A 129,282-nucleotide genomic window follows, 5' to 3' on the forward strand; every position below is an offset into this window, starting at 1 on the left:
AGAACCTCCCTTGTCCTGCTGCCTACACTGCTCCTGAGCCAGCCCAGGATGCCATTGGCTCTCTTGGCCACCTGGGTTGTGGAGTCTCCAAAGGAGGCTCCACAACCTCTCTGGGCAGCCTGTGCCAGTGCTCTGTCACTCTCGCTGTAAAGGAGCTTCTCCTTCTCTGTTCCAGTTTGTATCCATTGCCCTTTGCCCACTGAAAAGAGCTTGGCCCCAGCCACTTGACACCTACCCCTCAGATCTTTACAGACATTGATCAGATCTCCTCTCAGTCTTGTCTTCTCCAGACCAAACAGCCCCAGGTCTGAGAAAGCAAGAAAAACAAACTACTTTTAAACTCCAACCATAACATTGGGGTTGTTCAGTCTAGAGAAGAGAAGGCTCCGGGGAGACCTCAAGACAGCTTTCTGGTACCCTATGAGAGCTACAAGAAAGCTGGGGGGAGGATCTTTCTCCAAGGGCTTGTAGTGACAGGACAAGGAATTGGCTGCCCAGGGAGGTGGTGGAGTCACCATCCCTGGAGGTGTTCAAGAAAAGCCTGGATGAGGCACTTAGTGCCATGGTCTGGTTGCTTGGCCAGGTATGGGTGCTAGGTTGGACTGGATGAGTTTGGAGGTCTCTTCCAACCTGGTTGATTCTATGATTCTATGATAAGCCTGGAGCATCTCTCCTATGAGGACAAGCTGAGAGAGTTGGGGCTGTTCAGCCTGGAGAAGAAAAGGCTGCAGGGAGACCTAGAGCAGCCTTCCAGTACTTGAAGGGGGCTGCAGGAGAGCTGAAGAGAGGCTTTTTGTGGGGACTTGTAGTGACAGGACAAGAGCCAATGGCTTTGAGCATGCCTGGCGCATCTCCCCTATGAGGACAGGCTGAGAGTTGGGGCCGTTCAGCCTGGAGAAGAAAAGGCTGCAGGGAGACCTAGAGCAGCCTTCCAGTACTTGAAGGGGGCTGCAGGAGAGCTGAAGAGAGGCTTTTTGTGGGGACTTGTAGTGGCAGGACAAGGGCCAATGGCTTTGAGCTGGAAGAGGGGAGACTGAGACTGGAGATTAGGAAGAAATTCTTGCTCGAATGTGAGGGACAAGAGAGCTGCCCTCCTCAGACCACCAAGCCAAATAAGGGATAGAAAGCAGCTCTGTTTCTCCTTCTGGTCTTCCCTTCTGGTGCCTCCTTGTGCTCCAGAATTGCCTGCCTATCTTAGGTGCCTGAGCTTTGCAGGAAAACTGGGAGGGAACACAAACCTCTAGGAGCTCCTCTTCCTCCTCCTCCCAAAGTGCCATTCATTCAGCACCAACTCTCTAAAATCTTCTGGAATAGAATTGTTTGGGGTTGAGAGGAGCAGCTCCAGCTTTACAAGGTGCAGTCTGTAGCTATGTCTGTACTGTTAAAGAAGAGCAAGCAAAAGTCCACTACTTGCCCACAAGGCCAAGGGCTTCCTTCTGCCTTGCATCCAAACTGGGAATATTCCCTCCTCAGGAGTTTTGAGTGGGGAAAGGGAATGGCTGCCACAGGTCAAACTGAGTCCTCAGACAAACCAGCAGGCACATAAAGCTCTGCCTTGCCTCTGGTCTTCTTCCTTAGTACAGCTGCACTTCAGTTATCTGTGACACTTGCAGCAGCATCACATTGCTGAGCTCCAGGGAGAGGCAAACAGGAGGCTTTGTTGGCACAGGGCAGAGACCAGGAGCAAAAGAGCAGAGCAATGTTCTCTCTTGCCTCACATCACCTCCTTGCTCTGCATGCACACCCTCATGTACCTGTCTTTCTCTCGACACTGACCCTTGTAACACTTCTTGAGTCAGTGATTGCAAAGTCCTTGTCCTAACATGTAGTGCTTCAAGGAGCTTTTTCTCAGGTGGAGACATGTTTGTCCCAGCTGGAGGAGGAAATGAGCCTGCTCTGGGCTGTGCACCACAGCAAGGTGTCTTGACAGCTTCTTGACCTCTTTTGACTCTCCACAAGACCACAGCAAGGTGTGGGCCACTCAGTTGCAGAGAGATGTTGAGGTGCTGGAAGGTGTCCAGAGAAGGGCAGCAAGGCTGGGGAGGGGCCTGGAGCAGAGCCCTGTGAGGAGAGGCTGAGGGAGCTGGGGGTGTGCAGCCTGCAGCAGAGGAGGCTCAGGGCAGAGCTCATTGCTGTCTGCAGCTGCCTGCAGGGAGGCTGTAGCCAGGTGGGGTTGGGCTCTGCTGCCAGGCACCCAGCCACAGAACAAGGGGATACAGCCTCAAGCTGTGCCAGGGCAGGTCTAGGCTGGATGTTAGGAGGAAGGTTCTCATAGCAAGAGTGATTGGCATTGGAATGGGCTGCCCAGGGAGGTGGTGGAGTCCCCATCCCTCGAGGTGTTTAAAAGGAGGCTGGATGAGGCACTCAGTGCCAGGGTTTAGTTAATTAGAAGGTGTTGGGTGCTAGGTTGGACTGGATGATCCCAGAGGATCCCACCTGGTTAATTCTGTGATTCTGTCTTCTCTCAGCTCTGGGCAATATTTCCACAAACTAGAGGTGGAGGGAAGTGACTGCTGACATCAGGGCTCCCCTACCTGGAGATCTAAGTCCCTCAGTGGTTTGCCTTGGAAAGAAGAACAAACACAAGAGAGAAGTTTGCTAGCACATCTCTGGATTATAGTTCAAGAATTCCAAGCATTTGGGGTATGTGAGCAAGAGAGCACATCAGGCAGTGGATGTTTCAGTGCTGATGGTGAGACACACAGCAGTGTTTAATCAGCTAAATCCTGGGCTGTGGAACACTTCCATGTATAGCAATGCTGTTAGAACACTGCCTGTGGTGGACAGCAGTGGCACTCACTCACCATTGTCTTTTAGCTGCCTTCCTTTTAAAGGGCCTGATCCAAGGACCTCTGAAAGTCCATTGGCTTTGCAGTGCTTTGGGTCTAGTTGTGAAGGAAGGACTGTCAGCCCTCCTTTGGAACAAAGTGGAAGCAAAGGAGCACTTTTTGGCTGCTGCTTCTCCTGATCTTGCTGGATGTTTGCCTGTTCCTCCCCACCCAGGCAGCTCTGTTTGCTTTCTCCACCCAAGTCTCTGCATCTCCATCCTTGTTGCCTCTTCCCAACTCACTCTCCCTACCAGCTCTGACACCTGATGTAGCCTTTGGTCTGCTCAGGCAGCCACATCCCAGCTCTCTTCCCTCCCAAAAAGGGGAAGAAGAAAACACTGGCTGCTGTAACTGCCCTTTATAAAGGTGCAAAGCAGCAGTCCCAGTGGGATGGGAACATCCAATGCTATTTGCAGAGACCACAAAGATCCCAGCCTCACAGGATGCTAGGGGTTGGAAGGGACCCAAGGAGATCATCCAGTCCAACCCCCCTGCCAGAGCAGGACAATCCTATCTAACACAGAGCACAGAGGAACACATCCAGACAGGCCTTGGAAGGCTCCAGAGAAGGAGACTCCACAACCTCCCTGGGCAGCCTGTGCCAGGGCTCTGGCACCTTTCCAGTCAAGAATTTCCCTCTTGTGTGGAGGCAGAACCTCTTCTGATGCAACTCACACCCATTGCTCCTTGTCCTGTCCCAGGCAGCAGTGAGCAGAGCCTGTCTCCCCCCTCCTGGCAGCCTTCAGATACTTATAAATATTTATCAAATCCCCTCTCAGTCTTCTCTTCTCCAGACTAAGCAGCCCCAGGTCCCTCAGCCTCTCCTCATCACGCAGTAGCCTCCAGTCCCCTCATCATCCTCCTAGCCCTGCGCTGGACCCTCTCCAGCAGATCCCTGCCCCTCTTAAATTGGGAAGCCCGAAACTGAACACAGTATTCAAGATGAGGTCTCATCAGGGCAGAGTAGAGGGGGAGGAGAACCTCCCTTGTTCTGCTGTGGGAATCTCTATCATGGGAGATTGTAAAGGAGGTCAGGCAAATATCCATCAGAGACAGCCTCAATACGGTAGCTTCAGAGCCTGCTAGGCACAGGAGCACAGAAGGGCAGAATGGCTTGGGCTGGAAGGGACATCAAAGATCATCCAGTTCCAACTCCCCTGCCATGGGCAGGGACACCTCCCACTAGATCAGGCTGCTCAAGTTCCCATCCAACCTTGAACACCTCCAGAGAGGGGACAACCACAGCCTCCCTGGGCAACCTGTGCCAGTGTCTCCCCACCCTCACTGGAAAGAATTTCTTCCTCAATTCAGTCTCAATCTCCTCTCATCCAGCTCAAAGCTGTTACCCTATGTCCTGTCACACCCAGCCCCTGCCCAAAGTCCCTCCCCAGCCCTCCTGCAGCCCCTTCAGGTACTGGAAGGCTGCTTTAAGATCTCCCTGGAGCCTTCTCTTTCCCAGAAAGAACAGCCCCAACTGCCTCAGCTTGTCCCCACAGCAGAGATGCTCCATCCCTCTGCTCATAAGGGACCAGGTAACACCTTGAGAAGCACTCCTAAAGCTGCCATCTCATTTCAACACTTTTTTCTTCTTGCCTTCTGCAAGGCTTCCAGAGAAAGCCAACGTGCTGCACATTTACAGAGCTCAAATCCAAGATCCTCTCTCTCTCTGTTGACATCAGCATAAAGCCTCCTGCTGCCTCTCTCCAGCTCAGGCTCCTCTTTGGGCTGGAGTCAGGGAACTGAGAATCAACTTTCCTCTCGTTCTGTCCAGTTCAGTTGTTTGCATTGCTGGGATCTCTGCTCGTGTTTGTCTTTGCATCCATCAGCTCTGAGTTATTGTTACAGGAGAGAGCAGAGGGCTGGATTTTCACATGGAAAATGTCAGTAAGCTTCTCAGACTAAAATCCACCAGAGATAGAAGCTAAAGCACCTCGCTGCCAGCGAAGTGTTTTAAGAAGAGATGAAGATGTGGCCTCTAAGGGGCAGCCCTGAAAATAAATGAGCTAATTTTGAGGCCTGCTGCAAACAAATATAAATGAGCCAATTTTAAGGCTTGATGCAAAGAAATATAAATGAGGCAATTTTAAAGCCTGATGCAAAGAAATATTTGTTTTTTTCCCCAGTCTTTTGTCTTTTTCTTTTGGTGAAGCAATTTTGCAGCAGTCAGAACGTAAAGAGGAGGAGGGGGGAAAGAAACTCTCTGCATTCATCATTTCAAGATGATCATTTAAAGATGCAGTGGCCATGTAAAAGTCAGCAAAAGCAGGTCCTAAATATTTTCATTTTAGATTCTTGACATCCAGATTAGTACCAAAATGGCTCAGTGGTCTTAAGGTCATCTCTAAGCAGCCAATTCCATGACTTTATTATTCTGTGATTCAGTGATTCAATGACAACCCCAAGTAGTGCTACAGGCTGGGGACAGAGTGGCTGAGAGCAGCCAGGCAGAGAGGGAGCTGGGGGTGCTGGCAGAGAGGAGCTGCAGAGGAGGCAGCAGTGCCCAGGTGGGTAGCAGAGCCAATGGCATCCTGGGCTGGCTCAGGAGCAGTGTGGGCAGCAGGACAAGGGAGGTTCTTGTGCCCCTGTGCTCAGCACTGCTCAGGACACACCTGGAGTGCTGTGTCCAGTTCTGGGCTCCTCCATTGCAGAGAGATGTTGAGGTGCTGGAAGGTGTTGAGAGAAGGGCAGCAAGGCTGAGGAGGGGCCTGGAGCACAGCCCTGTGAGGAGAGGCTGAGGGAGCTGGGGGTGTGCAGCCTGCAGCAGAGGAGACTCAGGGCAGAGCTCATTGCTGTCTGCAGCTGCCTGCAGGGAGGCTGTAGCCAGGTGGGGTTGGGCTCTGCTGCCAGGCAAGCAGCAAGAGAAGAAGGGGACACAGCCTCAAGCTGTGCCAGGGCAGGTCTAGGCTGGATGTTGTTAGGAAGTTGTTGTCAGAGAGAGTGATTGGCATTGGAATGGGCTGCCCAGGGAGGTGGTGGAGTCTCTGTGGCTGGAGGTGTTGAAGCCAAGCCTGGCTGGGGCACTTAGTGCCATGGTCTGGTTGGTTGGCCAGGGCTGGGTGCTAGGTTGGGCTGGGTGAGCTTGGAGCTCTCTTCCAACCTGGTTAATTCTATGATTCTAAGATTCCATGATTCTACAATCCTATGATTCTGTGATTCTATGATTCTATGATTCCATGGTTCTATGATTCTATGATTCCATGATCCTGTGATTCTATGATCCTATAATTCCATGGTTCCATGATCCTGTGATTCTGTGATCCTATACTTCTCCGAAGGCACGAAGCAGCTGCCTATGTGTGAAGCAAGCAGGTGCTATCAAAGCCAGAATGTAATGATTAGCTGCCAGGATTTTTCCCCTGGTTTTTATGATCCCCTAATGGAACTCCTCCATTCGATTCTAATCCTCTCCCACAGCTACAGCAAACAGTAGCCCCAGCGCAAAGATTTACAGCTACAGCTCTGCCTCTCTGCTTTGTTCTTAGGCAGTGTATTTACTGCTGCCCGTTTGCTTTCTGCAAGCCTCCCTCTCATTTGTCATCTGCAGAGCTCCATTGAAAAGGCAAACAAGCTTCAGACAGGAGGCACAGCTACATTCCTGCAACATGAGCTGAGCAACCTTCCATTCAGGCAACCTTTCATCGCCAGGAACGTTTAATGGATGGGGCAGTTCCCTTGTGGACAGTGCTTCTCCTTGTCATTGGCCTGCAGAAAGGTCTAAAACTCTTCAGCATTTAAAGGAAAGCTGCTCCAGGCTCTGTGTTCCCTCCTTCCTTCCTCCCTTCCTCCCCCGCTCCTCATCACCCCTTGTTCCAAGTGCATAATCTAAACCCCGTTCCTCTGCAAGCTGCACTTATTGTTGGCTTCAAGCTCTGAAGGACCCTTCTGAGCACTTATTTTATACAAAGCCTAAACAAGGTCAGAGCTGGAAAGATCTCAGCTGGTGGACTTGGAACCCAGGAGCTGGGGACCATCTATAATGAATATTAATGACTGGCAGAGGACAGATGTTTATTGCTTAAGCAGAACTGTGCATTGCTAAACCAGAAGGAATTAGTTCAAGTTCAGCTGAGCTGACTTGATTTCTTGTGCAGACGTGGGTGGTGGGAGGGAATGCCAGGAGATGGCCCAGCCCCTGCTACCTTTAAGCATGAGCAAGGAAATCCTTTGCAAAGAAGAAGCCCTGAGCATGAGGTTTGGTCCTTCAAAGCATCTGAGCAGTGCTATAGGGAATGGAGTGGCTGAGAGCAGCCAGGCAGAGAGGGAGCTGGGGGTGCTGGGAGAGAGGAGATGAAGATGAGGCAGCAGTGCCCAGATGGGCAGCAGAGCCAATGGCATCCTGAGCTGGCTCAGGAGCAGTGTGGGCAGCAGGACAAGGGAGGTTCTTCTGCCCCTGTGCTCAGCACTGCTCAGGACACACCTTGAGTGCTGTGTCCAGTTCTGGGCTCCTCAATTGCAGAGAGATGTTCAGGTGCTGGAAGATGTCCAGAGAAGGGCAATGAAGCTGGTGAGGGGCCTGGAACACAAACCCTATGAGGAGAGGCTGAGGGAGCTGGGGGTGTGCAGCCTGAAGAAGAGGAGGCTCAGGGCAGAGCCCTACAGCTAGAGTTGGGCTCAGGTGTTACAAATGATTGCCTCTTATAAAAGGGTCTCTAAGGAGTCACTAGCAAAAGCAGCTGGCACTCAGATCTGTAGAATTTCTCCTTCTGACTACTGAAAATGTTCTTGGGGTGGGTAAGTTAGTTGCTAAAGAGAAGCATGGATGTGTTTGTTGACTAGTGTCCAGCAGGCTGCTTCATCTGGAGGCAGAAGGCAGCTGGGAAGAGGGACTGGTGGTCCCCACAGCCTCAGTTCTCAGAGGGTAGAGAAGGTCCTGACTTCAACATGTTGGAAATGCAGAACAGAAAATGCAGAACCATAGAATCAGTCAGGGTTGGAAGGGACCACAAGGAGCAGCCAGTTCCAGCCCCCCTGCCATGCCCAGGGACACCCTACCCTAGAGCAGGCTGCACACAGCCTCAGCCAGCCTGGCCTCAAACACCTCCAGCCATGGGGCCTCAACCACCTCCCTGGGCAACCCATTCCAGGATTGATTATAGAATCACAGAAGTGTTTTGGTTGGAGAAGCCCTTTAAGATAATTTCCCAACTCTTTGAGACCATCCAGTCCAACCATTCTCCAGCTCTGCCAAGGCTGCTGCTAAACCACGGCCCTCAGCACCACATCTCTGCCTCTTGCAAACACCTCCAGCAATGAGGATCCAACCACCTGCCTGGGCAGCCTGTGCCAGTCTTTGAGAACCCTTTCAGGGAAGAAGTTTCTTCTAATATCCAACCTAAACATCTCCTGCTGCAACCTGAGGCCATTTCCTCTCATCCTGTCACCTGTTCCTAGGGAGCAGAGCCCAACCCTCACCTCACAGCAGCATCCTCTCAGGGAGCTGTAGAGAGCAATGAGGTCTCTCTTTAAAAGACCCTTTTCAGGGAAGAAGTTTCTTCTAACATCAAACCTAACCTGGAGCAGCTTGAGGCTGGTGCAGCTTGAGGTCATTTCACAGAATCACAGAATTAACCAGGTTGGAAAAGACCTTTGAGACCATCGAGTGCAACCTAGCACCTAACACCTAATTAACTAAGCCATGGCACTAAGTGCCTCATGCAGCCTCCTTTTAAACACCTCCAGGGATGCTGGCTCCACCACTTCCCCAGGCAGCCCATTCCAATGCCAATCTCTCTTGCTGTGTGAGGAACTGCTTCCTAACCTCCAGCCTGAACCTGCCCTGGCACAGCTTGTGGCTGTGTCCTCTTGTTCTGTCCCTGGGTGGCTGGCAGCAGAGCCCAACCCCTCTCCTCTCATCCTATCACTTGCTGAATGTTTGCTTTGAGTTCCCTAGAACCCTTTTTGCAGCCCCACAGTCCAGCCCAGCTGTATGGGGCTGCACACCCTCTGCAGACACTCCTGGAAGTGTAAAGCTCAAAACTGTCATCAGTTTATCAGCACTGCTGGAGCACTCTCCAGACCCCAGCTGATCAAGCAGCAGCATAAATCATGTCTCCAGCAACTTCTGCTGAGCTGCCACTGTGTGCTGCTGGCAGGAACTGTGCTAGACAGGATGCAGAGCAGAACCCCCAGCAGGCTGCCCGAGGGATTCCTCTCCTTGGCTGTTGGTGCCCCCTGTGATAAGAGGCAGTATCTGCCTCTCTGCCACTATCTGATAGCCTAAAAAGTCCCTTCCCAGCTATTTTGTAGGTCCCTTTCAGATGCTGGCAGAGAGGAGGAAGTTCTTCCTCTCCAACCTCTTCTATGATCCTTCTTCATACCAGGATGCCCTCAACTTGCAAGTGCAACCCCCAGAGTCTGTAGTCTCCCTCTCCCACTGCAGCCCCAACACGATGCTGATAACCCAGAGACAAGCAGTGCTGGTTTGAGGCTAATTGGAATACTCTAACCAGAGAAATTAGATCACTGGTCATTAAAAGAAAATAATGATGAAGTTTGTATCATTCATTGGGTTGCTGAAAGGGATAAAGAGTCCAAATGTAAGCAATGTGTCCCTCTCTGTTCTGGGATGCTTCTTCTCTTTGCTGCTTCTCTGCTCTCCTCTAATATAAGGCCACAAGGATGCTCAGAGGGCTGGAGCAGCCCTGCTGTGAGGACAGACTGAAAGAGCTGGGGCTGTAACCTGCTTGCAGTGGTGTCTAGGAGCAAGGAGGCTCTCAGCCCATATGGCCAAGATGTCCCTGGGAATCAGAGTCACAGAATGCTAAGGGTTGGAAAGGACCTTAAAAGCTCATCCAGTCCAACCCCCTGGCCAAAGCAGGATCACCCAAGGCAGGGCACACAGCAACACATCCAGGAGAGTTTTGACAGTCTCCAGAGAAGGAGACTCCACAGCTCTCTGGGCAGCCTGCTCCAGGGCTCCAGCACCCTCACAGGGAGAGTTTCCCCTCTAGATTGATATGGATTCTCCTCTGCTCCAGCTTGCAAACTAAGTCACTGGGGCTGTGCAGGCTGGAGAAGAGGAGGCTCCCAGGTGACCTTCTTGTGGCCTTATGGTATCTGAATTGGGCTACAAAAAAGCTGGGGAGGGACTTTTGAGGCTGTCAGGGAGTGGCAGGACTGGGGGGAATGGAGCAAAGGTGGAGGTGGGGAGAGTGAGGCTGGAGGTGAGGAGGAAGTTGTTGAGCAGGAGAGTGGTGAGAGGCTGGAATGGGTTGCCCAGGGAGGTGGTTGAGGCCCCATGGCTGGAGGTGTTTCAGGCCAGGCTGGCTGAGGCTGTGGGCAGCCTGCTCTAGGGTAGGGTGTCCCTGGGCATGGCACGGGGGGGTTGGAACTGGCTGCTCCTTGTGGTCCCTTCCAATCCTGCCTGATTCCATCATGTGCCTTTTAAATACCTCCAGGGATGGTGACTCCACCACCTATGATTCTAAGTTGCTTTCTCACCTCTCCTCTGACCTTTAGACCACACAACCTCATTCATATCTGACCTAAACGGTGTGGTGGTCAGTTTCTGAAGGACACTGAGTGCAGTGGGCTCCAGTGATGCACTGTCACAAGCCAAACTCATTCTTCCCATTCCACTCGAAGCTACTCACCAAGCTGGCTGCTCGCTGCAGTGTGCACAGCCTGGGTTACTACAAACAGCTCCAAAGGCACAGCTCATGCCCAGAGGGATTAAAATAGAATAAACTTATCACATTCTTGGGGAAAAGAAGAAAGAAGGGCAAGACAGCCTGGCTAGAATTTACATGGACAGTTTCTGTCTGTGATTCACTTTCAAATTGAGACTTTCAGGCAATGGTAAAATATTTGCATTTGAGCTCCTTTTCCTTTGGGTTTTCTTTTCCTTCTTCCATGACCTCTACTTAGAAATCTTTTCTCTCTTTTTGTTTTTAATATATCATAGAGCTGAATTTTCCAATGGAATGGAAAATCCCAGATTATCAAAGTCATCACAGTTCCCAGAAACTTGCCAATGGCAGTAAAGCCTCAGCAGAAAGTAGGCAGATCTTGAAACAGCTGAAGTCTTTCTCTGGTTTTTGTGTAGTATCCTCCCAGCCTGCCCACTGAGCTGGCCCTTGGCAACCCACCTAGCAGGGGGGATCCAAGATCATGGAATCATTGTGGCTGGACAAGACTGAAAGAGTTGGGGCTGTGCAGGCTGGAGCAGAGGAGGCTCCCAGGTGACCTTCTTGTGGCATTCCAGGATCTGAAGGGGGCTACAGAAAAGTTGGGGAGGGACTTTTGAGGCTGTCAGGGAGTGTCAGGACTGGGGGGGATGGAGCAAAGCTGGAGGTGAGGAGAGTGAGGCTGGAGGTGAGGAGGAAGTTGTTGAGCAGGAGAGTGGTGAGAGGCTGGAATGGGTTGCCCAGAGAGGTGGTTGAGGTCCCATGGCTGGAGGTGTTTGAGGCCAGGCTGGCTGAGGCTGTGTGCAGCCTGCTCTAGGGTAGGGTGTCCCTGGGCATGGCAGGGGCTTGGAACTGGCTGCTCCTTGTGCTCCCTTCCAAACCTGACTGATTCTATGATTCTAAGACCTTTAGGACCAAGTCCAACCACTATAATTTCACATCCCACAGGAGCAAAACCTGAGAAGCCTTTGATAGCATTTTGGTTACCTGAGCTCCCCGAGCTTCTTAGGGCTAAGCTCTGAAGCACATTGGCATAGAAATTTCCTGAGCCTATTTCAGAAGCAACCCAAGAGCCTTTGGTGATCCCAATCTCCTCCTCCCCAAGCTGGTCTCTGCCTGCTGAGCTGCCAGGTATCATCTCAGCAGGTGGTAAAAGCCCTTCAGAAACATATGGAGATGGCCAAAGTAGAGATGTGATCTCACAGGCTCACAGGCTCACAGGATGTTAGGGGTTAGAAGGGACCCAAAGAGATCATCCAACCCAACCCCCCTGCCACAGCAGGACCACACAATCTAGCTCAGGTCACACAGGAACACATCCAGACAGGCCTGGAAAGGCTCCAGAGAAGGAGACTCCACAACCTCTCTGGGCAGCCTGTGCCAGGGCTCTGGGACCCTTCCAGTCAAGAAGTTCCCCCTTGTGTTGAGGCAGAACCTCCTGTGCTGCAGTTTACACCCATTGCTCCTTGTCCTATCCCAGGGAGCAGTGAGCAGAGCCTGTCCCCCCTCCTGACCCCCAGCCCTCAGGTGTTTATAAACATTTATTCAACCCCCTCTCAGTCTTCTCTTCTCCAGACTAAGCAGCCCCAGGGCCCTCAGCCTCTCCTCATCAGGCAGTGCCCTCCAGTCCCCTCGTCATCCTCATAGCCCTGCACTGGACCCTGAAGGCAGTGTTCAAGATGAGGTCTCAGCAGGGCGGAGTAGTGTGGGAGGAGAACCTCCCTTGATCTGCTGGACACACTCTTCTTAATGTCCCCCAGGATCTCATTGGCCTTCTTGGCCCCCAGGGCACATTGCTGTGCCATGGATGTTCTCCACCAGCACCCCCAGGTCCCCTTCCACAGGGCTGCTCTCCAGCAGTCACCTCCCAGCCTGCACTGCTGCAGTTTGCTATCCCTCCCCAGGCACAGGACTCTGCACTTGTCCTTGTTGAACCTCATCTGGCTCCTCTGTGCCCAGCTCTGTCTGCCCAGGGCTCTCTGGATGGCAGCACAGCCTGCAGCTGTCTCAGCCAAGCCTCCCAGCTTGGTGCCATCAGCAAACCTGCTGAGCAGACTGTGTCTGTCTGTGCCCTCAGCAATGGCATTGATGAAGATGTTGAACAGGACTGGCCCCAGCAGTAGCCCTGGGGGACACCACTGGTCACAGCTCTCCAGCTGGACCTGGCACCATTGATCACCACCCTCTGAACTCTCTCTTGCAACCAGTTCCTAACCCACCTCACTGCCTGCTCTTCCATCCCACACTTCCTGAGCTGGCTCACTAAAATGTCATGGGAGATGGCATCAAAGACCTTGCTAAGGTCATTGTAGACTACATCCACTGCTCTCCTTGAATCCACCCATTCAGTTATGGCACCATAGAATGCTCTCAGGTTAGTCAAGCATGATTGCCCCTTGGTAAATCCATGCTGATGAGTCCTGATAACCTTCTTCTCTTCCAAGTGCCATGAGATGCCCTCCAGAAGGAGCAGCTCCCTCATTTTTTCCAGGGATGGAGGTGAGGCTGCCTGGCTGATAGTTCCCTGGAACCTCTTCCTTGCCCTCTTTGAAGACTGTCAACCAATTTGAAAGGGGACCTTTGGAGTCCCTGCTCTGTGTGGAATTTAGAAACCTGAGCTGCCATTTAAATCATTAGGAAAGTGCCTTCAGAAACATTGGCACTACCTGGAGAGGGGAGGATCAATGCTTTGGCCAGCTGCAGTGGCACACACACACTGGAGACACCAGGCAGAAAGAAACAGGCCTTGTTTTCAACACTCTGCTGTGAAAAAATGACCTTCAAAGCAAATCCTGCCTTCATTTACGCCAGGCACCAACCTTGGTGACCTGTGTGTGTTGGAGGAAGCAGCCCAGAGGGCAAAATGGGCCTGGGGTGGGTTTAAGAGTGAGCAGCATCTGGCTGATGGCTTTGCTGAGTGGAGCTGCCATCGCCCAGTGTGTCAGCTGCTGCCAGCCTGCTGATCCATCCATCCATCCATCCATCCATCCATCCATCCATCCATCCATCCATCAGGCTGGCCCAGCTGACCTGTGGGACACTGAAGGGCTCCTGTCTAGCTGTCAGCACAGGTGTCACCCCAGGCAGGAGTGCAAACAAGCCACCCAGGGAGTGGAGGTGACAAGTGACCCATGCAGAGCGGGGCCAAGGAGGGTCCTGGTCACTCCTCACCTTCCTTTACCTTCCTGGCACATCAGGGAGCTTAAGGCTGGGGCTCCATGTGGAGCACATAGCTGCACCTGTACCAGCAAAAGAAGCCATGGCAGATGCCTGTGTTGCCTGGGCACAGTGTCTAGTACCAGGGGAGGAGCTGCTGGGCTGACCCAAATGCTGGAGCCAGCTCCCTGAGATGTGTCACACACACAAGTGGCAGCACTCACAGTGCCCAGCACTCGCAGGGCATGGCTCCAGAGAAGGGCCACAAAGATAGTCAGAGGGCTGGAGCACCCCTCCTGTGGGGACAAAGATGATCAGAGGGCTGGAGCACCCCTCCTATGGGGGCAAAGATGGTCAGAGGGCTGGAGCACCCCTCCTGTGGGGACAAAGATGGTCAGAGGGCTGGAGCACCCCTCCTGTGGGGACAAAGATGGTCAGAGGGCTGGAGCACCCCTCCTGTGGGGACAAAGATGGTCAGAGGGCTGGAGCACCCCTCCTGTGGGGACAAAGATGATCAGAGGGCTGGAGCACCCCTCCTATGGGGGCAAAGATGGTCAGAGGGCTGGAGCACCCCTCCTGTGGGGACAAAGATGGTCAGAGGGCTGGAGCACCCCTCCTGTGGGGACAGAGATGGTCAGAGGGCTGGAGCACCCCTCCTATGGGGACAGGCTGAGAAGGTTGAGGCTGTTCAGCCTGGGGAAGACCTTAGAGCAGCCTTCCAGTATCTGAAGTGGGGTACAGGATAGCTGGGGAGGGACTATTGGCAAAGATTTGTGATAGGATGAGGGGCAATGGTTTTAAACTCTCTCAGCTGCTTGAAAGAGTTCAGCACAGAGCCACAAAGCTGCTGAAGGGAATGGAATGTCTCTGTTAGGAGGAGAGCCTGAGGGAGCTGGGGCTGTGCTGCTGGGAGAGGAGGAGACTGAGAGGTGACCTCATTTGTGGTTATAAAGCTGTGCAGGTGAGTACCAGAGGCTGGAGCCAGCTCTGCTGGGTGATGCCAGGGACAGCACAAGGGGCAGTGGTGGAAGCTGAGGCAGAGGAAGTTCCATGGAAACATGAGGAGGAATTTTTCCCTGTGAGGGTGACAGAGCCCTGGCACAGGCTGCCCAGGGGGGCTGTGGAGTCTCCCTCTCTGGAGATATTCAAGAACTGCCTGGATGTGTTCCTGGGTGACCTGCTCTGGGTGACCCTGCTCTGGCAGGAGGTTGGACTGGATGAGCTTTGGAGGTCCCTTCCAGCCCCTGACATTCTGTGATTCTGTAAGCCAGAGCAGGGTAGACTCAGATTGGACATTAGAAAGAAGTTCTTTGCTATGAGGTTGATGAGATGCTGGAACAGCTTACCCAGAGAAGTTGTGGACAATCTCTGGAAGTGCTTAAGACCAGACTGGATGAGGTCTTGAGCATCCTGGGCTAGTGGGAGGTGTCCCTGGCCATGGCAGGGTGCTGCAACTGGATGATCTTTAAGGTCCCTTCCAACTGAAGCTGTTCTGTTTCTATGTTTCTATGCAATGATTTCATGAGTCTCTTCTATGGTCCCATGAAATGCCCTCCAGGCTCCAGAGGTAGCAGTACAGCCCCAACACAAGCTCTGCTTACCTGAGGAAAAGGCACTTCTATGGATGCACACAACCACTGAGGCTGTGCAAATATCCTCTCTTTCTAGTGGGAGGTGTCCCTGCCTATGGTAGGGGGTTGGAACTGGCTGAGCTTTGAGGTCCCTTCCAACCTAAACCATTCTATGATTCTTCACTGGCAGCTTAAATTAATGTAAATGGTTTAATTAAGGACAAGGAAAACATCTTCCTTGCTTGTCCTTCCCTTCAGAGGACAAATTGGAGTGCTACAGGAGCAAGTTTCTTTGGATGCTTTCTCTTTCCCCCCCCCCTATTGTACTAGAAAGAGTTCCCATGGCTGCTGAGGCAGCAGCATCTGGCTCCTATCACGTGGAGCTTTTCTTGATTAGTTCTAGAGGGGCAGACTAAACATGCAGCTCTGACATAAGGCAGCATCACATTTCCAGCTCTGCTTTGCTCAAAAGCCTGCACCAGCTGAACTAAGTCTCTCAAAAAGACTATATTTATGACCTCAGGCTGGGGGCTGAGGGCTCAGAGTGTTAGGGGAAGGAAAAACAGCGATTAGAGACTGCTGCCAACATCCTGATGCTCTTAACAATAAAGAGGGTTGGTACCCATCACTGATGTTGCATCTGATTCCTTTAGTCTTTAAAGATGCTCAGAAGGCGGATTTGGACACTCATCTCCCTTTTACCCACCTTTAGGAGAGCTAAAGAAAGCAAATCCCATTCAAGAGTTGCCTTTAAAAAGGTCACAGTGAGAAATGGTTTTCCCAGAGAGAAAGCAGCACTGAGCTGAACACCAGCATGGTGTGGGGGGCACTGCACAAGCTAAGCAGTGCAGAGTGGGTTTCTGCTTGGCAACAGAGTGAGGGGACACAGTCTCTCCTGACACTCTTAACAACAGGGTAAGGGTTGGACTCGATGATCTCCTTGGGTTCCTTCCAACCCTAACATCCTGTGATGCTGTGAAGGAGGAGGAGGGGTTGGTACCCATCACTGATGTTGCATCTGATTCCTTATGTCTTTAAAGATGCTCAGAAGGTGGATTTGGACACTCATCTCCCTTTTACCCACCTTTAGGAGAGCTAAAGAAAGCAAATCCCATTCAAGAGTTGCCTTTAGAAAGGTCACAGTGAGAAATGGTTTTCCCAGAGAGAAAGCAGCACTGAGCTGAACACCAGCATGGTGTGGGGGGCACTGCCCAAGCTAAGCAGTGTAGAGTGGGTTTCTGCTTGGCAACAGAGTGAGGGGACACAGTCTCAAGCTGTGCCAGGACAAGTCTAGGCTGGAAGGAGGAAGTTGTTGCCAGAGAGAGTGATTGGCATTGGAATGGGCTGCCCAGGGAGGTGGTGGAGTTGCCATCCCTGGAGGTGTTGAAGCCAAGCCTGGCTGGGGCACTTAGTGCCATGGTCTGGTTGGTTGGGTAGGGCTGGGTGCTAGGTTGGACAGGACTGGGGGGAATGGAGCAAAGCTGAAGGTAGGGAGATTCAACCTGAAAGTCAGGAGGAAGTTGTTGAGCAGGAGAGTGGTGAGAGGCTGGAATGGGTTGCCCAGAGAGGTGGTTGAGGCCCCATGGCTGGAGGTGTTTGATGCCAGGCTGGCTGAGGCTGTGTGCAGCCTGCTCTAGGGTAGAGTGTCCCTGCTTATGGCAGAGGGGTTGGAACTGGCTGATCCTGGGTCACCCTGAGGCAGCTCATTTCAACTCCACTATCACCTAGAAAGGTCAGACCAGATGATCTCTGGGGTCTCTTCCAGCCTTGTTATTCTGAGGTTCATTACAAGATAGTTAAGCCAGGGACTTTCCATCAGTCTTGCTTATGAGCTCATGCAGGCAGCAAATGTCATATCCAAAGCAGCCCACAACAAAAATGATCCCTTCTTATTTCCCATCCACATAATGGGACACAGTTTGCTCTTCATCTGCTGCAGCAGCAAAGCCTAACATCACCTGCCTTGCCATAACTCATCTGCTCAGCCTCCTGGGTTTTCCCTCTGCCTACTCTATGCAAAAGTGTGTTCCACAGCCCTGGTCTATTCCTGTGTCTGGACACATCATTTCCCTTTGCTTTAATGGGCCTGCCTCAGCATTGCCCTTTTCTTGCAGGGACAGGCAAAGACACACAGCATTTTACAAGTGAAAGCAATGTGGGAGTCAAGATCCTGTTTTCAGAGGCAAACAAAGCTCAAGGATCCTAAGCCTCACAGCAAGATTTCTGCAGGTCTCAGGTTCCAACATCACCTGGAGCCTACAGCTAGAGAAACCACAGTATCACAGTATCACAGGATCACCAAGGTTGGAAGAGACCTCATAGATCATTAAGTCCAATCCTTTACCACAGAGCTCAAGGCTAGACCATGGCACCAAGTGCTTCCCTCTTTAAGAGTAGACAAAACATCTAAGTGTGAGTTAGTCCCTAAGTCACAGAATCACAAAGCCACACAGCTGCTGAGGTTGGAAGAGACCTTTGAGATGGAATCACAGAATGGTTTAGGTTGGAAGGGACCTCAAAGCTCATCCAGTTCCAATCCCCTGCCATAGGCAGGGACACCTCCCACCAGAACAGGTTGCTCAAGGAATCATCCAGCCTGGTGCTGAACACCTCCAGGGAGGTTGTGGAGCACAGAAGCAGCCAATGTGATCTTTGGGTGCTTCTGTGCTCCACAACCTCCCTGGGCAACCAGTGCCAGTGTCTCACCACCCTCAACCTGTGCCAGTGTCTCACCACCCTCACTACAAACAACTTCTTCCTAACACTCAGTTTCCATCTCCCCTCTGCCACTTCAAACCCATTCCTCCTCATCCTGTCATTACCAGACCTTGTCAACAGTCCATCCCCAGTCCACTTCAGATCCTGCAAGGCCACTCCAAGGTCTCCTCCAAGCCTTCTCTTCTCCAGGCTGCACAGCCCCAACTCTCTCAGCCTGTGCTCAGAGCAGAGCTTCTGCAGCCCTCTGAGCATCTTCATGGCCTCCTCTGTACATGGTTGGATCATCAAACCCAACCTAGAGCTCACAATCCCACTACTACTTGTAGATGGAGCTGTAGTAAGTGGGTTTACTTTGCTGAGTCCTTGCTCAGCACATGTCACAGAACCACAGAATGGTAGGGGACAGAAGGGACCTCTGTAGGTCCAACCCCCTCTGCAGAGCTGTGCTGTTGATGTCCAGGTCACACCATGAGGAAAGGGTGAGAGAATTTTCATCTAAGAGGACTGAAAAAAGATCTCTGAAGGGATGTGGACAGGTGGGAAGGAAAGTGACAAAAAGTGGTGCCACTTAGTGCTCGAGTTTTGTCCCCCTGCCTCATGGGCTGTGGAGGTATTGGGGCGCTGGCAGCGGAGCACCGATGCTGACATTGCTCCAGGAGCCAGGCAAGTGCTGAGAGGTCAGCTGAGGCTGTGAGGGGTGTGAAAGAATATTGTGGCACATCACAGCTGTGGCTTGTGGCCTTTTATTATAGTTCTGCAGCTTATTACAGTGCAGTGAGGAGGATTCTGTGGTCTGTGGTGATGTGCCCAGTCGATGCGCCAGGATCCTTCCGGACAGGAGTCTGTCAATGCCTGCAACCCCAGCAAGCACAGTTCACTGACTTCTCTTGCCTCTTCTGCTCTCCCAGGGTAAATTTCTTCACCAGAGTGATCTCTCCAAGAGAAACACAATTATCCCAAAGGCCTGACTCCAGATTCTCCTGGCTTTCCCTGACACCTACCCTGTGCCACCCACTCAGCTCGCTGAAGCAGTTTGTGCACTCAGGTTTCATGCCTTGCTCTGGTGGTTTGGGATTTTGGTGCCCAGGGAAGGGAGAAGTGAGCAGCTGTGCTGCTCTGAGTTGCCTCCAGGAATTACAGCTGGGTGTAATAGGCTGGGACTAAGTGACAATGCCTGGAGCAGATGGAATCTGTAGCCTGCAGGAGGAGCTAATCCACCTGACTGTTTTTCAGGAGCAAACCTCTCTGGTGTGGTACTTTTAGTACTGAGTTCTCCGAAGCCATGACCAACTTCACCCCATAAAATACGGCTCTAGCTCTACTGGAAACACCACACATGATGCAATAATCATAGAAGTGTTGAGCTTGGAAGAGAGCTTTGAGATCAAGCCCAACCACTCACCTAGAGCTCACAATCCCTGTGCCGCTGCTAAGTCACTGCCACTAAAACACCTCCATCAGCACCACATCCATGCAGCTTTCAAACAGAGAATCACAGAATGAACCAGGCTGGAAAAGACCTTTGAGATCATCAAGTCCAACCTATTACCCAACATTATCTAATTAACTAAACCATGGCACTAATTGGCTTGTCCAGCCTTCTTTTAAACACCTCCAGGCACAGCCACTCCACCACCTCCCTGGGCAGCCCATTCCCATGCCAATCACTCTCTCTGCCAACAACTTCCTCCTAACATCCAGCCTAGACCTGCCCTGGCACAGCTTGAGGCTGTGTCCCCTTCTTCTGTTGCTGCTTGCCTGGCAGCAGAGCCCAACTCCACCTGGCTACAGCCTCCCTGCAGGCAGCTGCAGACAGCAATGAGCTCTGCCCTGAGCCTCCTCTGCTGCAGGCTGCACACCCCCAGCTCCCTCAGCCTCTCCTCACAGGGCTCTGCTCCAGGCCCCTCCCCAGCCTTGCTGCCCTTCTCTGGACACCTTCCAGCACCTCAACATCTCTCTTCAATTGAGGAGCCCAGAACCAGGCAGCCTGTTCCAATTCTTGAGGACTCTTTCTGGGAAGAAATCTTTCCCCATATCTGATCTGAACCTGCCCTGGCACAGCTTGAGGCCATTTCCTCCTGTTGCATGTGAGAAGAGCCCAACCCCACCTCACTCCAATCACCTTTCACAGAATCACAGGTTGGAAAAGACCTCTAAGATCATTGAGTCCAACCTACCACCTAACCCTTCTGATTAACTAACCCATGGCACTAAGTGCCTCATCCAGCCTCCTCTTAAACACCTCCAGGCATGGCGACTGCACCATCTCCCTGGGCAGCCCATTCCAATGCCAATCTTTCTTTCCATGAAGAACTTCTTCCTACCATCCAGAGAGCCGTAGAGAGTGATGAGATCTCCCCTCAGCCTTCTCTTCTGAAGCCTAAACCAGCCCCAGTTCCCTCAGCCCTTCATGCTAAGAGTTGTGCTCCAGGCCCTTCCCCAGCTCTTTGCTCTTGCAGTGCCATGACCTCTCTGGAACACCCTGGCTCGAGCACTGAAAGATGTATCCAGACATGGATTGCATAAACACAGGCAGAGGGATTTCTTTGACCAGGGGGCCATAAATCAGCTGAAGAAGAACTCAGCACCTTTCAGCTGATCTGACATGTAATTACACTGCTGTCTGAATTAATGTCACGTCTGCAGTTCATTTGGACCGCTTCACGTCTCGAAATTATAGCATAGATTTCCCTCACTGAACCAAGTTGCTATTATTAGGAGCAGCAAAGTATCCCCTGTCTGCAGGGAAATTCACTGGGCACTGCCTACAAACTTCATTTTTCCAGTACAGTTGGCTGTAGGAAGCTTCATTTCTAGAAGAGAAGTTCTTTTAATGCCCAATTATTACTTGGCAGAACTATTAGAGTCATAGAATCAGGCAGGGTTGGAAGGGAGCACAAGGAGCAGACAGTTCCAACCCCCCCCCCCGCCATGCCCAGGGACACCCTACCCTAGAGCAGGCTGCACACAGCCTCAGCCAGCCTGGCCTCAAACACCTCCAGCCATGGGGCCTCAACCACCTCCCTGGGCAACCCATTCCAGCCTCTCACCACTCTCCTGCTCAACAACTTCCTCCTCACCTCCAGCCTCACTCTCCCCACCTCCAGCTTTGCTCCATTCCCCCACTCCTGCCACTCCCTGACAGCCTAAAAAGTCCCTCCCCAACTTTTCTGTAGTCCCCTTCAGATGCTGGAAGGCCACAAGAAGGTCACCTGGGAGCCTCCTCTGCTCCAGACCAAACAGCCCCAACTCTTTCAGTCTGTGATCACAGCAGAGCTGCTGCAGCCTCTCAGCATCCTCCTGGCCCTGCTCTGGACACTCTCCAGCATCTCCACAGCCCTCTTGACCCAGGGGCTCCAGAACTGGATGCAGTACTCCAGGTGGGGTCTCAGCAGAGCAGAGCAGAGGAGGAGAATCACCTCCCTGGCCCTGCTGGCCACACTTCTGCTGCTGCAGCCCAGGCTCTGCTTGGCTCTCTGGGCTGCAAGTGCACACTGCTGGCTCCTGATGAGCTTCTCCTCCACCAGCACCCCCAAGTCCCTCTCCTCAGGGCTGCTCTCCAGCCACTCATTGCCCAGCCTGGAGTTGTGCTTGGCATTGCCTTGACCCAGCTGCAGGACCTTGCCCTTGGTCTTGTTGAACCTCCTGAGCTTGGCTTGTGCCCACCTCTGCAGCCTGCCCAGGTCCCTCTGGATGGATCCCTGCCCTCCAGCCTGGCTGCTGCACCACACAGCTTGGTGTGGGCAGCAAACTTGCTGAGGCTGCACTCAGTGCCTCTGTCCATGGCACCCACAAAGATGTTGAACAAGCCTGGTGCCAGGACTGATCCCTGAGGGACTCTGCTTATCACAGGCCTGCACTTGGCCATGGAGCCATTGGCAGTCACTCTTTAGGTGCAGCCATCAAGCCAGTTCTGCATCCATCAGTGCTCCACCCATCAAACCCATGTGTCACCAGCCTGGAGACCAGGATGTGGTGTGGGACAGTGCCAAAGGCCTTGCTCAGGGCCAGGTCAATGCCATCAGTTGCTCATCCCTCACCAAATAATGTTGTGACCTGTTCATAGAAGGCCACCAGGTTTGCCAGGCAGGATTTGCCCTTAGAATCTCAAGAATCCACATCTTATATGACTTACAGATTCCTTTTAACAGAATCATAGAATCATAGAATCAACCAGGGTTGGAAGGGACCACAGGGATCATCTAGTTCCAACCCCCTGCCATGGGCAGGGACAATCTCTTATATTGTGCTGGATTTTGAGGTGGGTTTGGATTGGGTTGGGTTTTTTGGCTTTGGTTGGTTGGTTTGGGTCTTTCTTGGGCTTTTGTTAGTTTGCTTTTATGGCTTTTTGTTTTGTTCCTTGGCTTCTTTAGAAAGGTTTAATTGAACCTGCAAGAAGATACCAGTGTTAGCAGCATTAGTGAGTCAACACAAGAGGGATTTTCCTCTTCTTCTATCCTCTTCTTGGCTGGAGAAAAAGAAAGAGAGAGAAGGAAGCCCCCTGCCTTTTCTTCTCTTCCCATTGCAAAGGAGTTCTGAGATGAGCTTGCAAACCTTGCAGCCCCATGTCATATTTTTTGCCCTCTTTGTTTCAGATGCCCAAATTTACATCACATTTCCCCAACTTCTGGTGCCCAGCTCAGTGTGCTGTTATGTGCTTCACCAAATAGCAGGCAGAAGAAAAAATACTCAGGAGCAAATCTTTGGGAAGAAGAGAGAAGAGGTCATAGATGCATAGAATGGGTTGGGTTGGAAGGGACCTCAGATATCATAGAAGCATAGAATGGTTTGATTTGGCAGGGACCTTAGAGATCAATGGTTTAGGTAGGAAGGCACCTCAAGGATCATCCAGTTCCAACCCCCTGCCATGGCCAGGGACACCTCCCACTAGCCCAAGTTGCTCAAAGCCTCCTCCAGCCTGATCTTAAACACTTCCAGGGATGGGATGTCCACAACTTCTCAAGGCAACCTGTTCCAGTGTCTCATCACCCTCATAGTAAAGGACTTCTTCCTAATGCCCAATTCAAACCTCCCCTGCTTGCTTTCAAACCATTGTCCCACCACCCTCATAGTAAATAACTTCTTCCTAATGCCCAATTCAAACCTCCCCTGCTTGCTTTCAAACCATTGCCCCATCACCCTCATAGTAAAGAACTTCTTCCTAATGCCCAATTCAAACCTCCCCTGCTTGCTTTCAAACCATTGTCCCACCACCCTCATAGTAAAGAACTTCTTCCTAATGCCCAATTCAAACCTCCCCTGCTTGCTTTCAAACCATTGTCCCACCACCCTCATAGTAAAGAACTTCTTCCTAATGCCCAATTCAAACCTCCCCTGCTTGCTTTCAAACCATTGCCCCATCACCCTCATAGTAAAGAACTTCTTCCTAATGCCCAATTCAAACCTCCCCTGCTTGCTTTCAAATCATTGCCCCACCACCCTCATAGTAAAGAACTTCTTCCTAATGCCCAATTCAAACCTCTCCTGCTTGCTTTCAAACCATTGCCCCACCACCCTCATAGTAAAGAACTTCTTCCTAATGCCCAATTCAAACCTCCCCTGCTTGCTTTCAAACCATTGTCCCACCACCCTCATAGTAAAGGACTTCTTCCTAATGCCCAATTCAAACCTCCCCTGCTTGCTTTCAAACCATTGCCCCACCACCCTCATAGTAAAGAACTTCTTCCTAATGCCCAATTCAAACCTCTCCTGCTTGCTTTCAAACCATTGCCCCACCACCCTCATAGTAAAGGACTTCTTCCTAATGCCCAATTCAAACCTCTCCTGCTTGCTTTCAAACCATTGTCCCACCACCCTCATAGTAAAGAACTTCTTCCTAATGCCCAATTCAAACCTCTCCTGCTTGCTTTCAAACCATTGCCCCTCATCCTGTCACCACAGGCCCTTATAAAGAGTCCCTCTGCAGCACAAAATCTCCTAGTCAAACAGTGGTGTAAGGAGCCAAACAAGCAGCCTGGGCAGAGATGACTCTTCTGTGCTCCATGGCACTGCCAGAACAGCACAGGTCTAGAGGGCAGATCCTTTCACAAACAGCAAGAGCATGAAACCATGTAGAAGGTGACAGAGAGGGCTCCAAAGCAGTTCTGCCCAGAGCAGAGGGAATTAGGGCAGAGCTTTAAGCATTTCCCAGAGCTCAGTTGTGCTTGTCCTGTGTAATGGCTACAACACAAAGAGTAAAGCCATGCCTAGGTAAGTGTCCAGCTAGGCAGAGATAGTGCAGTCTTGGTCTATGGACTCACATCTGTGTAAATGTAGAGATAGAATTACAGAATCCTAGGATGTTTCCCTTGGAAAAGACCTCCAGGATCAAGCCCAACCTTCAACCCAGCACCACCATGGCCATTAAACCACGTCCCAAAGTGCCATGGCCACATGGTTCTCAACCAGCTCCAGGGATGGGGTCTCCACCAGCACCTCCCTGGGCAGCCTGTGCCACTCCCTGAGCACTCTTGCAGCAAAGAGATCTTTCCTAATCTCCAACCTAACCCTGTCCTGGCACAGTTCCAGGCCATTTTCTCTCCTCACCTGATGCTAGGGAGAATGAGCAACCCCCACCTCACTGCAAACTGCTTTCAGGGAGCTGTAGAGAGCAATGAGGTCTCCCCTCAGCCTCCTCTTTTCCAGCCTGAACACCCTCAGTTCCCTCATCTTCTCCTCACCAGCCCATTTCTCCAGCCCCTTCACCAGCTTTGCTGTCCTTCTCTGGACCTGTTCCAGCCCCTCAATGTCATTCTTGTAGAGGAGATAGGCCAAAATTCAGCACAGTATTTGACATACTAAAGTTCCCCATTGAAGGGCACAAAGCAGTTGTTTATATCCAGCTCAGCACCATGAGGAAGGCTCTTCAAAAGGACCCAAGCAAAGGCAATAAAGCTACAAGAAACCAAGCCCCACCTCACTGCAACCTCCTCTCAGGGACCTGTAGAGAGCAACGAAGCCTCCCCTCAGCCTCCACTTTTCCATCCATCCTGATCCAGAGCTGAAACCATCCAATCCATAACATGACCATTAAGTGTCATCCCAAACACACTCCTGAGAGTTGTGGCTAGGAAGTCACAGCTGAAGGGGTTTTGCTGATCACCAAGCCAACAATGTCAAACACTGAATGCCTGGACAGTTTCCATCCAACTCACATTTCATCTTGGGCCAGCTCTATTTACAAACCACTGGAATGAAATCCCATGCTGTCATGGATCCATTAGCAAGAGACAGTGTTGCAGCTGGGTAAGAATGCTGCCTCACTTCTGCCTGCAGCTCTCTCAGCTCTCCCACTCTCATTGAGTCTTCCTTGCCCATCTCTGTGCATCTTAGATCACACAATCACAGAATGCCAGGGGATGGAAGGAACCTTCAAAGCTCATCCAGCCCAACTCCCCTGCAGAGCAGGATCTCCTATACAAGATCACACAGGAACTCACCCAGGAGGGTTCTGAGTATCTCTAGAGAGGGAGAGTCCACAACAACCCAGGGCAGCCTGTGCCAGGGTTCTGACACCCTCACAGGGAAAAAAATCCTGCTCATGTTTCCATGGAACTTCCTCTGCCTCTGGCCAAAGTCAGAGAGGGATTCTGCAGCATGTGGGGCTGTGTCAGGGTAAGCTCTGACTGGTTACCTAGAACTGGGGTTGGACTCTATATTGGTGATCTGGACGAGGGGATTGAGTGCAGCATCAGTAAGTTTGGAGATGACACCAAGCTAGGAGCAGCTGTGGAGATGTTGGAGGGTAGGAGAGCCCTGCAGAGGGACCTGGCCAGGCTGGATGGGTGGGCAGAGGCCAATGGGATGAGATTGAACAAGGCCAAGTGCAGGGTTCTGCACTTTGGCCACAACAACCCCAAGCAGCACTACAGGCTGGGTACAGAGTGGCTGAGAGCAGCCAGGCAGAGAGGGAGCTGGGGGTGCTGGCAGAGAGGAGCTGAACAGGAGGCAGCAGTGTCCAGGTGGGCAGCAGAGCCAATGGCATCCTGGGCTGGCTGAGGAGCAGTGTGGGCAGCAGGACAAGGGAGGTTCTTGTGCCCCTGTGCTCAGCACTGCTCAGGCCACACCTTGAGTGCTGTGTCCAGTTCTGGGCTCCTCAATTCAAGAGAGATGTTGAGGTGCTGGAAGGTGTCCAGAGAAGGGCAGCAAGGCTGGGGAGGGGCCTGGAGCAGAGCCCTGTGGGGAGAGGCTGAGGGAGCTGGGGGTGTGCAGCCTGCAGCAGAGGAGGCTCAGGGCAGAGCTCATTGCTGTCTGCAGCTGCCTGCAGGGAGGCTGTAGCCAGGTGGGGTTGGGCTCTTCTGCCAGGCAAGCAGCAACAGAACAAGGGGACACAGTCTCAAGCTGTGCTAGGGGAGGTCTAGGCTGGATGCTAGGAGGAAGTTGTTGTCAGAGAGAGTGATTGGCATTGGAATGGGCTGCCCAGGGAGGTGGTGGAGTCACCATCCCTGGAGGTGTTGAAGCCAAGCCTGGCTGGGGCACTTTGAGCCATGGTCTGGTTGATTGGCCAGGGCTGGGTGCTAGGTTGGGCTGGCTGAGCTTGGAGCTCTCTTCCAACCTGCTTGATTCTATGATTCTGGGACTCAGTGACCTGGGGGTTGGACTCAATGATCTCCTTGAGTCCCTTCCAACCCCTGACATCCTGTGAGCCTGTGGATTTGAGGTGCCATTTTGCATCTCAAGCTTTAGTGCTTTACTGTTCTTTAGAAACAGATGTGACTGACAGATGTTTGCCCCTGTCTGTATATGTAAACCTTTCCTTGCTCTCTGGTCTCAGGCAGTGATCACAAAGGCTGAAGAAGCCACAAATTAAGTCCATAGAGATACACAAGCAGACAAGGATATAAGGGTCTTAGTTTTACCCCTTTGTCTTCTCTTCATCTCTTCTGAAAAGATCTTTAAGATCATCAAATCCAACCTCAACCCAACACCACTGTGCCCATTAAACCATGTCCCAAAGTGCCAAACCCATACATGTCTTGAACACCTTCGTGGACACGATGGCTAATTCACAGACCCATAGCATCACAGAAGGGACCTCAGGCATCATCTACTCCAACTCACCTGCCATGGACAGGGACACCTCCAACTAGACCAGGCTGCTCAAGGCTTCATCCAGCCTGGTCTTGACCATCCCCAGGAAAGAAGTATCCACAACTTTCCTTGGCAACCTGTCCCAGAGTCTCATCACCCTCATAATGAAGAACTTCATCCTAAGATCCAGTCTAAACCTACTCTCTCTCAGCTTCAAAGCTTTTCCCCTTGTCCTATTTTAAGACACCCTTATGAAAATTCCCTCTGCAGCCTTCCTGTAGGATCCTTTCAGGTATTGGAAGGCAGCTCTAAGGTTCCTCTGGAGTCTTCTCTTTTCAACATATGCTCTGGGTCCCAGCCTAAGGTAAATTCAGACCAGCCAATAGTTAACACTACCTAGCTTCAGCAAGAGGTGTCCTCAAACCAGCTGAGCCTTGATGGAGCACGTGGAGCTATGCCCCTGGCTGTGGGAGATGGGTTTTAAGTGTGGGACATTTATAGAACTCCTCAAGGAGTTCTCAGCTCTTTGCTCAGAGTCAAACTGGCAGGAGGTGCTGGTCCAGTGGCTGAATTTACTAGTTTGATTTAGTACTTTGATGTCTAAGCACTAACACAGGAGGTGTTGATCTAGGGCTGGTTGCACAGTGAGGTTGTAGAAGCAGTTTGATGTCTAAGCACTAGTAGAGGAGGTGCTAATCTAGGGCTGGTTGCACAGTGAGGTTGTAGAAGCAGTGTAGAGAAGGTGCTAATCTAGGGCTGGTTGTACAGTGAGGTTCTAGAAGCAGTTTGATGTCTAAGCACTAGTAGAGGAGGTGCTAATCTAGGTCTGGTTGTACAGTGAGGTTCTAGAAGCAGTGTAGAGGAGGTGCTAATCTAGGTCTGGTTGTACAGTGAGGTTGTAGGAGCAGTTTGATGTCTAAGCACTAGTAGAGGAGGTGCTAATCTAGGGCTGGTTTGATGTCTAAGCACTAGTAGAGGAGGTGCTAATCTAGGGCTGGTTGTACAGTGAGGTTGTAGAAGCAGTTTGATGTCTAAGCACTAGTAGAGGAGGTGCTAATCTAGGGCTGGTTGCACAGTAAGATTGTAGAAGCAGTGTAGAGGAGGTGCTAATCTAGAGCTGGTTGCACAGTGAGGTTGTAGGAGCAGTTTGATGTCTAAGCACTAGTAGAGGAGGTGCTAATCTAGAGCTGGTTGCACAGTGAGGTTGTAGAAGCAGTTTGATGTCTAAGCACTAGTAGAGGAGGTGCTAATCTAGGGCTGGTTGCACAGTGAGGTTGTAGAAGCAGTTTGATGTCTAAGCACTAGTAGAGGAGGTGCTAATCTAGAGCTGGTTGCACAGTGAGGCTCTAGAAGCAGTTTGATGTCTAAGCACTAGTAGAGGAGGTGCTAATCTAGGGCTGGTTGCACAGTGAGGTTGTAGGAGCAGTTGGATGTCTAAGCACTAGTAGAGGAGGTGCTAATCTAGGGCTGGTTGCACAGTGAGGTTGTAGAAGCAGTGTAGAGGAGGTGCTAATCTAGGACTGGTTGTACAGTGAGGCTGTAGAAGCAGTTTGATGTCTAAGCACTAGTAGAGGAGGTGCAAATCTAGGGCTGGTTGCACAGTGAGGTTGTAGGAGCAGTTGGATGTCTAAGCACTAGTAGAGGAGGTGCTAATCTAGGGCTGGTTGTACAGTGAGGTTGTAGGAGCAGTTGGATGTCTAAGCAGTAGTACAGGAGGTGCTAATCTAGGGCTGGTTGTACAGCCTACCTTAAAGCCAGGGAGTCAAAAGCTGCCAGGCTCTGAGAAACCCTTCTCACCTTCCACCATCTTTTTTTGTTTCAGGGAAGAAAAATAAGGAGGAGAAAAGAAAAAACTCCAACAAAGAGGAAAACAAGGAGCCAAGACAGGAAAGCAAAGGGCGAGCAGCCCGAAGACAGACCCAGGAGCAGAGGGAAAACAACAACAACAAAACGCAGCCGAAGAAAAGAAAAGCCCCAAACAAAGAGGAGAATCTGGCACCCATCGACACTGCACATTAAGAGCCCTCTGTGATTGTTGAAGTCTTATGATGCTGCTATCTCCACCAGATCGCCCTGACAGGTGCTCCAAGCCTTCAGGCCACCACCCATGGACAATGCTACCAGTTATTAGCGAACAAACAACATTCCAACTGCTTCCTGTATGCTCCGAGCAACCACAGCTTCATCCGAGAGATTGACAACCAGCCAAGAGGAGAAGAACCAACCAACCAACCTGGAAATAAAGACCAAGGAAAGAGAAATCTAAGGGGGAAAGGGGGGGAAAAAAAATGGGCTACTTTTAAAACTGTTCTATTCTATGCTTCCATGCATCTGTAAGAGGCAATTAAGACATTTTCTTTCTGTATATATTAATAATAGGGTATAAAATATAGCAATATAATAATGAGTGACATTCAGATGAACCTGGGTCTGTGGCTATGTAAAATATTCTCCAAGGGATTGTTTGAAGTATGAGGCAAGAGGTTATGGCTAAAGCTGAGACACCAATCCTATCCCTTCATATAGTGTACATAAATACTCAGAGAAAGGAGGAAAGGGAAAAATAAACCACAACCAAACAACAAAACAACAACTGCAAAATGCTTCTGAAGATGCCAGTAGGGACCTCAGGTTCTTATAGCCCCCTGGTGGAACAGGATGGGGTCACCTCCATGGTTCCCTGAACCACGCTCCACGTGTGGGTGAGAAACAGCAGGGGAAAGGCAGCGAGGCTTCGCCAGCTGAGGGAGAAGCAGCAGAGGCAGCCACAGCTTTGAAGGCTGAATCCCTGAGGGAGAAGGCAAAGGGGGCAGAACTTGAAGGCTGAACCCCTGAGGGAGCAGGCAAAGGGAGCAGAGCTTGAAGACTGCATCCCTGAGGGAGAAGGAAAAAGGTGCAGTGCTTGAAGACTGCATCCCTGAGAGAGAAGGCAAAGGGAGCAGAGCTTGAAGACTGCATCCCTGAGAGAGAAGGCAAAGGGAGCAGAGCTTGAAGACTGCATCCCTGAGGGAGAAGGCAAAGGGGGCAGAGCTTGAAGGCTGCATCCCTGAGAGAGAAGGCAAAGGGAGCAGAACTTGAAGACTGCATCCCTGAGGGAGCAGGCAAAGGGAGCAGAGCTTGAAGACTGCATCCCTGAGGGAGAAGACAAAGGGAGGAGAGCTTGAAGACCGCATCCCTGAGGGAGCAGGCAAAGGGAGCAGAGCTTGAAGACTGCATCCCTGAGGGAGAAGGCAAAGGGGGCAGAGCTTGAAGACTGCATCCCTGAGGGAGCAGGCAAAGGGAGCAGAGCTTGAAGACTGCATCCCTGAGGGAGAAGGCAAAGGGAGGAGAGCTTGAAGACCGCATCCCTGAGGGAGCAGGCAAAGGGAGCAGAGCTTGAAGACTGCATCCCTGAGGGAGAAGGCAAAGGGGGCAGAGCTTGAAGGCTGCATCCCTGAGGGAGCAGGCAAAGGGAGCAGAGCTTGAAGACTGCATCCCTGAGGGAGAAGACAAAGGGAGGAGAGCTTGAAGACCGCATCCCTGAGGGAGCAGGCAAAGGGAGCAGAGCTTGAAGACTGCATCCCTGAGGGAGAAGGCAAAGGGGGCAGAGCTTGAAGGCTGCATCCCTGAGGGAGCAGGCAAAGGGAGCAGAGCTTGAAGACTGCATCCCTGAGGGAGAAGGCAAAGGGAGGAGAGCTTGAAGGCTGAACCCCTGAGGGAGCAGACAAAGGGAGCAGAACTTGAAGACTGCATCCCTGAGGGAGCAGGCAAAGGGAGCAGAGCTTGAAGACTGCATCCCTGAGGGAGAAGGAAAAAGGTGCAGTGCTTGAAGACTGCATCCCTGAGAGAGAAGGCAAAGGGAGCAGAGCTTGAAGACTGCATCCCTGAGGGAGCAGGCAAAGGGAGCAGAGCTTGAAGACTGCATCCCTGAGGGAGAAGGCAAAGGGAGGAGAGTTTGAAGGCTGCATCCCTGAGGAAGTAGGCAAAGGGAGCAGAGCTTGAAGACTGCATCCCTGAGGGAGCAGGCAAAGGGAGCAGAGTTTGAAGGCTGCATCCCTGAGGGTGAAGGCAAAGGGAGCAGAGCTTGGATAGTGCTTTTTATCTGTGGGACAAGACAATGTTTCCTGGTCTAATCAGTGACACTGTGTGTGCTGTTTTATGCTTTTTATACCTATGTGTAACTTAAGTCTACCTTTCAAACCTTCTGGTGAATGACAAATTGTATTTGTAGGAGACAATGTTGAGTTAATAAAAAGCCAGAAAAGTAGATGGTGGGACTCTGTGGTTTGTCACAGTGATGGTGCTGCCCTTTTTGGGCAGGGAGGAGGGAATCGTCACAGAGCTTCACAGACAGAAAAGGACACAGCTCACATCCACAAGATCACAGAATCATAGAATCATAGAGTCATAGAATCAGTCAGGGTTGGAAGGGAGCACAAGTTCTAACCCCCCTGCCATGCCCAGGGACACCCTACCCTAGAGCAGGCTGCACACAGCCTCAGCCAGCCTGGCCTCAAACACCTCCAGCCATGAGGCTTCCACCACCTCCCTGGGCAACCCATTCCAGCCTCTCACCACTCTCATGCTGAAGAGCTTCTTCCTAACATTCAGTCTGAATCTCCCCACCTCCAGCTTTGTTCCATTCCCCCCACTCCTATCACTACCTGGCATCCTAAAAAGTCCCTCCCCAGCTTTTTTGTAGCCCCCTTCAGATCCTGGAAGGCCACAAGAAGCTCACCTGGGAGTCTCCTCTGCTCCAGACCAAACAGCCCCAACTCTTTCAGTCTGTGCTCACAGCAGAGCTGCTGCAGCCTCTGAGCATCCTCCTGGCCGTGCTCTGGACACACTCCAGCATCTCCACATCTGTCTTGTCATAGGAGCTCCAGAACTGGATGCAGTTTTTCTTCATATCCAACCTAAGCCTCCCCTGGTGGAACTTGAGGCAATTTCTTCTCATTCTATAAATTGTTGCTTGGGAGAAAGTTTCTCTCTGACACGGCAGATGTAACAAATTCTCCTGCTCAGAGGACAAATCAAATCCCTTGGTATCATCCTGTGACCCATCAGTGAAGCCCAGGCTGTGCTCTGCACTGCCTCTCTGCTCAGAAATGGACTTACTCTCTGCAGAAGTATGCCGAGGAATCACAGACACACAGAAACATGCAGGTTAGAAAAGCCCCTCAGGAGCACCAAGTCCAACCTAGAACCCTGCAAAAATCACCTTAAACCGTAGCCCCAAGCACCACATCCAACCACCCTTAAACACATCCAGGGTGGGCGACTCCACCACCTCCCTGGGCAGCTCATTCCACTCCCTGACCACTCTCTCCAGGAAAAACGTTTTTCTAATGTCCAATCTAAACCTCCCCAGCCTCAGCTTGAGGCCATTCCCCCTTGTTCTGTCTCAAACTCCCTGTGAGCAGAGCCCAGCAGCAGCCTCTCCACAGTGTCCCTTCAGGTAGCTATAGACAGCAATGAGGTCTGCCCTCAGCCTCCTCTTCCTCACACAACCCATCCCCAGCTCCCTCAGTCACTCCTCATCAGATTTATTCTCCAGGCCCTTCCCCAGCTTTGTTGCCCTCCTCTGGACCTGCTCCAGCACCTCCACATCTCTCTTGTATCATGGTGCCCCAAATTGAACACAACACTTAAGGTGTGGCCTCACCCGCAGCATTCCTGCCTGGATAAGTTTTGAGGTCCCTTCCAACCTAAACCATTCTATGATTCTATGAGATGATTTTTTTTGGCTTCATTTGGTTTGGATTTTTGGGGTTTGGGTTTTAATTTTTCCTCCAAATCACAGAATCAGAGAATCAAGCAGGTTGGAAGAGAGCTCCAAGCTCAGCCAGCTCCAACCTAGCACTCAGCCCTACCCAACCAAGCAGACCATGGCACTAAGTGCCCCAGCCAGGCTTGGCTTCAACACCTCCAGGGTTGGTGACTGCCACTAAGTGCTTCACCCAGGCTTTGCTTCAACACCTCCAGGGTTGGTGACTCCACCACCTCCCTGGGCAGCCCATACAAGGGAGAATTGTCAACATAAGACAATTTCTCATGGACAGACACCCTGAGACTTTCATTTTCAACAGGAATCCCAGGGGAAAGAAAACAAAAGGAACCATAATGAAAAAGGAGCATTTGGAAGCCAGCTGAGCACCTCCAGCTGAGGTATTGGAATACCACTGAGGGGGGGGGCTCACTTGAAGACGAGAATGAAGCTTTTAGAAAGACTTGGAAGTTTCACTCAGCTGAGGCAAACTTACTCAGGGATAAGCAGGAATTCTTTGCAATGTTCTCCTGGATCCTGCAGAATCCTAAGAGCAATTTCATCACCCCAGCAAATGCAGGTTCCACTGCACTTGAAGTGGTTGACAGTGGGTGGTGGACGAGCACAATGTCCACGTTGTACTTAGGTTGGAATGAAAGAGCTATCAGCTATTTTTCAATGTTAGGAAGCTTTGTCTTCTTCTGACTGCAAGAATAAATAAGTCATGGCTCAGGAATGTTGGATAGTTATAGATCCAGGCCTATAAATCACAGTCAGGGTGTTTTGCAACCAGCTTTTACTGAAATGTGATTACTTCATTGAAAATTACATCAGCAGCACCATGCAGTGGATGATTTATTGCCACGAGTGGGAGCTGCAGAAGCATCCTCATCTCATCCTCCTTCAGCTATCTCCCCACCACTCCTTGCCCCTCACCCTACCAGAGGAGAGTAATAACTGCCAGGCCTTGAAAAGGAGCTGACAGGATCAGAAGGAATTCCAAGGTTAGTTTGGGAAGTGGATATGTTTTGCTTCCTACAAGGCAGCAGGCCAGGAAAAGTGTCCTCTGCTGGAGAGGGTCCAGCGCAGGGCTAGGAGGATGATGAGGGGACTGGAGGGCATGGCTGATGAGGAGAGGCTGAGGGACCTGGGGCTGCTCAGTCTGGAGAAGAGAAGACTGAGAGGGGATTTGATCAATGTTTATGAGTATCTGAAGGCTGCCAGGAGAGGGGGACAGGCTCTGCTCACTGCTCCCTGGGATAGAACAAGAAGCAGCACAGGAGGTTCCACCTTAACACAAGGGGGAACTTCTTGACTGGAAGGGTGACAGAGCCCTGGAGCAGGCTGCACAGAGAGATTGTGGAGTCTCCTTCTCTGGAGCCTTTCAAGGCCTGTCTGGATGTGTTCCTCTGTGACCTGAGCCAGATTGTATGGTCCTGCATACAATACACTGCATGCAGGGGCATTGGACTTGATGATCTCTTTGGGTCCCTTCTAACCCCTGACATCCAGTGACCCTGTGATCTCCAGGGATGGGGACTCCACCACCTCCTCAGGCAGCCCATTCCAATGCCAATCTCTTTTTCAGTGAAGAACTTCTTCCTAACATCCAGCCTGAACCTGCCCTGGTGCAGCTTGGGACTGTGTTCTCTTGTTCTGTCACTGGTTGTCACATATGCTACTTCCCACTGTTGAGATCGTTCCCTCCCCTGAGTGTATCCAAAGCCAGGATCCATGAAGGGAACCTCAGGAAGCACAGCAAAGAGCTCTGTAATGCAGTCAGCATTACACAGTGCATTTTAGGGCTGAGAGCCCAGCAGGGTTCATCAGTGCCTGCATCCACCCAAGCAGCTGCAGCATTTCACACCTAACATACAACCACAGAACCCTTTAGGCTGGAAAACACCTTCAAGATCATCAAGTCCAACCATGAACCCTACTCAACCAAGTGTTCTTCACAGAGAGTGATTGGCATTGCAATGGGCTGCCCAGGGAGGTGGTGGAGTTGCCATCCCTGGAGGTGTTGAAGCCAAGCCTGGCTGGGGCACTTAGTGCCATGGTCTGGTTGATTGGCCAGGGCTGGGTGCTAGGTTGGGCTGGATGAGTTTGGAAGTCTCTTCCAACCTGCTTGATTATATGGTTCTAAGTTCACCACTAAGCCATATCCCCAAGCACCAAAGCTACACAGGTTTTAAACACCTTCAGGGATGGTGACCCAAGCACCTCCAGGGTTGGTGACCCAAGCACCTTCTGGGCTGCCTGTTCCAAACCATTGTGATATGGAAGTGAAAGAAGCAGAGGCAAAGAGAGAGCACGTTGCTCTGAACACAAAGATTCAGGACAGAGACATTTCAGTGGCTCAGTAGACAGTTAGGTTCACAGCTGAGTGTCCCACTTTGGAGCAGAGATTAGCCCAGAGCAGCATTCCTGCTGTGCAGCTGTCCCAGTTTAGCTCATGGACACTAAAGCAATTAGGATGACATAGCCAAGAAGCAAAGGAACACCTGTTTGAAACTGCCCTCTTTTGAGATCTCTTGGTCCCATGAGTGGCCTCAGCACTCAAGCAGTGTTATATAGGACACTTTAGGACAGGAGGAAACAGCTTCATGTTGCACCAGGGGAGGTATAGGTCAGATACTAGGAAACATTTCTTTGGGGTCAGGGATTGGAACAGGCTCCCAGGGAGGTGGTGGAGTCATCATCCCTGGAGGTGTTCAAGAAACCTGTGGGCATGGCACTTGGGGACATGATTTAGCAGCTATGGTGGTGTTGAGTTGATTATTGGACTCAATGGTCTTAGAGGTCTCCTCCAAGCTTAGTGATTCTGTTTTGTGATGCTCTATGTTCACTGGCAGAGCAGGTGTGCAGGCAGAAAGTGACATGGTTGGGGAACTGACCTCAGTAGAAGGAAGGAACAGGTTTGAGGAAGGTGCAAGGGAGGAGCAGGTTTGAGGAAGGTGCAAGGGAGGAGCAGGTTTGAGGAAGGTGCAAGGGAGTCAGAGGTTTGAGGAAGGTGCAAGGGAGGAGCAGGTCTGAGGAAGGTGCAAGGGAGTCAGAGGTTTGAGGAAGGTGCAAGGGAATCAGAGGTTTGAGGAAGGTGCAAAGAAGGAGCGGGTCTGAGGAAGGTGCAAGGGAGGAGCAGGTTTGAGGAAGGTGCAAGGGAGTCAGAGATTTGAGGAAGGTGTAAGGGAGGAGCAGGTCTGAGGAAGGTGCAAGGGAGTCAGAGGTTTGAGGAAGGTGCAAGGGAGTCAGAGATTTGAGGAAGGTGCAAGGGAGGAGCAGGTCTGAGGAAGGTGCAAGGGAGTCAGAGATTTGAGGAAGGTGCAAGGGAGGAGCAGGTTTGAGGAAGGTGCAAGGGAGTCAGAGATTTGAGGAAGGTGCAAGGAAGGAGCAGGTCTGAGGAAGGTGCAAGGGAGTCAGAGGTTTGAAGAAGGTGCAAGGGAGGAGCAGGTCTGAGGAAGGTGCAAGGGAGTCAGAGGTTTGAAGAAGGTGCAAGGGAGTCAGAGGTTTGAGGAAGGTGCAAGGGAGGAGCAGGTTTGAGGAAGGTGCAAGGGAGTCAGAGGTTTGAGGAAGGTGCAAGGGAGGAGCAGGTTTGAAGAAGGTGCAAGGGAGTCAGAGGTTTGAGGAAGGTGCAAGGGAGGAGCAGGTTTGAGGAAGGCAGTGGTTGCAGGAGCCACTTCCAAGGCAGCAAAAGGAGGCTTCAGGGCTGTGCTGCTCACAGCTCGCCGTGAAGGCTTAGAGCTGCTGGCAGTGAAGGGTGCTGGTCTGAGGCTGGGGCTGAGGGCTGGCTGTGTTTCTGCACTTGAGCAATCGCTGACTTTTCACAGCACTCTGAAAAGATGACAACTTCCCTAGCACAAGAAACTTCCTGGTAGTGCACCCTCTGCCAAGAGCCATTTGCTTGCATCACAGCTGAAGGCTGCGAACCACAGCAGAGAGCCAACGTCCCAGATCAATACTTCTCAGCTCTTGGGCTGCAGGAAGGATTGAGAAAGAATGAAACTACAGGAATAACAGCTGGGATAGAAGTTCTGGGGATGACTATAGCCCAGTAAAATGTATTTCACCTCCAACTTCTTTGCTACTTGCTCTGGATCATGTTTTTTTCCAGGCAGGGTATTCCAGACTCCTTGCTCAATCAGCTTCAGCTCTAAACCTGGAGATAGGATGTGAGTGAGCCATGCTAACGTGTAGTTTCTGACTCACTGCAGTTCTGTGTTCCCAAATTTGCAGTGGTTTTTGCACCATCAGCCATCTTAGATGATGCAGTACATTCCTTAGCTCCAGGGCTCTCACTCAGCCTGGCTTGGGTTAGAAATGCTGTGGCCAGCAGGAGCAGGGAGGGGATTGTGCCCTTGGACTCAGCTCTGCTGAGGCCACACCTTGAGTGGTGTGTTCAGCTTTGGGCACCTCAATACAAGAAGGATGTGGAGGTGTTGGAGTAAGTGCAGAGGAGGGCAAGGAAGCTGGGGAAGGGCCTGGAGAGTAAATCTGATGGAGAGCAACTGAGGGAGCTGGGGATGGTTAGTGTGAAGAAGAGGAGGCTGAGGGGAGACTTCATTGCTGTCTACAGCTGCCTGTAAGGTTGTGGAAAGGCTGCTGCTGGGCTCTGATCTCAGCTAAATAGTGATAGAACAAGGGAGAATAGCCTCAAGCTGCCACTGGGGAAGTTTAGACTGGACATTAGGAAACATTTTTTCCTAGCAGAAGTGGTCAGGCACTGGAATGAGCTGCCCAGGGAGGTGGTGGAGTCATCAACCCTGGATGTGTTTAAAAGTCGTTTGGATGAGGTGCTTGGGGATGTGGTTTAGCGGTGAACTTTGTAGAGCAGGGATATGGGTTGGAATAGGTGATCCTGATGGGACTTTTCCAACCTGTTCGCTTCTGTCATTCTGTGATTCATTTATTAGGAGCTCAGAGCAAGCTGATCCACCTGGGGATGTCCCTGCTCACTGCAGGGGGATTGGGCTGGATGACTTCTGGAGATCCCTTCCAACCCAGTGCTTTGTATGAATCTCTGTAAGGGATCAGGCCCAGCCAGCATGGGTTTAGGAAGGGCAGGTCCTGCCTGACCAACCTGAGCTCCTTTTGTGATCAGATTCCTGACTGGTGCATGTGGGGCAGGCTGTGGATGGAGTCTATGTGGACTGCAGCAAAGCCTTTGGCACTGTCTGCCACAACAAGCTCCTGGCACAGCTGGCAGCTTGTGGCTGGGACAGATTCACTCTGATATGGGTCAAAAACTGGCTGGGGGGATGGGCCCAGAGAGTGGTGGTGAATGGTGCCACATCCAGCTGGTAGCTGGCAGTGGTAGTGTGCCCCAGGGATCAGTGCTGGGCCCAGTCCTGTTCAATATATTTACTGATGATCTGAATCAGGGGATTGAGTCCAGCATCAGTAAGTTTGGAGATGACACCAAGCTAGGAGCAGCTGTGGAGCTGTTGGAGGGTAGGAGAGCCCTGCAGAGGGACCTGGCCAGGCTGCATGGGTGGGCAGAGGCCAATGGGAATGAGACTGAACAAGGCCAAGGGCAGGGTTCTGCACTTTGGCCACAACAGCCTCAAGCAGCGCTACAGGCTGGGGACAGAGTGGCTGAGAGCAGCCAGACAGAGAGGGAGCTGGGGGTGCTGGCAGAGAGGAGCTGAAGAGGAGGCAGCAGTGCCCAGGTGGGCAGCAGAGCCAATGGCATCCTGGGCTGGCTGAGGAGCAGTGTGGGCAGCAGGACAAGGGAGGTTCTTCTGCCCCTGTGCTCAGCACTGCTCAGGATACACCTTGAGTGCTGTGTCCAGTTCTGGGCTCCTGAATTCCAGAGAGATGTTGAGGTGCTGGAAGGTGTTTGGAGAAGGGCAGCAAGGCTGGGGAGGGGCCAGGAGCAGAGCCCTGTGAGGAGAGGCTGAGGGAGCTGGGGGTGTGCAGCCTGCAGCAGAGGAGGCTCAGGGCAGAGCTCATTGCTGTCTGCAGCTATCTGTGAGGGAGGCTGTAGCCAGGTGGGGTTGGGCTCTGCTGCCAGGCAAGCAGCAACAGAACAAGGGGACACAGCCTCAGTTTGTGCCAGGTGAGGTCTAGACTGGATGTTAGGAGGAAGTTCTTCACAGAGAGAGTGATTGGCATTGGAATGGGCTGCCCAGGGAGGTGGTGGAGTGGCTGTGCCTGGAGGTGTTGAAGCCAAGCCTGGCTGGGGCACTTAGTGCCATGGTCTGGTTGCTTGGACAGGATTGGGTGCTAGGTTGGACTGGCTGAGCTTGGAGCTCTCTTCCAACCTGCTTGATTCTATGATTCTCTTCTCCAATCTAGACAGCCCCAGGTCCCTCAGCCTCTCCTCATCAGCCATGCCCTTCAGTCCCCTCATCATCCTCATAGCCCTCTGCTGGACTCTCTCCAGCAGATCCCTGTCCGTCTTCTACTGAGGAGACCAAAACCAAACATAGGATTCAAGATGAGGTCTCATCAGGGCAGAGTAGAGTGGGAGAAGAACCTCCCTTGATCTGCTGGACACACTCTTCCTAATGCACCCCAGGATGCCATTGGCCTTCTTGGCCACAAGGGCACATTGCTGTGCCATGGATGTTCTCCACCAGCACTCCCAGGTCCCTCTCCACAGGGCTGCTCTCCAGCAGTCACCTCCCAGCCTGTACTGCTGCAGTTTATTCTTCCTCCCCAGGTGCAGGACTCTGCACTTGTCCTTGTTGAACCTCATCTGGTTTAGTCCTGGGGTGGTTGTCTAGTTTCCAGTAATTAACTAACAGAGAATAAGTCACCTCCTACATCAGAGTAAGTCACCTCCCAAGGAGACTAAGTCACCTCCCAGTGTAGACTAAGTCACCTCCCAGAGTAGACTAAGTCACCTCCCGGGGTATTTGAAGCTCATCCCAACTAGATTCTGTGGGCTGTGGGTTTCTCTGGCAGTGTCCTGCTTGGCAGGTGGGCAATGTGTGAAGCACCACAGTGACTCAGCTGTGGCCCAGGGGGGTGATGCCTCCAGAACTGACAGAAAGTCAGGCAAAACAACTCCTACGTGGAGAAAAATGTGAAGCACTGCTTTGGGGGGGGGGGGGGAGGGGTTGCTAATTTGGGATCTGAGGCTCAGAGGGGTCTAACACTATCATTTCCTTCATTCTTGTGTTGTGGACTCATAATAATGGCTTAATTATGGTTTTAATTTTGGAAATGCAACTGATTGTCCTTCAATGCACAGGCCAGGCAGATAATGATTTCTTTGTTGCAAGCTTGGCAGGACACAATGCTTCTTGTTTATAGCAGCAACTGAATAATTTATTTGCATGCAGGGGACAGTTTGCTCCACTGGATACCCTTTAGCCTTCCCTTCCCTGCTGCTCAGAAGGACCAGGATATTACAACTACAATTATCTTGCAATAAGCCTTCAATTATTGGGCAAACCAATTTAATCCAGCAAGAGCCTGGCTCATACATAGCTGCAATTACCTGTGAGGTTATGGCTCCTGGCAGTCAACAATGCTGCCTTTTGCTGCAGCATGAGAAACAGCATCTGCTAATTGAAATATGCTCAAGTATCAGCAAGGATTCCATTGTTAAGGAACATGAGGGTAATTATTCTATTCTGGTGTTATTCCACCTTATACCACCCACAGACAGGGAGAGAAATGAAGATGTTGCTGTTCCTTGCATAGCTCTGCAGAGCCTTCACTGCCATCCTGCAGCAGAAATGTTTATGTAGACAGAGGAGAGGAGAGGAGAGGAGAGGAGAGGAGAGGAGAGGAGAGGAGAGGAGAGGAGAGGAGAGGAGAGGAGAGGAGAGGAGAGGAGAGGAGAGGAGAGGAGAGGAGAGGAGAGGAGAGGAGAGGAGAGGAGAGGAGAGGAGAGGAGAGGAGAGGAGAGGAGAGGAGAGGAGAGGAGAGGAGAGGAGAGGAGAGGAGAGGAGAGGAGAGGAGAGGAGAGGAGAGGAGAGGAGAGGAGAGGAGAGGAGAGGAGAGGAGAGGAGAGGAGAGGAGAGGGGGAGAAGGAAGAAGGGAGAGGAGGGAAGGGTGGGGAGGGGAGGGGAGGGGAGAGAAGAGGAGAAGGGGAGAGGAGAGGAAGGGACGAAGGGGTGGGAAGGGGAGGGGAGAGGAGAGGAAAGGGGAAGAAGGAGGAAGAAGAGGAGGAGAAGGAGGAGGAGAGCCCTTATAGAGGCCTTTCAGTACCTGAATGGGACCTGGCTTACAGTGACAGGCATGGTGCAATGGCTTTGAGCTGGAAGAGGGGAGATGGAGACTGGAGATGAGGAAGAAATCCTTGCCAGTGAGGGTGGTGAGACACTGGCACAGGTTGCTCAGGGAAGTTGTGGATCCTCCGTCCCTGGAAGTTGTCAAGGCCAGCTTGGATGAGGCCTTGAGAAATCTGGTCTAGTGAATGGTGTCCCCTGTCCATGGAAGGGGACTGGAACTACATGATCTTTAAGGTCTCTTCCAATCCAAACGGGACACAGCACTCCAGGTGTGGCCTGAGAACTGCTGAGTATAGGGGACAGAATAACCTCCCTTGTCCTGCTGCCCACACTGCTCCTGAGCCAGCCCAGGATGCCATTGGCTCTGCTGCCCACCTGGGCGCTGCTGCCTCCTGTTCAGCTCCTCTCTGCCAGCACCCCCAGCTCCCTCTCTGCCTGGCTGCTCTCAGCCACTCTGTCCCCAGCCTGTAGTGCTGCTTGGGGTTGTTGTGGCCAAGAGCAGTTTTAAAACAACTGCATCCTTCAGGGGGTCCCCTGGTGACACTTAGGAACCTGGAGGGGCTTATGGTGTCAGCAGAATACTATCAGTTTGTGCTTGCCATCTTCAAGGGGTTATAACTAATGAATCCTCACAAGGCCCTGGTGAAAGAGGTGAGTACCTTACTCCATCTCAGAGGTGAATAAACTGGCTGTTGACCTGCTAAAACATACAGCAGAGCAGAGGCTAGAGAGATGTACTTCCTGACTGGAATCTCAAATGTACCCTACCTCCTTTGTGAACTTCCCTGCTTTCCACTTTCCCTACTCTCTTTCTCTGCATCCAGAGAGGGAACACAGAGTCACAGAACTGTTTTGGTTGGAAAAGACCTTAAAGACCATCTAGTTGAACCATTCTCTAGCTCTACGAAGGCTGCTGCTAAACCATGTCCCTCAACATCACATCTCTGCCTCTTTGAAACACCTCCAGGGATGGGAATTCAACCACCTCCCTGGGCAGCCTGTGCCAGTCTTTGAGAACCTTTCAGGGAAGAAGTTTCTTCTAACACACAACCTAAACCTCCCTTGGTGCAGCTTGAGGCTGCTTCTTCTCATTCTATCACTTGTTACTAGGGAGAAGAGTCCAACTCCCATCTGGCTCCAACCTCCTCTCAGGGAGCTGTAGACAGCAATGAGGCCTCCCCTCAGCCTCCTCTTCTCCAGGCTAAACACCCCCAGCTCCCTCAGCTGCTCCTCCCCAGCCCTGTTCTCCAGATCCTTCCCCAACTTTGTTGCCCTTCTCTGGACCTACTCCAGCATCTCAACGTCCTTCCTGGAGTGAGAGCCCCAAAACTGAACCCAGTATTGGAGGTGTAGCTTCACCAGTGTCAAGTCTAGGGGGACAATCACTTCTCTGGTGTTGCTGGTCACACCGGTCCTGATACAGCTATGGTGCTGCTGCAGCTGATTTTTGTCCTGCTGTGAAAGGCAGAGCAGTGAAGAGCACTGGGGCAGAACAATTAGGGCTCCCAGGGCTAACAGGATGAGCAGGAAATGGCTGAAGTGAAAGCATGAAGGCACACAGAAGGAAAGGGTATTGCACTCTGGGTTGCAGAAAATGCATCCCTTCTCTTGAGATTCTCACTCATTTATCTTCTGCTGGAGCACCTCTGCCCCATAGCTGTTGCTAGCAGGGCAGCCTGCTCATGCCATTTCCAAACTAGTTTGTCAGCAAACTCAACCAGGATGTAGCTTTGTCCCTCTCTTCCAGTTGGAGAATATCTACACAGAGGCTAATTGCCCTCTCCTGTTTTCAGCTCATTCAGGTTGCCTTAGAATCATAGAATCATAGAATCAACCAGGTTGGAAGAGACCTCCAAGATCATCCAGTCCAACCTAGCACCCAGCCCTAACCAATCAACTAGACCATGAAGGCACTAGTATGTGCCCTGGGCCAATCTGAAAGGATTGGAAGGCAGCAGGCAGCCAAACCCACAGAGATGCATAGAATGGCTTGAGTTGGAAGGGCCCTTAAAGATCATGCCTTGTGAGGAGAGGCTGAGAGCCCTGGGGCTGCTTAGTCTGGAGAGGAGAAGCTTGAGAGGGGATCTGAGCAATGTCTATCAACACCTGAGGGTTGGGGATCAGGAAGGAAGGGACAGGGACAGGCTTTGCTCACTTGTGCCTTGCCATAGGTCAAGGAGCAATGGATGGAAACTGCAGCACAGGAGGTTCCACCTCAACGTGAGGAAGAACTTTTTGACTGGAAGGGTCCCAGAGCCCTGGCACAGGCTGCCCAGAGAGGTTGTGGAGTCCCCTTGTCTGGAGCCTTTCCAGGCCTATCTGGATGTGTTCTGTGTGCCCTGTGCTAGATTGTACAGTCTTGCTCTGGCAGGGGTTGGACTAGAAGATCTCCAGAGGTCCCTTCCAACCCCTAACTTCCTGTGATCCTGTGATCATCTAGTTCCACCCCCACCACCATGGGCAGGGACACCTCCCACTAGAGCAGGGCAGTTTGTTCTGCTGGGTCTAATGAAACTTGTTGCCAAATCCTGGGGGATCCTGGGGTGTATTAGGAGGAGTGTGTCCAGCAGATTAAGGGAAGTTCTCCTCCCCCTCTACTCTGCCCTGCTGAGACCTCTTCTTGAGTACTGTGTTCAATTTTGGGCTCCCCAGTTGAAGAGGGGCAGGGATCTGCTGGAGAGGGTCCAGCGCAGGGCTAGGAGGATGATGAGGGGACTGGAGGGCACTGTGTGATGAGGAGAGGCTGAGGGACCTGAGGCTGCTTAGTCTGGAGAAGAGAAGACTGAGAGGGGGTTTGATAAATGTTGATAAGTATCTGAGGGCTGCCAGGAGCAGGGGACAGGCTCTGCTCATTGCTGCTTGGGATAGAACAAGGAGCAATGGGTGTAAGTTGCATCAAAAGAGGTTCTGCCTCAACACAAGAGGGAACTTCTTGAGTGGAAGGGTCCCAGGGCCCTGGCACAGGCTGCCCAGAGAGGTTGTGGAGTCTCCTTCTGTGGAGCCTTTCCAGGCCTGTCTGGATGTGTTCCTCTGTGCTCTGTGTTAGATAGGATTGTCCTGCTCTGGCAGGGGGGCTGGACTTGATGATCTCCTTGGGTCCCTTCCAACCCCTAACATGCTGTGAGCCTGAGATCCTGTGAGGATGTCCCTACCTATTGCAGAGGGGCTTGGACTAGATGACCTTTGGAGGTCCTTTCCAAGCCAAACCACTTTGAACACTTTGCCAGTTTTCTAAGCATTTCAATACAGAACTCCTCTTTCTTTTTTAGCTATAACCCTGAGTTACTGCCCAGAAAACAGGAGAGCACAGAACCACTCTGCAAGTTCCATCACTGACTGCAACAGCACCAGAGGTTTAGTGCAACAAGAAGTAGTTTTAGCTGCCAGGAATAGCTTTGTGTGCATTCCCCCTGCCTCTCAATTCAAGAGTCTGGGCAGTGCAATAGCTGGACCAGAAGTTCCAGCAGTACTTATACACCAAGAACCAAAGAAGTCAGAGCACTGCTTCCCTGCAGTTCCCATATACCATCTAGTGATACAAAAGGAAACTGCAATTTCTAATTGATTACTATTTAAATGAAAGATGAAGATGGTACCAACATATTGATGATGTTTCCCTTTCCTTCTGCTAAAATTTGCTTTTTATTTCTTCTTTTTTAATTTCTTCCCCTTTTTCTTCTATTTTCTTTTCTCTTTTCCTTTTCACTCTGCAGCATGGAGAAGAGAAGGCATTGAGGAGACCTTAGAGTGGCCTTCCAGTAGCTGAAGGGGGCTATAGGAAGACTGAGGAAGGACTATTGAGCAGTGTGGGCAGCAGGGCAAAGGAGGGGATTCTGCCCCTTGGCTCTGCTCTCCTCACACCCCACCTGCAGTCCCTGTGTGGAGCTCCCAACACAAGGAGGACATGGAACTGTTGGAGCCAGTCCAGAGGAGGCCACCAAGATGCTGAGAGGGCTGCAGCAGCTCTGCTCTGAGGACAGGCTGAGAGAGTTTGGGCTGTGCAGCCTGGAGAAGAGAAGGCTTGGAGGAGACCTTGGAGTGGCCTTCCAGTATCTGAAGGGGACTCCAGGAGGGCTGGGGAGGGACTGCTGACAAGGTTTGGTAATGACAGGATGAGGAGGAATGGGTTTGAAGTGGCAGAGGGGAGACTGAAACTGGATGTTAGGAAGAAGTTGTTTGCAGTGAGGGTGGTGAGACACTGGCACAGGCTGCCCAGGGAGGTTGTGGAGCACAGAAGCACAGAATGTGATCTTTGATCACATTCTGTGCTTCTGTGCTCCACAACCTCCCTGGAGGTGTTCAAGGCCAGGTTGGATGAGCCTGTTCTAGTGAGGAAGTGTCCCTGCCTATGGGAGGGGATTGGAACTAGATGATCTTTAAGGTCCCTTCCAACCTAAACCATTCTATGATTCTATGATAAAATAAAATGCAGTCCTGGGTTCAGTCACTGCAATTAACAGCTTTGCCAGCAAGAATCTTCAGGCTCCAGCCAGTTCTATGATTTTACAAGAATTTCAGCTTCAGCTGCTTTATAGATTCATAGAATGGTTTGAGTTCCTCTGTGATCTGTGCTAGATAGTGTGGTCCTGCTCTGGCAAGGGGGTTGGACTCAATGATCTCCTTGGGTGCCTTCCAACCCGTAATATCCTGTAAGCCTGTGAGTTGGAAGGGACCTTAAAGGTGGTTTAGTTCCAACCCCTTGCCATAGGCAGGGATACCTCCCACTAGCCCAGCTTGCTCAAGGCCCCATCCAACCTGGCCTTGAATGGTTCCAGGGAGTGGACACACAGCCTCCTTGGGCAACTTGTGCCAGTGTCTCCCCACCTTCACTCTAAAGAATCTCTCCATAATCTCCAGTCTCAATCTCCTCTCTTCCAGATCAAAGCCATTCCCACTCATCCTGTCACTGCAAGCCTTTGTAAAAAGTCCCTCTCTAGCTTTCTTTTAGGCCTTCTTCCAGTACTGGCAATACAGAGAACATTTCATGTGTAGATTTAAGCTAATGTAAGTACTGCAGATTTAAAACCCAGGGCCAAATTTAAAGCAAACCTGAACCCTCACCTTGTAATTTTTGTGAACTTCACAGTTTTGAATATCTCAGATTTTTTTTTTCCATTCCCTTTCTCTTCCCTTTCCTTTTCCTTTTCTTCCTTTTCCAATTTTTCTTTATTTTTCCATATTTTTTCTTTGTATTTTTCCTTTTTCTTTTCCTTCTTATTTTCCCTTTTCTTTCCCTTTTTCTATTTTCTTTTTCCTTTCTCTTTCCATTTCCTCTTTCCCTTTTCATTTTCTTTACCTTTTCCTTTTCCCTTTTCCTTTTCCTTTCCCTTTACTTTTCTTTTTCTTTTCCCCTTTTCCTTTTCCCATTCCCTTTCCTTTTTCCCTTTCCCTTTCCCTTTCCCTTTCCCTTTTCCCTTTTCCCCTTTTCCTTTTCCCTTTCCCTTTCCTTTTCCTTTTCCTTTTCCCCTTTCCTTTTTCTCTTTTCTTTTCTTTTCTTTTCTTTTCTTTTCTTTTCTTTTCTTTTCTTTTCTTTTCTTTTCTTTTCTTTTCTTTTCTTTTCTTTTCTTTTCTTTTCTTTTCTTTTCTTTTCTTTTTTCTTTTCTTTTCTTTTCCCTTTCCCTTTCCTTTTCCCCTTTTCATTTTTCCCTTTCCCTTTTCCCTTTCCCTTTTCCCTTTCCATTTTCTATTCCCCTTTTCCTTTTCCCTTACCCTTTCCTTTTTCCCTTTCCCTTTTCCATTTTCCTTTTCCCTTTTGATTTTCCCTTTCCCCTTTCCCTTTTCCTTTTCCCTTTTGATTTTCCCTTTCCCTTTTCCCTTTTCCTTTTCCCTCAGTCTTTCCTTTTCCCCTTTCCCCTTTCCCTTTCCCCTTTCCCCTTTTCTCTTTCCCTTTTCCCTTTTCCTTTGCCCTTTTTCCTTTCCCTTTCCCTTTCTCTTTTTCTTTTTCTTTGTATTTCTCTTATTTCCTTCCCCTATTTTCCCCTTTTAAATACAAGGCTAGCATTCCTCATTGATGATGAGGAAGTCAAGCAGAAAGCAACTCCAGCAGTCTTGAGTCTGAGGCACAAGACTCACTTTTGGGACAAGGAATGTTGTCACGGTGGAAACTCTTTGCCTGGAAAGCTGAAAGACTTAAGCACACTGCATTGTAAGGCAGGAACCCTCTGGTGGTGGTTTTTTCCTTCCTTCTTGTCTGCACAACCATATGGATGCCTTCAATTCAAAAGCAAGATACACTGTGATGTGCTTCTGACAGCTGGGAGGATGGAAAAAGGCAATGCTGACTTATTGGCAAAGAAAACTTTACCTTGCTGCCAACTGGGGCAGTAAAATAAATTTGTTTTGTATGCTGTGTGGATTTTTTTTACTGCCACTAAATGAAAGCAAAACAATCAGAATCTCTCCATGTGAGTTTGCAGACAGAATGGGTCCAGATCCAGCAAAAGGAACAGATTGAGAGAGCTGAGAAAGAGACCTCACCCTCAGCTCATCTTCTCCCACATCTTCCTCCTCAGCATCATTCAGCATTCTGTTCTTGCAGCAAAATGGGATTGTTCTCATGACTAACCAGCACAGCCCTTCCAAAACTGTTAAATAACAGCATTTTTGGCACAAGTTGCTACATACATAGATTATGTAAGAAAAAAAACTATTCTGTGAGGTATAGCTTCATTTTTATATGCCAGTTCAGGCCTTAACTAACAGTTTTCTGTGTTCTGAACCTGCAAATAGCGACTGGGAATGAGTTCAGCCACAGTGCAGCAGGTTTGTTGGTGTAGAGTGCTGAAGCAGACATGGATCTCAACACCTCCCAACTAGGCAAAATGAAAAAATCATTTGCAAACTCAAGATGAGGCTTTGGACTCTTGTCAACTAATTTACCTTCTGTGTACCACTGAAACAGCTGCAACTGCATCTCAAGAGAGCTGAAGCAAATGTTACTCTGCCTCTTGACACCATCTGGGGAACTGCACTTGCAGTCTTTGCCTGGCTGTAGAGCCAGGATGACCATGGGCAGAGAATTAGGTAGGCAGCCTGATGTTGGGATGAGACTGAACAAGGCCAAGTGCAGGGTTCTACACATTGGCCACAACAACCCCAAGCAGCACTACAGGCTGGGGCCAGAGTGGCTGAGAGCAGCCAGGCAGAGAGGGAGCTGGGGGTGCTGGCAGAGAGGAGCTGAACAGGAGCCAGCAGTGTGCCCAGGTGGGCAGAAGAGCCAGTTGCATCCTGGGCTGGCTCAGGAGCAGTGTGGGCAGCAGGACAAGGGAGGTTCTTCTGCCCCTGTGCTCAGCACTGCTCAGGACACACCTGGAGTGCTGTGTCCAGTTCTGGGCTCCTCAATTCAAGAGAGATGTTGAGGTGCTGGAAGGTGTTTGGAGAAGGGCAGCAAGGCTGGGGAGGGGCCTGGAGCACAGCCCTGTGAGGAGAGGCTGAGGGAGCTGGGGGTGTGCAGCCTGCAGCAGAGGAGGCTCAGGGCAGAGCTCATTGCTGTCTGCAGCTCCCTGCAGGGAGGCTGTAGCCAGGTGGGGTTGGGCTCTGCTGCCAGGCAGCCAGCAACAGAACTAGGGGACACAGCCTCAAGCTGTGCCAGGGCAGGTTCAGGCTGGATGTTAGGAGGAAGTTCTTCACAGAGAGAGTGATTGGCATTGGAATGGGCTGCCCAGGGAGGTGGTGGAGTGGCTGTGGCTGGAGGTGTTGAAGCCAAGCCTGGCTGGGGCACTTAGTGCCATGGTCTGGTTGGTTGGGCAGGGCTGGGTGCTAGGTTGGGCTGGCTGAGCTTAGAGCTCTCTTCCAACCTGGATGATTCTATGATTCTATTTTGGCTGCACACTGCTAGAGAAGCCCCTGGCTGGCCCAGCTGTGTTCCTAGGATCCTTAAACTACCTGCAGCACAAGGGCCAAGCTTGTGTCACACACACTGCAGAAAGCCTACAGATATAAAGAGTTGTGGGAAAGTGGTGTGCTGAAATCTTCAGTGCCAGTGAAAACATTCTCACTGCAATGGAGTATAAGATGGGGATGCCTTCTGCTACAAGAGCTTAGGGGAAAGGGATGAGATGAGTGCTAAGCAGCAGGGGTTCACAGAACAAATACCTGAGATCAGGATTTGTGTTGAGTGTGTTTACACTTCAGACCCTCCTCTGGCTGTCAGCATGGAAGAGCCAAGAGTACAGCTCCACTTGAAGGGCATATAGTCGAGTTTACACCTTCTCTGCTGGGCACAGAGGGTTTGCTGGAGGTGCAGGAGCATGGAAAGAGGTGTCACGATACCGCACAACATCCACTCCTTTGCTGCTGGAGCGACTTGCTGCAGTCCTCAGGTTCTACACACTGCCTCCACAAACTGCTTTGAGATGAGATAAACTGACTCAAAACCACAGCAGAAGGAAAACAGTTTTCCCTCCTCTCTCCTTAACTGTGCCAAGAACTGAGCTCTTGGTGAACGTAAGACATTGGCCTGTCTGCAAAGATTTAATAGTATCTCATACACCTGAAGAAGCAGGGTGGGGGGAAAGCTTTATAAATAGAAACACTGAAATATGGATTGACAGCAAAATATTAATGGTGGCACTGCAGACAACGGGGGAAGTGGTGTCTTGTAAGGATTAGCCTGCTGAATCTTTACTTTTCAAGCCACTGTACTCATTAATAATTCAATGGCAAGCATCAGACATGAATTTCAGATTGATGATACTGTAGGCAACAGTAAAAACAAACAAGGAGAAACATAAGAGAGAACAGAAGCCAGCAGTGGTAGAAAAGACACAAGTGAGGTGCTTTCAATCATAACAAGGCAGGTATAAACTAACTTGTCTAAAGGAAGACATCACTAAAACAGATTGGATGTGTTCATGCACCAAAGAAAAAGATATGTGAATAAAACCCATTCTGAGTGCAACAAGAGCTGGTAATAAGGACTGATAGCAGTGCAGGCAATATTCTGGAAGATAAAATTCACCTACCTGATTCACCTACTTGGATTGGATGATCTTGGATGATTCTATGGAGAGGTTTGCCATTGGAATGGGCTGCCCAGGGAGGTGGTGGAGTCGCCATCCTAAGAGGTGTTCAAGCAAAGCCTGATTGGGGCACTTAGTGCCATGGTCTGGTTGACTGGATAGGGTTGGGTGCTAGGTTGGGCTGGATGAGCTTGGAGGTCTCTTCCAACGTAGTTGATTCGTTGATTCTATGCTTCTATAATCTTACTGAGCCCATGGGTGACAGTGGTAGCATCTCCGTAATAGTATATTTAAGAGAGGGGACAAAGTATCTGTGAAACAGCAATTACAGCTGGAGAGAGGAGTGAGAACGTGAGGGAGTCTCTCTCTTTGGAGTCATTCAGAGCCCAGCTGATGCCATCCTGTGCAACCTGCTCTGGTGGGTGGGTCAGACTTGATCTCCAGAAGCCCCTTCCAACCCCCCACCATTCAGTGACTCTGAAAGGGAAACAACTCTGCAGACACCAAAGTAAGGGAAAAAGGAGGTTCCAAGGCAGAGACTCCCCTCCAGCCTGTGGTGAAGATTACAGTGAGGCAGGCTGTCTTCCTGCAGTCCATGGAGGTTAGTGGTGTAGCAGCCCATGGAGAACCCCAGGCTGGAGCAAGTGGATGGCCAAAGGCGGCTGTGACCCTGTGGATAGGGCTCCTGGCAGACCTGGAGACTCATCACAGTATCACAGTATCACAGTATCCCAGTATCACCAAGGTTGGAAGAGACCTCACAGATCATCAAGTCCAACCCTTTAGCACAGAGCTCAAGGCCAGACCATGGCACCAAGTGCCACGTCCAGTCCTGCCTTGAACAGCTCCAGGGACGGCGACTCCACCACCTCCCCGGGCAGCCCATTCCAGTGTCCAATGACTCTCTCAGGGAAGAACTTTCTCCTCACCTCCAGCCTAAATCTCCCCTGGTGCAGCCTGAGGCTGTGTCCTCTCATTCTGGTGCTGGCCACCTGAGAGAAGAGAGCAACCTCCTCCTGGCCACAACCTCCCCTCAGGTAGTTGCAGACAGCAATAAGGTCTGCCCTGAGCCTCCTCTTCTCCAGGCTAACCAATCCCAGCTCCCTCAGCCTCTCCTCGTAGGGCTGTGCTCAAGGCCTCTCCCCAGCCTCGTCGCCCTTCTCTGGACACGCTCAAGCATCTCAATGTCCCTCCTGAACTGGGGGGCCCAGAACTGAACACAGCACTCAAGGTGTGGTCTAACCAGTGCAGAGTACAGGGGCAGAATGACCTCCCTGCTCCTGCTGGCCACACCATTCCTGATGCAGGCCAGGATGCCACTGGCTCTCTTGGCCACTTGGGCACACTGCTGGCTCATGTTCAGGTGGGTATCAATCAGCACCCCCAGATCCCTTTCTGTTTGGCTGCTCTCAGCCTGTATCTCTGCATGGAGGACAGAGGAACTGATGTGGGTGCAGGTTTGCAGGCAGGAGCTCCTGGTCCTGTAAGGGACCCACGCTGGAGCAATCTGCTCCTGAAGGACTACATCCCATGGCAAGGATCCATGCTGGAGCAGTTTGTGAAGAGCTGCTGCCCGTGGGAAGGGCTGGCCTTGCAGAAGTGTCTCCTGCGGGAGCTACCCCATGATGGAGCAGGGGAACTGTGCGAGGAGGAAGCAGCAGCGGAGACAGCAAGTGAGGAACTGACCCAACCCATTGCTCCCTTGTCCCCCTGTGCCGGGGGAGCCACAGAACTCAGGAGCCTGGGAAGAAGGGAGAGGCGCAGGGAAGGTGTTTTAAGGTTGAGTTTTCATTTCTCACTATCCTACTCCGGTCTGATTGGTAAATCAATTAAACTACATCCCTCAAGCGAAGCCTGTTTTGTGACAGTGACCTGCGAGAGGTCTCCCCTTGTCCTTATCTCAACCTAAAGGGACCTGCGAGTGGTGTCCCCTTGTCCTTATCTTAACCTAAAGGGACCTGCGAGAGGTCTCCCCTTGTCCTTATCTCAACCTAAAGGCCTTTTTGTTCGACTCTCTCCCGTCCAGCAGGTAGGGGAGTGGAAAGGGAGAGAAAGGGGAACAGAAGGGAAAAGAGGAAAGGAGGAAAGGGGAGAAGGAGGACAGGGGAGAAGGAGGACAGGGGGAAAGGGAGGCGGAGGGGAAGCCGGCAGGGCGCAGGCCCCGTTGCCATGGCAGCGGCGCGACGGGGGCGGGGCAAGCCAATGGCACGCACTGACGTCAGGCGCGTGCGGAGCCGCCCCCGTCCCTCCCCCTCCGCCGCGTCACGACGCCGCGGTGGTGCCGCGCGTGACGTCAGCCCGTCCCCGCTGTCCCGGCGGCGGGGCCGGAGGAGGCGGCAGGTGGCGGCTGCGGCTGGAGCGGCGCTGGCCGGGCCGGCGGGTGAGTGCTCGGCACCGCGGCGGGCGGTGGGGGCCGCTACCACCACCGTCACCGCAACTACCGCCACCGGCCCCCTTCCGCGGCCGCCCATGTCTGGGATCGGCACCGCCACTTTTCCCCCTCCTCCCTCCCCCCCCTCCGTTCCTCTGCCGGCGAAGGGCGGCCGAGCTACGCCGCTTGTCGAGGCCTCTCCTCACGGGTGGGCGCCCCGAACAAAAGGCCGGCGATCGGTGCGGTGCGGGCCGGGCCGAGGCGCCCTGGCGCCTATCCGTGCCCCGTATTGTGTCGGTGAGGGGCCGGGGAGAGCGGAGCGAGGCGGGAGGGGAGTCACCGGCAGCCGCCCCGCCCGCCGGCTCACATGACGGCTGTGGGGGCCTTGGCGGCGCTGGGCGCTGCCCGCCGCCCCTATGCCCCGCCGGCGAGGCCAGTCCCCTCCCCGCGGCCCTCAGGCCTCGGGGGAGCCGCGACCGGCGTCGCTCGGCCAGCGACCCTCCGCATTCGGGGGAGCCGGACCGGCCTCCACTCGGCCTGCGCCTTGCTGCCGCCCGCCGGCAGCGCGGAACCTGCCGGCGCTTCCTGTAAGCCTCTTCGCCGAGCTGGGGTCTTGCCTCCCTCTGCCCGGCTAGGGGCGGCTCGGTGCCGCCTGCCGCGGCGGGGCCCAGAGTTGCAGGTTTGATTTTGCTGGGCGGTAAAATAGGTCAGGAGCATTAGCCGCCGCGGCGTCACGCGTGGCAGAATCCCCTGGCCAAACCGGCGCCCCGCTCCCGTTCCGTGAGCGATGGGAATCGCTCCGTGCCGTTCCAAATGTCACTGCCGGCTCGCTTCGGTGACCGGTGTGGGCTGTGTGAAGGTAGAGTGGAAGTCGTGCAAAGCAGCCGTAGGAGCGCAGCACAAAGCGTGTAAAAAGAGGTAACTGCTGTTGGCGATGCTGTTGTTTGGTTGTGCTTTGTGGTCTCAGCTCAGGCCTTGGGACTGCATCCCTGTGGAATGTTAAAACGGGACGTGGAGATAAGAGGTCTGCGTTTTGGTGCAGTGCATGTTACCGCCGCTGAAAAGGTAGTACAAAAGATGCAGTGTAGTGGATAGGAGTTTTTAATACAAGTGAAAATAGTTAAAACCGAATTCTGCTCGGGGGAACAGGTCTGGTGGAGAGAGGCAGAGGGAACTGGGGGGGTTTAGTGTGGAGAAGGAGGCTGAGGGGACACCCATCACTCTCAACATCACCCTGAAAGGAGGTGATGTGGGGGTTGGTCTCTTCTCCCTAGTAACAAGTGACAGGATGAGAGGAAATGGCCTCAGGTTGCACCAGGGGAGGTTTAAGTTGGATATTAGAAGAAACTTCTTCACCAAAAGGGTTCTCAAAGACTGGCACAGACTGCCCCTTAGGGAGGTGGTTGAACCCCCATCTCCGGAGGTGTTTCAGAGAGGCAGAGATGTGCTGAGGGCCATGGTTTAGCAGCAGCCTTGGTAGAGCTAGAGACCAGTTAGACTGAATGATCTTAAAGGTCTTTTCCAACCAAAATTCCTCTCCAATGCTATGAAATAAAAGTGTGAAGTTTTACATTGTTAGTGTAACTTTGCAGTGGTAAAGAACTAAATGTAGCAGAGGTTTTGTTACTGTTGCATCAACAATGTATACTTAGGCATTTACATTGACCAACTAGGATGAAGAGCAGGGAGCAGGGCATTAAAAACGTTGTGCTTTGGTCAGGTTTGTGATGCTAAAAATACAGTCCTCTTAGTTTGTTTTGCCTCTGGAGAGTGGACTGCTTAAATCATTTCTATCTCTGAAAAATGGGCTACCAAAAATGACAGTTTGTGATACTAATCAAAGCACAATACTGACACAGATCATTTTGACCAAGCCTTAAATACTGAATATTTGCAAGCACTGGTGTGCTTGGTACTGTAATTTCTGTGCATGTGAATCAAAATGCTGGATTGTTTAAATTGCTCTGTTGCAGAATCTGTGCTGAATGAGTGAGAGAAGTTCTGTTCCTGTTTCTTTCTATCAATTTAGATGTAATTGAGTTGTTTATTTAGAGAGCTGCTGGAGATGCAGCGTTTTTAAAGGCTGCTGAGCAGTGAACTCGTGGAATTGGTGGTGGAAGAGGCTTTTTGTTGAAATAGATTTATTTGGTTTCTGTCCTCTGCATGTTAAGCAAGTCTCTATATACAAAAGGGTGTACTTAGCTTTTCTGAAGCACTGATAACTTGAAGCAGGTTCTGCTTCATTTTCCCCACGCAATGTCATGTCATTTGAGTCAGGAGCTAACGTTTTGGTGTGTTAAATAAACTGAGATGCTCAAACCACACATTCAGTGCTGCAGTTGTAGCGTAGGAGAACAACCTCATTTTGAATAAACATGGAGCAGTTCAGTACCAAAATGGGTGACTGTTCTGTCCTTGACTGTTTCTCTGGGGTTCAGTTCCAAATCTACCCCAAATATAAAGATTATTTTCTTGCTGCTGTGTGATAGCAAAGGGTAAGCAGTGACAGGCAACTGGAAGCATTATCACAACCAGCAATTCTTCAATATATTCTAAGTTTAAGAAATAGAAAAGCAAGTAAGGACAGGAAACAGTGAGGTTTTCTGTCTGCTGTGCTGTCCAGTGCCCAGGGACGGCTTAAAAAATCCCTGATAGGCTCAGTGCCCCAAGCTCAATCTGTAGTGACACAACAGGACTGTCAGACAAGAGAGACATTTTCCCCCCTATTTAAACAAAACTAGCCACCTTCCTTCTTTCTACCCATAGTGTTTGCTTTGTGGTGACTTCTCAGGAAGGGCAGAACCCTGGGGTTCTCTTTCCTCTCCTTTTCCCCCAACAACTGAGTTATGAGTTAAGGACCTTGATGGAAAACCCCAATGATTTATTTCCAGAAGAGTATCTGCTCCTTTGAAGTAATGCTGTAGATGCTGAGGCTTCAGCCTGTAAGGACAAGGGAGGGGTAAAGGATGATTTGTGATAACTGGCTTCAAGTCATCTGTACAGAGTTGCAGAATTTGAGATCATCTTCATTTCAGGTAGAACTCAAATGTGGGTATTGGTCTCTTCTCCCTAGTGATAAGTGATAGAATGAGAAGAAATGGTCTCAAGCTGCACCAGGGGAGGTTAGGTTTAATATGAGAAGAAACTTCTTCCTTGAAAGAGTTCTCAAAAACTGCCACAGGCAGCCCAGGGAGGTGGTTGAATCCCCAACCCAGGAGTTGTTTCAGAGAGACCCAGATGTGGTGCTGAGGGATGTGGTTTAGCAGCAGCCTTGGTAGAGGTGGAGAATGGTTGGACTGAATTACCCAACCAAAACAGTTCTGTGATTCAAGTAATATTCTGACTGGTCTTCTTAGAAGCTGGTTTATGTTTGCTCTTAAAACATTAATTCTTGCATACAGAGTTTTTTTAAGACTGTAGGTGACACTTCATGGACATTTAGGAGCTGGCTTCTTAAATATGTACAGTGCTGGCATTTTCTTTTCTTTTAATTGTTGCTGTTTTCCCCCAAAGAAATAGAAAAGTGTAAAAAAATGTCTTGGATCTCATAGTTTGCTGAGAATCCAATGGGCACAGTTGACTGAACAAACAAAAAAACTATTTAACTGCATCCTGGTCTAGCAAAAACTTCACATTTTTCCTGAGCAGAACCTGGAATCATTTATTTTGGAGATCATCCTGGTAGGAAGTTCACCACATGAACATCTCAAAGTCGGGTGAAAGAAGCAGATGTGGCTTCTCCCAGCAAGCATCCTGAGAGACTTTGAAGGGGACAAAGAGAGCAGCTGAATGCTGACTGAGCCTCGGTTTGTGAGGGGATGTTCCCCACTTTCAGTTCATGCTCCTAATCTTCATCTGCTGCATATTGAGTGAGTTTCAAAGTGGGTGTGCGATGGGATGCATGGATTTGGTGAGTGAGCAGAAGGAAGAGGTGCTTGCAGGTTGCTGCAGATTGCTTAACTCTGCACACCACCTGCTTTTCTAGCACAAAGAAGTAATTGCTGGCTATAGAACTCAGCTCCTACCCACTTGACTTTACAGGAGTCATCATCATCCAGAAAAGAGGAGGGGGGGCATAGTAACCACAAGTGCCTTTTGTCCTGCTCAGTAAAAGTTCCAAGCCTGCCTTATTAAATAACAATGTCAGGAAATGCAGAGGTTAGCTGAAGTCAGTTTGTGAACTGCTTCTTTTTAAGAGCTTTGCAGCAATTAGAAAGTTGCCTCACCATCATCATCATCCTATAATTATGCCCTTTGTGGATTCTTCTTGCTATAATTACATACCTTGAATATGTGCATGCATTTTGATTTCCTAAAACATCTGCCAGAACTGACCTAACCTTTTTCTCCCATTGGAGTGTATTATGTGCTGCCTCTAGTAGTGGATTGCTAGAGGTAGTGGATTGCAAGAGGTAGTAGATAAAAGGCTTGAAGTGATACTCGTAGAAGTAACCAAGAGCCAGCTCTGAAGATGAAGGATTGAGCACCACACCCACAGGATCAAGTTTGTTGCAACTGTCTCTTTGATCAGAACACACATAGTATCTTGTCTTGAGTGGAGCAGGGGAGCCAAACATTTCATGTGATTCCAGCTGGTGGCTTCAGATTGATGTGTGAAGAAAAGGGAAGCTGCCAAAAGGATGAGGGCAGAAGAGGTGTGGATAGGCTTGTTAATGTCTGCCTTTTTCCTTAGGAGCTCTAGCTAAAAATAGCTGCACGGGATGTTACATGGAGCTCAGCTAGAAAGAAAAGAGTTGAGTAATGTGTCTTACTGAAGGCATCAGCACATTACACTCTGATGTTGGTCCTGATCAGCAGTGCATGGTTTGATGAAGGGCTCCAGTGCAGAATATGCAATACTGAATGCTCCAGGGCCTTTCAGGAGCTTACCACTCCTTGAGTGGGCTCAACTCTGTCCATGTCCATCTGCACTCTGTACTGAAATGGTTCTTTCCTTCAGCAGATTAAAATACATAATTGCTTCAGTTGAGAAAGAACTCCCAAGATTATACAGATCAACCACCAATCCAACACCACCATGGCCATCAAACTAGGTCCTGAAGTGCTGTGGCCACAGGTTTCTTGAACACCTCCAGGCATGGTGACTCCATCTTCCCCTGGGCAGCCTGTTTCAATCCCTCACCACACTTGCAGCAAAGAAATCTTTCCTCATGTCCAACCTAAACCTCCCCTGGCACAATTTCAGGCCATTTCCTCTCATTCTATCACTTATTATTAGGGAGAAGAGACCAACCCCTCCTTGCTCAAACCTCCTTTCAGGGACTTGTAGAGAGCAATGAGGTCTCTCCTCAGCCTCCTCTTCTGCAGACTAAACATCCCCCAGTTCCCCTCAGCTGCTCTTCACCAGACCTGCTCTCCAGACCCTTCACTGTCTTTGTTGTCCTTCTCTGGACATGCTCCAGCACCTCAATGTCCTCCTTGGAGTGAGGGGCACTGCAAGACAAAACATTTTCAAGCCTACTTTGTGTCATCCCTGTGTTATGTTCTGCAGCAACTGGAAACCATAGTTGAGAATGCTTAAGAATCATAGGATTGTAGAATTGCTTTGGCTGGAAAGGACCTTTAAGATCATCCAGTCCAACCACTCTAACTCTTACCAAGTCTGGTGCTAAACTGTGTCCTTCAGCACCACATCTCTGCCTGTTTGAACCTACTCCAGAGTGTCATCTTCAACACTACAGCCCATAAGGAAGATAGAACTCTATGGCTGATCAGGGCTTTTACAGAGCATTCCCAAATGCTTTCTGTAACTAAGGGTGGCTCTTTTCAGTCAAGCCCTTCCTGTTAAGGGTATGGGAATGCAACAGAGAAATCTTGATGGTCCCTCAGCCCACTCTGGGTTTGCAGATTCCTGCTTCCCTGCTGTAGAGTTCCCTAGGTGTCTGTTAGACACTTCCTAGTTTCCAGTGATGATTATGTATTTGTGAAATGACTTAGGTCAGATCCTGGTTGGTGACATCTGCTCAGTGTTTTGTGACTGACATTACCTGCTGGGCTGCAGAGGGGTGTGAAAGAGGCCTCTGTCAAAGAGGCCATGCATTTATTCCATGAAAGCTCCTCAGAGGCCATCCACACTTTATAAAGAAAAGAAAAAAAGGAAGATCCTAATTAATCCTTTGTTTGTCTACCCTCAGTACTGAATCTAGGTCATAGAGTTTGTTTCTCAGCTGCTATGAGTACATACATATGTAGGTTAATAAAGAGAAGTGCTGAGATTCATTCATGAGATGAATGCATGTCATCTGTGAAAAAGAGGACAAGGATGCAAGGCTCTGAGCTGCAGAGTGCTTGAGTGTTCAAAGCCAAACTGGATGGCATCTTGAGCAACCTGGACTAATAGGAGGTGTCCCTGCCCATGGCAGAGAGGTTGAAGCTAGATGATCTTTACCCAGAGTATTCCATGGCTATGAAATCTGGAGAGGACCTCGGGGAAATCAGTTCTTTGCATGCACTGTTTTCCCCTTGATCATCTGATACCAGCCCCTATTAAGAGGCAAGATAGAAACTTGGATAGTCCTCTGGAATGGTACCAGATGAATATTTTACACAGAGGGTTAGGAAGGCATTGTGACTTTTTAAACTCTCTGAATATAAGGAGTCACTTATTAAAGGTTAAATTTGCATAAGCATAACATGCTCCTGACTTTGGGCTTGTTCCTCCTTGTCTGAGCAGGGTTCCTTGATGGAAACGAGCCATTAACTTCTCTTAGTTTAAGATAATTGCCTTTTGAGTAAAAGATCAACCTGCTCTAGTGGGAGGTGTCCCTGCCAATGGCAGGGGAGCTGGAACTAGACGATCTTTAAGGTCCTTTCCAACCCAACCCCGTCTATAATCAAGTCAGACACTGAAAACTGCAGCAGGTAAAGCACAGTCATTGCTTTTCTGTAGCAGGACCATGGCATTGCAAGTTGCTGGCTGGTAGCTCTGTGCAGCACTGTGACAGTGGTGTCATTTGTTTCCCAGCAGTGTGCAGAGAAGCTGAACGCTGCAGTGTGCTGTTGAGCAAGAGAAGTAAGGAATGAGCCAGCCTTGGGGAAGAGGACCTGCCATCCTAGCTGAAGACCTCTGAAGAGAGCACCTTCTAGTCTTGTGGCATGCTTCAGTAGACATTGTTCAGAGGAGGTAAGAGTTAGATGAAGTTCTGGCCTTACTGTTCAATTATGTAATATTCCCACTTGCAGCCCTCAAAAACTTCATTGCTCTGCAGTTCAAGGACAGGGAACTGCTTGAAAGAGTCCAGTGCAGAGCCACAAAATTGATTAAGGGAATGGAACCACTTCCTTACAAGGAGAGTGAGGGAGCTGGGGCTCTGCTGCTTGGAGAAGAGGAGCCTGAGGGGTGACCTCATTCATGTTTATGAAGACGTAAAGGTGAGTGCCCAGAGGCTGGAGCCAGGCTCTGCTGGGTGATGCCTAATGACAGGACAAGGGGCAGTGGTGGAAGCTGAGGCATAGGAAGTTCCATGCAAATATGAGGAATGTTTTTCTTTTTCCCTGTGAGGGTAGCAAAACACTGGAACAGGCTGCCCAGGGGAGTTGTAGAGTCTCCCTCTCTGGAGATATTCAAGACCTGCCTGTATGAGTTCCTGTGTGATCCGCTCAGGGTGATCCTGCTCTGGCAGGGGTTGGACTGGATGAGCTTTGGAGGTCATAGAATAGAATCATAGATCAACCAGGTTGGAAGAGACCTCCAAGATCATCCAGTCCAACCTAGCACCCAGCCCTAGCCAATCCACCAGACCATGGCACTAAGTGCCCCAGCCAGTCTTCTCTTGAACACCCCCAGGGATGCAGACTCCACCACCTCCCTGGGCAGCCCATTCCAATGCCAATCACTCTCTCTGACAACAACTTCCTAACAACATCCAGCCTAGACCTGCCCTGGCACAGCTTGAGGCTGTGTCCCCTTGTTCTATTGGTGGTTGTCTGGGAGAAGAGCCCAACCCCACCTGGCTACAGCCTCCCTTCAGGTAGTTGCAGACAGCAATGAGCTCTGCCTTGAGCCTCCTCTTCTGCAGGCTAAACAACCCCAGCTCCCTCAGCCTCTCCTCATAGGGTTTGTGTTCCAGGCCCCTCCCCAGCCTTGCTGCCTTTCTCTGGACACCTTCCAGCACCTCAACATCTCTCTTGAATTGAGGAGTCCAGAACTGGACACAGCACTCAAGTTGTCCCTTCCAGCCCCTAACATTCTGATTCTGTGACTGCTGGAGAACAGTTATAAAGTGAAGCCTTTTTTGATTAAACTTTGTTGTAAAACACTACTCCTGATTGCAGACAAAAATACTCTGTAGTCCATTTTGTTTAGTTCTTAACACCATGAAGTTGTAATGAAAGTACTTCCACAGCCATAGCACAGCAGAATTAGCACTCCTAGATATTTATATTCCCTTTCTTTCTGAAGGATTAGCTCTTCAATAAAAATCCACCTGTACATCCTCATACCAGCTTATAAACAAACTCAGTGACCTAGATCTGATTCATAACAAGGTAAACAAAAAAGTATTAATGAGGATCTTCCTTTAAAAACAAAAACTGAGACACCATCAATTTAGTTGATAGGAATCTTCAAGTACATAATTGTCCTGCATGCTGAGCACATGCAATTGCAGTTGTGCTTATCTTTTAATAGCTTTATGTTGCAGGGTAGCATTTGCTTAGAGATAAGGGTTTGCTCCTCCAGATGTATTCATTCTACACTGAAATTTTCCTCCAAGCTATTCAAAATCACAGAAGAATTTAAAGAGAAGGCATTTACTCCTTTCTTTTCATATCCTGTCTAGTAAGGAATCAAAGAGCTCTCAAATGAATGTGTGACCTGTTGATACACAGGTCAAACGTTAGCATTTCTCTGCTTTTAGTGTGGTATCAGAATTTGATTTGCCAAACTGCATTTGTAATCCCAGCACTGCGTTTTAATCCCCTCCAAACTCTTAGCTACAGCAGACAACTTGGATAAAAGTTACTTAATCTGCAGGTTGCTTTAATCTTTTCTTTGACTCTGAAAAGGGGAACCTTACAAAGTGTATTCAGCCCTTTGTAAAACTGGAGCATGGAAGTGAAAATCTGTGCTGCTGTGCCTGTTTGCACAGCAGTATCTCATTGTGAGGCCACTTGAAAATTGAGATCAATACATGGATTTTCTGCATTCTGAAACCTCAGTAGCTTTTCTTCCCCTCCCTCCCCCCTTTTTTTCTGTTAAGCTTCTCATTATTAACCTCTAGTTTTGGTTTTAAACTCTGCTGCTAGGTGTGTAGTGTGCAGTAAAAAGACAAGTTTCCAAGAGGTGTGCAGTGCTGTGGCTGTGCCTGGCATGCTGCTTTAAGAGCTAGGATGCAGATTTGTCTCAGGTCACAGAGAAAGGAATTCAGATATGAAACATAAGTGGGCACCGATGTGTGCTACCTCAGTGTGCTGGCCTTGTGTCTGGCAGGGCTTTGTTAACACGGTGAGGAGCTACACAGGTGGATCCTGTAAGAAGCTTCTAGAAGCATCCCCAAGGCCAGTTCAGACCCACCTCTGGGGACAAGGCTGAACTGATGAGCAGTGGTGGAAATGTTTGGGTTTGCTTGCTAACAAATAAGAACATGAAGGGAAAAATACCATGAAGCAGACTGTAAGAGATTGCCAGGCCAAAAATGCTGCTGAGAAAGCATTTACATACTTAGGCTAGAATTTTTCAGCAGCTGAAACCTTGCACAGTGCCCAAGTGACACAGTTCTGTATTTCCTGCTCTCCTAGCATTGCTTACAGACCTCTTAATGACAGAAATGAAACACAGCCAGAGAGGGCAGGGGCAATGACATAGTTGTATGCCCTCTGTGGTACTCCTTCTGCTGAGCTGCAGTGACTCCTTCTGAGATGTACTCAGCTCTATCAGGGGGTTCTCTTGATGCCCAGGACAGAAACAGCCAGGGGATCTTTGCAGCCCTATCAGGGAGTTCACTTGATGTCTAGGGCAGAAGCAGCCAGGGGATCTTTGCAGCCCTATCAGGGAGTTCACTTGATGCCCAGGACAGAAGCAGCCAGGGGATCTTTGCAGCCCTATCAGGGAGTTCACTTGATGTCCAGGGCAGCAGCAGACAGGGGACCTTTGCAGCTCTATAAGGGAGTTCACTTGATGTCTAGGGCAGAAGCAGCCAGGGGATCTTTGCAGCTCTATCAGGGAGTTCACTTGATGTCCAGGACAGAAGCAGCCAGGGGATCTTTGCAGCTCTATCAGGGAGTTCACTTGATGTCTGGGACAGAAGCAGCCAGGGGATCTTTGCAGCTCTATAAGGGAGTTCACTTGATGTCTGGGACAGAAGCAGCCAGGGGATCTTTGCAGCTCTATCAGGGAGTTCACTTGATGTCTGGGACAGAAGCAGCCAGGGGATCTTTGCAGCTCTATAAGGGAGTTCACTTGATGTCTAGGGCAGAAGCAGCCAGGGGATCTCTGCAGCTCTATCAGGGAGTTCACTTGATGTCTGGGACAGAAGCAGCCAGGGGATCTTTTCACTTCTCAAATCTGGTTCTTTCTGCAGCCTCGTGGTTGTTCCTGCACTCAGTTTGAGGGATGGGGTGCCATGGGCTATAGGGAATGAATGATGAGAGTAGAGGAACACTTCAGCCAGGTGCTGCTGCCAGGCATCATTTCTGCTGTGGGAACCTGGTCCGAGGCACTGTTCAAGCAATCCCTTAAGCAGATGATCACCAGTGGTGTGAAGAGAGATTGTCCTAAATTCAGTGTTTGCAGCTTGAGGAGAAAACCTTAGCTTCTTTAAATTTCCTGAGGAGGTTCCAAAGGGACTGGCTGAGGGTTCATTATCAGCACTGCTTCAGAGAAAGAACAGCAGCGATGCCAAACTTTGGGTTCTAACTTGGCCTGGTAATGTGCTGGAAATTAAATGGGTAATGATTGGTAATTAGCAAAAGAAATTCTCCCAGCAGTTGATTTACTCTGCCCATCCCTGTGGGGACAGGCTGGGAGACTTGGGGCTGTTCACCCTGGAGAAGGCTCCAGTAAGGCCATAAGAGTGGCCTTGCAGTACCTGAAGGAGGCTACAGGATTGCTGGGGAGGGACTTTTTACAAGGGCTTGTGGTGACAGGCTGAGTGGCAATGGATTGAAGCTGGAAGAGGGAAGATTTAAACTGGATATTGGGAAGAAATTCCAGGCAGGGTGGTGAGACACTGGCACAGGTTGCTCAGGGGGGTTGTGGATTCCCCTTCCCTGGAGGTGTTCAAGGCCAGGCTGGACACAGCCTTGAGTAACTTGGGCTGGTGGGAGGTGTCCCTGTCCTTGGTAGGGGGTTGGAACTGGATGATCTTTGAGATCCTTTCCAACCCAACCCATTCCATGGTTGTGTGAGTCCAGGAGATTCTGTTAAGCTGTTTCTGTGCGTTGAGCTTCAACAATGGTAACTTTATCACAAGAGAAGTAGCTCATTCTCTGGAGGCTGAGCTCAGAGGTGATGCTAGGTGGCAGCTGAGCTGGACACGAGAGACTGATGTCAATCTGTTTGGTCTGCAGGATGGCTGGCTGTGGAGAGATAGATCATTCCATCAACATGCTCCCCACCAACAGGAAAGCAAACGAGTCGTGCGCCGGCACGGCACCGGCCCTGGCGGTCCCCGAGTGTGCCATCTGCCTGCAGACCTGCGTGCACCCCGTCAGCCTGCCCTGCAGGCACGTCTTCTGCTACCTGTGTGTGAAGGGAGCCTCCTGGCTTGGCAAGCGCTGTGCCCTCTGCAGGCAGGAGATCCCAGAGGACTTTCTGGACAAGCCAACCTTGCTGTCCCCGGAGGAACTCAAAGCGGCCAGCAGAGGCAACGGCGAATACGCTTGGTACTACGAAGGTCGAAATGGTTGGTGGCAGTACGACGAACGCACCAGCAGAGAGCTGGAGGATGCCTTCGCCAAGGGCAAAAAGAGCACCGAGATGCTCATCGCCGGCTTTCTGTACGTGGCAGACCTGGAGAACATGGTGCAGTACCGCCGCAACGAGCACGGCCGCCGGCGGAAGATCAAACGGGACATCATAGACATACCAAAGAAGGGCGTGGCTGGGCTCAGGCTGGACTGCGACACCGTCAGCCTGCCGCGGGAGAGCTCCGCCGACGGCGCAGACAGCACGGCCGCGCCGGGGGCCGCGGCGCTGCAGCCCCCAGCACCCACTGCTGCTCGGCCGCTGCCGGCGCTCGACGGGCAGCTGCTGAGTCCTGCCAGCCCATCCCCGGATGCCAGCGATTCTCTGGAGAACTCTTTTGCCCACTTGCAACTCAGTGGAGACAGTATGGCTGAAAGGAGTCACAGGGGAGAGGGAGAAGAAGACCACGAATCCTCATCTTCTGGTAGGGTGCCAGCTCCTGACACCTCCGTGGAGGAGACCGAATCAGATGCTAGCAGTGATAGCGAGGATGTGTCTGCAGCCCTGCAGCAGCGCCTGGCCTCTGCGCAGCACAGACACCCGAGTGCCAGTGCCAGCCAGGCAGCAGCAGATAGACCAGTGGCAGGGGGTGGGGTGGTCAGCACAAGCGTGAGGTCTAGAAGGCCAGATGGACAGTGCACAGTCACTGAGGTGTAAAGCCAGAGCCATGCCACCCCTAACCTCCTCCTCTACCTGTAAATTCCCTCTCCACGGTGGCATTGCACTCAAACCTAGCAGCGTGTCTGGTGGGAGGGTGGGGTGAAGGGGAGAAACAGATTTGGCCTCTTTAACTTAAGTCTCTTAACATGTCTCAGCTGGAAGACTCTTAACTGTAGGAAACTGGCTTGTCCTGTTAGTGGTTTGAAAGCTGCTTAGCAATGCTCAGTTTCCTTGGCAATGTCTCGTGTTTCTTTTGTAGCATTTCCCCCTCCAGGATACCCCAAAAACCCCCTTTTGGCCAATGTATATCTACTGTACAACTCTGAACATTGTCTTCATTACCTGACTGTTGGCATTAAGTGTCTTAACTACTTTCTGCATGGATTGATGTCTGAAAAGAACACTAAAAGCAGCGTGGGAGAAGGCAAGAGGCTGGGTGCTTTAATTTCATGTGAGCAAAATTAGCTGTGAGTTTGGAGTTCAAAAATGTGTTTTTGCTAGACAAGAGCAATCATTTACCTTCCTTCAGTGGAGATGTAAAAAAACCAACAAGACAAATGCTGTTAACTTCTGTTGCAAATTCTTCCCCTGGCCACTCTTCATGGCATTTTTTTTCACTGGCTTGGCCATCTAGTCCTTGTAGTTTTGGGTTTTTGAGGTCCTTCTTGAGCTGTCTCGTTTTTGTTACGGAATTTATAATTTAATAAAAGTACATTTTATCAGGAACAACCTCAGCTGTGGCTCCACTTTAATTCAACCTGCACTGCAGGGACTTGACTTAAGCCAGCAGGGCAAGAGAGAGGATGCTGGCTCTTTATTCTGCTCTTCTGAGACCCCCACCTCTGATATTGTGTCCAGTCTGGCGTGCCCAGCGTAAGAAAGAGACACAGAGATGTTGGAGTGAGTCCCAGAGAAGGCCACAAGGATGATTCAAGGGCTGCAGCACTTCTGCTATAAGGGAGCTGGGGCTGTTCACCTTGGAAAAGAGAAGGCTCTGGGAGACCTTGGGGCACCCTGCCAATACCTGCAGGGATCCTATGGAGAGGCTGTAGAGGGACTCTTAAGGGTGTATAGAGAGGGGACAAGAATCATAGGACCAAAAGACCTTGGCCTCTTGTCATAGCATCATAGGAATCATAGAATGGTTTAGGTTGGAAGGGACCTCAAAGCTCAGCCAGTTCCAACCCCCCACCACAGGCAGGGACACCTCCCACTAGAACAGGTCGCTCAAGGCCTCATCCAGTCTGGTCCTGAACACCTCCAGGGAGGTTGTGGAGCACAGAATGGGATCAAACACACAGCTGTGAAGCACTGAGGTCAGTTGCAGTGAGGCTGGTGGGAGCTCAGCAGCGGTGCTCAGTCAGCAGCGGTGAATGCGCTCCTGAGCTGAAGCTAGGAGAAAGCAGTTAGTGCTAATTCCCTTCTCTGCTTTAAAGCACAGCAGGAGATGTGACCTCTGTCAGCGTTAGCTAAGCCACAGCCACACTGTGTGAGGCAGTTTGCTGCAGCTCCATGCAATAAGTGAGTCACAATTTGCAGAGCACAGGCCCAGTGGGGCAGAAGGAAATCAAAATGCTATCAAACCTCCAGCATGGCTTCACTTCCAGAACTGATAATCACAGGCCAGGAATCCTCTTGTCACTAACAGATCAAGCCCAGCCTGCCTGTCAGGTAAGCACATTTCTGCCAGCAGCAAAGCTGATCACTGATCAAGTCAACCAGAAGAAGAAAGGGCTCTGGGGAGACCTCAGAGCAGCTTTCCAGTACTTGAATGGGGCTGCAGGAGAGCTGGAGAGGGACTCTGGACAAGGGTTTGTTGTGACAGGACATGGGGCAATGGCTTTGAGCTGAGAGAGGGAAGATTGAGACTGGAGAGAAGGAAGAAATTCTTGAGAGTGAAGGTGGGGAGACACTGGCACAGGCTGCCCAGAGAGGTTGTGGCTGCTCCCTCCCTGGAGGTGCTCAGGGCCAGGCTGGATGAAGCCTTGAGCAAGCTGTTCTAGTGGGAGGTGTCTCTGTCCGTGGCAGGGGGGTTGGAACTGGCTGAGCTTTCAGGTCTCTTCTAACCCAAACCATTCTATGAGTCTGTCATTTTGCCTTCACTTTTATCTTCCTTAGCAGGAGAGAAAGTAGGTTTAGATAGAGATAGGAAGAAATTCTTCATCCTGAGGGTGGTGAGACACTGAAACAGGTTGCCCAGGGAGGTTGTGGGTGTCCCTTCCCTGGAAGCATTCAAGGTCAGGCCCATGGCAGGAGGGTTGGAATCAGATGATCTTTTAAGGCACTTCCAAGGCAAACCATTCTGTGATGAGGACTATTAGATACATCTTGCTGTGATTTGCCATTGCAATGGGCTGCCCAGGGAGGTGGTGGAGTTGCCATCCCTGGAGGTGTTGAAGCCAAGCCTGGCTGGGGCACTTAGTGCCATGGTCTGGTTGATTGGCCAGGGCTGGGTGCTAGGTTGGACTGGCTGAGCTTGGAGGTCTCCTTCCAACCTCGTTGATTCTATGATTCTATGACTCAGTGATCATAAAGGTCTCTTCCAACCAAAGCAATTCAGTGACTCCATGGCTCTCTGCCTGTCAAGCAATCCATTTCTATTCCAGTTAGAAAAACAAAATCAACTCCAGATAAAACCCTCCCCAGCCTTGTTCCAAAAGAATTCTCACTCTCAGCACCTTTACATGCTGCTTTCGCTGCTCTCCACTCAGTGGGTGGTGAGGACAGCGAGGAACCTGCTGGGGCTGTCCCTGTGGCTGCAGAAGGGAAGGACAGGAATGCTGATGCCAGCTGAAACGAAAACAAGTCCCAAAGTGTGACAAAGCTGGTGAAAGGCCTGGAACACAAACCCTGAGAGGAGAGGCTGAGGGAGCTGGGGGTGTGCAGCCTGCATCAGAGGAGGCTCAGGGCAGAGCTCATTGCTGTCTGCAGCTCCCTGAAGGGAGGCTGTAGCCAGGTGGAGTTGGGCTCTGCTGCCAGGCAACCAGCAACAGAACAAGGGGACACAGCCTCAAGCTGTGCCAGGGGAGGTCTAGGCTGGATGTTAGGAGGAAGTTGTTGTCAGAGAGAGTGATTGGCGTTGGAATGGGCTGCCCAGGGAGGTGCTGGAGTTGCTGTCCCTGGAGGTGTTGAAGAAAAGCCTGGATGAGGCACTTAGTGCCATGGTCTGATTGACTGGATAGGGCTGGGTGCTAGGTTGGACTGGCTGAGCTTGGAGCTCTCTTCCAACCTGCTTGATTCTATGATTCTATGATCCTGCTCAGCGCCTGGGTGAGGGAAAGCTTCCTTTGCAAACCGTTCCAGACAAGAACATTTCTGAGCCTCCACTGTCATTTATGTTTTGGTTTTCTAAGCAATGCCTGCAGATTGGCAGGGCCACCCCACAGGGTCCCAAAAACATCCTTCTCTGTCCTTAGGGCAGCCTCCAGTGGCAGCTCTCTTCCTGCCCTCGCCACCAGTTTGGCAGCCCGAATCACAGCCGCTGGCCCCTCCGTGTACTGACTCAGCCAGGCCTGGGCTTCTTCCAAGGCTTCGGCTCCATCTGCAGCTGACAAGGTCTTCTCTGAGAGCCCAAGGTGCAGAGCTGTCTCGGGGTCCACCCTGGTGGCTCCGCTCAGCAGGCGCAGGGCAGCCCTGCTGCCGACGATTGGCACCAGCCGGGCACCTCCTCCCCAGCCTGGCACCAGCCCCATGTGCTTGTGGACAAAGCGAATTTCACTGCCTGGGGTCATCAACCTGGCAACAAAGAACACACAGGCAGAGGTCAAACTGCTGTCAGTTCACCAACAGACACTCCACAGGGTGTGGAGAACAGGGCTGGGGAGGAGCAGCTGAGGGAGCTGGGGGTGTGCAGCCTGGAGAAGAGGAGGCTCAGGGCAGAGCTCATTGCTGTCTAGTTGTGCTGGGGGGGTCTAGGCTGGATGTTAGGAGGAAGTTGTTGGCAGAGAGAGTGATTGGCATTGGAATGAGCTGCCCAGGGAGGTGGTGGAGTCGCTGTGTCTGGAAGTGTTGAAGCCAAGCCTGGCTGGGGCACTTAGTGCCATGGTCTGGTTGGTTGGGCAGGGCTGGGTGCTAGGTTGGACTGGCTGAGCTTGGAGCTCTCTTCCAACCCATTTTACTCTATGATACAGCTCCCTGAAAGGATGTTGGTATGAGGTAGGGTTTGGATTATTCTTCCTAGGATCAGGTTATAGAAGGAGAGGAGCTGATCTGAAATGGTGCCAGGGGAGGGTTAGGTTGGAGATGGGCTACCTGTGCCAGTGCCAATGTACAGAAACAGAAGAGTACTTGCTGGCTCTTAAGATGATGCTCTGCAGTGTGGTTGCTTGCTGCTGTTTAGAAGACAAGGGTTGGAAATGACACTTGTGAAGCAGATTAGCTTCTGCTTCAAGCACTAATTGGCTTTCTGAAGGTAAATCTTGTAACACCAAGAGCTACAAACAAGTCTGCTCCCTAACAATGCAACTCCACAACGCAAACAAGAGGTGAACAGCTTCAAAAAGGGGAAAGAAAAGGACAACCACAAAGCAAGCAAACAAATGCAGCTACTTGTAGGACCTCACAGATCCCAGCTCTGCTTCCTTGTTGTTCATTGTGAGCTGGCTTGGTTGCTTTGTTCTCAAGCAGAGCGCCATCAGCATTCATGCCAGGGCTGCAAAGCACCGCGGCTGAAGAGCTTAGGCTTTATCCCAGCCCCAACACAATGCACAAAGGCAACAGCTGACACACCAGATTGCATGAAAGCCTTTTTGTAGGAGACAGTGGAGGGAGGTGGTGTGACACAAGGAAGGCAGAGAGGTACTGCAAGGCAGGAAAGGCTTTTAGCTAACATTAGGAAGTGCATCCCAAACCCAGCAGATCCCAGGGAGCTCAGGTCTCCTCTCCAAAGGGAATCACAGAACCACAGAGTCACAGAATGGTAGGGGTTGGAAGGGACCTCTGGAGAGCATCAGGTCCACCCCACTGCCAAAGCAGGGTCACCCAGGGCAGGTCACAGAGAATCACAGACTCATAGAATCAAGCAGGTTGGAAGAGAGCTCCAAGCTCAGCCAGCCCAACCTAGCACCCAGCCCTGGCCAAGCAACCAGACCATGGCACTAAGTGCCCCAGCCAGGCTTGGCTTCAACACCTCCAGGGACAGTGACTCCATCATTTCCCTGGGCAGCCCATTCCAATGGCAAGCACTGGAACACATCCAGGCTGGTCTGGAAAGCCTCCAGAGAAGGAGACTCCACAACCTCCCCGGGCAGCCTGCTCCAGGGCTCTGGCTCCCTTACAGTAAAGGTTCTCCTCATGCTGAGGTGGAAGTTTCTGGCTTCCAGCTTATGCCCATTGTTTCCTGTCCCATTATTTGGCACCACTGCAAAGAGCCTGGCACCTTCATCTTGACACCCACCCCTCAGATACTGGACACTGATCAGATCCCCTCTCAGCCTTCTCTTCTCCAGGCTAACCAACCTCAGGGCTCTCAGCCTTTGCCATCACACAGATGATCCAAGCCCTTCAGCATCCTCATAGCTTCTGTTGGACTCTCTTCCAGTAGTTCCCTGTCCCTCTTGAACTGGGGAGCCCAGGACTGGACACAATACTCCAGATGTGGTCTCAGCAGAGCAGAATAGAGGAGGTGAAGAACCTTCCTCAACCTGCTGGCCTAACCTTTCTTTATGCAGCCCAGGATGGCCTGCTTGGCCACAAGGACTCACTGCTCTCTCAGGGGCAGCTTATTGCCCACCAGCACTCCCAGGGCCTTCTCATTACTTCTCATTGCTGGCTACAACTACCTGAAGGGAGGCTGTAGCCAGGTGGGGTTGGGCTCTTCTGCCAGGCAACCAGCAACAGAAGAAGGGGACACAGCCTTAAGCTGTGCCAGGGGAGGTCTAGGCTGGATGTGAGGAGGAAGTTGTTGGCAGAGAGAGTGATTGGCATTGGAATGGGCTGCCCAGGGAGGTGGTGGAGTCGCTGTGCCTGGAGGTGCTGCAGCCAAGCCTGGCTGGGGCACTTAGTGCCATGGTCTGGTTGCTTGGCCAGGGCTGGGTGCTAGGTTGGGCTGGCTGAGCTTGGAGCTCTCTTCCAACCTGGCTGATTCTATGATTCTCTGTGGAGCTGTGTTTTATGCACTGTAAAAGCTTCTACCATTATCCCTGCCCTAGATGACCCTGCTTTGGCAGGGGGGGGTTGGACTTGATGATCTCTGGAGGTCTCTTCCAACCCTGCTGTGATTCTATGCCAGTGCTTCTGCAGGCCATGCTGCTAAAACAAGGCTAACACACTGAACGTGTTGCCAGTGACCTGGATTTTGCTCCCATCTCTGCTTGACTCCAGGTGTCACATAAGGACACAGTTCCTGACTTCCAGCCTTCTCCTTGTAGCTGGCAGAGGACTGGCACAGCATGGGGGGAGGCAGCCCTTGCTTCTCAGCTGCAGGTATAATGAGAGGGCAGCCAGAACTGCAGGACCTGACTTCTATCTCCAAGCATCACAGAACCACGAGTCCAATCCTCAGCCTGACACTGACCAGTCCTTGGCTAAACCATGCTCCTCAGCATTACATCCACCCCTGAACAGCCCCAGGGATGGTGAGTCCAGCACCTCCCTGGGCAGCCTGTTTCAGTTTTCAGTTTCTTCTTATTTCCAACCTAACCCTCCCCTGGCTCAGTTTCAGGCCATTTCCTCTCATTCTATCACCTGAAGAGCCCAACCCCCACCTGGCTCCATCCTCCTTTCAGGGAGCTGCAGAGAGCAATGAGGTCTCCCCTCAGGCTCCTCTTGTCCCAGCTAAACAACCCAAGGACCCTCAGCTGGACCCTCAGGACTCCTCACCAGCCCTGTTCTCCTCACCCTCCACCAGCTTTGCTGCCCTTCTTCAGATCTCCTCTACTCATGTTTCAGCCTCCTGCTCTCAAACCACCCACTGACATTGCAAGCAAAGCTTAGGCCTGGGGTCATAGGAAGCTCCCCCCACTCAGAATCACAGAATCACAGAATGTGAGGGGCTGGAAGAGACCTCCAAAGCTCATCCAGTTCAAACCCCCTGCCAGAGCAGGGTCATCCAGAGCAGATCACACAGGAACACATCTGGGGAGGTCTTGAATACCTCCAGAGAGGGAGACTCCACAGCCCCCCTGGGCAGCCTGTGCCGGGGCTCTGTCATCCTCACAGGGAAAGAATTCCTCCTCGTGTTCACATGGCACTTCCTACACCTCAGCTTCCACCCCTGCCCCTTGTGCTGTCACTGGCATCACCCAGCAGGGCTGGCTCCAGCCTCTGGCACTCACCTGCACATCTTTATAACCACGAATGAGGTCACCTCTCAGTCTCCTCCTCTCTCAGCAGCACAGCCCCAGCTCCCTCATAACAGAGCTGTTCCATTCCCTTCATCATCTTTGTGGATCTGTGCTGGACTCTCTCAAGCAGTTCTATGTCCCTCTTGGATTTGGAGGCCCAGAACAGAACAGAGTACTCCAGATGTGGCCCTGAGGAACAGGACCTGGGGGTCTGGGGTGAGGAAAAGCTCAACAGGAGCCTGCAGTGTGAGTGCAGCCCAGACACAACCCTGTGCTGGGCTGCAGCCAGAGCAGTGTGGGCACAGGGCAAGGGAGAGGATTCTGCCCCTTGGCTCTGCTCTCCTCACACCCCACCTGCAGTCCTGGGGGCAGCTCTGGAGCCCTCAGCACAAGCAGGACATGGAAGTGTTGGAGCCAGTCCAGAGGAGGCCACCAAGATGCTGAGAGGGCTGCAGCAGCTCTGCTGTGAGCACAGGCTGAGAGAGTTGGGGCTGTGCAGCCTGGAGAAGAGAAGGCTTGGAGGAGACCTTGGAGTGGCCTTGCAGTATCTGAAGGGGGCTGCAGGAGGACTGGGGAGGGACTATTGACAAGGTCTGGTAATGACAGAATGAGGAGGAATGGGTTTGAACTGGCAGAGGGGAGATTGAAACTGGATGTCAGGAAGAAGTTGTTTGCAGTGAGGGTGGTGAGACACTGGCACAGGTTGCCCAGGGAGGTTGTGGAGCACAGAAGCACCCAATGTGATCTTTGATCACATTCTATGCTTCTGTGCTCCACAACGTCCCTGGAGGTGTTCAGGACCAGGTTGGATGAGGCTTTAAGTGATTTGTTCTATTGGGAGGTGTCCCTGCCTATAGCAGAGGTTTGGAACTGGCTGATCCTTGAGGTCCCTTCCATCCTAAACCATCCTGTGATTCTAATCCCCTTGCTAGTCAGGGAAGCTGCTGAAGAGCAATTTCCAGCCCTTACTTCCTTTTTTTGGCAACAGATGCTGTTAGAATTAGATTCTCAGGACAAAGAGAGTCTCCTCCAAAAAGCAAATTGGGACTAATTAATCAGTCTTTGCCTACCCAGTGCAGTGTCTCATTGTTCTTTCACCACTACACCATCAAATGATTCCCTGCATGTTCTGTGAGGGGATCATCCAGACCAAACAGCTGAAGAGTTGTCTGAACTTCAGCTACTTTATTGCACTTTCAGCCACCAAAAAAAAGCCCCCACCCCAATGCTCTGAACACATGAACAAGTGGAGGCTGGCAAAACCCACCTGGATGCATTCCTGCCTGCCCTGCCCTAGGTGATCCTGCTCTGGCAGGGAGGCTGCACTCCATTTGGTCACTTCCAACCTCTGGAGATGCATTTTCTTTACTGGAAGGGTCCCAGAGCACTGGAACAGGCTGCCCAGAGAGGTTGAGTAGTCTCCTTCTCTGGAGCCTTTCAAGGCCTGTCTGGATGTGTTGCTCTGTGACCTGTGCTAGATTGTGTGGTCCTGCTCTGGCAGGGGGGTTGGACTGGATGATCTCCTTGGGTCCCTCCCAACCCCTAACATCCTGTGAGCCTGTGATCTTGAGAAGGGTCAGCCATAACTTAGGGAATCATAGAATCATTGAGGTTGGAAAAGACCTCTAAGAAGTCCAACCTTCTACCCAGCACCTCCAGATCATGTCCCAAAGTGCCACCTGGCTACAACCTCCCTTCAGGTAGCTGTAGACAGCAATGAGGTCTGTCCTGAGCCTCCTCTCCTCCAGGCTGAACACCTTCAGCCAATCCTCATAGGGCTCTTGCCTCCTCCCTGCTCTTGGACCATCCAGCCCTATCCAATCAAGCAGACCATGGCACTAAGTGCCTCATCCAGTCTTGAACACCTCCAGGGATGGTGACTCCACCACCACCCTGGGCAGCCTGTTTCAATGCCACTTAGCTTTCAATTAATTGGCTTAATGGGATAGGTTTTCAAGGATCAAACAGCCCCAATTAAACATGAAACCAATAACTCCTTGCTAATTACACTCAGCAGCTTTATGAAGTGCAGCAAGGCAGACAGCATCAGCCAGCCCCAGCTGTTCCATGCTTGCCCACACAGCTTGCTGGTATGAATTCCTCCTGCTCCTCTCCCCTCTCTGCTCTCTCATGGAGAGCTTCTCACATAATCATAGAATCAACCAGGTGGGAAGAGACCTTCAAGATCATCAAGTCCAAGCTATCAGCCAGCCCTGTCCAACCAACCAGACCATGGCACTAAGTGCCCCAGCCAGACTTGGCTTCATCACCTCCAGCCACAGTGACTCCACCACCTCCCTGGGCAGCCCATTCCAATGCCAATCACTCTCTCTGACAGGAACTTCCTAACAACATCCAGCCTAGACCTCCCCTGCCACAGCTTGAGGCTGTGTCCCCTTGTTCTGTTGCTGGGTGCCTGGCAGCAGAGCCCAACCCCACCTGGCTACAGCCTCCCTGCAGGGAGCTGCAGGCAGCAATCTCTGCCCTGAGCCTCCTCTTCTGCAGGCTGCACACCCCCAGCTCCCTCAGCCTCTCCTCACAGGGCTGTGCTCCAGGCCACTCACCAGCTTTGTTGCCCTTCTCTGGACACCTTCCAGCACCTCAACATCTCTCTGGAATGGAGGAGCCCAGAACTGGACACAGAACTCAAGGTGTGGCCTGAACAGTGCTGAGTACAGGGGCAGAAGAACCTCCCTTGTCCTGCTGGACAGAATAAAACCATTAGACACTGCAGCAATTGCTGCTTCAGAGTTGGGGCAACATGAATTGAGGCTTCCAAGGTGAAAAATTCTGTAAACCTGATCAAGTTCTGTTCTACATTTCTTGGGATTGGGATCATAAAACAACCCACCACAGACCTGCTCTTTCTGAAAATCCTTTAGTCACAGATCCTCACCTGACAGGTAACCACTAAGGAACACAAAAATAGAGATAAAATGATAGAATCATAGAATTGAGCAGGCTGGAAGAGAGCTCCAAGCTCATCCAGCCCAACCTAGCACCCAGCCCTAGCCAATCCACCAGACCATGGCACTAAGTGCCCCAGCCAGGCTTGGCTTCAACACCTCCAGGGACAGCGACTCCACCACCTCCCTGGGCAGCCCATTCCAATGCCAATCACTCTCTCTGACAACAACTTCCTAACAACATCCAGCCTGAACCTGCCCTGGCACAGCTTGAGGCTGTGTCCCCTTCTTCTGTTGCTGGTTGTCTGGCAGCAGAGCCCAACCTCAGCTGGCTACAGCCTCCCTGCAGGCAGCTGCAGACAGCAATGAGCTCTGCCCTGAGCCTCCTCTGCTGCAGGCTGCACACCCCCATCCTGTCACTCCCAGCCCTTGTCAAAATTTCTGCTAGTGATGACTCAGGACAGAATCTGTTCCACTCTTATCTACTCCTAGTTCTGAAAGGAAAAATAAACCCCAACATCCAGATTTTGTCCCCCAGCATTATCAAATTGAGGAGCAATAGCAGCAGAGAGTATGTTTCCCTCTCTTGTTGTTGTCATTAATTAAGCCCCATTTGCTGCTCCTGAATTGCTGTAATTTAGCTGTGCTGGATGGGTGTGTCAGCAAGTGATGGAAGATGGATCAACAGCTGCAGTCATGATGAAAATGATGGCAGCACATCAGAGGGATTGCAGCTGCTCACTTCATGCAAATAAGAGTCACTCCACAATGACTGTAATTACACAGCATGTCAAACAACAGGGCTGGAGTGAAAGCAGAGAGCATGGAATTTAGACAGCCCAAGGACTGCCAAGTTCATGCTCTTCAGTCCCTAAACTGCTGGTTAGGGACAGGAGTTTGTCCTTCCCTCAACACAGGAAGGACATGGATCTGATGGGTGGGTCCAGAGGAGGGCAGGAGCTGTTCTGCTATGAGGACAGGCTGAAGGAGCTGGGCTTGTTCAGTCTGGAGCAGAGAAGGCTCCAGGGAGACTGTAGGGCTGCCTTCCAGGAGCTGAAGGGGCTACAAGGCTGCAGAGGGACTGTTTGCAAAGGCCTGCAGTGATAGGATGAGGGCAATGGTTGGAAGTTAGAGATTTAGACTGTGTGTTGTGAAGTAGTTCTGCACCACGAGGGTGGTGGAACAGTGGAACAGGCTGCCCAAGGAGGTAGTGGAGGTCTCATCCTCAAAGATACTCCAGGTCATACTCAACAAGGCTCTGAGCCACCTGATCTAGAGGATGATGTCCCTGCTGACTGCAGGGGAGTTGGACTGGATGAGCTTTGGAGACCCCTTCCAACTCAAACCACTCTCTGATTCTGTGGTAACAGGATTCACCTTCTGTCAGCAGAGTCACAGACACAGAGAAGTCTACAAAGTGTCCCTGGTGCAGTCTCCTGGCAGCATTGCAGCTGCCAAACATGGTCCCTGTCTGCATCGGGGCAGACCTCATTGCTCTCTACAGCTACCTGAAGGGACACTGTGGAGAGGCTGCTGCTGGGCTCTGCTCACAGGGAACTGGAGACAGAGCAAAGAGGAATGGCCTCAAGCTGAGGCTGGGGAGGTGTAGAAGTTAGATCCCATTTTGTGCATAACACAGTTGGTTGCTAAAGCTTCTTACTGCTCTTATGCTGCACAGTGATCCCAACTGTATAAGCAGGCAGTAAATCATCTTCCTCTCTGCTATTAGGAATTCCAACTGTTTTCCCTCTAAAGTCTGCTGACAAAACCCTGTTCAAATTGCCTTGGAGAAAAGATGACTCCAAGGAGACCTTAGAGCAGCCTTACAGTGTCTGAAAGGACCTACAGAAAAACTGGGGAGGGAGTTTTTGGGTGTAATGGGACAAGGGGCAATGGTTTTGAGCTGGGAGAGGAGAGATTGAGACTGGAGAGTAGGAAGAAATTCTTTAGAGTGAGGGTGATGAGACACTGGCACAGGTTGCCCAGAGAGGCTGTGGATGCTCCCTGCCTAGAGGTGTTCAAGGTCAGGTTGGATGAGGCTTTGAGTGACCTGGGCTGGTGGAAGGTGTCCCTGCCCATGGCAGGGAGGTTAGGACTGGATGATCTTTAAGGTCCCTTCCAGCCTAAACCATTCCACAAATTCAGGGCCATGACTCCTGGTAAAAATGGTACCTCAAATGCTTCCCATATCTCATAGATGCAACCATAGGCAGTGGAGTTGCTGTCCCTGAAGGTGTTGAAGCCAAGCCTGGATGGGGCACTTAGTGCCATGGTCTGGTTGATTGGCCAGGGCTGGGTGAGTTTGGAGGTCCAACCTGGCTGATTCTATGATCATTAAATCACTGACCCAGCATGGCAGCTCCTCAACATTGCTGAGCTTACCTGAAGTCACAGGCTGTAGTAAGTTCTGCTCCTCCTCCAAAAGCTTTCCCTTGGACTAGTGCAACACTGATCAAAGGCAGCCTAGAGAAGAGAGTTCTGTGAGCAAAATTCAGGCTTTGGACATTTTTCCTTTGCTGCTTCTTAGAAATGACAAAAGGAATTCAATCAAACCACCTCTAATAGTAGAACTGGAGAAAAAGACTCTGCTCCAATTCATGCCAATAACCACATCTCGGTGGGTAAGGAGCACAAACCCAATTCCACTTCTTCTCTAATTGTGTCCCCAAATGAAATAGCAAGAAGAGCTATTAAATAGAATCAAAGTAAAGGAAGATCAGGTACTGGGTGCTGTGGAAAACACCTGCTAGAGCTCAGAGCTAGAAAGCTTGCCCCTAAGGCGTGACAGGACAGTGGCACAAGCCTCAGCCCTAAGCCAGAACACCACAGAAAGCAGCAGAAAGAGAGACAAAGCCTTGAAAGGCTTACCTAAAGCCAATGAAATTTAGCAGGGTACCGTCAGCAGTTCCCTCAGAGTGATACCATCTCAGTCATCAGCAGCACTTTGTTTTGAGGACAAGCCCATCCTCTGAGGACGGTGACAATCTGTTACCTCTGATGGTGTTTGCATTTAATCACTCTCAGGGTATTCAATCATGCTCAAGGTAACTCAAAGGGCAGAGGGATGGAAGAGGATGAGGGAGAGCCACGTTGCCCACTGCCACTGTGAGCTGAATAGCAATGACCAGTGACAGGCAGGAGAAGGTAAGTTGCCTAAGGAATGAAGTTGGTGCCAGAATTTGCATGCTGATAGTTAGAGTATCACAGTATCACACAGTATCACCAGGGCTGGAAGAGACCTCACAGATCACCACGTCCAACCCTTTAGCACAGAGCTCAAGGCCAGACCATGGCACCAAGTGCCACGTCCAGTCCTGCCTTGAACAGCTCCAGGGACGGCGACTCCACCACCTCCCCGGGCAGCCCATTCCAGTGTCCAATGACTCTCTCAGGGAAGAACTTTCTCCTCACCTCCAGCCTAAATCTCCCCTGGCACAGCCTGAGGCTGTGTCCTCTTGTTCTGGTGCTGACCACCTGAGAGAAGAGAGCAACCTCCTCCTGGCCACAACCTCCCCTCAGGTAGTTGCAAACAGCAATGAGGTCTCCCCTGAGCCTCCTCTTCTCCAGGCTAACCAATCCCAGCTCCCTCAGCCTCTCCTCGTAGGGCTGTGCTCAAGGCCTCTCTCCAGCCTTGCTGCCCTTCTCCAAACACCTTCCAGCACCTCAACATCTCTCTTCAATTGAGGAGCCCAGAACTGGACACAGCACTCCAGGTGTGGCCTGAGCAGTGCTGAGCACAGGGGCACAAGAACCTCCCTTGTGCTGCTTCAAGGTATGGCCTGAGCAGTGCTGAACACAGAAGGAGAAGAACCTTCCTTGTCCTGCTGGCCACAGTACTCAGGTGTGGCCTGAGCAGTGCTGAGTCCAGCAGCAGAAGAACCTCCCTTGTCCTGCTGGCCACACTGCTCCTGATACTGGAGGCAGAAAAGAATAAAATGATAAAGAGTAGTTATCTTCACAGGGCTCTGGGCAGAAAAAAGGCCTCTGTCACAGATGGATTTTAGAGAAATGTGATTACTTAAGGGAAGCTAAATCTAAAGGCAAAGGGGAGCAGAGTGTTCTCCAGAAGCAGCAGATGGCAGAACTGAATGCAGCCCTTTAAGAAGTGGGAAGATGAAAGAACTCTACCTGTGTAGGCTGCAGAAGCTGCTCCTGCTTGTTTTTAAGAGCTACCAATTCCCACTGAGTTACACAAGTGAGCTTCAGACACTTGCAATGCTTACATTTCCTTAACCCCAGGTATCTCCTGGCCCTCCACATATTAAGTCTACAGAAGTTTTTTTTCTGTTTCAGCCTCTGGAAAGCCATAGAATTATGAGATGGGTTGGGTTGGAAGAGACCTCAGAGATCATTTCCATGCCAGCTGTCTGAATGCTACACCCACAACCCACACAAACATCCAAGGTAGCAGCTCATAGAATCACAGAATGGTTTGGGTTGGAAGGGACCTTAAGATTGTCTAGTTCCAACTTCCCTGCCTTGGACAGGGACACCTGTCCCTGAGAAGAGGAGGCTCAGGGGGGACATCATTGCTCTCTACAACTACCTGGAGGGAGGCTGTAGCCAGGTGGGGTTGGGTTCTGCTGCCAGGCAACCAGCAACAGAACAAGGGGACACAGTCTCAAGTTGTGCCAGGGGAGGTCTAGGCTGGATGTTAGGAGGAAGTTGTTGTCAGAGAGAGTGATTGGCATTGGAATGGGCTGCCCAGGGAGGTGGTGGAGTGGCTGTGGCTGGAGGTGTTGAAGCCAAGCCTGGCTGGGGCACTTGGTGCCATGGTCTGGTTGATTGGCCAGGGCTGGGTGCTAGGTTGGGCTGGCTGAGCTTGGAGGTCTCTTCCAACCTGGTTGATTCTATGACTATGACCTCTCAACTAGACTTAATTGTTCAAGGCCTCATCCAGCCTGGCCTTGAACACTTCCAGGGAGTGGCCATCCCCATCCACTCTGGGAAACCTATTCCAGAGTCTCACCACCCTCATACTGAAGAACTTTCTAAGCTCCAGTCTAACCCTGCCCTCCCTCAGCTTCAAACCACTTCCCCTTGTCCTATTGCTACACACCTCTATGAAAAGTCCCTCTGCAGCCTTCCTGTAGGATCCCTCCAGGTACTGGAAGGAAGCTCTGAGCTCCCCTCAGAGTCTTCTCTTCTCCAGCCTGAACACCCCCAGCTCCTCCAGCCCTTGGATCATCTTTGTGGCCATTAATCTAACAGTTGCAAAATCTCAGGGTCTAATTTAACTCCAGAAATACCTGACTAAGAGGTGTGAGTACCAGGGCTAGGATTAAACATGCAGCCTTCAAACTATTTATGGATGGATGGATTTAACTTCAAACACCTTGTTAAAGAGTTAGCCCAAACATATTTCAATCCTAATAACTACTTCATAAGGAAAGGTAAATCAAAGTTATTACCTCATCAGCCTGGTTAAGGTGTTTTGCATAAACATGCACATATTCATCCCATCCTGCAACAGAGGGAATGAGAAACTCTTAAGTAATCCTAATGGGGAGCAATTAAAGACACAGATGAAGCAGAGAGGAGAACTCAGTTGGGGTTTTTCTCTCCCTGTCAGCTTCCTCTTCCCCAGACGAAACAACCTCAGTTTCTTCAGCTGCTCCTCACCAGGTCTGTTCTCCACACTCTTCACCAGCTTTGTTGCCCTTCTCTGGATCCTCTTCAGCCCCTCAATGTTCTTCTAGCAGTGAAGGACCCAAAACTGAACCCAGTATTCTAGGTGCAGCCTCATCAGTGCCAAGCACAGTGGGATGAGCACTGCCAGGTCACCATCAAGCCATGTCCCTAAGCACCACATCTCCACAGCTGTTCAATCCTCTCCTATGAGGACAGGATGAGAAAGTTGGGGCTGTTCAGCCTGGAGAAGAGAAGGCTCAAAGGAGGCTTTAGAGAAGCCTTCCAGTACCTGAAGGGAGCTGCAGGAGGGCTGGGAAAGGGACTCTTTACAAGGGCTTATAGCACTAGGACAAGAGGCAATGCTTTGAAGCTAGAGCAGGGTAGACTTGGGTTGGACATCAGGAAGAAGCTCCTTACTATGAGGGTGGTGGAAGACTGGAACAGGTGGTGAAGTCCCACCCCTGTAGTCATTTAAGGTCAGGCTCATTGGTGCTCTGAACAATTTGATCTCCTTGGAGATGTCCCTGTTCACTGCAATGGGCTTGGACTAGATGACCTTTACAGCTCCCTTCCAACCTGAGCCATCCTGTGAACCTATGCCAATTGCTACACAGAAACCAGAGGACTCAGTTTCATCACACTGAAGGTCTGCTTGCAAACATCAGCACAGGCTGATGCCTAAGAGGCTGTCACTTATCACTGCAGCCACCTCCTACACTCTTGAAGACCACTAGCAGCATTTCCACCCCAAACTGAAGGACAATCCATGCTGTCTGCCTTTATGCTAAGCCCAAAGCCCACACAAACATCCAGTGTAGCACTTTGCAGATGTGGACTTACAGAATCACAGAATGCTTTGGGTTGGAAGGGACCTTAAAGATCATCTGGGTTTAACCCCCACCTGCCACAGGCAGGGACACCTCCCACTAGCCCAGGTTGCTGAAGGCCTCATCCAGCCTGGCTTTGAATGCATCCACAACCACTCTGGGCAAGCTGTTCCAGAGTCTCACCACCCTCATACTAAAGAACTTCTTCCTAATCTCCAGTCTCAATCTCCTCTCTCCCAGTTCAAAGCCGTTGTCCCTCATCCTGTCACTCCCAGCCCTTGTCAAAAGTCCCTCCCCAGCCATCCTGTAGCCCCCTTCAGGTACTGGAAGGCTGCTCTAAGGTCTTCTTGGAGCCTTCTCTTCTCCAGACCGAACTAAATCAGCTCCCACGCTACAACCATCAGGATGAAGCCTCCAAGAAAGCTATTTAGAGAAAGTAATTTTCCCCTTCCTCACAGCAGAGTTCTTGCATTCAAACTGTCTCAATTCACACCCAAACCCAAAATGGTAATTAAAGATTAATGCCAGAGCAGGCCAGTTTGATAAATGCAGATACAGCTCAGCATACAAGAACAGTTCTTCATATTCTCAGGTGGTAGATTACTGTGGATCAGATGGAAAAAGAAATGCCTGCAGAGGAAACAGCCTGGCAAAAAAAAATGTATAGTTACTGGAGTCCTGCCTAGCACAGCCTTCAAACCTGCCTGATAAGAAAAATAAGGCTGCTAGTGAGAGTATTTTATCTGAATAAGAAAGGTGCTTGCCAGAGTCTAGTGGAATAATCAAATGTTCAGCTCTAATACTGTCCTTAGAGTAGAAAGAAATCTCCCAGGCAGAAAGTGAGCTCCAATGCAGCATGCACTAGATGGGGAAGAAAAGGATTCATAGTTTGCAGTGAGGCTAGGGGAGGCAGGGAAGCAGAAAGTCACCTTCACAAAGCAGGAATCCGGACCACTGCCTCTTTTTGCTGTAAGAGCTTAGAGTCCACTTTCAATCCAGACAGGATAAAATTTCCAGCCCATCTCCAACTGCTTAGAAGTCACAGTATCACAGTATCACAGTATCATCAGGGTTGGAAGAGACCTCACAGATCATCAAGTCCAACCCTTTACCACAGAGCTCAAGGCCAGACCATGGCACCAAGTGCCACGTCCAGTCCTGCCTTGAACAGCTCCAGGGACGGCGACTCCACCACCTCCCCGGGCAGCCCATTCCAGTGTCCAATGACTCTCTCAGGGAAGAACTTTCTCCTCACCTCCAGCCTAAATCTCCCCTGGTGCAGCCTGAGGCTGTGTCCTCTCGTTCTGGTGCTGGCCACCTGAGAGAAGAGAGCAACCTCCTCCTGGCCACAACCTCCCCTCAGGTAGTTGTAGACAGCAATAAGGTCTGCCCTGAGCCTCCTCTTCTCCAGGCTAACCAATCCCAGCTCCCTCAGCCTCTCCTCGTAGGGCTGTGCTCAAGGCCTCTCCCCAGCCTCGTTGCCCTTCTCTGGACACGCTCAAGCATCTCAATGTCCCTCCTAAACTGGGGGGCCCAGAACTGAACACAGCACTCAAGGTGTGGTCTGAGCAGTGCAGAGTACAGGGGCAGAATGACCTCCCTGCACCTGCTGGCCACACCATTCCTGATGCAGGCCAGGATGCCACTGGCTCTCTTGGCCACCTGGGCACACTGCTGGCTCATGTTCAGGCAGGTATCAACCAGCACCCCCAGATCCCTCTCTGTTTGGCTGCTCTCAGCCACTCTGACCCCAGCCTGTATCTCTGCATGGGGTTGCTGTGGCCAAAGTGCAGCACCCTGCACTTGGAGCTATTGAACACCATCCCCTTGGACTCTGCCCATCTGTCCAGTCCTCTCTATGCAGCTTACTGACTGATCCTCTTTTGCCTTGGTGTTCTCACTGGAATAGTCAGTTAAATCTTTGGGTGGTTAACTCCTCAAACTGGAAGTGGCCACGAAAAAGAAAAGCAGCAGGATGCCAGTTACTACACCTGCAAACAGAGGTGTAGGAGCAGCACTGGCAGACCTCCCCCTCCTGCAGCTGACAAAGTGTTCTTTCATACATTGCTCTGAAGCACATAGCCCCACAGAGAGCTGCAGCAGGGTGAAAGCTGTCAGGACAGGTGGCATGAGTGCAGAACTGCCACCAAACTCTGACCTCTCCAACCCCACGGTCACACGTGTGTGGCTCACCTGACTGGACTGCAGCACGAGAACTGCATCTCTCCTGCCACTTTATGCAGGGCCAAAGACAGTTTTGTCTAAACTGAAAGCTTTCTGCAACAGCAGCCAGACTGTTTGAAGTTGGCTTTGAGAAATGATTGCTTCAGTCATAGTTTGGGTTGAAAGGAAACTCCAAAGGTCATCCAGTCCAACCCCCTCGCAGTCACCAGGGACACCTTCACTAGATCAGGGTGCTCAGAGTCTTCTTGAGCCTCACACTGAATATCTCCAGAGAGGCTTCAGCTACCTCCCTGGGAAACCTGTTTCAGTGTTCCACTGCCCTCATGGTGCAGAACTTGCTCCTAACATCCAATCTAAACCTGCCCTTCTCTCATATCAAACCACTGAGCTGGGGAGCTGGGGGTGTGCAACCTGCAGAAGAGGAGGCAGGTTTCAATTGGATGTTAGGAACATGGCAGAGCTCATTGCTGGATACAGCTACCTGAAGGGAGGCTGTAGCCATGTGGGGTTGGGCTCTGCTGCCAGGCAAGCAGCAACAGAACAAGGGACACAGCCTCAAGATGTGCCAGGGCAGGTCTAGGCTGGATGTTAGGAGGAAGTTGTTGGCAGAGAGAGTGATTGGCATTGGAATGGGCTGCCCAGGGAGGTGGTGGAGTGGCTGTGCCTGGGGGTGTTGAAGCCAAGCCTGGCTGGGGCACTTAGTGCCATGGTCTGGTTGATTGGCCAGGGCTGGGTGCTAGGCTGGACTGGATGAGCTTGGAGCTCTCTTCCAACCTGCTTGATTCTATGATTCTATGATTCTATTCTATGATTCATTGCCTCTCATCCCATCCTTTGCAAACAGTCCCTGTGCAGCTTTCTTGTAACCAATTTCAGGTACTGGAAAGCTGCTATTAGGTCTCCCCAGAGCCTTCTCTTCTACTTGGATCTGCTTCTAAAGGTCAAACAAGTGAAGCACAGTTTATGTGATGTGTAAATTCACCAGACACTGCTCTGAGAAGCTGAAATGACATTAGGAAAAGAAAAGGCTGAAAAGCCTAAGTAATGCAGGAGTTGAGAGTTATGAGTCAATTACCAGAGCACTTAAGCCATGCCATAAAGGGGCTGCCAGGAGGGGTTTTTTTCACCCATTAAGAACTCCATGCTGTGACTTGCATGTAAAATTGTAACAGAAGCAAACTGCAGCATCTCTGGCTGAAAAGGATCACAGAAAGCTCTATTTTTTTTTTGGTCCAAAAACTACTTGCCTGGGGGTTGGACATTGCTTTGACAGCATTCAAATCTGATCCTGAGCAAAAGGTGTTTCCTGCACCATAGATGATAAGGCCTTTGCCATCCTTCCAGTTTTCCAGTTCAGTTACCTTCTCCTGGAGCTCTACCATCATAGTACCTGTCACAAGAGAGGAGAAGCAACCTTTTAAACAGGGAACTATTATCACTGTCATTGTTTTTCACCATCAGAACTAAGTTACCACTGATAAGTGGTCATCCTGCTAGAAAGCAGCTCCACAGAGAAGGACCCTGGAGTGTTGGAGGGCAGTAAGTTATCCATGGGACAGCAACGTGGCCCTGTGGCAAATAAGGCCAATGATATCCTGGGGGGCATCAAAAGCAGTGTGTCCAGCAGGTCCCCTCTACACTGCCCCAGTGAGACCACACCTGGAATATTGTGCCCAGTTTTGGGCTCCCCAGTTCAAGAGGGACAGGAATACACCAGAGAGAGCCCAAAGGAGGCTATGAGGATGATGAAAGGACTTGAACATCTCTCCTGGGGCTGTTTAGTCAGGAGAAGGCTGAGAGGGGATCTGCTCAATGTCTTGTCTGAAGAAACTTCCTAAGATCCAGTCTGAACTTACCCTCCCTCGGCTTGAAACAATTCCCCTTTGTTCTATCTCTAGAGACCCTTATGAGAAGTCCTTCTCCAGCCTTCCTGTGGGATCTCTGGAGCTACAAAAGGCCAAGAAGAATTGAAAACTGTTTAAAAACCTCCAGCCAAAGTGGTCTGAAGGCAGCCCACCAAAGGGGTTAGAACTGAAACTCCCTCCCTAAGCTTGGCTCTGGGACAGTCAAGTGTCTGTGCCATGGACAGAGGCATTGAGTGCAGCCTCAAGGCAATGCCAAGCACAACTCCAGGCTGGGCAGTGCCTGGCTGGAGAGCAGCCCTGAGGAGAGGGACTTGGGGGTGCAGGTGGAGGAGAAGCTCAACAGGAGCCAGCAGTGTGCACTTGCAGCCCAGAAAGCCAAGCAGAGCCTGGGCTGCAGCAGCAGCAGTGTGGCCACCAGGGCCAGGGAGGTGATTCTCCTCCTCTGCTCTGCTCTGCTGAGACCCCACCTGGAGTACTGCATCCAGTTCTGGAGCCCCTGGGACAAGAAGGATGTGGAGATGCTGGAGAGTGTCCAGAGCAGGGCCAGGAGGATGCTCAGAGGTTGCAGCAGCTCTGCTGTGAGCACAGACTGAAAGAGTTGGGGCTGTGCAGGCTGGAGCAGAGGAGGCTCCCAGGTGACCTTCTTGTGGCTTTTCAATATCTGAAGGGGGCTCCAAAAAACCTGGGGAGGGACTTTTGAGGCTGTCAGAGAGTGCCAGGAGTGGGGGGAATGGAGCAAAGCTGGAGGTGGGGAGATCCAGCTTCGATGTTAGGAAGAAGTTCTTCAGCAGGAGAGTGGTGAGAGGCTGGAATGGGTTGCCCAGGGAGGTGGTTGAGGCCCCATGGCTGGAGGTGGTTGAGGCCAGGCTGGCTGAGGCTGTGTGCAGCCTGCTCTAGGGTAGGGTGTCCCTGGGCATGGCAGGGGGGTTGGAACTGGCTGCTCCTTGTGGTCCCTTCCAACCCTGCCTGATTCTATGGTTCTATGATTCTACAAATAAGCCAACGAGGCTCTGTGGTGGTGAGTGGAAAGTGGATGGTGAAAGCCATTTGCTACACTCAGAAGTGGAGGTAACAGTGGCCTGCTGACTTCAGAGCCACAGAATGGTTTGGGTTGGAAGGAGCCTTAAAGACCATCTAGTTCCAACCCCCCTGACATAGGCAGGGGCACTTCCCACTAGCCCAGGTTGTCCAAGGCATCATCCAACCTGGCCTTGAGCACCACCTGGGAGGGGATATCCACAACCACCCTGGGCAATCTATTACAGAGTCTCACCACCTCCATACTGAACTTCTTCCTAAGATCCAGTCTAAGCCTCCTCTCCCTCAGCTTCAAACCATTCCCCCTTCTCCTGCTGATAGAGTCCTTGCAAAAAGTCCCTCTGCAGCCTTCCTGTAGGATCCCTTCAGGGCAGCTCTAAGGTCCTGCAGGTGCCTTCTCTTCGCCAGGCTGAACACTCCCAGCTCCCTCAGCTTGTCCTCACAGCAGAGCCTCTCCAGCCTTTGGACCATCTTTGTGGCCTCCTCTGGACTCACTCCAAAGCTCCTTATGCTGGGGACCCCAGTAAATTTGTCCCCTTCACTAAATCCAGCTGGGCTAATGACCTGTTTGAATCTTAATTACAACCTGACAATAACTGCTTTAACATCAACTCCAGGGACTCAAATGACCACCACTATTATCTCTCTCCTGCAGGATGACTTCCTTCTCCTTTATGTTCAACTTCAGTCCAGCAAGAGCTCAAACTGGTTCCCACCAGGCTTCAACTGCCATCATTAGCACTTTGTTTCCAGAGAGACCATTTCCAACAGCTGGCTCAAAGATTCCAATTAAGAAAAGAGAAGCAAAAAGAGAAAGGAAATAAAACCCCCTAACAACCTCCACACTGCTCTTTAGCAATGTGCCCACGCATTTGATTCTGCTTTTGGTTCCCTGAGTTTGCCCAGGCTTAGAATAAACATAATTCCTTTGAGACCTAAAGCTGCTGTGCAAAGTAAATGCCTGGCAAATAGGATTTCTCTCAACAGTTTAATGATGTTTTGCAGCTTTCTAAAGGAACAGGACATGTATATATAGAGTCACATCTGCCACCAGCCAGAAGCTCTGAGACAGAGAAGCAACAGAATTTATTGCAGGAGGCTGGCTACAGGTTCTGGCTGATGGAATCAATTAGGTTCTGCTGGGGCAGCTTAGGGGTTGTGCAGCCCATCCCTCTCAATGCTTCTCCTGACCAACCTGGTGGCCTTCTGTGAACAGGTCACAGCATGAATAGATGAGAGGTGAGCAACTGACGGCATCTACCTGGCCCTGAGCAGGACCTCTGACACTGTCCCACACCACATCCTGGTCTCCAAGCTGCTGACACATGGGTCTGAGGGGTGGAGCACTGATGGATGCAGAACTGGCTTGATGGCAGCACACAAAGAATGGCTGTCAGTGGCTCCATGGCCAAGTGCAGGCCAGTGACAAGCAGAGTCCCTCAGGGATCAGTCCTGGGACCAGGCTTAGAACCATAGAATCATAGAATCAAGCAGGTTGGAAGAGACCTCCAAGCTCACCCAGACCAACCTAGCACCCAGCCCTGGCCAATCAACCAGACCATGGCACTAAGTGCCCCAGCCAGGCTTTGCTCGAAGACTTCCAGGGACTGCGACTCCACCACCTCCCTGGGCAGCCCATTCCAATGCCAATCACTCTTGCTGTGAAGAACTTCTTCCTAGCATCCAGCCAGAACCTGCCCTGAGGCAGGCAACTTGAGGCTGTGTCCCCTCGTTCTGTTGCTGGTTACCTGGCAGCAGAGCCCAACCCCACCTGGCTACAGCCTCCCTGCAGGCAGCTGCAGACAGCAATGAGCTCTGCCCTGAGCCTCCTCTGCTGCAGGCTGCACACCCCCAGCTCCCTCAGCCTCTCCTCACAGGGCTCTGCTCCAGGCCCCTCCCCAGCCTTGCTGCCCTTCTCTCAACACCTTCCAGCACCTCAGCATCTCTCTGCAATGGAAGAGTCCAGAACTGGACACAGCACTCCAGGTGTGGCCTGAGCAGTGCTGAGCACAGGGGCACAAGAACCTCCCTTGTCCTGCTGCCCACACTGCTCCTGAGCCAGCCCAGGATGCCATTGGCTCTGCTGCCCACCTGGGCACACTGCTGCCTCCTCTTCAGCTGCTCTCTGCCAGCACCCCCAGCTCCCTCTCTGCCTGGCTACTCTCAGCCTCTCTGGCTCCAGCCTGTAGTGCTGTGTTGTTGTGGCCTGTCCTGAGTCTGTGAATATCAAAACTCTCTAGCAGAGGAGCAGAGTAAAAAGCACACTGGAGCTTTGTATTGGAGAAGCAGGAATCTTATGAACTGCCACACTGAGACTCCCCACAGCACATTTTAGTGGCTCTTAGACAGCAAAATGGAGCAATGCTCCCTACAGGGCTCCACACACTCCCCTAAGCCAGGACTGCCTGATCCCATGGCTCATTTACTAAACACCAATCAGAGCCTGCAAAAAAGGCACAACTCTACACTTCCACATAGCTCTGTGTTGCTACTGGAGCATCTACTTCCCATACACCAATAATTTATTTTCACAGCAGCTCTATAAGAAGAGATAATTTTACAGACCACTAACTGGGTGAGAGAAAATATCTGCTAAATTTAGGTGCTCAGCTTGAGCTGTGTGATAGGATTTCAGTCCATTAACATTATGCAGCACTTGGTATAGTCAAAGCACAGCTTAAATAGCTGCTGCAACTGCTCAGCACTGCAGCAACAGAGTTCTGAGCCCCTTCTGTCAAGCACTCCAAAGCAGACAACATAGGTGTAGGTTGACTGTCCCTCAGGGATCAGTGCTGGGCCCCATCCTCTTTAACATCTTCATAGATGATCTGGATGAGGGCATGGAGTCAGTCATCAGCAAGTGTGCAGATGACACCAAGCTGGGGGCAGATGTGGCTGGGTTGGAGGGCAGAAGGGCTCTGCAGCAGGACCTTGACCACCTGGACAGATGGGCAGAGTCCAAGGGGATGGCTTCAATAGCTCCAAGTGCAGGGTGCTGCACTTTGGCCACAGCAACCCCATGCAGAGATACAGGCTGGGGTCAGAGTGGCTGAGAGCAGCCAGACAGAGAGGGATCTGGGGGTGCTGATTGATACCCACCTGAACATGAGCCAGCAGTGTGCCCAGGTGGCCAAGAGAGCCAGTGGCATCCTGGCCTGCATCAGGAATGGTGTGGCCAGCAGGAGCAGGGAGGTCATTCTGCCCCTGTACTCTGCACTGCTCAGACCTCACCTTGAGTGCTGTGTTCAGTTCTGGGCCCCCCAGTTTAGGAGGGACATTGAGATGCTTGAGCGTGTCCAGAGAAGGGCAACGAGGCTGGGGAGAGGCCTTGAGCACAGCCCTACGAGGAGAGGCTGAGGGAGCTGGGATTGGTTAGCCTGGAGAAGAGGAGGCTCAGGGCAGACCTTATTGCTGTCTGCTACTACCTGAGGGGTGGTTGTGGCCAGGAGGAGGTTGCTCTCTTCTCTCAGGTGGCCAGCACCAGAACAAGAGGACACAGCCTCAGGCTGTGCCAGGGGAGATTTAGGCTGGAGGTGAGGAGAAAGTTCTTCCCTGAGAGAGTCATTGGACACTGGAATGGGCTGCCCGGGGAGGTGGTGGAGTCGCCGTCCCTGGAGCTGTTCAAGGCAGGACTGGACGTGGCACTTGGTGCCATGGTCTGGCCTTGAGCTCTGTGCTAAAGGGTTGGACTTGATGATCTGTGAGGTCTCTTCCAGCCCTGATGATACTGTGATAGGGAAGCTTAGTATAAGCAGTTCTGACTTGGGTTGCATCTTAGCTCCACTGCAGACTGGGCTTTGTTCTTCCTGCTTTTGCTATTGTATCTCATTTGTCTGTGCCCCTTTGAACTTGGCACAGCTTTACTCTGAGTCAAAGGCAAAAAACCCCACCCCAATCCGTAGAAAAAGAGGAAACAATAATGCAATTAGGACTAGATAATAATAGGTGTGCTCATGAGGAGGCCTTCAGCAAGGCAATCTCTATGCTAACAGAGCTCAGCTATGACTTCTTGCATTAGGGAGTGATTTTACACAGCAAGCTTTTTAAAAGGGGGCAAAAGAGAAGCTGCAGACACATCTAGGAGCATTACATCCAGTTCTATTCTTCATAGGGTCACAGAATCTTAGGGGCTGGAAGGGACCTCAAAAGCTAATCCAGTCCAAGCTGCCACAGCAGGATCTCCTAGACCAGCTCACATAGGAAAGCATCCAGGCCATTCTTGAATACCTCCAGAGGATATTCTTCTGTTAGGTTCCCTTCCTCTCAGCTAGCAGTTATCAGTGGATGGAGCAGATTGGTATTCTTCATGCAAAGAGCTGTACAGCAGCAAGTGGGTTGTAAACAGATTTGCTGACAGCAAAGGAACAGTGAGAACTGGGCAGGGAAACAAAACACCATCAAAAAGAAACCACCCCAAAGGACTTACCAAGGTGACACATTAGCAAGAGAACACAAACTTCTCCCTTTCACAGCCACTGAATGGCTTGGGCTGGAAGGGACCTCAGAAATCATCTACTCCAAACTCCCTGCCATGGGCAGGGACACCTCTCACCAAGATTTGGCTGCTCAAGGTCATGAATATCTTCAGGGAGGAGGCATCCAAAACCTTCCCAGGCAACCTGTTCCAGTGTCTCACCACCCTCACACTGAACCAGAGAATCAGTCAGGGTTGGAAGGGAACACAGGATCAGCCAGTTCCAGCTCCCTAGCTGTGGGCAGGGACACCTCACACTACATCAGGCTGGTCACAGCCTCAGCCAGCCTGGCCTTAAACACCTCCAGGGATGAGGCTTCCACCACCTCCCTGGGCAACACCTTCCAAGGTCTCACCACCCTCATGCTGAAGATCTTCTTCCTAACATCCAGTCTGAATCTCCCCATTTCCAGCTTTGTTCCATTCCCCCCACTCCTATCACTACCTGACAGCCTAAAAAGTCCATCTCCAGCTTTCTTGTAGGTCCCCTTAAGATACTGAAAGGCCACAATAAGATCACCTTGGAGCCTCCTCCAAGAACTTCTTCCCAAGATTCAGTCTCCCTAAGCTTAAAACCATTCCCCATTGCCCTATTGCTAGGGAACTTTCTGAAAGGTCCCTCTCCAGCCTTCCTGCAGGATCCTTTGAAGTAGTGGAAGGAAGCTTTAAGGTCCACCCAGAGTCTCACAGTATCACAGTATCACCAAGGTTGGAAGAGACCTCACAGATCATCAAGTCCAACCCTTTACCACAGAGCTCAAGGCCAGACCATGGCACCAAGTGCCACGTCCAGTCCTGCCTTGAACAGCTCCAGGGACGGCGACTCCACCACCTCCCCGGGCAGCCCATTCCAGTGTCCAATGACTCTCTCAGGGAAGAACTTTCTCCTCACCTCCAGCCTAAATCTCCCCTGGCACAGCCTGAGGCTGTGTCCTCTCGTTCTGGAGCTGGCCACCTGAGAGAAGAGAGCAACCTCCTCCTGGCCACAACCACCCTTCAGGTAGTTGCAGACAGCAATAAGGTCACCCCTGAGCCTCCTCTTCTCCAGGCTCAACAACCCCAGCTCTCTCAGCCTGTCCTCACAGCAGAGGTGCTCCAGCCCTCTGCCTGCTAAGAGATAAGGGAATTCTTAGAGCAAATACCTATGCACAGCTCCAGTTCTGGCAGAAGCAGACCCCTGAACCTGTGCCACCTATGCTAGAGGAGAACCACAGAAACTGGAATATTCTAGAAGGTTAAGGAGAGAGAGCAAATGCACCCATCTTGAGGACCAAAAGCCTCTTATAACACAAGATTAATCAAAGAGAGCACTTGGCTTTGATAGCTGAGTATTGTCCAGCACATTTCAGAATCAGAGGATCACAGAATTAGCCAGGTTGGAGAAGAACTTCAAGATCACCCAGTCCAACCTATCACCTAACACCTTCTAATCAACTAAGCCATGGCACTAAGTGCCTCATCCAGTCTCTTTTTAAACACCTCCAGGGATGGGCACTCCACCACCTCCCTGGGCAGCCCATTCCAATGCTAATCTCTCCTGCTGTGAAGAACTTCTTCAGCCTAAACCTGCCCTGGCACAAGTTGAGGCTGTGTCCCCTTGTTTTGTTGCTGCTTGCCTGGCAGAAGAGGCCAATCCCACCTGGCTACAGCCTCCCTTCAGGTTAGTTGTCAACAGCAATGAGCTCTGCCCTGAGCCTCCTCTGCTGCAGGCTGCACACCCCCAGCTCCCTCAGCCTCTCCTCACAGGGCTCTGCTCCAGGCCCCTCCCCAGCCTTGCTGCCCTGCTCTCAACACCTTCCAGCACCTCAACATCTCTCTTCAATTCAGGAGCCCAGAGCTGGACACAGCACTCAAGGGGTAGCCTGAGCAGTGCTGAGCACAGGGGCAGAAGAACCTCCCTTGTCCTGCTGCCCACACTGCTCCTGAGCCAGCCCAGGATGCCATTGGCTCTGCTGCCCACCTGGGCACACTGCTGCCTCCTCTTCAGCTCCTCTCTGCCAGTACCCCCAGCTCCCTCTCTGCCTGGCTGCTCTCCAGCCATTCCATCCCCAGCCTCTAGTGCTGCTTGGGGTTGTTGTGGCCAAAGTGCAGAACCCTGCACTTGGCCTTGTTAAATCTCATCCCATTGGCCTCTGCCCACCCATCCAGCCTGGCCAGGTCTCTCTGCAGGGCTCTCCTACCTTCCAACAGCTCCACAGCTGCTCCTAGCTTGGTGTCATCTGCAAACTTACTGATGCTGGACTCAATTCCCTCGTCCAGATCATCAGTAAATATACTGAACAGGAATCAGCAAGGCAGAGCTTTTCCTGGTTTTCAGCCAAAATGCTAACATGGGTTAATGGTAAGACAGAAAACCCCACAAGGAATCAAGCAAGCCCATCAACTAATTAATACCTGTAAAGGCATTCATTAGCTTTGGGTTGTTCAAAGTAAGTATTCCAATGCCATTGTCTTCTCTGGAAAGGTTGATGCATCCACCAGCAAACTGCTGAAGTTTCTTCTTTATTGCTTCTTCCTCATAGCCATCAGCACTGCTGTACAGGGACACCCTCCTCTGCTGTAGGATCCTTATCTTTGTAGTCTGAAGTAAGCTCTTCCACAGTGAAATGGCCATCTCTGAAAAGAAATGAGAAGGGAAGGGGCTAATAAAGCTAAACCTCTGAAAATGTCATTTAAAATCCACCTCAGTCCTCTGACAGAGAGAAGCAGGACACAAGAAACTCATACAAAGGGGATGCAAGCATAAAAGTCTGCAGAACTCACTGCAGAGTGCACTTACAGAATGCTGACCTTGAATCTACTCCCACAAAGGTAACAGAAGGTTTATGAAGTGATTTTAGTAGCTAAGCCATAAATTAACATCTCTTAATATCTTTTCATGTGAAAAAGACTCTCAAATATTTTGTGTAGAACATGAAAAAGACTCAAGGACTTAATATTAAGCTTCTGAAGTATTCAGAGTGGTTTGAGTTGGAAAGGGCTTTAAAGATCATCCAGTTCCAAGCCTCCTGCCACGGGCAGGGACACCTACCACTAGAATCAGGCAGCTCAAGACTTCACTCAGCCTGGCCTTGAACACCCTCAGGGAGGGAGCATCCACAACCTCCCCAGGCAACCTGTGCCAGTGTCTCACCACCCTCACTGTCAAGAATTTCTTCCTCATCTCCAGCCTCAGTCTCCCCTCTACCAGCTCAAAAGCATTGCCTCTCACTCTACCATTGCAAGCCCTTGTTAAAAGTCCCTCCTCAGCTCTCCTCTAGCTCACTTCAGGTACTGGAAGGCTGCTCCAAGTTCTTCTTGAAGCCTTCTCTTTCCAATGCTGAACAGCCTTATTCCATTACAGGCTCACAGGATGTCAGGGGTTGGAAGGGACCCAAAAAGATCAGCAAGTCCAACCCCCCTGCCAGAGCAGAAACATCCAATCTAGCTCAGGTCACGGAGGAACACATCCAGACAGGCCTGGAAAGGGTCCAGAGAAGGAGACTCCACAGCCTCTCTGGGCAGCCTGTGCCAGTGCTCTGGGACGCTTCCAGTCAAGAAGTTTCCCCTTGTGTTGAGCTGGAACCTCCTGTGCTGCAGCTTCCATCCATTGCTCCTTGTCCTATCCCAGGGAGCAGTGAGCAGAGTCTGTCCCCCCTCCTGACCCTCAGCCCTCAGATAGTTATAGACATTTATTCAATCCTCTCTCAGTCTTCTCTTCTCCAGACTAAGCAGCCCCAGGTCCCTCAGCCTCTCCCCATTACAACCATTTGCTCTTACTAATCTTCCAAACCCTCCCTCACCCCACCCAAGACCTGTGTTCAAGGCCCTTTGCTAGCTTAGTTGCCTCTTCTCATTCCATTACTCTCATACTACCCAAATTTCAAGAACTGGCTGCAGGGCTGGGCCCAGAGAGTGGTGGTGAATGGTGCCACATCCAGTTGGCAGCTGGCACTAGTGGTGTGCCCCAAGGATCAGTGCTGGGCACAGTCCTGTTCAGTATCTTTACTGATGATCTGAATCAGGGGATTGAGTCCAGCATTAGTAAGTTTGCAGATGACACCAAGCTAGCAGCAGCTGTGGAGCTGCTGGAGGGTAGGGGAGCCCTGTAGAGGGACTTGTCCAGGCTGGATGGGTGGGCAGAGGCCAAAGGGATGAGATTGAACAAGGCCAAGTGTAGGGTCCTACGTTTTGGGCACAATAACTCCATGCAGTGCTACAGGCTGGAGCCAGAGTGGCTGAGAGCAGCCAGGCAGAGAGGGAGCTGGGGGTGCTGGCAGAGAGGAGCTGAAGAGGAGGCAGCAGTGCCCAGGTGGGCAGCAGAGCCAATGGCATCCTGGGCTGGCTCAGGAGCAGTGTGGGCAGCAGAACAAGGGAGGTTCTTGTGCCCCTGTGCTCAGCACTGCTCAGGCCACACCTGGAGTGCTGTGTCCAGTTCTGGCTCCTCAATTCAAGAGAGATGTTGAGGTGCTGGAAGGTGTCCAGAGTAGGGTGATGAAGCTGGTGAAAGGCCTGGAACACAAACCCTGTGAGGAGAGGCTGAGGGAGCTGGGGGTGTGCAGCCTGCAGCAGAGGAGGCTCAGGGCAGAGCTCATTGCTGTCTGCAGCTCCCTGCAGGGAGGCTGTAGCCAGGTGGGGTTGGGCTCTGCTGCCAGGCAAGCAGCAACAGAACAAGGGGACACAGCTTCAAGCTGTGCCAGGGCAGGTTCAGGCTGGATGTTGTTAGGAAGTTTTTGTCAGAGAGAGTGATTGGCATTGGAATGGGCTGCCCAGGGAGGTGGTGGAGTCTCTGTGGCTGGAGGTGTTGCAGCCAAGCCTGGCTGGGGCACTTAGTGCCATGGTCTGGTTGACTGGCCAGGGCTGGGTGCTAGGTTGGGCTGGCTGAGCTTGGAGCTCTCTTCCAACCTGCTTGATTCTATGATTCTATGATTCTATATACATGTACAGAGCAAATCAGATTTAAAATATGGAAATTTTATGCCCCCATCCCCCTCACACACAGAAAATCAAGGCTGTCATTTTCAGCTGTGTGGTTCTCTGCATTAACAGCTCTTTAATATTATCACTATGGCAATAAAGAGCATCAGCAAGTGCAGGATTAGAAAACAAATTGGACATCACTGCCTGCTGCTCATGACTCATGATTAATGACTCATGCAAGGTATTATCATTGAATTATCTGCTTTAAAACAATCTCTTACAGCACTGGGCACTGCTCAGTAATTCATTCTTTTTCTTCTGTATTTTTAATCCAAACAAGATTATTTTAACAGCTGAGGCTGAGAACCACTTAGGAAAAAGCAAGAGAGTTAAGCTGCAGCTCGTTCAAACTAAAAGGAGTTTTGCTACCTGGAAGGAGTTTTGCTACCTGAAAAGAGGTTGTAGTCAGGTGGGGTTGGTCTGTTCCTCCAGGCAAGCAGCAACAGAACAAGGGGACACAGCCTCAAGCTGTGCCAGGGGAGGTCTAGGCTGGATGTTAGGAGGAAGTTCTTCACAGAGAGAGTGATTGGCATTGGAATGGGCTGCCCAGGGAGGTGGTGGAGTCACTGTGGCTGGAGGTGTTGAAGCCAAGCCTGGCTGGGGCACTTAGTGCCATGGTCTGGTTGACTGCATAGAGCACACACACACATATTAGCATAATTAGGCAAGAACAACCCAGTCTTTTACATACACCATGCCTTGTTTTTCTCATTAAGGAGATGTCCACTTATCTGTCCTCTCTCAGATAAGGTAGCCAGCAGCTGTGGGAATCCAGGCCAGTACTCACTTGTTAGTATTCTTCTCACACTGCATTCCCACAGCCATCCCTGGAGGTGTTCAAAGCCTGGATGAGGCACTTAGTGCCATGGTCTGGTTGATTGATTAAGGCTGGGTGCTAGGTTGGGCTGGATGAGCTTGGAGGTCTCTTCCAACCTGTTCAGTGATTCTGTGCTGATCTCTGACAAACCACATCCAAAATTTCCATCAGCATGGAGCATGGCATGGCTGTGATTGATTTTTTTCCTGCTGTCAGTAAAAACAGGGGAAGAAAAAGAGGTTGCAGTAACCTACAAAATGCTGTAGGACAAGCCAAGCAATGGCTGTTACAGCAAACAGGTTCAGGTTTTGAGCTTAACATCATCACATCTATTTAGATATAGAATCACAGAATGGTAGGGGTTAGAAGGGACCTCTGGAGATCATCCAGTCCAACTCCCCTGCCAAAGCACAGGACCATACAATCTAGCTCAGGTCACACAAAAATACATCCAGATAGGTCTTGCAATTCTCCAGAAAAGAAGACTCCACAATCTCCCTGGGCAGCCTGTTCCAGAGCTCCAGCACCCTCACACCAAAGCAGGTTTTCCTTTGAGGTGGAACTTCCTGGGTTCCAATTTGCCTCCATTGCTCCTTGTCCTATCCCAGGACACCACTACAAAGAGCCTGACCCCTGCTTCTTGACACCCACTCTGCAGATGTTTGTAACCCCTCTCAGCTGCCTTCTCCAGACTAACCAGCCCCAGGCCTCTCAGCATTTCCTCATCAGTCAGGCCCTTCAGCATCCTTCTAACCTCTCATGGACTCTCCCCAGTAGTTTCTTGTCCCTTTTGAACCATGGAGCCTAGAACTGGACAGAATACTCCAGATGTGGTCTCACCAGGGCAGAGTATAGGCGGAAGAGAACCTCTCTCAATCTGCTGGCCATACTCTTCTTCATGCACCCAGAAGACCACTGGCATTCTTGGCCATGAGGGCACACTGATGGTGCCATCTTAGTCTGATTTTAACATCTCAGACATCCTCTACCCATTAACTTCTGCAGCAGAGTTCAGGCACAGTGAAAAAAATCCAACCTGTCAGGAGAGGTGGGGCTGTTCAGTCTGGAGAGGAGAAGGCTCCAAGGAGACCTTACTGTGACCTTTCAGTATCTGAAGGGGGCTACAAGAAAGCTGGGGAGGGACTTTTTAGGATGTCAGGTACTGATAGGATTGGGGGGGGGGGGGGGATAGAAAAAAACAAGAGGTGAGTAAAGTCAGATTGGGTGTCAAAAAGAAGTTCCTCAGCATAAGGGTAGTGAGACACTGGCACAACTTGCTCAGGGAGGTGATGGAAGCCTCATCCCTGGAAGTTTTTAAGACCATCCTGGATGTGCCTCTGAGCAACCTGATCTAGTGTGAGGTGTCCTTGCCCATGGCAGGGGGGTTGGAGCCAGATGAACCTTGAGGTCTCTTCCAGTCCTGACAACTCTATGATTCTAGGACAGAAATAACAAAGCTGCAGGCAGTTAGAGTCTGCCAGATCCTTTAAGTGCTACAGCTTCACTTACTGGCGATGAATAAGAGACGAGACTGTGTCCAGAGCAGGGCCAGGAGGCTGCTCAGAGGCTGCAGCAGCTCTGCTGTGAGCACAGACTGAAAGAGTTGGGGCTGTGCAGGCTGGAGCAGAGGAGGCTCCCAGGTGACCTTCCTGTGGCCCTCCAGTATCTGAAGGGGGCTACAAAAAACCTGGGGAGGGACTTTTTAGGCTATCAGGGAGTGACAGGACTGGGGGGATGGAGCAAAACTAGAAATGGGGAGATTCAGATTGGATGTTAGGAATAAGTTCGTCAGCATGAGAGTGGTGAGAGGCTGGAATGGGTTGCCCAGGGAGGTGGTTGAGGCCCCATGGCTGGAGGTGTTTGAGGCCAGGCTGGCTGAGGCTGTGTGCAGCCTGCTCTAGGGTAGGGTGTCCCTGGGTATGGCAGGGCGGTTGGAACTGGCTGCTCCTTGTGGTCCCTTCTAACCCAGACCAATTCAATAAGCCTCTGGCATGGACATCAATAGGAGCTCATTCCACAGTTACTGTATCCCTTACACAAAACCAGAGCTGAGATCCCATTTGGCACTGACTGTGTAACTCTGTGGGCTAGCAGAGTGTGGGTTAAAACGAGCAGGTAAAGAATGGCAGCACTCAAGTGCCTAAGGAACAACACCCACCAGCAATGGATGTGTCTGCATGCAGACACTCACAGGCAATAGCCACATCTCTGTGTAGGCATTGGGCACCTGCCCAAAGCCTCTGCTTAAAATGCAGCTCTCAAAATGTTAATAAGCCAAAGAAATAAATGAAGATGAGGATAACACCAGCAGCAGTACTGCCTCATTGTGAAGACTCTGTGGGTAGCTAACAAGCCCCAGCTCATATTTGTCACTGTAATTTATCACTACTGTTGCAAGCTGTTTTACTCTGCAGCAAATGGCAGCCTAGAGTCACAGAATCACCTTGCTGGAAAAGCCTTTAAGATTATTGAGTCCAACCATAACTCACAGGCTAACAGGATGTTAGGGGTTGGAAGGGACCCAAAAAGATCATCGAGTCAAACCCCCCTGCCAGAGCAGGACCATACAATCTAGCTCAGGTCATACAGCAACACATCCAGATAGGCCTGGAAAGGCTCCAGAGAAGGAGACTCCACAACCTCTCTAGGCAGCCTGTGCCAGGCTCTAGGACCTTTCCAGTCAAGAAGTTCTCCCTTGTGTTGAGCTGGAACCTCCTGTGCTGCAGCTTCCATCCATTGCTCCTTCTTCCACCCCAGGGAGCAGTGAGCAGAGCCTGTCCCCCCCCCCCTGACCCCCAGCCCTCAGATAGTCACAAGCATTTATCAAATCCCCTCTCAGTCTTCTCTTCTCCAGACTAAGCAGTCCCAGGGCCCTCAGCCTCTCCTCATCAGGCAGTGTTCCAGTCCCCTCAGCATTCTTACAGCCCTCCACTGGACTCTCTCCAGCAGATCCCTGATCCTCTTAAACTGGGAGGCCCAAAACTCAACACAGTACTCAAGGTGGGGTGTCACCAGGCAGAGCATCTTCCTGTGCACAGCAATTAAAGCACCTGCCTGAGCTCCTCATCCAAATATCTTTTGGACATCTCCAGAGATGGTGACTCCCCTTCCTCCCTGGGCAGCCTATTCTAGTGTCCAATGAACCTTTGGATGAAGAGATTCTTCCTAGTATCAACTTAAACCTCCTCTGGTGCACTTGAGGCCATTTCTTCTCATCCTTTCACTCACTGGTTGGAAGAGGCAGTCAATCCCCACCTCACTCCAATGTCCTTTCAGAGAGCTGTAGAGAGCAATGAGCTCTACCCTCAGCCTCCTCTGCTCCAGACTTAACAACCCTATTCCCTCAGCTGCTCCTTGTGTTCAAGACCCTTCACCAGCTGCATTGCCCTTCTCTGGACGTGCTCCAGCACCTCAATGTCCCTCTTGGAGTGAGGGTTCCAAAACTGCCCCCATTACTCAAGGTGTGGCCTCACCAGTGCCCAGTACAGGGGCACAATCCCTTCCCTGCTCCTGCTGGTCACACTATTACTGATCCAGGCCAGGATGCTGGTGGCCTTCTTGTCCACCTGGGCAGCTCAAGCCCAGATGGCTTTTGAGCAGCACCCCCAGATCCCTCTCTGCCAAGCAACTTTCCAGCCACTCTGCCCCAAGCCTGGAGCACTGAATGGGGTTGTTGTGACCCAAGTGCAGGACCCAGGACTTGGCTTCCAGTAACACTGCCAGTTGCAGTATGAAGATAGCTGCCCAGAGCACTGGTTAGGTAGCAGCTACCTAGAAAGGTGACATAACTACAACAAACCACAGAAGTGGACACTGGCAGCCCAAAGAAGCATCTGAGCTGCATGTAAAACCAAGAAACACTGCACTGCTGAGCATCTAGACAGAAGTAATCAGCAAGCTAAAACACACAGGCAGAGAATATTCTGGCTCAAAAGATAGCACCTGAACTACTGGCACAAGTCAGGCAAGACAGAAAATGGGTGGTAAAAGCTGGAGTGATCTGCTTTTGGTGCATCACATGAGGCAGGAAGCAGCAGGTGTGATGTGCAGAGTCACTTGCAAAAATAATCAGCTGAATGGCTGGGTTTGAGTGAAGGTAACCTGAGATAAAGCACAGCAGAAATAAAGGGATCCAACATACAAAATCAACAAAGAGAGAGGAGGAGAAAAAATTCAAACCAGGTAACAAAAAAAACCAACAAATATTTAGAAGAGCATTTCTGTGACACTGCCAAAGGCATCAAGTGCAGCTGAGGAGTCAAGAAGCACAGAGGATCTTGACTAGATGAAGGCCTCCAGCAGCTGCCACTTCAGTGACAAGCACTGAAGTGCAAAGACAGGGCATGGAGAAAGGGAGGGGAGATGTGAAGACAGCTGTAGAATGGTTTGGGTTGGAAAGGACTTTAAAGATCATCTAGTTCCAACCTCCCTGCCATGGGCAGGGACACCTCCCACTAGCCCAAGGTTGCTCAAGGTCCAGCCTGCCCTAGAACATCTCCAGGGAGGGAGCATCCACAACCTCCCTGGGCAACCTGTGCCAGTGTCTCAGCACCCTGATTGGAAAGAATTTCTTCCTCATCTCCAGCCTCAATCTCCCCTTTTCCAGCTCAAAGCCATTGCCACTCCTGTCACTACAGGTCCTTACAAAAAGTCCCTCCCCAGCTCTCCTGTAACCCCCTTCAGGTACTGGAAGGCTGCTCTCAGGTCTCCCTGGAGCCCTCTCTTCTCTAGGCTGAGAGGGCTCAACTCTCCCAGCCTGTCCCTAAAGGGGAGATGTTCCAGCCCTCTGATCATCTTTGGGGCCTCCTCTGGACTTGTTCCAACAGTTCCAGGTCCTTCAGATGATGATGATGATGATATGATTCACTGTTGAACCCTCTGTGTGTGCCTTATCAGTCACTGTACTTGAGAGCAGTGACCTTAACCATGGGTGCTTCACTGGCTTCCTCCAGTGACTCATGCATGGGAAGTGAGTGGTAACCCAATGCTGAGGGCTGGCAGGAGTGACTCTGTCACTTGAAATCAGAGGAAAGAGCAGAGAGTGAAGGTGAAATACAACCAAACACTGAAAAAAGTCCATCTGTACACAAAAAAAAAGGCAGGTTGAGAATGACTTAAACTCATTAACACCAAGTGACTGGAACCTGAGGCAGTGAGCTGGACTAAGGAGGAATTCAGAAGCAGTGAGATCAAAGTGGGCCAGCCTGGATGCAAATCAAGACAAGACCATGGGTCTCATAGTGAAGAGGAGTCACTGGACCCCATCTTTAGATAGAAAGAAGATGCAGGAGGCAGGTCTGATCTGCAGGGTTCCCCTGCAGCGTTGTGTGAGAGGCTACTGTTGCCAGCTGCTTGTCACCACTCTGCTCCTAAAGGCTACAGAGACTTCCATCATAGAATCATAGAATCAACCAGGTTGGAAGAGACCTCCAAGATCACCCAGTCCAATATAAACCAGCCCTGGCCAAGCAACCAGACCATGGCACTAAGTGTCCCAGCCAGGCTTGGCTTCAACACCTCCAGCCACAGCGACTCCACCACCTCCCTGGGCAGCCCATTCCAATGCCAATCACTCTCTCTGACAACAACTTCCTCCTAACATCCAGCCTAGACCTGCCCTGCCACAGCTTGAGGCTGTGTCCCTTTGTTCTGTTGCTGCTTGCCTGGCAGCAGAGCCCAACCCCACCTGGCTACAGCCTCCGTGCAGGCAGCTGCAGACAGCAATGGGCTCTGCCCTGAGCCTCCTCTTCTGCAGGCTGCACACCCCCAGCTCCCTCAGCCTCTCCTCATAGGGTTTGTGTTCCAGGCCTTTCACCAGCCTTGCTGCCCTTCTCTGGACACCTTCCAGCACCTCAGCATTTTGTATCCATCTCACCCACTCAGGCATTCTTCTTTCCCACAGAGATGCGTGGGTTGGGTTAACTTAAGCACCTCACCTGACAGGTTCTTCCCACTCTAATAATTACCAGCTGAAGCAAGCTGAGGGCAGTCCCCTCTCCAGCTTGCTTTCCTGCAGCTAGAAGCAAGCAGATCTCAAGCATGCCAAGGGAAAGGCAGCAGAAAACAGGCTGACAAGAGGTGATTCACCAAGACAGAAACCAAACAAAGCCCTGCTAAATTCTGCCTCCCCCAGGAGGAAGACACCTCCTCTACGACATCTCTCCAGAAGGCAGGCAACTCCTGCCCTGTGCAACAGCAGCCTGCCCCAAGCTCACCTTTTTGAGTTGTGGCTCTGCAACTTGCTGAACTCTGCAAATGTTATGTTGTCCCTGTACCCACACTAACCAGATTAGGTGAGGTCTTCTCCAGGGAGAAGATATCTGTAAAGATACTTACAGAGCTTTGTGCCTTCTTCAGAAACAGGCTTTTGTAGTTCTCTAGGGTTATAAAGGGTAGGTTTGAATCACAGAATGAACCAGGTTGGAAAAGACCTCCCAGATCATGGAGTCCAACCTATCACCTAGCCCTTCTAATTGAACCATAGCACTAAGTGCCTCATCCAGTCTCCTTTTAACCACCTCCAGGGATGGGGACTCCAGCACCTCCCCAGGCAGCCCATTCCAATGCCAATCTCCCTTGCTGTGAAGAGCTTCTTCCTAGCATCCAGCCTGAAGCTGGATGCAGCCTGAAGCTGTGTCCTCTTGTTCTGTCCCTGGGTGCCTGGCAGAAGTGAGCAAAGCCACCTGGATACAACCTCCCTTCAGGTAGTTGTAGACAGCAATGAGGTCTGCCCAGAGCCTCCTCTTCTGCAGGCTGAGCACCATCAGCCACTCCTCGTAGGGCTCCTTCCTCATCCCTGCTCTTGGACCATCCAGTCCAACCTAGCACCCAGCCCTAGCCAGTCAACCAGACCATGGCACTAAGTGTCCTATCCAGTCTTGAACACCTCCAGGAACAGCCACTCCACCACCTCCCTGGGCAGCCCATTCCAATGCCAATCACTCTCTCTGCCAGCAACTTCCTCCTCACATCCAGCCTAGACCTGCCCTGGCACAGCTTGAGGCTGTGTCCCCTTGTTCTGTTGCTGGCTGCCTGGCAGCAGAGCCCAACCCCACCTGGCAACAGCCTCCCTGCAGGTAGTTGTAGACAGCAATGAGATCTCCCTTGAAATTTCTATATTACTGCTAAAAGGAGACCAAAAAGGTTTGGCCTCCCACTTTCTAGATGTCAGTATTAGAAACACTGAGCTGTCTAGAAGCTGAAACGACAAGAAGTGAGATGTCCAATTTAATTAACTGAAATGGCCTCAAATCATGAACCTGTGAAATAAAAATAAATTGTGGGGGGGAAAAAACAACTCTAAATATTGTAAGTAAAATCTGTTCTTGTCTGTAGTTCCAGTTGGAAGCTGGCTTACTGTGATGGTTTGGGTGTTCCCTGTCCCCCCACTCTCATGAAATCACCCACACTAGACTCAGCTGAGCTGGAAATGAAAGAATGAAGCTTTATATTCACAGCTGAGCACAAGATACAAGCAGAGAGTTACAATAGAGACAGCTACAGACAGAAATATACAGGTTAAAAAGGTAATACAGAAACACAGCAGCCCTCCCAGAAACCAGAGTCCCCAGGAGGGGCTCTCAACCACCCTTCCACCTCCTTTCCACCCATCTACCTTATCCCAGACTTTGCCTTACATTCAAGGTGAGTTTGGAGGGTTGGGCAGGGGGGTTAGGAAGCAGATGGATTACTTACACAGACAGCAGGTTAGAGAGAGAAGGGAAGCAATCAAAGCCAGAGAGTAACTCTGTTATTTATGTTTGTGCCCTTGCTTTTATCCATCTCAGCAAGCCTATGAGTGCAGCAGCCATCACCTTTGTTTCCTTTTCACAGCCTAGCATCTAATTCCTCTCACTAACATATCCCAGCTAGGCTCAAACTAGCACACTTACCCTTAACACCTCTACTGCCCATCCCTTTCCATCTCTTTCCCCTCACTTCTGGGGACAGCAAGCTGTGTGCCTTACAAACTGGTTGCTTTTTGTTTGGCTTTCTGTTCTTCCACGGCCCCTGCAGGCTCAGGTTGAGATGTGAATTGTCTCTGCTGCTAATAAGTGACATTTTCTTTCTCAAACACATTGTAATTACTTTGAAGACCGAGCAAAGAAATGAAAGAGAAACACAGCCCAGCCCAGTGAACAAGAATGGCAATCAAGGATGCAAAAGAGCTGGCAAAAGAAAGCCTTTCCATAAATACACATGAGACTACCTAAAAACATTTGATTTTGGTCACAGGGTGAGTACAAGAGCTTGAGTTTCACAGCAGAGGGTGAGAGGAAAAAATCATTATCTCCTGCCCCCCCAAAAAAGCATGCAGGCCCTTTGGTTTTTAATGCTTTGATCTGAAGAGGTTCTCTTCGCTTCTGCCAGCAAAGGACCGACTCCAACACTGACACAAACCATTTTTAGCTTCACACAAAGCCCACAGGATGGATTTTAGACACTTTTAAACAGACGTACAACTTGACAGGAATGGGAACAGACACAACCAACTCACCATTTGTTTTTCAGTCACCAAATCCTAAACCATAAAAGGCATAAGGATCACAGAATGGTTTGGGTTGGAAGGGACCTTGAAGATCATCCAGTTCCAACCCCTCTGCCATGGGCAGAGTCACCTCCCACTAGAGGAGGCTGAAATCATTCTAGCTGTAAGCACAAACACTGATGCTGTTACAATGATTAGTGGGCCTTGAAAACTGCCAATTCACTGCTTTGAATTCCATTTAGTATCTTGTTCTTTACCACTTCTCCCTTACAAGCACTGCTACCAGTAAATGCACTTGCTGACAGCAGCAGCAAACCTGCATCCTCCATAGACGTGTTCAAGGCCAGGTTGGATCGCAGGATCACACAGGCTCACAGGATGTCAGGGGTTAGAAGGGACCTGAAGAGATCATCCAACCCAACCCCCCCTGCCAGAGCAGGACCATCCAATCTAGCTCAGGTCATACAGGAACACATCCAGACAGGCCTGGAAAGGCTCCAGAGAAGGAGACTCCACAACCTCTCTGGGCAGCCTGTGCCAGGGCTCTGGGACCCTTACAGTCAAGAAGTTCCCCCTTGTGTTGAGCTGGAACCTCCTGTGCTGCAGCTTCCATCCCTTGCTCCTTGTCCTATCCCAGGGAGCAGTGAGCAGAGCCTGTCCTGGGTGAGGCTTTGAGCAGCCTGGCCTAGTGCAAGGTGTCCCTGCTCATGGCAGACAGGTTGGACCAGGACGATCTTCAAGGTCCCTTCCAACCCAAACCATTCTATGATCCTGATGTCAGAAGCAGCCCTGCAGTTCAGTTCTCGGGAGTGTTAGCTCCTGCTCTGCTGAAATGCAACTAGGAAGTAGCAGAATCATAGAATCAAGCAGGTTGGAAGGAGACCTCCAAGCTCAGCCAGCCCAACCTAGCACCCAGCCCTGGCCAACCAACCAGACCATGGCACTAAGTGCCCCAGCCAGGCTTGGCTTCAACACCTCCAGCCACGGCCACTCCACTACCTCCCTGGGCAGCCCATTCCAATGCCAATCACTCTCTCTGACAACAACTTCCTCCTAATATCCAGCCTAGACCTACCCTGGCACAGGTTGAGGCTGTGTCCCCTTGTTCCATTGCAGGACAGCACAGTGAGGCACCTGGCTCCTTGGCTCTACACCCCGAGTTTTGGGAAGTAACAGCATCCTGCATGGGATCACTCTGGGAAGAATGCAAGAACTAAGAGGGAAGCAGGGGGACATTGCTTCCCTAGAAGCTGTTTCTGGCTGTTCACCTTGTGCAACGCCCAAGCCCTAACAAGCACACTGTAGCTCTTCATCTTACCTAGGCAAATGGTTCTGGCATGGGCTAGTAAAAGAAACATCTATTACTTTAAATCAGTGGGCAAGAAAGAGCTCCATGGGGCTGGCAGCTGTAACCATCTAGTACTTTAAATCAGTGGGCAAGAAAGAGCTCCATGGGGCTGGCAGCTGTAACCATCTAGTACTTTAAATCAGTGGGCAAGAAAGAGCTCCATGGGGCTGGCAGCTGTAACCATCTAGTACTTTACATCAGTGGGCAAGAAAGGGCTCCATGGGGCTGGCAGCTGTAACCATCCAGTACTTTAAATCAGTGGGCAAGAAAGGGCTCCATGGGGCTGGCAGCTGTAACCATCTAGTACTTTAAATCAGTGGGCAAGAAAGGGCTCCATGGGGCTGGCAGCTGTGGCCAGAGCAAAGCCCAAGGTGTCCCGGCTGGGGCCGGGCCAGCGATGGCAGCTCGCCGCGCAGGCCGTGTCCAGGCACAAGCCCCGCTGGCCGCTCCGACACCTCCCGGCCTCAGCCCCAAGCAGCCGGCGGCGCCGGGCCCGCCCCGCGCATCCCACCCCGCTCCGGGGCAGCAGCTACCTCCGAGCCGGGCCCGATCGGCCCGAAGCCCCGGCTGGAGCCCGTCCCCGCTCCAGCCCGCCGACAGCCGCAGGCTCGGCAGCGCCCCGAGCCGCCGCCGCAGCCCCGCTCCTGGCCGTCCGGCAGCCTCGGGCGCCGCAGCCCCCAGGCTTAGCGAGGAGGGCGGCGGAGGCCTGCGGCCGCCAACTGACCTGGCCGCGCTGCTCCCGTCCCGTCCCGGCGCCAGTCCGGCAGCGGCGGGCGGGCGGTGCTGCGGAGAAAGCGGCCCCGCCGGGAACCGGCGCCGCGCAGGGGCGGGCCGGAGCGCAGGGCCCCGCTCCGCGCCGGGAGGAGACCGAGGCCTCCCCGCTAGGCTTGCCGCTGCCCAGCCGCGGACAGCGGCGTGTGCCGGGCAGCCCCCGGGCGAGGCGGCGGCGGTACGATGAGCCCCTGCCACCTGCGAGTGCTGCTGGACGAGGAGCTGGCCGCGGGCACAGGGTCGCTGCGGTGCCTCAGGACAGCGGTCAGGGGAGGTTCCCTGCCAGCTCTCCTCCGCCCTGGTGCGGCCTCGCCGACTGTGTGCGGCTTGGGGCTCCCCAGCTCAGGAGCGAAAGGGAGCTGTTGGGGGGAGCTGGAATGATGCTGAGAGTGAAGCAGCCACCTGATGAGGAGAAGCACAGAGCCCCGGGGCTGTTTAGAGTGGGAAAGAGCACTCTGAGGATCCAGCTGAACACAAGGGGGAACTTCTTGACTCTAAGGGTCCCAGAGCTGCCCAGAGAGGCTGTGGAGTCTCCTTCTCTGGAGCCTGCCAAGGCCTGTCTGGATGTGTTCCTGTGTGCCCTGAGCTACATTGTGTGGTCCTGCTCTGGCAGGGGGGTTGGAGTGGATGATCTCTGTGGGTCTCTTCCAACCCCTGACAGCCTGTGTGAGCCTGTGATCTACGGGAGGGCATCTTACAAATGCAGCCCCAAGCAGTGCTACAGGCTGCTGAGAGCAGCCAGGCAGAGACGGAGCTAGGGGGGCTGGGAGAGAGGATCTGAAGAGGAGGCAGCAGTGTGCCCAGGTGGGCAGCAGAGCCAATGGCATCCTGGGCTGGCTCAGGAGCAGTGTGGGCAGCAGGACAAGGGAGATTCTTCTGCCCCTGTGCTCAGCACTGCTCAGGCCACACCTGGAGTGCTGTGTCCAGTTCTGGGCTTCTCAATTCAAGAAAGATGTTGAGGTGCTGGAAGGTGTCCAGAGCAGGGCAGCAAGGCTGGGGAGGGGCCTGGAGCACAGCCCTGTGAGGAGAGGCTGAGGGAGCTGGGGGTGTGCAGCCTGCAGCAGAGGAGGCTCAGGGCAGAGCTCATTGCTGTCTGCAGCTGCCTGCACGGAGGCTGTAGCCAGGTGGGGTTGGGCTCTGCTGCCAGGCAAGCAGCAACAGAACAAGAGGACACAGCCTCAAGCTGTGCCAGGGCAGGTTCAGGCTGGATGTTAGGAGGAAGTTGCTGGCAGAGAGAGTGATTGGCATTGGAATGGGCTGCCCAGGGAGGTGGTGGAGTGGCCGTGCCTGGAGGTGTTGAAGCCAAGCCTGGCTGGGGCACTTAGTGCCATGGTCTGGTTGATTGTATAGGGCTGGGTGCTAGGTTGGACTGGCTGAGCTTGGAGCTCTCTTCCAACCTAGTTGATTCTATGATGAGGATGGGTCTGGGCTCTTTTTAGTGGTGCCCAGTGGCAAGACAAGAGGCTAGAGGTACAAGCTGGAATATAAGAGCTTTCACTTGAGCTTAAGGGAAAGCTTTACACTGAGGGTAGCAGAGCCCTGGAGCAGGCTGCCCAAAGAGGCTATGGAGTCTCCTTGTCTGGAGAGGTTTAAAACTCATCTGGACAAGTTTCTGTGCAGCCTGCTCTAGCAGGGAGGTTGGAGTGGATGATCTCAGGAGGTCATTCCCAACCCCACCATTCTGTGGAAGGGGCCAGGAGGCAGGCAGCCTGAGCTGCAGCACAGAGGCAATGCCCTTTGTTCCCTGCCACATCCACTTGTGGATGACCCCTGGCACCAAAACCTCAGTATGAGTTCAAGCATTTTTGCCACAGAAGATTCTCCTTAGTCCCAGGGTTGCCAAATACCACACATGCAGGTCATTATTATTTTTGTTCCCTGCACTTCATCACTAAAAACCAAGCCCAGAATTTCTGCCCCAAGGCAGTGCAGTTACAGATGCTAATTTCCCTGCCATCCCAGGACATTGTCTGCCCTAAGGTCACTCAAGTTAGGATGCACATTGCTGTCAGGAGGATTCAGCCCGGAGTAAAGAAGCTGCTTCCTGACCTCCTGCACTGCTTGCCCTGCCAGGTGATGCACTGTCGACAGCAGAGATAACAGAGAGGAACCATTCAATGCTCTGTTGGTGCTGCCAGCCTGAGAGACTCAGGCTCCCCATAGAACCATGGCATGGGTTAAGTTGAAAGGAACCTTAGAGATTCCAACCTCCCTGCCACGGGCAGGGACACCTTCCACTAGACCAGGTTGCTCAAGGCCTCATCCAGCCTGGCCTTGAACACCTCTAGGGAGGGAGCATCCACAGCCTCCCTGGGCAACCTGTGCCAGTGTCTCATCACCCTCACTCCAGTCTCAATCTCCCCTCTTCGAGCTCAAAGTCATTGCCCTTTGTCCTGTCACTACAGACCCTTGTCAAAAGTCTCTCTCCATCTCTCCAGTACTCTTCAGGTACTGGAAGGCTGTTCTAAGGTGCCAGTGTCTCACCACCCTCACTGCAAACAATTCCTTCCTAACATCAGTTCAAATCTCCCCCCTGCCACTTCAAACCCATTCCTCCTCATCCTCTCATTACAAGACCTTGTCAATAGTCCTTCCCCAACCCTCCTGCAGCCCCCTTCAGATACTGGAAGGCCACTCCAAGGTCCCCTCGGAGCCTTTTCCTCTCCAGGCTGACCAGCCCCATCTCTGCCAGCCTGTCCCCATAGGGGAGCTGCTGTAGCCCTCTGATACATGGTCACATTTTCCTGTTTTCCCTGCCAGCCCAAATCTGAGCCCTTTCCAGTGGGTGTGATCCTGGCCACTGCCTTTCCAGCTTCCATTTCACCTGCACCCACGCTCTGGCTGCTGAGCCAAAAGGGCCATGCTAGCTGCAGGCTATCTCTGCCTCAAAATGGAATAATCCTTAAGGTGTAATTTGGTGTAGACTTCCAGCTGGCATACAATGACAGCCTTGCCCTCTCTGTCCTTCCCCTGACTGTTGGCATCTCCTCCTGGAAGAAGGTGTTGCTGACATGCCATGATTCAGATGAAGGGAAATAAACTCTTGTTTGAGTGCCAGTCGTTTTGTGTGTTCAAAGCAAAATGCAAATCCAAGGCAGTCTTTGTTACCATGCCCTTGTTAATGCACACGAGATGATTCAGTTTGAGGTAGTTGTAGTATGGCTGAGAGATGTGTCTGCAAATAAATCTAATGAAGGTGGCTTCATTAAAGCTCCTTTTGTTCCCACCCACCTGTCAACACAAGTGTCCTGAAGTTGGGTCTGGTCGATTAACTCTTATAGAATCATAGAAACAACCAGGTTGGAAGAGAGCTCCAAGCTCATCCAGTCCAGCCTAGAACCCAGCCCTATCCAATCATGCCAGTCTTTTATGATTGACCATGCAGAGGATTTCAGTTAATCATACATCTGGGGAGGATAAAAACCCAAACCTAACCCAAATCTTTGCACTTTGAAGAGATTCAAATTTGTATCCTTAAGAGAATCCTGTGAGAATATAAAATACTCTGCTCCCAGGTGGCAGAAAGAAGGATTCATTCCCATATGAAAATCCTCCCAGTATGTTGAACAGTGCTGGGGCCAGTCCTGTTCAACATCTTCATCAATGCCATTGCTGAGGGCACAGACAGAGTCTGCTCAGCAGGTTTGCTGATGGCACCAAGCTGGGAGGCTTGACTGAGACAGCTGCAGGCTGTGCTGCCATCCAGAGAGCCCTGGGCAGACAGAGCTGGGCACAGAGGAGCCAGATGAGGTTCAACAAGGACAAGTGCAGAGTCCTGCACCTGGGGAGGAAGAATAAACTGCAGCAGCACAGGCTGGTAGGTGACTGCTGGAGAGCAGCCCTGTGGAAGGGGACCTGGGGGTGCTGGTGGAGAACATCCATGGCACAGCAATGAGCCCTGGGGGCCAAGAAGGCCAATGGGATCCTGGGGGACATTAAGAAGAGTGTGTCCAGCAGATCAAGGGAAGTTCTCCTCCCACACTACTCTGCCCTGCTGAGACCTCATCTTGAACACTGTCTCCAGTTTTGGGCTCCTCAGTTGAAGAGGGACAGGGATCTGCTGGAGAGGGTCCAGCAGAGGGCTGCAAGGATGATGAGGGGACTGGAGGGCACTGCCTGCTGAGGAGAGGCTGAGGGACCTGAGGCTGCTTAGTCTGGAGAAGAGAAGACTGAGAGGGGATTGAATCAATGTTTATAAACACCTGAGGGCTGGGGGTCAGGAGGGGGGACAGGCTCTGCTCACTGCTCCCTGGGATAGGACAAGGAGCAATGGGTGTAAACTGCAGCACAGGAGGTTCTGCCTCAACACAAGGGAGAAATTCTTGACTGGAAGGGTCCCAGAGCCCTGGCACAGGCTGCCCAGAGAGGTTGTGGAGTCTCCTTCCCTGGAGCCTTTCCAGGCCTGTCTGGATGTGTTCCTGCTTGATCTAAGCTAGATTGTGTGGTTCTGCTGTGGCAGGGGGGGTGGGTTGGATGATCTCTTTGGGTCCCTTCCTACCCCTGACATCCTGTGACCCTGTGACATCACATCTCTGCTTTGGCCATCTCCATATGTTTCTGGAGAGCTTTTACCACCTGCTGAGGTGATACCTGGCAGCTCAGCAGGCAGAGACCAGCTTGGGGAGGAGGAGATTGGGATCACCAAAGGCTCTTGGGTTGCTTCTGAAATAGGCTCAGGAAATTTCTATGCCAATGTGCTTCAGAGCTTAGCCCTAAGAGGCTCGGGGAGCTCAGGTAACCAAAATGCTATCAAAGGCTTCTCAGGTTTTGCTCTTGCTGTGTAGTCTCCTCTCTGGAGCCTTCCAAGGCCTGTCTGGATGCATTCCTCTGTCATCTATGCTAGAATGTGTGGTCCTGCTCTGGCAGGGGGGTGGACTCGATGATCTCCTTGGGTCCCTTCCAACCCCTAACACCCTGTGAGCCTGTGATCAGCAGAAATAACTGCAGCAGAGAGCTTGCCTCTTATTTTCCCTCTCTGGCTCCCAGAGGAGAGAATTTTTATGTCAGGATTCCATCCAGCATTTGGTTCTGGAAAACCTCATTGATTGAAGGTCCTGCTCGAAGGCCTTGTCCCCTTTTGCCAGTGCTCAGCGGGTCCCAGCTGGGTCTGAAGCAGAGGAGTGCGGTGGTGGTGTGGAGCTGGTGGTTTTCTAGGTAGCATATTGCCACCTAGCAGCACGGAGCGAAAGCAGCACAAACCTGGCCCCCAGCTCCGTAAAACACAGTTTGCCTCTCTACTGGTTGTGTTGTGCTGTATCCTGTAGGATGCTGTTAGAACCGGAAGCACTCAGAGTGTAAACGAGGACTAGGACAAGGAGCAGATGAACGGGATGCTCTGGGAAAACTGGCACTGAAGACCCCTTACCCCTTATCACCCCTTTGCAGTGGTGCCCAGTGATAGGACAAGGGGCAATGGGCACAGACTGAGCCAAGGCAATGCCACCTAAAAATGAGGAAAGACTTCTTTACTTGGAGGGTGACAGAGCATCCTTCTTACGAGGAGAGGCTGAGACACCTGGGGCTGTGCAGCCTGGAGAAGAGCAGACTCAGGGGGGATCTTCTCAATGCTGATCAATAGCTAAGGGTTGGGGGGTCAAGAGCATGGGGCTGGGCTCCTCAGGGGTGCCCAGTGGTGGGGCAAGGGGCAGCAGGCACAAACCCAGAAGGTTTCACTTAAACATAAGGGGAAAACTCCTTCATTTTGAAGGTGCTGGAGCCCTGGAGCAGGCTGCCCAGAGAGGTTGTGGATTGATTCAAGTCCTACCTGGACACATTCCTGTGCAGCCTGATCTAGGAGAACTTGCTTTAGGGGGGAGTGGTGGACTAGCTGATCTCCAGATATTCTTTCTGACCCCTACCATGCTGTGATTTGGGGTTGTAACTTCCAGCAGGATGTCCCTGCATGTTTGACTGTACAGTAAGGAAGAGGAGGGGGGCAAAAGGGTGGGAGAGGAGAAGGAGAAGTTTAAAAATGCACAATCCTGCAAAGAATTCCACTGATTCCAAGCACATTTTCTGCTTGCAGCGCTGCCCTAGTGGTGTCAGCTCACCAAGGGAATTTCTTGAGCATGTTCTGTGTCCAGTTCTGGGCCCCTCAATTCAAGAGAGATGTTGAGGTGCTGGAAGGTGTCCAGAGAAGAGCAACAAAGCTGGTGAGAGGCCTGGAACACAGCCCTGTGAGGAGAGGCTGAGGGAGCTGGGGGGGTGCAGCCTGCAGAAGAGGAGGGTCAGGGCAGAGCTCATTGCTGTCTGCAGCTCCCTGAAGGGAGGCTGTAGCCAGGTGGGGTTGGGCTCTGCTGCCAGGCAACCAGCAACAGAACAAGGGGGGACAGCCTCAAGCTGTGATGGGGGAAGTACAGGCTGGATGTTGTTAGGAAGTTGTTGGCAAAGAGAATGATTGGCATTGGAATGGGCTGCCCAGGGAGGTGGTGGAGTCACCATCCCAGGAGGTGTTGAAGCCAAGTCTGGATGAGGCACTTAGTGCCATGGTCTGGTTGACTGGATGGGGCTGGGTGCTAGGTTGGGCTGGATGATCTTGGAGGTCTCTTCCAACCTGGTTGATTCTATGATTCTCATTCCCTGTCCCTGACCCAGGAGCTAGTGGTGCTGCACTGGCTGACAGAGCAATGCTTCACTCTCTGGTCCAAGGCTGCCAGACTGAAATATTGAATTCCAATAGATGCAGAGTTCCCTGGTGCTATTTTTACAAACTCTTTCCAGAGCCATGGAACAAAGCAATGTCAGATCCAGGCTTAGATCTCAGGAATTATTGGATGCTAACCAGCACATAAGCCCACAGCCAGTTCATAAAGGGTTCCTTAACTGGAATTTTAGGAGGCAGAGAGCATCAGCTCTGTGTGGAAGTGTGACAGGCTACAAGATTCATAGATCCACAGGAGGGCTTGGGTTGGAAGGGACCTTAAAGATCATCTAATTCCAAGCCCTCTGCCATGGACTAGGGGCACCCTCCACTAGACTGGGTTGCTCAAGGCCTCATCCAAGATCATAGAATCAACCAGGCTGGACGAGACCTCCAAGCTCAGCCAGCCCAACCTAGCTCACCCAGCCCTGGCCAAGCAACCAGACCATGGCACTAAGGGCCCCAGCCAGGCTTGGCTTCAACACCTCCAGCCACAGCCACTCCACCACCTCCCTGGGCAGCCCATTCCAATGCCAATCACTCTCTCTGACAACAACTGCCTAACAACATCCAGCCTAGACCTCCCCTGGCACAGCTTGAGGCTGTGTCCCCTTCTTCTGTTGCTGGTTGCCTGGCAGCAGAGCCCAACCCCACCTGGCTACAGCCTCCCTGCAGGCAGCTGCAGACAGCAATGAGCTCTGCCCTGAGCCTCCTCTGCTGCAGGCTGCACCCCCCCAGCTCCCTCAGCCTCTCCTCACAGGGCTCTGCTCCAGGCCCCTCCCCAGCCTTGCTGCCCTTCTCTCAACACCTTCCAGCACCTCAACATCTCTCTTGAATTGAGGGGCCCAGAACTGGACACAGCACTCCAGGTGTGGCCTGAGCAGTGCTGAGCACAGGGGCACAAGAACCTCCCTTGTCCTGCTGCCCACACTGCTCCTGAGCCAGCCCAGGATGCCATTGGCTCTGCTGCCCACCTGGGCACTGCTGCCTCCTTTTCAGCTCCTCTCTGCCAGCACCCCCAGCTCCCTCTCTGCCTGGCTGCTCTCAGCCACTCTGTCCCCAGCCTGTAGCACTGCTTGGGGCTGTTGTGGCCAAAGTGTGAACAAGTCCAAGTGCAGGGTTCTAATCTCATCCCCTTGGCCTCTGCCCACCCATCCAGCCTGGCCAGGTCTCTCTCTTTGCTCTCAGTTCTCTGTCACCACTCTGCAAAACCTTCAGGAAAAAAAGCCTCACGTTTTGTTCTCCAGGAGCATTTGAATCACACAGATGTAGGCCAGGTGACAATTGCACTGCACACTGTAGTGCTGCTGAAATGGCAGCCATTGATTAAAACCTCTCCTGGAAAAACAGGCCACTAATTAGGGCAAATGAAGCCATTCTGCCTGGGCTCTGCTCAACCACTGAGGAGAAACAGCATTGCTTCAACGCTGGCTCATTTTGATCTGTCTGAGGTGTGTTTGTGAGTGAAAAGAGAAACAACTGCAACAGATTAGAGCTCCCTGAACTTGTTGTTCTCTCCTTTAAAGAGGGTTTGAATCCAATGCTCTGGCAGAGGAATATTCACATGCACACAGACTGCAGCAGGGAACGTTTCAGTATTAGGTCCAGATGTCTCTAGCAGTTGTGTAACCTTGGGAGGAATGCTTCAGGCTTGTAGATATTAAAACCAAACCAAACAAGCAAAACACCAATAAAAACAACTCTGACCTACAAAAAAACAGGGAAACATCCAGGCTGGATGAGGCTCTGGCCAGCTTGATCTGTGCCAGTGTCTCACCACCCTCACTTGAAAGAATTTCTTCCTCATGGCCACTCTCACTCTCCCCTCTCCCAGTTCAAAGCCATTGACCCTCATCCTGGCACTCCCAGCCCTTGTCAAAAGTCTCTCCCCAGCTCTCCTGTAGCCCCCTTCAGATCCTGGAAGGCCACTCCAAGGTCTCCTCAAAGGAGGAGTGGATACAGATAAGGAAGCTTCAGTATGAGGTTGGTGAGACACTGGCACAGGTTGCCCAAGGAGGCTGTGGAGATCCTGCTGCCTGCACAGCTTCAGCACAGGAGCTCCAACCTTTCAGCTACTGAAATACTGCTCTAAGCTCTCCCTGCAGCCTTCTGTCTTCCAGGCTGAACAGCCCCAACTCTCCCAGCCTGTCCCTTTATGGGAGGCTCTGCTGCCCTCTGATCATCTCTGTGGCCTCCTCCAGCCCCACTCTAACAGTTCCTTGTGCTGGGGGCACCAGAAGTGGGTGCAGTACTGCAGGTGGGGGGGTCTCACCAGAGCTGAGTGAAGGGGCAGAATCAGCTCTCTTGCCCTGCTGGTAGCTCTGCTTTTGAAGCATCCAGGGATGTGGTTGGTCTGCCAGAAGAGTAATGCAGAAACCTGAGGCAGCTTCTCATTCGTGCTGTGCTTTCCCTAGCAGTGCAGTCGAACGTCATTGTACTTAGCCTGATGTTAGCTGCACGTTGCCAGCTGGCCTGAAGTAATGAGGGTGAAAGAAAATTCCCTGGACTGTCAAAAGCAGCCAGGGGACGGCAGGCTGGAGTCAGCCTGAGCCTGAACTGCTGAGATCTGTGTCCCTGAGGCAGGGATGCTGCTGTTTGTCTTGATCAGTGCTGGGGTTGTTTAGCCTGGAGAAGAGGAGGCTCAGGGGTGACCTCATTGCTGTCTACAACTACCTGAGGGGAGGTTGTGGCCAGGAGGAGGTTGCTCTCTTCTCTCAGGTGGCCAGCACCAGAACAAGAGGACACAGCCTCAGGCTGTGCCAGGGGAGATTTAGGCTGGAGGTGAGGAGAAAGTTCTTCCCTGAGAGAGTCATTGGACACTGGAATGGGCTGCCCGGGGAGGTGGTGGAGTCGCCGTCCCTGGAGCTGTTCAAGGCAGGACTGGACGTGGCACTTGGTGCCATGGTCTGGCCTTGAGCTCTGTGCTAAAGGGTTGGACTTGATGATCTGTGAGGTCTCTTCCAACCCTGATGATACTGTGATAATCTGCTTCTGCATTCAGACAGCTTTATTTCAGGGTGCTACTGCAAAGTACCTCTGAAAAGATGAGCAGCTTCACCCTGGCAAGGAACAGCAGAAGGAAATGAAGAGAGCATTTCACTAAGTTGATCTTCTCTCTCGATGGCCTTTCACGTACAGGTGAATAAAATAGGATTTAAAATGTTAATTGACCTCCTTTGATCTTAGAATCACAGAATCAAGCAGGTTGGAAGAGACCTCCAAGCTCAGCCAGTCCAACCTAGCACCCAGCCCCAGCCTTGGTAGAGTGAGAGAGTGATTGGACTCAATGATCTTAAAGATCTTTTCCAATCAGAACAGTTCTATGAGTCTGATACAGAGTTTTGAGGAGATGGAGGACAAAGTGTGCCACCCAAAATCCCAGGCTGACAGAATGTTAGTGGTTGGAAGGGACCCAGGGAGATCATTGAGTCCAACCCCCCTGCAGGACCACACAATCTAGCTCAGGTCACGGAGGAACACATCCAGACAGGCCTGGAAAGGCTCCAGAGAAGTAGACTCCACAACCTCTCTGGGCAGCCTGTGCCAGGGCTCTGGGACCCTTCCAGTCAAGAAGTTCCCCCTTGTGTTGAGGCAGAACCTCTTTTGCTGCATCTTACACCCACTGCTCCTTGTCCTATCCTAGGCAGCAGTGAGCAGAGCCTGTCCCCCCTCTCCTGGCAGCCTTCAGATACTCAAACATTTATCACATCCCCTCTCAGTCTTCTCTTCTCCAGACTAAGCAGCCCCAGGGCCCTCAGCCTCTCCTCATCAGCCATGCCCTCCAGCCCCCTCATCATCCTCATAGCCCTCTGTTGGACCCTCTCCAGCAGATCCCTGTCCCTCTTCAACTGGGGAGCCCAAAACTGAACACAGTATTCAAGATGAGGTCTCAGCAGGGCAAAGTAGAGTGGGAGGAGAACCTCCCTATATCTGCTGGACACACTCTTCCTAGTACACCCCAGGACCCCATTGGCCTTCTTGGCCCCCAGGGCACATTGCTGTGCCATGGGTAACTTGTTAGCCAAAAAGCACTGCTAGCTGGTGGATGCCATATGCCAGCAGGCTCCAGTGCATCCTTGCAGTGATGCCCAGCTCCTGCTATGTCCTGGGCTCCTTCAGAACCAGGAGCTGAGGCACAGTTTCTCCCAGAGGTTGCTCAGGAGAGCTGAAGGCTGTTTCCATGCTGTTTAGACATAGAAGAAGTCTCACTGACACTGATGTGTCTGAGTGACACAACTTAGCTGAGGCACACATCTGAGCTATCACAACAGCTTCTTCAGCACAATAAATGTGACATCCTCTGCTTTCTCTGTTCCTCACTGTGTTAATGTCTGCCTGACACTGTGCTCTGAGATCCCTTTCTGCACCCAGCCAGTCTGAACGTGGAGCTGCATGTGTCTTACAGCAGTTTACACCAGGGAAACCTCTGCTGCTTCCTCCAAGCAATCAGGTGGAGCAGGACCATTTCTGGTAAATAGAGCTCTCCTCTGACACCAGCCTGACACACAGAGCCTCTGCTGGACCACAGCCACTGCATGCACACCTCTCACCCACAGCACAGTGAGCTCAGAGAGAAGATGTGCTGCTGTAATGTGGTCACCTAGCCAAGCACTTCAAAGCTCCCTGGCACAGTTTCCCTGATTTTATAGCTCATGTGATATGGGTAGCTTGAGGACTTGCCTGGGACCTGGTACCCAGCCTGCCTGGGACTGTTCAGGAGCCTCAGAGAAGCTACTGTGCTCTAAATGTCTTTGAGAGAGGGTGGAACACAGGGGAAAGGTGAAGCAGGCAATTTGTCAGCATGCAGTGGGTGAGGTGCAATAAGGAGCCCCAGGGACCCCAGAGCCAGCCCCAGGGACCCCAGAGCCAGCCCCAGGGACCCGAGCTGCCTTTCTGACTCTCCCAGGAAGACAATGGCAGGGTGGGAGCCTGCAGCCTGGGAGCCATGAAGTTTTCATGCTCTCATAGCAATAACATTTCTTTTTTTCCAAGGGGGCTGCTCCTCTACTCTTGCCTTATAAAGTCAAGGCAGGAAGGAACAAGGAGCAAGGCATTAATAACAGTGGCAGGTTTATACAGCCAAGACAGGAGGGAATTGTCAGGAGAGGAACAAAAATGAAGAGGAGGGGAAGAAGAGCAGAGAGCTTACTTGGCTGCACCAGGACAGGAGACAACCAAAGACAGTATTGGCAGGTCCACACTTCTGACAGGGCACAGAAGGATCCCTTGCTGTGGCTTTGCAGCTGCAGGGCTTGTGCTGCTGCTGCTGCATGATGCTGTGTGATAGAGCAACACCCAGTGTCGTCCTCCCTGGGTGGCTGCATGACACAGGTCATAATCCAGTTCCTGAGGCCTGAGTGAGGAAACTCATGATGCATTTCTCTAGCATGCAGCCAGGCACAGGGAGCCAGCTGCAGAAGGAAGCAGGAAGAAATCTTTGTTATTGATTGCTAGATAGCCAGACAGGTAGATGACAGGGAGAAAGGAAAGAGGGCAAGAAAACAAAGACAGACAACAGGTAAGTAACTGTGTCCTGGGCTGCAGCAAGAGCAGTATGGGCAGCAGAGCAAGGGAGGGGATTCTGCCCCTTGGCTCTGCTCTCCTCACACCCCAGCCAGAGTCTTGTGTGCAGCTCTGGAGCCCCAAACACAAGCAGGACATGGAACTGTTTGAGCCAGTCCAGAGGAGGGCCACAAAGGTGCTGAGAGGGCTGCAGCAGCTCTGCTGTGAGCACAGGCTGAGAGAGTTGGGGCTGTGCAGGCTGCAGAAGAGGAGGATTTGAGGAGACCTTCTTGTGGCCTGCCAGGATGTGAAGGGGGCTAAAAAAGCTGAGGAGGGACTTTTTAGGCTATCAGGGAGTGACAGGACTGGGGGGGATGGAGCAAAGCTGGAGGTGGGGAGAGTCAGATTGGATGTTGGAAGAAGTTCATCAGCATGAGAATGGTGAGAGGCTGGAAGGGGTTGCCTAGGGAGGTGGTTGAGGCCCCATGGCTGGAGGTGTTTGAGGCCAGGCTGGCTGAGGCTGTGTGCAGCCTGCTCTAGGGTAGGGTGTCCCTGGGCATGGCAGGGGGGTTGGAACTGGCAGCTCCTTGTGGTCCCTTCCAACCTCAAGTATTCTGTCAATTTTTAACTCTTTTAGCTCTTAACCTCTGCTTGACTCCAGCCTTCTTTCAGGGAGCTGTAGAGAGCAATGAGGTCTCCTCCTCTTCTGGAGACTGAGCACTCCCAGCTCTGTCAGCTGCTCTTCACCAGCTCTGTTCTCCAGACTCTTCATCATCTCTGTCACCCTTCTCTGGATCTGCTGCAGCAATAAAATGTCTTTCCTGCATGGAGTGGCACAGTGGCAGGGGTGATTCTCTGCTGGTCAATTGCTGCTCTGCCTTATTTGCTCCATGAAAGTCTGAATGCTGCTCACAGGGCTCTAAGATGTGCTGAGGCTGAAGCAAGAAGCAAAAGCTGCAGAGAGGAATTTCTGCAACGTGACCCAGGAGCATTCCCTCTCCTCTCCAGAAAGTCTGGTTTGGTTTTCATCACAAGCCTAACAAAGCTCAAGTGTATGCTGATGCAGGGAGCTTGCATTAAACAATGAGAGTAAGTGTGGAGAGACAGAGCTCCTTGGAATACAAATGACCTTCCAAGGAGATTTACTGCTCCAAGTCACTGCAGGAAAAGCAGTGGCAAGCAAACCCCTCTGCTGAGTGGTGTTTTGATGACTTATAAACTTAATGCCCTGGTATTCCATCCTGAAATTCACTTGCAGTGCCTCTGGAAACTTCCTCTGGGCTCTGCATGTCAAAATGCATCCTCTGCCATAGCTGCTCTGAGTCAGGGGAATGAGGGATCCCCTCAGAGGTCTCTGCCAACCTCAGCAGCTCTGAGATTTTATGATTCTAGGGTGCTGTGAGGAACTGTAGCTTCACAGAATGCCAGGCCACACCTGCAATACTCTGTCCAGTTTTGGGCTCCCCAGTTCAGCAGAGACAGGGACCTGCTGGAGAGGGTCCAGAGAGAGCCACAAGGATGATTGGGACACTTGAGCATCTCCCCTATGGAGAGAGACTGAGAGCCCTGGGGCTGTTCACTCTGGAGAGCAGAAGGCTGAGAAGGGCTCTGAGCAATGTGTGCAAATCTCTGAGGGGTGGGGGTCAGTGCCTGGGGCCAGGCTCTTTTGGGTGGTGCACAGCAATAAGCCAAGGAGCAATGGATAGAAACTGGAACAGAGAAGGATTCACCTCTACATGAGGAGAAACTTCTTTGATGTGAGGGTGGCAGAGCCCTGGAGCAGGCTGCCCAGAGAGGTTGTGGAGTCTCCTTCTCAGGAGCCTTTCCAAACCCCCCTGGATGCCTTCCTGTGTGAACTACCCTGCGTGATGCTGCCTTGGCAGAGGGGTTGGAGTCAATGATCTCTGGAGGTCCCTTCCAGCCTCTAAGGTTCTGTGAGCCATTGAAATTCCCCTACATAAGTTGGGATTGATGTTAAGAGGCCCCTTGGAACAAGCCTTACCCTGCAGACAAGGAGAATGGCATTCCATGTGTGCCAGCCTGAATTTAGGCAAGAGGCTTTACCCAGGCTACAGCCAAGCTTAGATCTTGACCAATTGTCTTCACTAAGCACCTAACATTTGTTCCTCCTCTGGAATCTTAGGTCCTAAACCTCTAAATCCTATGGGGTGCATTGGAGTGCTGAAAAACAGACTTACAGGCTACCTGTGCAGTAGCTTTAGACCTTGATCCACCTGGGAACTAATCAAGAGATTTTCCAACCAGCCCACAGAGCACCTGAAGAACTGCAGCTGGCAGTCACAGTGGTGTGAAAATGAGAACAGTTTGAAGTGGAAACACACATGGCTTGAGCTAACAGCTTGTAAAAGCCTCTGTCTGTCAGGCAGCTCAATAAAGTTAAACCCTGAACTTCATCATCATCATCATCTACTGCCCTGACCTGTCTCAACACAGCCAGGACTTCACCTAGTACTGAATCAAGTCACTTTTAACTTAGTTACAAAACAAGACAGAGTTTTAGCCACTCTGACATAAAAGAGTGGCAATGAGGTTTGAGTTTTACTCTATTGTCTTTGTTAGGGATCCTCAGACATCTCCTCCATGCCAATTCAGTGCCTCTCAAAAGCTTTCAGAGGTTGATTCCTGCCATTGTTACAGCTTCACAAGTGAGCAGAAAGAAGCAGCTGAACACAGAGTCCAGCCTGAGTGAAGAGCACCCATGGGTGATGTTAGAGTGATCAGCAAGTCTCTAGCCTAGCTAACTGGGGGGCCACCAGGCCCCCCAGCCTTTAGATCCCCTCCACCATTCACCCAGTGCACACCATGGGCACTCACCAGTGATGCCAGGAGGAGGATCCCTCTGCCCAGTTGGGCAAGCTTAGGGTTGCTGCCTGTCCTGGGGCTGATTATATAGGGGAGTGAGCAGGGAGGGCAAAGTGGTCACAGCTGGGGTGGGAGGAGACTGAACAGAACCCAGGTGCACTGGTTTGGGGGATAAAAGGGGAAAGTGCAGTGTGGAGTGGGAAAGGGACAGATAGGATGGAGAAGGGGAGGTGGTGCTGAAAGGAGGGAGATGGAGAGCAAGAGGATAAGGGTGGAGGTGACAAGAGGAAGATGGGGGGAAAGGAAGGAGATGGAGAGGAAAGGAGGAAGATGGGCGAAAGGGGGAAGATGGAGGAAAGAGGAAGATGGAGAGGAAAGGAGGGAGATGGGGGAAGAGGAGGATGGAGAGGACAGGAGGAAGTTGGGAGGAATAGGAAGATGGAGAGAACAGGAGGAAGTTGGGAGGAAGAGGGATATGGAGAGGAAAGGAGGGAGATGGAGGAAGAGGAAGATGGAGAGGAAAGGGGGGAGATGGGGGAAAGGGGGAAGATGGAGGAAAGAGGAAGATGGAGAGGACAGGAGGGAGATGGGGGAAGAGGAAGATGGAGAGGACAGGAGGAAGAGGGAGATGGAGAGGAAAGGAGGAAGATGGGAGGAAGAAAGAGATGGAGGGGAAAGGAGGAAGTTGGAGGGGAAAGGAGGAAGTTGGAGGAAGAGGAGAAGAAAAGAGGAAGATGGGGGGGAGATGGAAAGAAGATGAGGAAGATGGGGGAGGAGATGGAGAGGAAAGGGAGGAGAAAGGAGATTAGAAAGAAGTGACACCAATAAGAACTGTGCTGCAGTGCTTGCACTGGAACCTGCCTGCTCCTGACCAACCCTCTGGCACTTCTGCTTGCAGCAGTAAGCAGGTATCTTCACTGGCTCCCTGTGTTGGCTGAAGAAGAGCAGGTCACACATGTCTGAGAGGGAAAAGTGAGGACATAAAGAGGAAAACTAAGGGACAAAAATGGCAAAGAAAACCAAATGCAAACTATAAATACATGTAAGCACCAAGTGTGAGGTCTTTCAGCAAGTTCTCCATGGGCCAGCCATGTGCCCTTGTGGCCAGGAGGGCCAGTGGCATCCTGGGGTACCATGCTGAGGTGTGCAGAAAGCTTCTGGCATAGAATCATAGAATTAACCAGGTTGGAAGAGACCTCCAAGCTCACCCAGCCCAACCTAGCACCCAGCCCTGGCCAATCAACCAGACCATGGCACTAAGTGCCCCAGCCAGGCTTGGCTTCAACACCTCCAGGCACAGCAACTCCACCACCTCCCTGGGCAGCCCATTCCAATGCCAATCACTCTCTCCATCAGATTAATCTTTTGGTAGCTGTCTTGCAAAACATTGACTTTGCAAATGGCCTCAGGATGCACCAGGAAAGGTTTAGGTTGGCTATCAGGAAAAGTTTCTACACTGCAGGAGTGGTCAGGGATTGGCACAGGCTGCCCAGGGAGGTGGTGGAGTCCCCATGCCTGGAGGTGTTCAAGAAACCTGTGGCCATGGCACTTTGGGCCATAGAATCAGCGAGGTTGGAAAAGACCTCCAAGCTCATCCAGTCCAATCTATTACCCAGCCCTATCAAGTCACCCAGACCATGCCACTAACTGCCTCATCCAATCCTTTCTTGAACACCTCCAAGCAACTCCACCACCTCCCTGGGCAGCCCATTCCAATGCCAATCATTCTCTCTGCCAACAACTTCCTCCTAACATCCAGCCTAGACCTGCCCTGGCACAACCTGAGGCTGTGTCCCCATGGTGGTGTTGGGTTGACAGCTGGACTTGATGGTCTGAGAGGTCATTTCCAAGCTCAACGTTTCTGTCATTCTATGACTCAGAGCAGATGGATCATGTGAGATTTTGGCTTCTCCATCTTCCTGTCCACCTCCACTTCCTCCTCATTATTCAAGTCTTCTGGCTAAGTGTCCACCCCCAGAGGGATTAAAGCTGCTTTAGGTGCCCTGTGGACAGGAGGAGTTGCCTCAGTGGTAGAAGACAAGCCAGGGCTCTGTGTCTCCAGGTCTTCTGTTCATTCCATATGGACAGGGCAATAAACCTGTGTGATGCTGAGGAAGGAGAGCGAAATGCAAGCTGCACCCAGGCATTAAATCTGACAGAACCCTTTTTAGTGCTGGAAAAATGTCCTACATGGAGCCTGTTTGGGTGAGCAGGAGATGATTTCATAGCTTCTGGAGGTCCTCATGCCTTTTGATGTCACTGTATCCCAGGAAAACAAAACGTAATCAACCTTCTGGTGAGATTTTTAAGATGGAATTGGAGCCAGCCAACCATCAGGAGAGATCATGTCACTCCTGAGAGCAAGACAGCAAGGAGCAGTGTCAGGCAGAAGGGCTTCTGTGTCTAGTTCCCAAGCTCTGGCAGTGCCAGCACGGGGGTCACTTTGGCCACAGCAACCCCATGCAGAGATACAGGCTGGGGTCGGAGTGGCTGAGAGCAGCCAAACAGAGAGGGATCTGGGGTTGCTGATTGATACCCACCTGAACATGAGCCAGCAGTGTGCCCAGGTGGCCAAGAGAGCCAGTGGCATCCTGGCCTGCATCAGGAATGGTGTGGCCAGTAGGAGCAGGGAGGTCATTCTGCCCCTGTACTCTGCACTGCTCAGACCACACCTTGAGTGCTGTGTTCAGTTCTGGGCCCCCCAGTTTAGGAGGGACATTGAGATGCTTGAGCGTGTCCAGAGAAGGGCAACGAGGCTGGGGAGAGGCCTTGAGCACAGCCCTACGAGGAGAGGCTGAGGGAGCTGGGATTGGTTAGCCTGGAGAAGAGGAGGCTCAGGGCAGACCTTATTGCTGTCTGCTACTACCTGAGGGGTGGTTGTGGCCAGGAGGAGGTTGCTCTCTTCTCTCAGGTGGCCAGCACCAGAACAAGAGGACACAGCCTCAGGCTGTGCCAGGGGAGATTTAGGCTGGAGGTGAGGAGAAAGTTCTTCCCTGAGAGAGTCACTGGACACTGGAATGGGCTGCCCGGGGAGGTGGTGGAGTCGCCGTCCCTGGGGCTGTTCAAGGCAGGACTGGACGTGGCACTTGGTGCCATGGTCTGGCCTTGAGCTCTGTGCTAAAGGGTTGGACTTGATGATCTGTGAGGTCTCTTCCAACCTTGGTGATACTGTGACACTGTGATACTTTAGCCAAGAGGCACACTGGAGGAGTCTCACCTGTGCTGCAGGCAAAGGAAGCCCAAATTCACAGAGCAGTTGGGTCGTGAGGAGTTGCTCACATGTGGTGGGTCAGTGTGTGTGGCAGCAGGGAAGAAGAGAAGCCAGTCAAAGCTTGGTGTCACCTTCTTCTTCTGAGGAATAGAAACCCAGAATCATTTCTTAGGGCAAGTGGGAATGTTCCTGAAACACTCCTGACATTTTTTCTGCCCACCTTGGTCAAAGGGTCACAGGATCAGAGGATCTCAGCGTGGTAGAGGTTGGAAGGGATCTCCAAGGGTCATGTATCAGTAGAATCTGTCAGGGTTGGAAGGGACCACAAGGATCAGCCAGTTCCAACCCCCTTGCCATGGGCAGGGACATCTCACACTAGATCACAGCCTCATCCAGCCTGGCCTTAAACACCTCCAGGCAAGAGGCTTCAACCACCTCCCTGGGCAAACTCACAGAGCTGTGCTCCAAGCCTCTTACCAGCTTTGTTGCCCTTCTCTGGACATGTTCCAGCACTTCAACATCTCTCATGAATTGAGGGACCCAGAACTGGACACAGCACTCAAGGTGTGCCCTGAGCAGTGCTGCGTTTCTGTGACATGTCTGTTTTATTTGGGCTTATGAAGTGGCCTAGGGAGGCATTTGCCTTGCAGAGGAGGGAAAAAAATAAAGGGAGAGACAGAGAGAGGCTTCTCAACTCCAGAGAGATGTTGAGGTGCTGGAAGGTGTTTGGAGAAGGGCAGCAAGGCTGGGGAGGGGCCTGGAGCACAGCCCTGTGAGGAGAGGCTGAGGGAGCTGGGGGTGTGCAGCCTGCAGCAGAGGAGGCTCAGGGCAGAGCTCATTGCTGTCTGCAGCTGCCTGCAGGGAGGCTGTAGCCAGGTGGGGTTGGGCTCTACTGCCAGGCAAGCAGCAACAGACCAAGGGGACACAGCCTCAAGCTGTGCCAGGGCAGGTCTAGGCTGGAGGTTGTTAGGAAGTTGTTGTCAGAGAGAGTGATTGGCATTGGAATGGGCTGCCCAGGGAGGTGGTGGAGTGGCCGTGCCTGGAGGTGTTGAAGCCAAGCCTGGCTGGGGCACTTAGTGCCATGGTCTGTTTGCTTGGCCAGGGCTGGGTGCTAGGTTGGGCTGGCTGAGCTTGGAGCTCTCTTCCAACCTGCTTGATTCTATGTGAAGAAGTGAATGAGCAGGGAAAGCCTGGGGTTGAAGCTGGGTCTCAGAGGCAGGCAGTGCAAGCCAGCAGCCAGCAGCCAGAGCAGATTCCCAGCCTGCTCCTGCATGCCCTGGTTTTGTTGGCTGCAGCAGCAACGCTCCTGAGGGAACTCCTCCAGCCCTTGCAGGCAGAAAGCAGCAATCTGAGTTGTGATGAAGCACAGAGACACAGTGGAAGTGTCAGACTTCACTGGAGCCATTCCACTCTCACCAAGGCCCATCTAGTTTTGTGTTTCCCTTTGCAGAACACACAAGTTCACTGTCATCTCATGAACCTCACCCATCTGAGGTACTTTTGCTGCCCACCATGTCAATGTCAGCTGCCAGCTGTAAATGTTGTTACTTAGATGGAGCTGTCAAGGAGTGAGGGGGAAGTGATGCAGGCAGCTCCCTTCTGTCTGCTGAGCTCTCAGGAAAGGTCAGCAGAGCCCTTCAAAAAGGACACACTGTCCAAGCTGAACCAGCTCCCAAAGTGCACTCTGCAGCAAGAGGGGAGGGAAGCAGATGCTGCAGAGCTGGCCAAGAGAGCACTCAAGTGCCAGGGTTTTGCTGCTGTGGAGAAGCTCTGTGAGCGACTGCAAGTGGCCAGGGAAGGGACACAGCTCACCCCAGTTAATTGCATCCAGCTGCGTTTTGTTTGCTCTGGGGCTTACTTTTTTTAGCCTTCTGTTTGATCCAGCTTCCATCTGAGCAGATTTCATCCTCTGCTGAACATCCCCACATAGTCCATTCTGTCCTCCCTCAGCTGCCAGTGCACGGAGCGGAGCTCTCCGCCCTGTGACCTGGATGGGAGCAGAGAGAGGTTCCTCTCCTCAGGTGACATGGATGGGAGCAGAGGAAGGTTCCTCTCCTCAGACAGCCTGGATGGGAGCAGAGGAAGGTTCCTCTCCTCAGACAACCTGGATGGGAGCAGAGGAAGGTTCCTCTCCTCAGGTGACATGGATGGGAGCAGAGGAAGGTTCCTCTCCTCAGACAACCTGGATGGGAGCAGAGGAAGGTTCCTCTCCTCACACAGCCTGGATGGGAGCAGAGGAAGGTTCCTCTCCTCAGACAACCTGGATGGGAGCAGAGGAAGGTTTCTCTCCTCAGACAACCTGGATGGGAGCAGAGGAAGGTTCCTCTCCTCAGACAGCCTGGATGGGAGCAGAGGAAGGTTCCTCTCCTCAGGTGACATGGATGGGGGCAGAGGAAGGTTCCTCTCCTCAGGCAGCCTGGATGGGAGCAGAGGAAGGTTCCTCTCCTCAGGCAGCCTGGATGGGAGCAGAGGAAGGTTCCTCTCCTCAGGCAGCCTGGATGGGAGCAGAGGAAGGTTCCTCTCCTCAGGCAGCCTGGATGGGAGCAGAGGAAGGTTCCTCTCCTCAGGCAGCCTGGATGGGAGCAGAGGAAGGTTCCTCTCCTCAGGCAGCCTGGATGGGAGCAGAGAGATGTTCCTCTCCTCAGGCAACCACTTCTTCCCCAGCTCTGGCACTGATTGTGGCCTCACAAACTCAACAGAGGAATCTGGGGCCCGTGGCTGAGGTTCAAGGCAGACTGTGGCACTTAGGTGGCTGGAAATTTTCCGGTGCAAAAAGATCTCCTCAGAGAGGTTTGCCTCAGGTCCCCCAAATATTTAGGTGCCTAATTTCCCCAAGAGAGTCAATCACAATCAGTGGCCAAAGCAGTGGCTGCCTGTTATATAAAAGAGGCAGAGGGAACTACTTCAGCTCTCCTATCAGAGCTACTGATGCACTTCTGAAAACAGAACCCAACCCTTCCCATAGGGAACAAGACTGAAGGATGAGTGCCATGAGCAACCTGCTCTCCCAAAGCCATCCCAGCCCAGGAACAGTTTCATTCTCCCCCCATCTCAAGCAGAACTCTCTCATCCCTCCCTGAGGACAGACCCACTCACTACTCCTGCTACAGACACCAATGAGCAGGGCTCTGTGAGCTCTGTCTACATCAATACCTGCTGGTCTGAGTCCTGAACCCACACTGGTCCTTCCCCAGCAGGGAAGCCCTGAAGGAAGAGTGAGGCTGTCCCTGCAGCTGGTCCCAGGGCAGTGCCAAGCTGGGCTGCACAGCCTCACCCCTCTTGGCATGGCTGCTGGGTCTATTTTATTGGTGTGCTCAGCTGGGGCTTTTAAGAACCATAGAATCATAGAATCAACCAGGTTGGAAGAGAGCTCCAAGCTCAGCCAGCCCAACCTAGCACCCAGCCCTGCCCAAGCAACCAGACCATGGCACTAAGTGCCCCAGCCAGGCTTGGCTGCAACACCTCCAGCCACAGCCACTCCACCACCTCCCTGGGCAGCCCATTCCAATGCCAATCACTCTCTCTGACAACAACTTCCTAACAACATCCAGCCTAGACTTTCCCCAGCACAACTTGAGACTGTGTCCCCTTGTTCTATTGCTGCTTGCCTGGCAGCAGAGCCCAACCCCACCTGGCTACAGCCTCCCTGCAGGTAGTTGTAGACAGGAATAAGATCACCCCTTTTGGCCCAAGCCATGCTGGGATCTCATCTCCTGAGCCCTGCCTGCAAAATCCGCAGAG

The 129,282-nt window shown here is 51.6% G+C and overlaps 3 protein-coding genes and 1 long non-coding RNA gene across 11 annotated transcripts in view; 2 read left to right on the plus strand and 2 right to left on the minus strand.

Annotated features, from left to right (window-relative positions):
• The window catches only part of RSPO3 (R-spondin 3), a 97,347-nt gene extending 66,173 nt beyond the window's left edge, over positions 1-31,174 (plus strand). For both annotated transcript variants that reach the window (XM_064170156.1, XM_064170157.1), the window contains exon 5: positions 28,751-31,174. In XM_064170156.1, the coding sequence (XP_064026226.1) occupies positions 28,751-28,947 (197 nt within the window). In that variant the 3' untranslated portion in view covers positions 28,948-31,174. The remainder of the gene's footprint in view (positions 1-28,750) is intronic.
• Positions 31,175-52,089: 20,915 nt separating this feature from the next.
• On the plus strand, positions 52,090-65,503 carry RNF146 (ring finger protein 146). Of its 3 annotated transcripts, none has more exons than XM_064170407.1 (3): positions 52,090-52,197; positions 59,174-59,332; positions 63,718-65,503. In XM_064170407.1, exon 3 carries the CDS (start codon positions 63,719-63,721, stop codon positions 64,769-64,771), a length of 1,053 nt encoding a protein of 350 aa, XP_064026477.1. In that variant the 5' UTR covers positions 52,090-52,197; positions 59,174-59,332; position 63,718; the 3' UTR covers positions 64,772-65,503. The 3 variants fall into 3 exon arrangements, with proteins under 3 accessions (XP_064026477.1, XP_064026478.1, XP_064026479.1); XM_064170408.1 differs by having other exon boundaries at positions 52,094-52,197; positions 59,177-59,332; XM_064170409.1 differs by lacking the exon at positions 52,090-52,197 and adding an exon at positions 52,753-53,106.
• A 2,583-nt stretch (positions 65,504-68,086) lies between these two features.
• On the minus strand, positions 68,087-107,423 carry ECHDC1 (ethylmalonyl-CoA decarboxylase 1). Of its 5 annotated transcripts, none has more exons than XM_064170415.1 (6): positions 107,319-107,423; positions 93,377-93,598; positions 84,853-84,995; positions 80,375-80,427; positions 77,346-77,426; positions 68,087-68,509 (listed from the first exon to the last, which is right to left on the minus strand). In XM_064170415.1, the coding sequence occupies exons 2-6, from the start codon at positions 93,594-93,596 to the stop codon at positions 68,104-68,106; spliced, it is 903 nt and encodes a 300-aa protein (XP_064026485.1). In that variant the 5' UTR covers positions 93,597-93,598; positions 107,319-107,423; the 3' UTR covers positions 68,087-68,103. The 5 variants fall into 5 exon arrangements, with proteins under 5 accessions (XP_064026485.1, XP_064026484.1, XP_064026482.1 ...); XM_064170414.1 differs by lacking the exon at positions 107,319-107,423 and adding an exon at positions 102,634-102,652; XM_064170412.1 differs by lacking the exon at positions 107,319-107,423 and adding an exon at positions 96,729-96,861.
• Positions 107,424-112,076: 4,653 nt separating this feature from the next.
• LOC135189659 (uncharacterized) lies at positions 112,077-119,413 on the minus strand. Its single transcript, XR_010308206.1, has 2 exons — positions 119,155-119,413; positions 112,077-112,633 (listed from the first exon to the last, which is right to left on the minus strand). It is a non-coding gene; the product is annotated as an uncharacterized LOC135189659 (long non-coding RNA).
• Between the last annotated feature and the right edge of the window lie 9,869 nt (positions 119,414-129,282).

This window comes from Pogoniulus pusillus, chromosome 33 (genome assembly GCF_015220805.1).
Source record: "Pogoniulus pusillus isolate bPogPus1 chromosome 33, bPogPus1.pri, whole genome shotgun sequence".
NCBI classification, from domain to species: domain Eukaryota; kingdom Metazoa; phylum Chordata; class Aves; order Piciformes; family Lybiidae; genus Pogoniulus; species Pogoniulus pusillus.

What these genes read in the sequence shown, in the direction of transcription:
- RNF146 (XM_064170407.1), top strand. Translation starts at nt 63,719, where the DNA reads ATGGCTGGCTGTGGAGAGATAGATCATTCCATCAACATGCTCCCCACC.
- ECHDC1 (XM_064170415.1), bottom strand. Translation starts at nt 93,596, where the DNA reads ATGGCCATTTCACTGTGGAAGAGCTTACTTCAGACTACAAAGATAAGG. An exon ending in GCTAATGAATGCCTTTACAG is followed by an intron (nt 84,996 to 93,376) that starts GTATTAATTAGT and finishes CTCTTGTGACAG; the next exon opens with GTACTATGATGGTAGAGCTC. An exon ending in AAGCAATGTCCAACCCCCAG is followed by an intron (nt 80,428 to 84,852) that starts GCAAGTAGTTTT and finishes CCTCTGTTGCAG; the next exon opens with GATGGGATGAATATGTGCAT.